This window comes from Solanum lycopersicum, chromosome 10, assembly GCF_036512215.1.
Source record: "Solanum lycopersicum chromosome 10, SLM_r2.1".
Lineage (NCBI taxonomy): Eukaryota > Viridiplantae > Streptophyta > Magnoliopsida > Solanales > Solanaceae > Solanum > Solanum lycopersicum.
Window position 1 is genome coordinate 3,362,586 of NC_090809.1, and position 141,612 is coordinate 3,504,197.

General features: G+C 32.4%; 16 protein-coding genes, 1 long non-coding RNA gene and 2 other non-coding genes across 33 annotated transcripts; 11 read left to right on the forward strand and 8 right to left on the reverse strand.

Moving 5' to 3' along the window:
- Positions 1-1,988: 1,988 nt before the first annotated feature.
- Positions 1,989-3,455, forward strand: LOC101247262 (serine/threonine-protein kinase WNK8). The gene has a single exon (XM_004248062.5). It carries the CDS (start codon positions 2,264-2,266, stop codon positions 3,230-3,232), a length of 969 nt encoding a protein of 322 aa, XP_004248110.1. The 5' UTR covers positions 1,989-2,263; the 3' UTR covers positions 3,233-3,455.
- A 164-nt stretch (positions 3,456-3,619) lies between these two features.
- LOC101246967 (putative DEAD-box ATP-dependent RNA helicase 29) lies at positions 3,620-15,055 on the reverse strand. Its single transcript, XM_004248061.5, has 11 exons — positions 14,575-15,055; positions 13,136-14,297; positions 12,988-13,042; positions 9,843-9,938; positions 8,435-8,480; positions 7,545-7,618; positions 7,341-7,393; positions 5,877-5,958; positions 5,735-5,791; positions 4,560-4,698; positions 3,620-4,234 (listed from the first exon to the last, which is right to left on the reverse strand). Exons 1-11 carry the CDS (start codon positions 14,936-14,938, stop codon positions 4,005-4,007), a joined length of 2,358 nt encoding a protein of 785 aa, XP_004248109.1. The 5' UTR covers positions 14,939-15,055; the 3' UTR covers positions 3,620-4,004.
- A 2,980-nt stretch (positions 15,056-18,035) lies between these two features.
- Positions 18,036-20,374, forward strand: SBP3 (squamosa promoter binding-like protein 3). The gene is made up of 2 exons (NM_001320680.1): positions 18,036-18,650; positions 20,004-20,374. Exons 1-2 carry the CDS (start codon positions 18,361-18,363, stop codon positions 20,119-20,121), a joined length of 408 nt encoding a protein of 135 aa, NP_001307609.1. The 5' UTR covers positions 18,036-18,360; the 3' UTR covers positions 20,122-20,374.
- LOC101246383 (mitochondrial arginine transporter BAC1-like) lies at positions 19,095-24,130 on the reverse strand. Of its 4 annotated transcripts, none has more exons than XR_003243947.2 (9): positions 23,843-24,130; positions 22,754-22,843; positions 21,923-22,024; positions 21,631-21,735; positions 21,454-21,552; positions 21,196-21,384; positions 20,964-21,062; positions 20,676-20,889; positions 19,095-19,493 (listed from the first exon to the last, which is right to left on the reverse strand). XR_003243947.2 is itself a non-coding variant. In XM_004248059.5 (9 exons), coding segments are annotated over exons 1-9 (927 nt in total). In that variant the 5' UTR covers positions 23,945-24,130; the 3' UTR covers positions 19,095-19,492. The 4 variants fall into 4 exon arrangements, 2 of the variants coding, with proteins under 2 accessions (XP_004248107.1, XP_019071710.1); XM_004248059.5 differs by having other exon boundaries at positions 20,750-20,889; XR_002028793.3 differs by having other exon boundaries at positions 19,354-19,493; positions 20,750-20,846.
- A 1,082-nt stretch (positions 24,131-25,212) lies between these two features.
- Positions 25,213-30,222, reverse strand: LOC104649458 (uncharacterized). Its single transcript, XR_011212037.1, has 4 exons — positions 29,932-30,222; positions 25,942-26,118; positions 25,746-25,847; positions 25,213-25,663 (listed from the first exon to the last, which is right to left on the reverse strand). It is a non-coding gene; the product is annotated as an uncharacterized lncRNA (long non-coding RNA).
- A 9,699-nt stretch (positions 30,223-39,921) lies between these two features.
- ERF3 (ethylene response factor 3) lies at positions 39,922-41,379 on the forward strand. Its single transcript, NM_001246867.2, is given in 1 exon segment — positions 39,922-41,379. A coding segment is annotated over 1 exon segment (669 nt). The 5' UTR covers positions 39,922-39,946; the 3' UTR covers positions 40,616-41,379.
- A 3,861-nt stretch (positions 41,380-45,240) lies between these two features.
- Positions 45,241-47,730, reverse strand: LOC101245801 (protein NUCLEAR FUSION DEFECTIVE 6, mitochondrial-like). Of its 2 annotated transcripts, none has more exons than XM_004248058.5 (3): positions 47,494-47,730; positions 47,175-47,299; positions 45,241-45,510 (listed from the first exon to the last, which is right to left on the reverse strand). In XM_004248058.5, the coding sequence occupies exons 1-3, from the start codon at positions 47,643-47,645 to the stop codon at positions 45,491-45,493; spliced, it is 297 nt and encodes a 98-aa protein (XP_004248106.1). In that variant the 5' UTR covers positions 47,646-47,730; the 3' UTR covers positions 45,241-45,490. The 2 variants fall into 2 exon arrangements, with proteins under 2 accessions (XP_004248106.1, XP_025883673.1); XM_026027888.2 differs by lacking the exon at positions 45,241-45,510 and adding an exon at positions 46,697-46,719 and having other exon boundaries at positions 47,494-47,704.
- A 996-nt stretch (positions 47,731-48,726) lies between these two features.
- On the forward strand, positions 48,727-48,799 carry TRNAR-CCU (transfer RNA arginine (anticodon CCU)). Its single transcript has one exon. It is a non-coding gene; the product is annotated as a tRNA-Arg (tRNA).
- A 1,957-nt stretch (positions 48,800-50,756) lies between these two features.
- LOC101245501 (uncharacterized protein At4g04980-like) lies at positions 50,757-56,292 on the reverse strand. 2 transcript variants are annotated; one of them, XR_002028679.3, is made up of 10 exons: positions 55,867-56,268; positions 54,387-54,593; positions 54,192-54,287; positions 53,973-54,093; positions 52,612-53,836; positions 52,345-52,510; positions 51,901-52,065; positions 51,678-51,830; positions 51,334-51,570; positions 50,757-50,900 (listed from the first exon to the last, which is right to left on the reverse strand). XR_002028679.3 is itself a non-coding variant. In XM_004248057.5 (9 exons), exons 1-9 carry the CDS (start codon positions 56,065-56,067, stop codon positions 51,385-51,387), a joined length of 2,520 nt encoding a protein of 839 aa, XP_004248105.3. In that variant the 5' UTR covers positions 56,068-56,292; the 3' UTR covers positions 50,926-51,384. The 2 variants fall into 2 exon arrangements, 1 of the variants encoding a protein (XP_004248105.3); XM_004248057.5 differs by lacking the exon at positions 50,757-50,900 and having other exon boundaries at positions 50,926-51,570; positions 55,867-56,292.
- Positions 56,293-56,941: 649 nt separating this feature from the next.
- Positions 56,942-57,013, reverse strand: TRNAQ-CUG (transfer RNA glutamine (anticodon CUG)). Its single transcript has one exon. It is a non-coding gene; the product is annotated as a tRNA-Gln (tRNA).
- Positions 57,014-60,956: 3,943 nt separating this feature from the next.
- On the forward strand, positions 60,957-62,324 carry LOC101245207 (organ-specific protein S2). Its single transcript, XM_004248056.5, has 2 exons — positions 60,957-61,115; positions 61,704-62,324. Exons 1-2 carry the CDS (start codon positions 61,071-61,073, stop codon positions 62,208-62,210), a joined length of 552 nt encoding a protein of 183 aa, XP_004248104.1. The 5' UTR covers positions 60,957-61,070; the 3' UTR covers positions 62,211-62,324.
- Positions 62,325-67,925: 5,601 nt separating this feature from the next.
- On the forward strand, positions 67,926-71,763 carry LOC101244908 (uncharacterized). Of its 2 annotated transcripts, XM_004248055.5 has the most exons (4): positions 67,926-68,433; positions 69,613-69,662; positions 70,096-70,173; positions 70,350-71,763. In XM_004248055.5, exons 1-4 carry the CDS (start codon positions 68,260-68,262, stop codon positions 71,287-71,289), a joined length of 1,242 nt encoding a protein of 413 aa, XP_004248103.1. In that variant the 5' UTR covers positions 67,926-68,259; the 3' UTR covers positions 71,290-71,763. The 2 variants fall into 2 exon arrangements, with proteins under 2 accessions (XP_004248103.1, XP_069145862.1); XM_069289761.1 differs by lacking the exon at positions 69,613-69,662 and having other exon boundaries at positions 67,950-68,433.
- A 4,246-nt stretch (positions 71,764-76,009) lies between these two features.
- Positions 76,010-83,206, forward strand: LOC101254342 (uncharacterized). 3 transcript variants are annotated; one of them, XM_026028004.2, is made up of 17 exons: positions 76,010-76,269; positions 77,424-77,570; positions 77,887-77,988; positions 78,093-78,200; positions 78,351-78,386; positions 78,524-78,634; positions 78,756-78,839; positions 78,941-79,059; positions 79,467-79,568; positions 79,736-79,852; positions 79,936-80,001; positions 80,188-80,254; positions 80,595-80,648; positions 81,292-81,381; positions 82,061-82,087; positions 82,196-82,222; positions 82,554-83,206. In XM_026028004.2, exons 3-17 carry the CDS (start codon positions 77,929-77,931, stop codon positions 82,713-82,715), a joined length of 1,230 nt encoding a protein of 409 aa, XP_025883789.1. In that variant the 5' UTR covers positions 76,010-76,269; positions 77,424-77,570; positions 77,887-77,928; the 3' UTR covers positions 82,716-83,206. The 3 variants fall into 3 exon arrangements, with proteins under 3 accessions (XP_025883789.1, XP_010327022.1, XP_010327027.1); XM_010328720.4 differs by lacking the exon at positions 77,424-77,570; XM_010328725.4 differs by lacking the exons at positions 77,424-77,570; positions 82,196-82,222 and having other exon boundaries at positions 82,554-83,063.
- A 4,548-nt stretch (positions 83,207-87,754) lies between these two features.
- On the forward strand, positions 87,755-95,336 carry LOC101244619 (secretory carrier-associated membrane protein 3). The gene is made up of 13 exons (XM_004248054.5): positions 87,755-88,193; positions 89,831-89,890; positions 90,913-91,020; positions 91,123-91,185; positions 91,729-91,762; positions 92,671-92,793; positions 93,605-93,667; positions 93,745-93,838; positions 94,138-94,183; positions 94,269-94,336; positions 94,574-94,622; positions 94,858-94,923; positions 95,063-95,336. The coding sequence occupies exons 1-13, from the start codon at positions 88,134-88,136 to the stop codon at positions 95,147-95,149; spliced, it is 921 nt and encodes a 306-aa protein (XP_004248102.1). The 5' UTR covers positions 87,755-88,133; the 3' UTR covers positions 95,150-95,336.
- A 1,304-nt stretch (positions 95,337-96,640) lies between these two features.
- Positions 96,641-97,370, reverse strand: LOC101244324 (uncharacterized). The gene has a single exon (XM_004248053.5). The coding sequence runs from the start codon at positions 97,304-97,306 to the stop codon at positions 96,929-96,931; it is 378 nt and encodes a 125-aa protein (XP_004248101.1). The 5' UTR covers positions 97,307-97,370; the 3' UTR covers positions 96,641-96,928.
- A 9,066-nt stretch (positions 97,371-106,436) lies between these two features.
- LOC101244038 (nucleolar protein 12 domain-containing protein) lies at positions 106,437-109,562 on the forward strand. Its single transcript, NM_001326360.1, has 4 exons — positions 106,437-106,649; positions 106,736-106,841; positions 108,116-108,239; positions 109,089-109,562. Exons 1-4 carry the CDS (start codon positions 106,519-106,521, stop codon positions 109,352-109,354), a joined length of 627 nt encoding a protein of 208 aa, NP_001313289.1. The 5' UTR covers positions 106,437-106,518; the 3' UTR covers positions 109,355-109,562.
- A 1,843-nt stretch (positions 109,563-111,405) lies between these two features.
- Positions 111,406-121,130, forward strand: LOC101268806 (calmodulin-binding protein 60 D). Of its 6 annotated transcripts, none has more exons than XM_004248050.5 (8): positions 111,406-111,778; positions 112,867-112,942; positions 114,214-114,272; positions 115,568-116,061; positions 116,156-116,316; positions 116,408-116,611; positions 118,223-118,466; positions 120,068-121,130. In XM_004248050.5, the coding sequence occupies exons 1-8, from the start codon at positions 111,690-111,692 to the stop codon at positions 120,616-120,618; spliced, it is 1,878 nt and encodes a 625-aa protein (XP_004248098.1). In that variant the 5' UTR covers positions 111,406-111,689; the 3' UTR covers positions 120,619-121,130. The 6 variants fall into 6 exon arrangements, with proteins under 6 accessions (XP_004248098.1, XP_025883783.1, XP_004248099.1 ...); XM_026027998.2 differs by having other exon boundaries at positions 111,419-111,778; positions 112,867-113,324; XM_069290377.1 differs by having other exon boundaries at positions 111,574-111,778; positions 114,214-115,423.
- A 2,833-nt stretch (positions 121,131-123,963) lies between these two features.
- LOC101268517 (heterogeneous nuclear ribonucleoprotein Q) lies at positions 123,964-134,688 on the forward strand. Of its 2 annotated transcripts, none has more exons than XM_010328716.4 (9): positions 123,964-124,320; positions 125,556-125,987; positions 126,104-126,220; positions 126,341-126,481; positions 126,576-126,755; positions 129,502-129,706; positions 133,735-133,928; positions 134,017-134,102; positions 134,326-134,688. In XM_010328716.4, the coding sequence occupies exons 2-9, from the start codon at positions 125,601-125,603 to the stop codon at positions 134,468-134,470; spliced, it is 1,455 nt and encodes a 484-aa protein (XP_010327018.1). In that variant the 5' UTR covers positions 123,964-124,320; positions 125,556-125,600; the 3' UTR covers positions 134,471-134,688. The 2 variants fall into 2 exon arrangements, with proteins under 2 accessions (XP_010327018.1, XP_004248097.1); XM_004248049.5 differs by having other exon boundaries at positions 123,964-124,179.
- Positions 134,689-134,831: 143 nt separating this feature from the next.
- Positions 134,832-137,661, reverse strand: LOC104649457 (uncharacterized). Its single transcript, XM_010328715.4, has one exon. The coding sequence runs from the start codon at positions 135,559-135,561 to the stop codon at positions 135,013-135,015; it is 549 nt and encodes a 182-aa protein (XP_010327017.1). The 5' UTR covers positions 135,562-137,661; the 3' UTR covers positions 134,832-135,012.
- Positions 137,662-141,612: the final 3,951 nt, after the last annotated feature.

A 141,612-nucleotide genomic window follows, 5' to 3' on the forward strand; every position in this document is an offset into this window, starting at 1 on the left:
CTTAGGCAATCCTCCTCCCTTTGAGCTAGCTTTTGGGGTGTGAGTTAGACCTAAGACCTAATTTCACATGGTATCAGAGTAGGGCCCGTCTCACCCGATGTTGGGGTCCCCAAAAATTAAAATTGCCCACGGATCAGATGCTAAGCACTGGGCGCCTAAGACCTAATATCACAGTAAGTATAATTTTTATTATGATTTTGTTTTTCTTGAAAATAAAATAAAATAATGTATATTCAATTACTTAGATGATTTTTCTTTAACCTTCTATTGAGAAGAAGATAAGAAGTTAATAGCTTTTGTTTAAATGAAATTTTCTTGTTAGTAATTCACATAATTGATTTTCTTGCTATTACGTACTGATTTGAATTGAGGTAAGCAATATTTTTCATTCTAATTTTGTTTATTGTTTTTGTTAAAAATAAATAGTTTTTTATTATGGAAATAAAAACTAAAAGATTAGCTTTTATTGAGAACTTTAACCGAGCAATTTAGCTTTCTAAATGTTTTTAACTTTTGTTAGCGTTTTTATATTAATATTTTATTAAGATAAATGTTCATATTAGTTTATATTATTTTTTTGGCTAAGATCTATTTATTTAATTCGATGTTTAAATAAAGAATTTCTTGATAAGTAGTTCTCTTCGTAGTTATTAAATAATTAATTTTTTAACTACATTATTAATTTTCATGGTATAAACGATAGAAAAACTACAATTACGTTCTTTTATTTATTTTATTCAAGAGAAGTAGCAATTAAATTTGCAAACATATAAATGACTTAGACTTAAATTTTCATTTAGTTTTGAAACAAGAATATCATACGAGAATGTTGTATAAAAGTTATTTGATAATTATATATTTTACTGTCTCCGTTCATATAGAATTAATTGGGTAGAGGAGTGTTGGGGGGTGGGGGAACTATATTTCATTGAGAACAATTAAAAATAATAATTATAGTTAATATTAGTTGCGCGCAGATACGTATACTATTTATATATGACATGAACATTTTAATTTTTAAGTAATTAACTTTTTTGGTTCTACTTTTATTTTTATTTTTACTGATTTAATAAACATGTTAATTTTTTTTTAAAAAAAAAAATCATATAAAAAGTTTTTTCCCCCTCAAGAGCAATATCAAACTGGCTCTTAATTAATTTAACAAATTCCAGAATATTTATTTTTACTATAAAATAATTTCTAAATTGATTTTTTATGACAAGCTAATTTTTGCGTATGCACTAATAAAACTCCCCTATGCAGTAGCTCGCTAACGATATACCCGTTCCTATATAATAGTTCGTAAACCACATAAAATAAGTAACCCGTATTAGGCAAGTTCAACGCGACAAAATCAACAAGCCCCTTGCAACGAGCTCGACCTAGAAGACAAAATTCTTTGCTTTCAAGGGCAAGGAATTTCGAACTTGACACCTCCAACATGAAAATCTCAAACCAAAACCACTAGCCGCCTGAAGGATTATTTTTAATTTTAAAAAGAACCCTTGTTAATTAAATTCCATAATTCTTCTATCACTCTTTATTTTAAAAAAAAAAAGTTAACAAAGATGTTAATTAAATTCCACAATTCTTCTATCACTCTTTATTTTTTTAAAAGAAGTTAAAAGAAAGATGTTAATTAAATTCCATAATTCTTCTATCACTCTTTATTTTTTTTAAAAGAAGTTAAGAAAGATATTACTTTTTTACTTAAAACTTGTACTAGTGCTTAGTTAATTACCCTATCTTCTCGATTTCAATTTACGTAACACTTTTTATTTTCAAAAGTCAAATAATTTAAATTTAATCAGAAATTTACATATAAACCTTAAATATCTTTGAATTATAATTATATGCAAAACTGAAAAAAGATTATTTAAAAAGTCACAATATTTGACATTTCAAAATAATTATAAAATATATCAAAATTCATAATAATTTATTTTTTATTTAAATCTTAAAATAAGGGAGCGTATCTTTTTGACTATCCAAATCCGGATATAACTAGGAAACAGAAAAAGCCCTAATATTTATTGACCCGAATCTCGATTGGACTCGAATTAGGTTATTTCTCTCTATACAAATTTTTCTCATCAACTCTTTTGCTTCCTTCAGTTCAGATCAATGAAGAAATTCATGTGTTTTCAACCAAGTTTTTCATTGATGATGATGATGGATTCTTTCTCAGCTGCAATCGAACCTTTTTTTGAAAACCAGTAAGTTTTTTTTTCTGTTTTAATCTCTGTGTTTTCGACTTTTCGCGATGAATTGCGAGTTACGCAGAGTTGTAGAGAAATCTCCCTGTGGTAGGTTTGTTAGATACAGTGATATGTTGGGTGGAGGGGCTTATAAAGAAGTGTACATAGGGTATGATCGTGTTGAGCAAATTGAAATTGCTTGGAACCAAATTGTAGTAGAGGAAGCATTGGAAAACCCTGAGAATTTGTTCGCTGAGGGTATTTTGTTGAAATCGTTGAACCATGAAAGGATTATGAAGTGTTTCTGTTATTGGTTCGATCCCAAGTCCAAAACTCTTAACATGATTACAGAGTTATTCCCTTCGGGTAGCTTGAAGAAGTATCTCGCGAAGTCTGATGGTAATGATAATGGTGTTGGTGCTGATTTGGTGAGTATTAAAAATTGGGGCAGGCAGATTCTTGAAGGTTTGAGCTTTCTCCATTGCCAAAACCCTAAGATCATTCATCGAGATATTAAGTGTGACAATGTGTTTGTTGATTGTGGTGGGAAGGAAATTACTCTTGGAGATTTTGGGTTGGCGATTCGTGTTATGGAAGGTAAGTTGGTGAAGGAGAAAGAGACTAAAGGTACCCCGGAATTCATGGCTCCAGAGTGTTACGATGGAGAATACAACGAGTTGGTTGATATATATTCATTCGGGATGTGTCTTCTTGAGATGGTTACTGGTGAATATCCGTATCTGGAATGTAGCAGTGGGATTCAAATATTTAAGAAAGTTTACACTGGTGTAAAGCCTGCGTCTCTCGGAAAGGTGAAGGACTCTAGATTGAAAGATATTATTGAGAAGTGTATGCTTCCCATGTCTGTTAGGCCATCTGCAGAAGAGTTGCTGAAAGATCCATTCTTTTTATGCAACGATGGATCGTCAACATTGCAGGGTTGTGCTCCTGCTGCTGCTAGATTTGTAATTACTTATCCTTTGAGGGGATTTCATTGTTGTGCTAGGGATATTAGGAATTTATGTTTGGTGTGATGATCGGTATAGGATGAATCTCACGCGTTCTAGTTTTGGATTGATTGATTCTTTCTTAGAATAGTGAGCATTTTTTGTTTTTCCAAAATTCTTTGCTTATGTTAGAACAAGCAAATACATCTTGATATAGTCAAATCCTTAATATGTTATGTATCTTCTGAAACCATGATGTATAAGAGATGAGACCATTACTATGAGTTATGTTAAATTGTTTTTCTTTTAACTTTTATCAACAATGGTCTGCTTGATGTTGGTTTTATCAGTTTCTGTTAGCTATTGCAAGTTCTGTTAGTAAACAGTCTGAAAAATTTGATAGAAGTGCTGGCTAATCCATCCAGAGTCCAGACTATTTGACTGCATTTTAAAGCAGATCAAAGGGAAATTCAGTTCAGAAAGTTGAAAGCAGATGTAAATTATATTCCTAAACGAATAGTTAATCTGGTACAACTTTTCTATCAAAAGTACTTGTAGAGTTGTGCTATTTCACCTCTATAAAAAGCATGGAACCATTCGACAGAGAGAAGCTGGAAGTTTCATACACAGTATGTCCACAGGCGATGCTCCCACCGATAAATACTGTAAAAATGGCCGCCTATTGCATACCAAGCTGCACAAGTATACAATGGAAATTTCACTTTATTTCCACTGAATTATAAGAAAAGATAAGTCAACTCCTGTGAAAGAATGTTCCCTAGTGCTCTTCTGGATTTGCATGTGTAAAGCTTGCAAAATGGAGATCCCCGTCATGAGTAAATGAGTTGATAAGCTGGAATCAACCATGTCTTCCCTTACCCTTACCCTTTCCATTTCCCTTTTTGCCACCTTTGTAAGACTTTTTCCCCTTCTTGGTCTTCAAATATGATGCTCTTTGGGCCTTCTTCTCTCTTTCCTTTCGAACTTGATCAACATCTTTAATTTCTGATCGCACGTGGGCATTAGGTACTGACCTATTGTTTCTCCCACCTCTGAAATTTCTGCCACCACCTTGACCTCTAGGACCACCTATTCAAATAGCACAGGGTCACAACCATCAATAATGATCTCATTTTACTGAATGTAAGCAGATACTGTGTCAAACTACAAGCTTTCATTTGATTGAGACGACATAAGCTCACAGGATATATGAAACAAAATGAATTTGAACTTCCATCACCAAGGAAACAACATGGAGCAGCACAATAGCACATGTTTCCTAGGAGGAATGTAACCATAATATACTCTTGAATGCAGTGAGAGGGCCATCAAATATAACAAGAAATATGTAGAATTCATCACTAAACATAAACAATGTAAAAGTTCTCTTAGCAGAGGGGTTCCAAATCATTACCAGCTAAACTAGTTGATTGTGCAGCAGAATTCCCATCATTAGTTCCATTAAGAGATATTCTCTTGTGTGATTGGTCTTTCCACTTCTTGTATATCCCAGTTTTGTTGGTTTTCGCCTTAGAACCACTCTCTGTCTTTATCTGCACACCATTAACAAAAAGATGAAAAAAGCTTTGGAAAGCCGAGACCTGAAGACTTGAAAGCTTTGCGCAGTACAAGTCAAGAAAAACTCAATCCTATAATGCAACAAGGTCAAGTCAAATAAGAGCACATCATGGGAACCTATAATAGTGTCCAGATACAATCAAGGCTTACATCCTTATCATAGTAAGCAGAATCATAAGCCTTCACAAGGTGTTTGGTTTAAGCCCTTTCTTTTTCATTGTTTAGTTACACATAACAGATCAACTTCACAAAAGGTTTAAGGTATATAGGGGTAGTATTTTGGGCAAGCATGATTTCAAATCATCTCCCCACCTTATACAGAAATCATGATGCATCAAATATCATATACAGTTCAAAGATGAAATCCTGACTGGAAATAACCAAAACAGTATCAACCTTCCAAGTTATTCTATAGGTTATGTCCTCTAGTTGATACATAAAAAGATTTAACTTCACAAAAAAAGAAAACAAAAAAAAACTATCTTAGTCTCCTACATGTCCAAGAGAAAGTGAATACCAAAGAAAATGCACTGAGACCCATCTAACTCCATACTCTGAAGTCCTTAGAGCTACTTAGACTACGATGAAATTTAACGCAATTATTATATTTCAGTTAGATAAAGCGTTCAAAATGATACCGGGGGGGGGGGGGGGGGGGGGGGCATTAAACTTGAAATAACAAGTTGCACTTTTTCTGCCTGAGCTCTCCGATCAAACAATCCCTTCAGCATGTGTTAGGTGGGCCTTTTAATTTGCAAATGACAAGTTCCAATATTTTATTTCATTTCCTCAGCATTAGTAGAGATTTTCATTATGAGGAGAATGAATATATTTTAACGTATCAAATACAAAGTTATTATGGGAAGGGGGTGACACATCTTTCAGTGCTCACAACATGAAAAGTAGGCTTGTTTGTACTCTCCTGCCACACTTCAAAGAAACTAGATGTTCTATTCATCAAGCTTGCTGGTCCAGACAAAATGACATGCAAGGGCTAAAAAAAAAAAGTACCTTCCCACTAGCTGTAACACGATCTCCATTGTTGAGCTTGATGTATTTCTTGCTCCTCTGTGTTCAGAACATGCAATTAGCTTTCTAGAGAAAAAACTACTCATTAAAAGAAAAAGGCAGCGTCACTTTCAATTATAAGTACCTTATCCCAATGATATGAAACTTTTTGTTTCTGCAACCCATTCTTGTCATCAGCTACCAAATCTAGAACAGCAGCATCCAACCTAATTTGTGCAAAATGCCAAAAATAAACAATGTCAATAAATGTTAGTATGGTGGGCGTCTCAAGTCCTGATAAAGGAGAAGTGTCGCATTAGGTTGATTGCAAAACTAGTCAATTTAGGATGAATCTTCAATTCTTCGCAATACTGAATACACATGTAGGCAGTTTGAAGCAAACAAACTGCTGTATTAGAAAATTCTCCTTTTCATTCATCGTTACATACAGAAGAATTTATTTCAAGATATTAAACATGAAACTGGAAAATTTTCTGACGTATTATGATAGCTCCATGGACAAAAATGAAGCTTTGGATGCACCAAAAAGGTCATTCACAAGGTCTCAAGCTAAGGAGATACAAGCTAAGGTTGTTGAGATATCATGGGACAACAAGAAGATGCTTTATTGGGGAAGAACCAAAGATCTCAAGACTTGTGGAGAAAATCTGGCCAAGTTCTCCACTTGTTTCATGGTCCAAGTCCAAGATGAAGAAGATTGGATCCCATAAAGTGCCCCAAATTGACTCCTAAGGAGGGCTTTAAGAGGAGCCAAAAGCACGACCAATTGCAAGTTACCAATTTCAAAATAAAAAACACGACCTGCTCACGTCATTGTGTGTTTCTTGGTCAAAGAGGCATGTGTTTTGATGACCATCCGCCATTACTTCACTTATTTTAGTTTGTGGGAAGTGTGAAATCAATGCTACATGTACTCCATGTTTTCCTAGACAAAGTTCCCATTTTTTTTCCTAGTTAGGTTTTATAACTTTTCCTAAAGGACTTGTTGTTCAAAATAGTATAGGATTTGATCTCTTAGCCCTGTAGGACTTTTCAAGAAAATAACCCCCACCCCTTGAGTTGATTTTGGAAGGTTGAAGAATGAATCCAGGAGTAGCCACTACAAGAGTTCAAAGGAAAGTCCTCTTAGTTCAATTGATTATACTTTCTGTTGAAAGTAACAAAAAGAACACCCCTATATATAGGGGTCAGGGAAAAAGAACACCCCTATATATAGGGGTCAGGGGTGTGAACCTATTCCATTGGCAAATTGTTGTTGCTAGGAATCAATTAAGAGTGAGTCTAGGGTTATCTTGAAGTTCAAGATTCATTCTTACGTTTCTTGATCCGTTTCAAATTCCATCTATATGTTTCTGTTCTTGTTTTTATTTAGCTTCCACACATTCTTACCTTTATTGATTCTATATTGTACTCTTAACGTGATTGCTGGCATATTATGCTGTATTAGCAGTTCTAAGCTAAACATTAACTTATGATCTTCAACCATAAACACATGAGAACGCAGAAGAAACAACTTCAAGACATGTAACATTAAACTTCTATCTTCCATGCTAATATGTATAATAGGTGAAACAATAGTGAAGCTTACCTTTTTGATTCAAAACCATGGTTTCCCCTCACGGAGAGTCCAGCCTCAAAATGCTGCCAGCAGCAGGATACAAGTTAGATTAGTCACTCCATAAATAAAAAAACATGAAAAGTGTAAGACTCCCAAGCAGGAAGTGAAAAATCCACAGAACACTAAGAATCACATGATTACTGACAATTTCCTAGTTCAGGGTTAATTATTTACCTGATTTGTTGGCACCGCACTTATGAAGTACTCTTCGTCTTTAAAAATCTTTGCTTTCCTTTTAGAACCAGAAACTGTCCAAGTACAAAAGAACAAATCAACAGAAGACCAAATTAATATGAATATTATATCTGCAAAAGAAACAAATAAGCAAACTAATACTGTTCTTTTTCCTCATCTAGACCTAACAGTTTTTTTCTTTTCATTTTCTTTTTGATACCGCAGACATAGGCCCCCTCAAACCAATACCACTCCTCGAGTATCCAACAATACTTTATTCCAATTGCTCCCTTGGTGACTTGAACCTCGAAACTCATGGATTGAAGTGACGCACTTTCTAATAGATATCCCTCCTCACCTTTAAACCTTACAATCATAATTGAGTGTGTTCTATTATTATATTTAAATGATAACTGTGAGTACTTATTCTATGTCCCATTAATGGACTGTGAGTGTTTTTTTAAATGATAACTGTGAGGTATTTCATCCTCAGTTAACTGAGAGTAGTTTAATTGAATGAAATACTCACAGTTTTACACCAATGGGCATGTTGGAAAAGTAAGAAATAGGATCATTCTCTCTACTCTAAAAATACGTTGAAAACCAAACTTGGTTGTTTGGGTTACTGTCAAGATCTTACACAAGAATCCAGAATATGAACAATAAGGTGATATATTGATTACATAAACAGTTTTATCTTTCTTCATCTAAATGGTGCTCTGTCTTTTTAAGTCCACTCCATTTGATGAATGGGGAACAATATGTTCAAAATCAAATTATAACAGAGCTCATAACTACACATCTGCCTATTCAATACATCATGTATCAATATGTCTAAATAGATGATTTAATGAGACAACCACAAAAACAAAGAGCGAACGAGGACACACCTTGTTTGTCCTTCCTTTTTGAAGGAGTGGGATCAAAATCATCTTCCTGCAATAGAATAGAAACAAAATTCAAATGAACACATTTAATCACCATTTGCAAATTATAAGACCAAATCATATGCTGAGAAGGATTCTTATAACATCATATCAAATAATTTGAAGATAACTCCTCTCCACAAAAAGATAGCTGAAGACAGAACTTCCAACAACTAAACAGTGCCAGCTGCACCATGACGCCATGTCACTTCCCCCAAATACAAGCATGCTTGTTCAGGCAAAGCAAAAAATCACTGTTCTATGGCACTAATCTTCTACTCAGGATACTCTCTTTTTTTTTGGGTACTAAGTTGTATTAGAAAAGCATCATGAAATTTCAGGATACTTTTCAATATATCCACAATTTTGTAGCCTAACAACTCACTCATATTGACTTTTCAGTGAGCATGTGATTTTCTTTCCCTGACCTTTGGTTTCTGTGTTTGACCCATCTTCACATCCATGCATGCCATATCAGCTGGACCATGACACCATGTCCATTCCTCCAAATACAAGCATGCTTGTTCAGGCCAAGCAAAAAAATCACTGTTCTACGGCACTAATCTTCTACTCAGGATACTCTCTCTTTTTTTTTTTTTGTAGCAAGTTGTATTAGAAAGGCATCAAGAAGATACATAAAATCTCAGGATACTTTTCAATATATTATAAATTTTGTAGCCTAAGCATCAGTATTATAACTCACTTATTGACTTTTCAGTGAGCATGTGATTTTCCCTGTCTTTTGGTTTCTGTGTTAGACCCATTTGCAAATCCATGTCTGCCATATCCACATTCTTATTTGAAAATGAAAAAAAATCAAGTAAAAGAAAGAAACTACAGTACCCACCAGGATGCTTTTATTAGAGTGAAGGATATCTTTGCAAAAACTAAGACAAAGAAACCACAACGACTCCCACACACTCCAGCTCATTTTGAACTTTGTACCAAAGAAAATAGCATAAAATGAAGGCATACACCCATCAGGAAAAGAATAAGAGTCTGCAGATATTAAACAACTTTTAATACTAACTATTTGACAAGTAACACCCATGTGTTCTTCACCAGGTTAAGGTTTGTGGTTTAACTGGAAATGAAACAACGCATGTTGCGTATATACATGTTCCATTGTGAAAGTTGTGCAGCACCTAAACTTGGTAAACAAAGGGCATATCATTCCATAATGCAGGAATTTCAAGAGAGTATCTAGGTTCTAAGTCAAAATTTTCAGAAGTTACCAGCATCTAAGAATATCGTGTTACAGACCCATAGAATACCCTGTCCTTTTAGATTTCCTGTCTGTATTATGAAAGCAACTAGAGAGCACACCCAAAGAACATCTAAACAAAAAATCATACACAAAAAGGAGCTTCACCTTTGAAGCGGGAACACTCGAGCGCTGTTGACGAACTTTATTAATGACCTCCTCATGAATAGCTCTTTTCATCTTCATCACATCAACCCATTGATTCTGCATGGGTTATCCAAAATATTAATTAAGAATCACCTCTAAGACATCCTTGGGAATGGGGAAGAACAATGTGCAAGTTGACTAAGAATTCCAGTAACATATAAGTTCCGAAGACATGATGGAAAATATATATCTAACTGGAAATCTTGGAATACATTACCTTTGGTACTACATATACTCCAGAATTAAGCTTTTAACTACTTTTGACATAATGCACCTCAATGTAATAAGAACACAATATTTCATGTTAAATAAATACAATATAAAATTTCATATGCATTCACTCTTCAATTACTCAATGTTGATTACCTTTTTAATTTACCAGCAGTTCAAATTTTACACATTCTTTAACCCTCACTCCCTAATATTATTTATTTTTTTAATGACTCTGGTGTCCGGGCCAGCTTTCACGCACCTCAACTAATTTCAAGGGATACCTGCCACCTCCCACGAGCTTTACATACTAGGTTACTTTCCACCAAGGGTAGGACAGATGGGAAGAATCGCCTAGTGTTTTTGTTTCCACCTAAGACCTCATGGTTCTCAACCACTTCATTGACCAGTAGGGTGTCACCCTTGGGTCTCACTGACTCCCTAAATTTATTAAGTTTCTATGTTTAAGGCCTTTAGCAGCCAATTCATGCTTTGATTTAACAGTTACTTCCCAACTACACACAGAATAGAGTTTATAATTTATTGAGGTTTATTCCACAATAATGAAGAAGGCATTTTCTAGAGGTAGGTTCCTATATATTGTAACTGTATACAGTGAGGAAAAGACCATTCTAGAAATGGTCAAATTTTGCTCCATAACCATAAGTACGTATAAAATGGAGGCGAGAAAAGGTGTTCGCGGGAGTACATTATATGTTTTAATGTCAAGATTCAGGGTCTTGAAAAAGAATTACAACGCTGTGCATGTATTTGTACCAACTAGTTAAACCTTCTATTTGACTCTCTACTTGAAGGGCTAAGAAACTCCTTTAGCTCAATAATGAAAGTTAGGGTCGATCGGAGGAGGCCTTACCTCTTAGATGATCCAAGCAAGTCATTAAGCTATTGGATAGATCCTCCTAACTGTAGTTACTTAAGGTCGAGTACTAGACGGGTGAGGCCCAAAGTTATTATAGGTTTCCACTTGAGCTTTCCGTGGCAAAGCAAGTCTACAAGCCACTGCAGTGAAGTTATAGGTCTGATTTCTTTCTCGTATTGAGATCTTAGAATGCTATACGCAGCCCTTTTTTTACTTGGAGTCTAAACAAGCACCTTGAAAAACTCTTCATGTTTTTACTAGAATAATCCTGTCCAATTTTCCTCTAGTTCACATGACTGCTTGTTTAATCTATCTAGCCTTCTATATAATTGTTGTGAACTTGCTTCATTCATGACTTGCAAAAAAAAAATTATGCATGTCTCAACTGTAGTTTCTATTTGCTTATTTGTCTATTTCATGGAAGAGAGAAACAAAAATGTAACAGGTGCATGCAGTTTCAATTACTACTATTGTTGAAATTCATACTTGGAAAATACACAGAGAGCATTATATGGAATTGATAGCAAACGAAAAGAAAGAAATGTGGTTATAAAGATAAACATAGGCATTTGAGGTCGGATAAATTTGACCGAAGGAAGCAAACAAAATTAATTTGCCGTGGATAGTATGCAACTACCTAAACAACATATTTAACATTTTTTTAGAGATAAAGAGTCTTCAGTGGAAGTATGAAGCCGACTTTATGATCTTATTTTATTCTAAATTTTCGCTATCGCACTTTTATAACAATCTAGGAGCTACCCTTCCTTACATGTGATACGTAGAGGTGTAAGATTTGTTCTTTGTAGTTGATTTCTTCATGTCTAGTTGTATCTCTTCTTGAATACTTTAGTTTGATTTGAAGCCAAACATCTCAAATTAATTTTTAGCCCTTAAATTGTAATTATGTCTTCATCTTTATCACAAAAATTGAGCATTTCTTTGTTCCTTACGATTCTGAATAAGTTGTTTTGAAAATATAAAGTTTGTGATGTATGTTTAAGCAAGGTTATCTGAAACTAAAAGGAACTATTGGGAAAGGAACTGTCTTTAAGACTTAAATATACAATTAGAATCTGAATAAGAGGCTTAAACTATAAGAAGAAACAACTGTTTCCAATTTGTAAAACGTGGTTAGGATAACATGTTACCCGTTGCTCTCAATTATCAAAGTGATCGACTTTCTTAATTGCAAAGTCAAACTTATTTTTCCCATTGAGAAACTGTATCAGCCTCTGAGGAACTTTGCACTTCACATCACCCCTTTGTGTTCATTTTATCTAATTAATACTTTTTTGCTTCATATATGCAGAGCATCTCTACCTCCCCGAGGTAGTGGTAAGCTCTACGTTCACTCTACCCTCCCCAGACCCCACTTAATGGGACTTCACTGGGTGTGTTGTTTGTTATTCATAAGTAGAGTTTTTTATGTCAAGAATATAGTTTTCTGTGTGCAATTTTTAAGTTTTGTGTTGTTGAATATGTACAAAAACAAAGGACTTCAATTTTTCAACATTTCTAGCCACTTCATTAAGAAAAACATTTCTAGCCAACATAAGCTGAACGAATTACATACACAAGATGATATATATTTTAATTTATTTTTGAAACTGGTAATGGTGTATACAAGATGATATACATATCAACAATTAATGATGAACATGTGACCAATCAATTTTGTTTGCGTTTTCGAGGATTTCTACTGGGTCTGGTTCCTTTGTTAACTAATAAGATTAACTTTCATCATTTTCAGTACGTAGAATTATTTCTTTAACTTCCATTTTATAACTCAAAAAGATTCTTTAATAATATTATGTGATTTTAAGAAGTTTATATTCATTGATATGGGGTATGTGTGCACGTGTCCAGATACTAGTCAGAGAACATGATGTGTTAGCCAATAGGAGAATAAACACAAGCTGCATTCAAAAGAGACCATATATTATAAAAGGAATCTGAAGTTCTCCATTTTCTAGTTGACATAATAGCAGCTAACATAAAAGATAAGAAGTTTACTTGTTTTTTTGACTTAGCGGCTTCACCTTCAGCTTCCAGGATTGTCTGCTTAGGTCTATAACAAGATATAATGTTAAAGAACAGAAATAATATCATTCCTCCATGGACAACATAACAATCAAAAATATAAAAGGACTTGTAGAATAACCTGAAGGCCTTCAAGCGTTCAGAAAAGGCCATTGCTGATAATTCATTACCACGGAGGTCATTTTTGAACATTGGATGCAACCCTTCGCGGGGTAGGTCTTTTACTCTTTTAATGGACTCTTTAGAAGGCTTTGATTTTGTCTTTGAGTACAACCCAAATGCTTTCGTACATGGCCTTTGCAGAGTTTCTAATTCAGTTGAATGATCAATGATTTCCCGAACTCTATCTGAGAGGAGATCTAGAACAGTTTGTGGAAAACGTCCATAGACAGTTTCTCCATTGGCAACTGCTTGATCTATTTTGGACAGGACTCCATCCACATCTTGTAAAACCTCTTCCTCAGTTGGTGCAGCCCTGATTGGTTTAGATAGAAAGAGATGAAGATCTAACAAATAAGCCATGTCGTCGGATGTGACAAGAGAATATGCAGTGCCAATACGACCAGCCCTTGCAGCTCGCCCAACTCGATGAACAAAAAGTTTAGGTTTGGTAGGAAAATCAAAGTTGATAACATTATCAAGCAGTGGAATATCAATTCCTCTAGCAGCCACATCCGTCACAATGAGCACCATGGTTTTTCTTGCTCTAAATCTAGAAACATGAATTTTGCGAGCATCGTGATCCATATCACCATAACAAACAGAAGCTTCAATGCCCTCTTCTCTTAAAAGAATGTTGAGGAACTCAACGTGATACTTGGTGGAAACAAAAACTATAGTCTGCTGATCAGAAGTTATTTGTTCACGAATCAGATACAGAAGTGCAGCATGCTTCTCCTCCTGTCTTACAGTGAAAAATGCAACCTTCAAGTCTGGACTTATCTTTGTATCCAAATCAAGCCTCACAAGCTGAGGGTCTCGAAGCCCAGCCTTAGCAAATTCAGCAAGGGCACTGGGTAAAGTTGCACTAAAAAGCAGAGTCTGGCGGTTCTCACCTAGATGGGTGAGAATTCTATGCAATTGCTCAGCAAAACCCATGCTAAACAAACAATCAGCTTCATCAAAAACAACATATTCCACAGTGCGCAGTGACATATCATCAACCTCAGATAAATGGTGCATGAGCCGACCAGGAGTTGCAATTATAATATCAGGACTTTGTGCCAATTCTTCAAACTGGCTTTCCATACTATCACCACCAACCAACAAACTAACCCTAATATCTGCATCAAGGATTAAAAAAAAAATCAGCTTTTACCATTTGAGGCTACAGGTAATTGACTAAAACTCATGGCACCAACACAAAAAGAGGTAATTCTAACAATCTTCCCTCCTTTCTTCTGTTACATCACACAAAATGGGGACTTTTAGTCCTTAACCGAAGTATGTATTTAACAATACTATACAAAATATTAAACCATTTAAGTAACAATAAAAACAAGCATTGTATAGGTAATAATTATCCAAACAAGACGAAGACGAGAGGAAAAAGCAAAGCACCTGTGAATCGGCCAAGTTCTTTGGTAAACTTAAGCGTTTGAAGCGCCAAATCCCTAGTTGGAGAAAGAATTAGAGCTCTAACACCAGCTTGAGGCACATGCTGCTTCAATTTCTCAAGCATAGGCACAAGGAAAGCCGCCGTTTTACCAGAACCAGTACGGGCCATAGCAACAACATCGAATCCAGAGAGTATAAGTGGCATTGTCTTACGCTGAATAGGCGTAGGAACTCTATAACCTTTTCGTTTGATTCCTCTGAAGATATTAGAGCTTAAACCTAATGACTCAAATCCTCCTGATTTTGCCTTCTTCTTCTGCTTCTCTCTACGTTTAAGCTCCGCTTTGGAGCTAACCAGAATCGCCATTGGAGAGTTGGAAGCGAAGAAAGTTTTGGTGGCTCACTGAAGAAAAGAATGAACAGAGGGTTTTTGGACCTAATTCCCTGGGTTTTGTAATTTACAATTTTATCATTCTTTTAAATTTTATAATTTTTTTGAGCTTAATCCTAGTTTGCCCTATTAAAGGCAACAATAAAACAAGAGTTAAAATGTAAAACATGGACTCTTAATTTTAATTACCATCATCGTGTTATCAATCACTATAATCGATTAGTATAGAGCTATTATTCATTGTCATTATCAGTTATCACCATCAATATAACTAATGCTTACTATGACACGTTTATCACTACAACTATCATAAACCATCACATATTATCACCGTTAATATGTCAATTACTAACATCAATAAACTTCACTTGTTAATATGGCTCCTTCAGTATCACGTCAATCAATACAATATCAACCACATATATCATAAAAGGCTAAAAAAATACTTCAATAGATCATATACACCCTTAAAATTATATTTTGCTAAAAAATACTCTTTCGTTAAAATTTTGAGTCACATTTATCCTTAAATATTAACGAAAGTTCATATACCGCATGGCCTAAAATCCTTTGTATTATTAGTTTACATAAATTGAATAATAGAATTTTGTAAGACTATTATAAAGATTTGTTACACTTTATTTTTTTGGGTCCAGATTTCATTTGTTCGATTTTGGTTGTAGCCATTTGCATCTTAGTACTATGAGTGGTAATCACAATTATTATGGACCAAAATAAATGCTTGGAATCATTTTAGTACTTAGATTCCTATGTGATATGATAGAGGCAGCAATATAGGACAAAAAATAAAGGGATAAATAAGAAATTTTTAAGTAAACGCAAAAAAAAATAAAAAAATTACATGTTTTAATCGAATATTGAGAATAAAATTTGATGTGAACTCACATTAATTGACATTCAAAGTGGATATCAATTTTTAAGGTGAATTTCTTAAAAAGTATCGTAATTATGGCGAATCAAAGGAGTTTTAATTTTTATAAGGAATATAACTTTTTAAAAATATTTTGAGTTATTATATTATACCCATCATTTCTTTTCTGTATCACTCTTTTTCTTAGTCAATTCAGAAAAGAATAACATGTTTGTAATGTTTACTAATAATTTAACTATATCATAGACTTGTTAAGTAGTTGGTTAAAATCGATAAAATGATAAGTACTCTTTCATCTTTAATCAACAATCTCGAATTCGAGTTCATCTTGATACAAAGTCATCTTTGATAAAAAAAAATGTTCTATCCGAAATATAGAACTTAGAATGTTTTATCCTCAATAAGTCCTTTTGAGAACTTATCACTTTACTCCGATCTGTTAGTTTATTTTTTTATTAAAAAAAATATTTGATTATAAAATACTCATTTTACTTTTAATGAAATATTTTTTATAATCACACCTTATATTATATCATAAGTTCTAAAAAAAATTATTTCTTAAGCATTGCACCCAATCAAATACCTTCACAACAAATTAAAACGAAAGAAACATTATTTATAATATCTTGTTCAAATATATATATATATATATATATATATATATTATTAAAAGAATATTAAATTCACATAACATTAATAATTTAATTTTCGTACTACGAAATCATGTCCCATAAATGAAAGAAAGGGACATGGCTATAGCTTTTCACAGAATCGTCCTTGCTCGAAAGTATACCAAATTAACCATAATGTCTTGTGTCTACAATAATAATAATAATGTAAATAAATTAAGGCCGTGTTAAAGATATATTTTTTTTGCGTCTTAATTTAACTCTAAGAATAGATTGAATCGATAGATTCAACGTAGATTTGTTATGAAATATGTCTTCACTAGTTATCGAACATTACATAATAAGTATACCAAAATCAATATCTCAATAACAAAATTTATACCGATTTTAACTTAAACCAACAACCAAACACAAGATAAGGTGCGATTCTAGTATTTTTTTTGTATTTTACTTTTGTACTGCTTGTCAGGGCTAGGCTAAACCATAATGTTGTGTTACTACGCTTTGCCTCTCCCTTCACTATAAAAGTCTCGCTCCTATTATTTAAGAAAAAGAAGATGAAAATTGAGCTTGATTATCAATGGATGGGAAGGACGAAGTGGAACTTTGCATAAAGTGAAGATCGTTGGGGTGAGTAGAAATGAATTGTTTTTCATAAATAGTAAGATTGCATCCCCGCCCAAAAAAAAAAGACTTGTTGCTTGAATGTAACTATTCAATCAAAATAAAATATTACAACTATAACATACACTTTTAGAGAAGTATTGAAAATACCCTTAAACTTGGTATGGATGATTAGTTTCGTCCTCAAACTATTGACAGCCTTAAAAACACTCATCCACTTGATTAACTGAACTTACACATACCTCTGATTAGCCAAATGACATAACAAGTGGTCTCTACTTTCAAACAACTCTGGTATGAGTGTCTGACTCTTAATAAAAGGTCAACAAAAGTGCTGAATATATTCCTAAACTTGCCAAATCAGGAGTGTATTTAAGCTTACCTAGTCAAGTAGAGAGTATTTTGAAGGCTATCAATAGTTTAGAGACAGAAATAACAATTCATGCCAAGTTCAGGGTGTTTCTCTCTATATTTTGGTTTCAAATTCATAGGAACAGAAGAGGGCTCGACCAGATTAGGCGATGAGAGTGAGAGGATCCTTTCGAACAAAATCATTAATATGAATAGCCTAATCCCGATTTTTCGAATCCCATTGTCAAGGACTAAAAACACAATTGATGTATAGAAGAAAAAGAAAAGGAAATGGTATCGAAGTTATCAATATTGTGGATGGTCACGTTCTTCTTTTGCAGGCAATAATGCTTAGGTCACGTTAAAGTTGAGGTCCTTTTATATGTCGCAAGTTGAGGCCAGAAAGAGTAGCTTCATCTGTCAACATAAACCTGTACCAGAAACCCTATCAAATTGTAGTATCTTTAGCTCATCTTTAATCCAAATCCTGTTCTCCACTTCTCCACTTACTATAGAAACAGAAAAGTATGGAACTTTGTGGTCCTCACATATTCGTTTTTGTTTAATAATTGTGGTGTTGTACACATCTCGACTAGTTCCACAAGGTATATGACTATATGTTACTTCCCACTAGTTCCGAGTAACTCAATCTATCCATCAAAGCTTAGATAAATGAATGTGTTTTTGCCTTTTAACAAATTTTAAACTTGAGACCTCATAGTTCTCATCTCACTTCATTGATCACTAAGTCATACCCATAGGTGTGTGGCGTGGTCCACACATATTCTCTCCCTTCTCTTTCACCTTTATTGCTAAACTTCACATTATTAATCTACTCATATATTCTTGTGCTCCTCACTCTAGTTTTCCTCAACTTGTTTCTTTTCCCCCCCTTCAAAGAGATGGAAAATAACAAATGGGAAGGGAAGAGAAGCATGGAAGAGGATGATGATGAGGAAGATGAAGATGTTGTAGAGGATACCAAAAGGAAGAGGGTCTTGACTCGCTCTGGACGGAAGGTATCCACTGCAGAGGGGTCAAGGCAACCTTCCTGTCAAGTTGAGGAATGCACTGCAGATATGGTGAATGCTAAGACATACCATCGCCGCCACAAGGTCTGTGAATTTCATGCAAAGGCTCCAGAAGTACTTATTGATGGACTCCGACAGCGTTTCTGTCAGCAATGCAGCAGGTTCAGATACTCTGATCTTTCAATATGCAATTTGAGTTTAACTTCTAAATACACTCATCAGATCACCTTAAAGATAACTAACAAGTAACTTCCCATTCAAGTTACTTGGAAAAAACGTAGTTAAATTACTCTCTGTAGGGGTAAAATGCATTTATATGCACAGTTTAGAGTGCACACAGACAGCCATTTGGCATACAAACAAGCATTTCACTTTACCAATGACCATAAAAGAACAATTTTTTTAGCTAGAGGTCTATTATATCTACATCAAAGATCATTACCTGCAACAAGAACAAAAATAGTGGCACAAAGTTGCAAGGCTGATAATTCTTCTCTCACATTAAGCACACGTACTAGTTTTCGGGTGAAAAGCAAATTCATCAATATTTTTCTCTTATGCTGCTTAAAATAATGTAATACCTTCATGAAAAGCTCAGTCTATGGTTGGTGAGGATAAAGAGCCTCTAGATTCACATAACATGGAACCTACGTGACAGATCCTCCAAAAATGCACTACTTTTGGAGGATTCAAAACACACCTATAAATATTTTTGAAGAGTATTAGCAACATCATGGAACCAAAGCCAAATCAGAACAACTATTTTAACTGTGATTTCTTTTGTATGAATTTTCTTGTGCTCGGTGCTGCTTTAAATTTAAGGTGAAGGAAATTTAAATGAAAAATATATGGAGAACAATCTGTTAGTGGAGTCGCAAATGGGGATTCTTTGCCGTCCCCTGCTTTTTCCAGCAGGCAGGAAGCCTTGACTGCTGATTCTCCCAAGTCCCTGGTGAGATTGATCACATCTGATACTGGTGTATTCTCAGAATCACCATCATTTCCTATAAAGACGGATAAAACATTACTACAATGGAGAAAAAAATATTTTCTCTACTTTCAAACGGGACCGTTGCACAATTCTCTATTCCCAAACGAAGATTATATTGGGGTAACCTAAAGAAGATTCCCTCTTTTCCTATAAAAGTATGTATCCTCTCAATTATGAAACTCAGTATGCACCACAATAATTTTACTGATTTTCTAAGCAGCTGCTTTCCTGTTGCAAAGTCTCGGCATAGGTAAAATATAAGTACTGAAAACTCACAATGGTCTGAGTATCTGACAATTGAAACATGAAAGAGAGTAAAAACAGAAATTAGCAAGGACAGAGAGCTTTTCTCCCTGCACCATTTCCCTTAAGTGACTAGAAAAGAACCAATCAGAATTTACTTGAGGTGATTTTTCTTGCTCTATTTTGTTCCAAGAATGTGACATCTTGGTTCTCTTGCATCCTCTCAGAACTACTTATGGGAAGTTTCATTTTTTTTTACATTATAAATTATGGTAAGCAGATTTCATCAGTTGGCGGAGTTTGATGATGCAAAAAAGAGTTGCAGGAGACGGTTGGCAGGGCACAACGAGCGCCGCCGTAAAAGTGCACAAGATTATCCAGGAGAAGGGTCAAGTTGAACGGGCACCTACTAGTGGACTGATGAGAACTTAAGCTCCCTCTGAAAAATATAGAGTTTATCACGCTCTCTCTCTTCTGTCATTTGCCATATTTCCTTTTTAACAAAAAATGTTATCTTCAGGTATGCATAAAGTAGTAATTTCATTTCATCTGAAATGAAAATAGTACGAAAGAATGTTTCATTAACTTTTGTCTGTTGGTACTTCGATAGTTTGTAGACCGAAAATAAAGCTATCCTGTGTTTCACATGTATGTTGCTTGAAGACTACCCTGTTGGACATGTCATCTCACACTACAAAGTTTCTTTTATTTTTTTAATTACCCTTACTTTCCTGACAGAGCTCGAGTCTAGTATAAAAATGCTTTCCACCTTGCTATGAGAAACTAAAGACACTCGGAAAACACTCATTTGAAGAGTTAAGAAGGAAAAAAACAAACTGAGAGAACCACAAGGCTAAAATTAAATATAATCAGATTATCTCATTAAGAAAGTAAACATGATTGTGCTAAACTAGTAGCACGGCAGATGGCATATCAAAAGAAACATGCAGACCTTGCTACGAGCCTCTAAAGCTTTAAGCCAGCAGGCAACCAGAATAAATATTGGCAGCAACCAAGATATCTTACTAGTTGAAATCACGCTTGATTCCCAACAGTTTGGCAGACAGCTCCCATGTAACAATTGCAGCTGCATTAGCAGGAAACGCTCTCACAATTGTAGGACCTAGACCCATATAGCATCCTCTTAGACCAGATCTCGCATATATCTACCATAATAAACTGAATCAGGCATTTCATCTAGTATTTCAAGTTCCAAAATACAAGAGATTATGGTAACTACCGATTTTAAAACACGAAACGGGTTTCTCGTATGGTTTTTCTCTGGGGTAGTTTGAATTATAGTTTTTGCTACATCCAACGGCAGAACTGCTGACCAGCACTGAAAAGAGAAGATGCACAGAATTAATTTGTGTATAGAATATCCACATGGAAAGTTTACAAACAGCATAGAACCAAGCAAGGAAAAGAAAGAGAAGTCATTAAGAAAATGAATTCCAACCAAGAATACTCACTGCTATACCGCCAAGACCGCCACTCATTATTCCAACTCCAATATCAATCAATTGGCTAGACTCGGATGAAGCACCTTTACGTTGTAGATGCAAGTGATAACGCACATATTCATATGTACTAAAGAAGACAGCGTTTCCGAAAGATTCTCTTAATAAGGTTGTGAAGCCTCCTCGAAATATGCCTGTGATCTGAAAGGATCTTTGTCAGCTTAAATGCACACCAAAAGGCAAATTTGTGTAGATCAAAAAATTTCTCACCCCTTCACATTTTACAGTTTTAAGGGCACACTCAAGAGGACCACCATATCTACTGGAGCTTGGTAACACGGAATCAGCACCCTGAACTTGCATCCTACACTGGCATCATAGATATAATAAGGATGATACTTCCAAGTAACTCTAAAGCAGGATGTTATGAACCCTCACATCACTTACCTTCACCAGTTCTGATGGACATAGAATGAAGCTGATAATAGCTCCTCCAAAGGCAGCTGAAGGAACTATCGCTTGAGGCTGGGGCTTACCTCCATCAGGTCCACCCTTTAAAGCAAACACAAAAAGGTTCGTCATTGATAACAAGAAACTGAGATGTTGTCACAAAAGCGCCGAAGTTCCAAGATACTGTTAACGGTTGTGAAAGTAGTTGCCTTTCAACATAAACTAGTCATAAACAATCTTTGAATCGAATCACAGCGTAAACTCATTGCTCGATGAACATTGAACTAACCTGCAGCAATATTTTTGTTTGGGAATAAATGCCAAATACAAGTGAGCTCTCAAAGGCCATGCCAATGAACGAAGATGTAGCTCCTCGATAGAGCCCCTTAACCTGCCACAGAAAATTGCAGTTCAGGTCCCTCAGAAACATGAAAAGCAGTCCCATACAAGGAGGAAAAGTTCCCAAAAATAAGAAAAGAAAGATAATTGCAATATAAACAACAATAGTTGACCTTTTGTGATGTGCTCAATGAAAAAGGTATAAGATGAGTCTACAAGCAAAAGTATAAACCTCAATTTCTTTGAAGAAATAGAAGCTAGGTTTATTGTATAAGAAACAGGATTTGGCGGGCAAATCAATTTTACTTGACAAACAGTGTAGAAGCTAGGTTTATTGTATAAGAAACAGGATTTGGCGGGCAAATCAATTTTACTTGAAAAACAGTCAAGACGGCATACTTTGGCACTTATGTAGAAAGCCTCAAGGGAGCTCTGTTTAATTAGATCCATTTACTGCATACTACTTCAGTAACCAGAAACTTAGATAAACTTTCAAGGGAATAGGCAAATACAATCATAACTCATAAGCTCAGGAAAATGTTCATGAATATAACATGTACAAGTAAAGATATATGACATTTAGTATAGAGAAGACGAGGCTTATCGGGGATGGGGCTTCAAATAATGGAATCACTCAACCTTATGTTTGATGGGAATTTCAATATCTGCAAAGCAGTTGAGTCAAGTAAAGAGATTATACGTTCCACCAACTAAACAACATTTCAACAAACAGAACGGGAAAAACTCAAAGTTGGATTTTGGAAGAAGTTGAGAGACATACTCCTTCAGTTTTTAATATTCGAGCAGCACAATGCAATCCATTCTTGTACTTTATTCCACGAGCTTCCGTATTGTGTTTCTGGAGCTTCACCTGATAAATGCATTTCACATAACTCCATCGGTAAACCCACATGAAGTCACAACAACCTCCAACACCCGAACAAGTATACTATCTATGTCATATTATTAAGATCTTCTCGAAACATAAATTATTCCATCTGGCATAGATAACCTTATACTCTGCTTCAGCCAATACCTTACCCTATTTCCTACAAACCTTTATTCAGAGGCAGATGCAACCTTATAGCATCGGTTCATTTCAACCAGGTACTATTCATGAAAAGTATAAATTTATGCGTGAAACACTGTGACTAAGATTGCAACAATTAGTAGGTTTGAACCCATAACTTTTAAAATATGATAGGTTCAAAGTTAAAAAGTTGAATTCATAAAATTTTGGATCTACCTCTGCCTTTGGTAAGACTTTCAACTAACAAATTAAGGCATGTAAAGAGAGAGAAACTATAAAAATCAACTTCCTTTTTTTGTTAACCATGGTGTCAAGATCAACCTGTGTAAACCTCGACTAATACCATAAGATATTTATCACCTCTCACCAACAATATGTACCAGGATTTGAAACTGAAACCTCATGGTTCTCAACCAATTTCATCGACCACTAAGCCAACCCTAGGAATGTTTGCTACAAATTTATACCTTCAACCAAACACAGTATAAATCTAATCCCAAACTTAATAATGTAATATCCAACTTGAGATTATTTCATCCCACCTGCTAAACTAGCGTAAGAGTTATAATCCTAACTAACAGGATAACTTAGTTTGTGTGTACCAAATGAATGAACTGCTTAACAATCAACCATCCCTTTTTTGATTAATACGCTAAAAGAACCTCTCAACGAATCTAGAGTCAAAATTTTGGTGCACCTAGCCATCTATACTAAGAAAACAGCAAAAACCCAGATGCAAAATTTGTTCAACTCTACCAAATATGATAAAATTCGAATTGCATTCATTCACAGGATAATGCAAATGGGTATTTCCATAAAAGCTTGAAGTAGTAAACGAACCTTGACGGTATCAAAAGGGTGACCGGTAATGACAATGGCAATACCGGCCATGAGCCCAGCTACATACTCCTTGTACCCCGAATTCCCACTCATCTTCTCCATTGCTCCAACTCGAGAATTTTGCTATTCTCCAGTTGAGCTGGGTTTTTCAAAGGGTTTTAGCTCTAGTAAATCCAACAATTTGCTCGCTCTCAAACTAACACCGTGTTTGTGTTTTTTTGGTAATATAAAGTAGAGTTGAATTTGTAAAGACAATCAGCGCTTAAGTCAGCTCGAGATTTGTCCCCCATTCTTTTATGGCATAATACATGCATATATCAAATTTGGCTTCAAATTTTAACTTTGATCTCAAATTTTCATATTGCATAAATAGACACTTTAATTATCTTATCTTTCAATAAATAAATACGCGATTTTTGGAGCCAAAATGCGTGAAATGCAAACGCTTCCACGTGTATTAGTGAGTCAATCAGTGACTGCCAACTAACTAAACATTTTACAATGTCATTTTGAAACTAAAAAAAATATCTTACATGTCATTTTGAAACTAAAAAATAAATAAATTAATTTTAATTAATATAAAAGAAATTCATTAAGGGTAGAATTGTCGTTTCAACATTTTTCAACCCTTGTAGGCCTCGAAAATTACCCCTCACTCGCGCAAAATGCGTGCATTTCAGGCATTTTGCCAAGTAGGAATCGCGTGTTTATTTATTGAAAGATGGATAGTTAAAGTGTCTATTTGTGCACTATGAAAGTTTGAGGTCAAAGTTAAATTTGAAGTCAAGTTTAGGGTCCAATATATATATTATACCTTCTTTTATTGACGTAGAAGATATGATATCTGAATCTAAATCGATCCATAAAATGTTAGATTCGTGAAAAAAAATTTGTTGTCTAAATCCATATAAAAAGACCAATTTCCTACTCCTCTTCCAATGTGGGATTTCTTGACAGATTTTTGACTTTTTGTGAGTAATTTAGAGTGTAAGAACTTCTTTAAAAATTTTGAAAAATTTTAAATTCAACTTCGAGACGAATTTAGTTCAAAGGATGAAAAAAGGTGGAAACATTTCATGATCTAACATGTCTGATAGTTTCATAAATATGTTTTAACTTGATCTCAAGTGACATCCAATTTTAATGTGCATAAATCAATATTTAAATTTGTATAAAATTAAATAAATACAACACTCGCCGTTGAGAAAGTTGCTAACATTCTTAATCCAAATTGCTTCCGTGGCTGTTTATCAAGAAGTTAAAACCTATCCCTTTTGTCATAGTAATTATACGTCCAAACAATATTACTATTTACTACTATGAAGAAATGAATTTTAAAAAAAATATTCATCAAAAGTTGAAAGTGAAACTTTAAGAAGAATTTTTTTTTATGTATAAAGTGAAAATTTCACTTTTGATTGTGGCCATTGAATGCCAGATTCTCATACAAGATTAGCTCCTTTTTCATTCTACTTTCCATAGGGGATTAGTTGGTTCCTTTGTTCCTACAATTAACAAATGCTATACTTTTTCTAAAGGTAGAACTTTAAAACACATTCAAAATAGGAATAAATTGGATTGGTACCCTTATTTTCGTCAAAGGAGGTTTGGATGAACCCTCTTTTGATACCCTAGCTCGCCCACGATACAAAGTGTTCAAAAAAGTCCATTGAAATATCGGTCTTTTAGATCTTAAGATCACACCAAAAGGCGAATAATTGAGTCTTACATTCTCATCTAACGTCTCAGGTTTCTCCTTCCAACTGGCCGCCTGCTAGATCATTCACCTTCTCCGGCTTGTAAAGGCTTCATTCGCCTGTTCTAAAAAATGAACGAATGTAGGTCAACACGTGAGATAAAAGCTCACATTTGCCATATGCAGGAATAAAGGATTAAGTATTACCAGTATCATTACTACAGATAAAGCATCTGCTGAATTATAAAAGCTGTGGAAGTTGTAGCTCTACGGGTTTGCTATCCATCCAAAGCAGGAGGGAGTCTAAGTCTTCGAAAGTATATGCAGACGGCCATTGAATTCTATGAAATTGACTCTTTTCATATGATAAGGACAGTATCATAATTCAAACCCTACTCATTACCTTCTTAAGTAGCTGAGTTACTCTGTCTATCTCCGGCAATCCCTTCAAATATTGACGCCCCAGAAGTTTCCATTGCTCCAGCGAGCATATTGCGACATTAGGATCTACTGCTTCCTGAAACACCTGCTTCCAAGGAAATATGTCCAGTCCAAGCATCTAGATGGAGATTTCATTTTTCTGCAATTGCACATATTAAAACTTACAGAAGCAGAGAATGAGTAACAAAACAATACCATCATTCATTAAATCTTTGAATTCATAGCTTTTGTAAAAACTTACAATAAATACATAAATCTTATGCAGCTTTGATTAACAACTCAATGCTTAATGAAATAGCTACAGGGCCAAATAGACTCTGTTCAACTTGGTTTAGTCACCAGTGAATGCATCGGATATGTCCGTAATATCGCACTGTTTTTGTCAGAGTAATCTCCCATAAGGTTAGCATGTCAATACTGTAGAGAAATAGTGTAGCTATGATAACCAAAGTCATACGGGTCAACTTGTATGCACCATGATTATGCCGCCGACTAACCATTATCTAATAATTGTCTGAACAAGCAACTGCAGAAACCTGAACCTCCGCGCCCCTAGTGAGGAACTGCAACTGTTATAAATGCAAGAATCCCCCATGCAACTACGTAAACATTAACAGCATGTTGCAAATAAAGGATGATCCTCCCACAGCGACGAGGTAGATGTCTCTTAGCTGGGGTGATCTATAGTTATCTCTAAACCTCCATGCTCTGGTGCAAAGACACGATCAAAAGCAGGCTTGCCTGCTCTTCTATTCTCTGTCACAAACTGCAGTTACTAGTTCATTTCATATATAACTAGCACTAACCAATATCTAACCGCTAACACTAAGTTGATTGGAGCAACATCTTAACAGTACAAATTCCCTTCAAAGCCGGGATGAAAGACGATAAGTACTTCCTGTAATCCTATTGAAAAAGAACCAAACACTTCGCTAAGTTACTAAACTTTATACTTGTTTTTCTTCAAAAGCACAATCTTCTCCCACTCATTTTCCTTTATCTACTAAAATATTTCAGTTCCCTAACTTTAAAAACTGAAAACGGCATGGACCAGACTCTAGTCATGCAGCCTGTTGCGAGCTAATGAGACCTCAATCCCGAAGCCTTCAAAGTATTCTTTAAGTACGTGCCTCTATTTTTATGGGGAATTCACTGCTAATAGATCTCGCTAGTGTCCCTCTCCTTCTATTTTTATGGGGAATTCACTGCTAACAGATCTCGCTAGTGTCCCTCTCCTTCTATTTTTATGGGGAATTCACTGCTAATAGATCTCGCTAGTGTCCCTCTCCTTCCCCTGCAACCTTCTGATTAACCGGAGTATATAATGACAGTGTCAGGGCGTGAGCACCGGGTCATGAGAGTACCTAGTAAACATCAGATTAAAGCTTCATGGATGATTAGTGGTCTCCTCCATGACCTTTTGCATCTAAAAGCATCTTCAATGCCAGAGAATCCAATGAGGGGAAAGCACAGAGGTAAGTATGCCAGGAGCACTAATCTAGTAGTTGACTCTAGCGAAGATGATGACATTAGCAAATTATATTTTTACCCGAGTCCCCTCACCCATATCCACACATGGATCTGTACCGAATCTTAAAATATAGGTCATAGAGGATCCAACCTCTGAATCCACACCCGAGCCCAAGTAACTTGGGGAGGATGCCTAAGTCCACAAAAGCAGGCCATCGGTCCAATTCCCAATCAATGTGGGATCTAACACCTTCCCTATTCTACCATGTTATGTTAGATTTCTTCTCATTTTTCATCTAGAAGGATAATTTTCCAAAATCCTCAAATCAAAGCAGTCATGATTAAAGTCACCAGCCACTTTGGGGTTCAAATTGAAGGTAATTTATTTCCATCATTCCAAGTCTTGGTAAACAAAGTTACCAGGTACCTGTGCTGGTGGGAGATAGTAGTAACTTTGGAATTAGTCGAGGTGTGCATAAGTTGGTCAAACACCATGATTAAAAAAAGAATAGTTCTATTAATGTGACTGAAAATTCCCGATGAACAAGTGATATGCAAAAAGTAGAGAACCTACACAAGTTGTGCTCTACAACTAGAACACAGTCCTCTATGCTTAACTAAGACATTATGGGGTAGATGATGTTCTCTAGAAACTTTAAAACAATCATTCATCTTTAGGAAATATACTCTACCTTTTTAAAATCTTCTTTCATTCAAAATGGTCTATGTAACAACCAAGATAGCTATAGACCCATCTTCTCCTCACTCCGCGTCTCAAATCCCAATTGACATCATATCTCTAATAGCAGTGGCATCATTCACATGAGCTACGATCCACTTTTTTTATTTGTAATGGTATTTATTTTTCAGTAAATTACATGTTGACTTTTTTATTCATCTACACCTTTCATCACAATTCACAAGAGTTCACGCTTTAACTATTCTTCTAGCTTAAAGCCCTACAGACACTCCAATTTGGTTATGCTTCACTTTGACATCACAGATCCAAACAAGTGAGGCATGGTTGCATGCATTACTTCACACTACCGCTCTAAAGTCCTTTGATACTCACCAATTTCAACTAGCACAACCACCATCTCCAAAGTCATAACAGATCATATAGTAATCAACCTCAGAAAGTGAAGATGTGAGTATTTGACCACCAAGAATATTCTGTGGATGGTAACAGCCACTGTACATTCATGATGGACTGTCAAGCAGTAACAAATCACAATTATAAATATAAATATTGAATATTGAAAAAATTGATTTCAAAAGAAATTTCATAAGCGAAGAAAGATGAGGCAAAGAAGGAATTGATAGAGGTGTGTCGAGAAGTTCAATACCTTCTTGATCGAGAAAATGTTGTTGCTTGCACTTATGCTGCGTCCATTTCTAGGGGTATACAAAGTCTTATATTGCAAGGTGAACAACGAATACATTGACAAGAAAACCTACTCTAATAAACAGACACATACATATAGAAAGTAATCAGCAAGAGTAACACACACAAGTTCACTCACTACAAGCATGTTATTTTTAAGCTTAGCTCCATTTATATAAGTTTCTTATGTTTCATTATTCTTCCATTGCTTTATCATATGTTATTTTAGGACATTACCAACTTGAGCATGGAAGTGACGCCCGAATAGGTGGGCATCCACTCATTTTTTTCCTTTTTTTGAGTGGTCACTCTGCAAGGATGCAATATGCATACACAACAGATGCAAAAGCAGGACATCAACACCAACATATGCAGTTTGCAAGAATAATCATCCTGCGACATGCAACAACTTTCACTCGTTTCAAGCTCGGGTCCCATCTTCCCAATCATCCCATTTCACAGGCGGCAAGCGTTCCATCTCAATCATAAAAAGAGTAATAGGTTTTATTTGTAGGTTCCTCTACTTCAGGCTCTTCCGAGGGCCTTTTCTTTTAGGTGAGGTTCTATAGTTTGATGGTTACGTTAATGTCTCCTCTCCCCTTCACTGGTAGCTAGGAAAGATCATGTTCAGTCGTCAACAAACTCTATCGTTTCCATTCAACAAAAGGGAAGTTGTCCTATTAATCAGAAACAAAAACATGATAACGATAGGTACTGAATGCCCCATAACATTGTCCATACCATTAACCAGGCTTCATAAAAAGCAGGGAGTAACTAATACTCCTACAATTATCCAAAAGAAACAGGGGTCTAACTACTAAATCGGAATCAACAGTTTTTATCATTAAACTGTACACTGTTAAGTATTAACACACTGATATATTTGACGAATGCAGCGAAACAATGAAAATGTAGATACTAGGTCATTTCTTCTCATCTCTCCTAGCCTTGGTAGATAAAGTTACCAAGCACCTACAGAGCCCCGGACACCACAGTTATAGAAAAACAACTATGAAAATGTACACAATAGTCTAATACCCATAGCAAAAGATATAGCAACAATAATGAGTAATAACATAAATGTCGGAAGAAACGAACTTTTTTTATGATCTACATCCTCGAATGGAGCTGATCCTTCGCCATTTTCTTCTTCAACCTCAACTTTTTCGTACTGTTCGTCCTCCTTAACTGAGAATTTGTGTATCAGGACTGAGTTATTGGTTAGTGAATCAGCCGCCGTAACCATGATGGCATTGTTGTCGGAGGGACGTTGAATCTGGTAGCGACGGGGCGGCGGATGATGGCGGCCCTAATCATATACTGTTTATTCATCAGAAATATTTCTGTATGAACAGAGAAAATTTTAAGGGGTTGTTTGGTTGCAACAATTAGTTAATTGTGAAATTTATGTATTATTTCATGTAAAGTTTAATTATTCAAATATTCATTACATAGATATATAAATTTGTAAATCATAAACCAAATACAAATATTCATTATAGGTATATAGATTTGTGAATCATAAATCAAATACAGTATTAGATGTATTGATTTTTTATACTAACAAAAATGTGATCACATGAATTTGAAATGAAAGTTAGAGCAATATAAATAGTGAAAAACAAGCAATTAAAACACATCTTTATAACTTGAAAATTCAAACAATATATTTTGAATTTGTCAACTGAACAACAAATTAAGTAGCATTATAATTTAATCCAAGATTATTTAGTATTATTTTTCACACCAAATGATAGTATCACTGACTAATCAGTAAATTCTAAAAAGAAAGACAAATGATATCAATTGAGTGTGTGTGTATATATATATATATTGACTTAGTATCATTTAAGCGTAATTATCAATCTTAGCTTAATGATACCAATACAATATATGATACTGATTTAGTATCAATTAAGCAAAAATTATTGATGTTAATAAATGGAATATGAGTTATAGTTTTTTATATTTTTTTTTAGAGAATCGATATTTCTTAATTGCAATATAAACATGTTACTCTTGCGACTAATTTCTGTAGTTCACCTTACCTCAAAACTCTTTCTTTATACCAAAAGGATAACTTTCATTTATGAGTTTTGTATGAAATCCTTTATTTTGGTTATTTTCATATTAGCATTTGTAGTTCATAAACCTATTTTTAAGCATCCATGTCATATTTTTCATATTTATCTTTAATTGGTATTTTTTTTTTTATCAATTTATCTTAAACGTGAGTGTTAAATCGCGATCAAAATTATCCTAATAACAACCTCATAAGTAGAGATGGCAAATAGTGCATTGGGGAACACATCCCTACAAACTTCAATCCGTTCCACATAACATAATTTGTTAATTTCACCTCATCAAGTTAAATATGAAAAAAAAACAAAACATGTACATATTATCTTGTATAAAATGTATATATATATACTTGTATCGAGTTTTATTTTGGTGAAAAGTTATATAGCATTAATATCTTCTTAAACTAGCCAATATATGTTTTCAATTATTAGAAGTAGCAAAAACTTTATGAAATTAATGGGGATGTTTACATGAGGCCAACACATAGACTTCAAGTCTCTCACATGTTGGTCAATATGTTCAACAATTAATTGGAAATATTATCTAAAGTAACTTAAATGTTTTTTTTTATGGGTGTCCGTGCATGTTGAAGGAAGCTGATGGAACGTGTCAAAGAAACAGTTTCGGTAGAATAAGTTCGGTGAAGCTGTCTAGCGAGTTAAAATTTGAATTACACCAGGACTAGACTACTAAATCTTAATTGATGTACAAGTCTATACTTGATACGACTAAAACTGATGTAGTTATTGTTCCTAGTCAACTATATCAGTTTTAGTCGTACCAAATATAGACTTATACATAAATTAAGATTGTTAATAATCTAATTCTAATGTAATTCAAACTCCAACTCATTAAACAGTTTTACCGAACATGTCCTTTGACACGTTTCATCACCTTCCTTCAACGGTCCATTAATTGTCTCAAAATTTTATAACTCAAAACTTATCACAAAACAAAATAGGGAAGCAAGCAAAAGTCAATAAAAATGGCACTACATCTTGACTTATTTATGAACAAAATTCCAACAATAATTAATACATACACAATATACAAATATGAAATAAGTATACGCGTTTGCTTGGGACCACATAAATTACCTAATTATTTATCGGCAGTAAACATGTAAGTGTGATATTCATTTTTGTATAATGCTTGAAAATATCGAACGATTCGAGTTAAATCTTGAAGAAAGCTAAAAATTGTTAGTTTGATGAGCATATATATTTTCATACTATAGAATATATATAATTAATAATTTGTATATAAATACTTCTCTAATTTGTTGGCTTAAGCAAGGTAGGGTTGAGTTTGATACCAGCACAATATTTTTTATGAAAAATATTTTATTTAAAATTATTTTATTTATTTATTTTAGTATTTGATAAAGAAATAAAAATGTATTATTTTAAAAAATTTATATATAATTTAGTAAAAAATTATAAGGTAGAAGGGGATAAGTTGAGCGTAAAGGAGTATAGAACTTGTTTTACTTACTTTCGTAAAGAAAGTGATTGTTTTTTTCTTTTTTAAGAAACTTAATTTATTCGAGAAAGTTTTTCAAAAAAAAATCAATTAAATATAAAAAAATAAGAAATATTCTCTTATATATTTGTTGGGTTTTATTTGCCTTAAATTTTTTACCATAATTAGGTTTTTCTTTTAGGAAAAGATTTGAATTGACTAATCTTTTTTTCTGGTAGGAAAAAATTTAGGATTCTATAAATAGAGGAATGTTCCTTCTAACTTAATCAGATTCACAATGTAATCTTAAGAGCTTTGAGAGTTTTGGTTAGGGGGAGAATTTATGGGTCACAGGCTTGATACGTAATCACTTGTGTGTGAACCTCACATGTATTCCGAGTGAATTGGTTGAGGTTATTTCCCTCTGTATTTTGTACTCTCATATTTATAGTGGATTGCTCATCTCATTTGTGGACGTAGGTCAATTGACCGAGCCACGTTAAATCTTTGTGTCTTTTGGTATATTTTTCGTTGTCTTCTTACTCGTGATCTTTTAAGATTTGCTTTGCTAGCTTCCAAATTTACACCTACTTATTTTCGATCCTAACAATATCACCCACAATAATAATGTGTTCGAATATACGAGAAAATTATTTTCTAGAAAAATAAATTATGTTAGATACCTAAAGTAAAAGGAATAAATTTTACAAATACCATGAAAAATAATTGTGTGGAGATGGGCTACAAGGATGGAGACAAAAAGATAAATAAGGCACGTTAAATAATAAAATATCAAATATCGAATGGAAAATTAAAAACGCAAATTAAACATTAGGAAAATGGGCTGAATCATTTTTCCGTTTAGTGGTTCCTAAAGATATAATTAATTAATTAATCCAAACACTAAGACATATATTGTAAAGAGACTATACTAACATTTAATATTGAAAAAAGAAAAGGATAAAACTAAGCTGACTTGAAAAAGTATTTGCAAATTAAAGTTAATTATGCAATGCTATCCTAATCAAGAAATTATTTAGTGGAACCTTTTTCTAGCCACTCTCACATCAATAATTAAAATTTCAAATAGGGAAAATACATTAATAGCAAGATAATAATCTCTATAGTAATTGATAAAGTCTTAAACATAATCACTAATTATATTTTTAAAAAATATTAACTCCATGTTAATAAATTAAAGGTATAATATGAAAAAACAATTATCCTTTTTTTTTATTTGTTAAAAATAACAAGTAAAAAAAAAGAAATCAAAAATTTTAAAAAATATTTGACAAATAATAGTAATGGAGGAAATATTTATTGTAGTTAAATATATTTGATCTTCTATTAAATGAATATGTGTTTTAAACTTAATTGCTGGTAAATATTCACAACTCATCATTTAATTATCATGTGATTATGTTAAATTCGCGTTGTTATTTTATATTTGACGAAAATATAATTAGTTTGAACAATAGAATGCATATTTTTCACCTTTATATTATAAATTAATATAATAATAAACAGTTTAATATAAATACTAGATGGAAGTAAATTTTTTGTTTGATTGATTCAAATTTCATACAATTTGATGTTACAATTGGATATATCCTCTGAATGAATGGGAAAAAAAAAGATGTATACTCTGAATCATTTGTCATTCTTAATAAAGGAGGATGTTTCTATATTTAATTTGAACTGTTAAAAAAATTTCTAATTTTTTGATGATATTTGATATTTATATTAAATTTTGATTTAATTTGCGTTTAAGTTAATCTTTTGAAATGACTCAAATGATTTAATTTGAGATTTTCATATTAGAGATATTAGATTTGAAATTTCTTATCCTGTGATAGTAAGGGGTTAACCTTTTTGAATCGAGCCAGTCGCATGCAGTTTGCCTAATATAATTTTCTTTTTTCTATGTGGTTTACGAACTATTACATAAGATTAAGATTTATCTTGTGCACACTTAAAGAATAGCAATTACGAATTTTCTTGTCATTAAAAACTGTATACATAACAAAAAAAATGAAAAGAGTAAATTGTTCTAAAGAAACAAAAATCATTTATATTATTCAAGTTCAATTCGTAATCAATTTTTTTAATTAAAAATAAAAAATATTTTTCTTCTTTTAACAACTTTTAATCAGTCATATTTCAATATACAAAAATAGTTATATTTATAAATCCTTTTTAAAATATGTAGTTATGAGGATGTAAAATTTCAAAGTCAAAAACTAATTACACATGTGAGTATGAAAATGAATTTCTAACCGGCCAAATTAATTTCTAAAATTAACTTATTTTATTAAAAAAAAAAAAGTTCATCAATTTAAAAATTATTTCTAAACAATAATTAGTATATGACCAACTTCTAAAAAATATTTCTTCGTGTATTTACATTTTTTTTTTAAGTTTATGAAAATAGCTTAGGTTATTAGATCTCTCAAAACCTTGATATACATACCTCGAAAAAAAAAGTTAATGAAAAATACATCTTGTATAGCTTCCTACTTTCTTTTATTTCCTATTCGTGGACATACATCCAAATTGAAATACACAAATTATATAACACGTTTATATATTACTTTCATTTTCAACAACCGCACGCAGGGGCAGAGCTATCCTTAACCTCTTCAACAGAAAACTATATTATTTATATATGGTTAAAATAAATTTATATGTATATATAGTAGATATTGAACCCCTTCGACTATCTATTTCTACAAATTTTGAACCCCTTATTGAAAATTTTAACTCTGTCTCTGACCACATAAGCAAGGCACATCATCCTACCTATGTATAATGGAGAAGCAACCATTATTGTCATTGAAAGTGATATACACTAAACATATATACTATAGTTTGACTATATTTCTAACCATAAAAATCACAACATATATCATAATCTGAAACAAATTTACGCGTTTGTTTAGCTACTCCACTAACTCACAAATAACAAATTGACTTCTAGCTAGTATATATATATATATATATACACACTGATATTTTATCTATTTCATGTTCGATATTTTATATTTGAGTTGATTAAAATTTGATATAAGTCGAGAAATTTGATATTAGGAGTAAAAGACAACTTAATAATGATGATTGGATACTCTGGGGGATTCAAACTCGAGGACTTTGATTGAGACTGAAGGAGTAGTTATCACTCCACCACAATCCTTATCAGTTATATACACGTTAGTTGTTACGTCAAAACAAGGCTGAGCATACTGGTGAACTCAAGTTGGCATCAAGTATCACTTAAGACACCTTAACCGAGCTTTGTTCCTTTTAGACATCTTATGTACAATCCCGTTATATCATTTCAACACTTTTTGTTGATATGACATAGTGAGTGTTATACTCACACTAACTGTGCGTGAGGGCTTTATTTCATTATTTTTAAAAATAAGATTCTTCTTCTCCATCTTTTAGCTATCATTTTCCAAACTTAAACTTTTTCAATAATGAAAAGGTTTAATGATGCAATGATAAATAAGTAAATTTCAGCCTACGTGATTTAGATATGACGGAGAAGACGACTAGTTAGGCATGAGTGAATGTAATGAATTTTGTGCAAGAAAAAATATATATTATTCGAGCTTAAAATGTCACGTGTCATCAAGTTCAATGGTCACTTTTCTACTCAAAAAATATTATTTGAGCATTATCTTTCATATACATATCACATGTCTTTGTTTGATTCATTACTTTAACATATTAACAACAAAAATGTTATACATACTTTATATATTTGAATGATTATCAAAAAATATCAAAACAATAATATCACAAACTCTACATAAGATATCTAAAAAAAATAGCGATAACTTTAAAGACATCGATAAATTCAACCTTAAAATATCAAATATGAAACATGTAACTAATTAAGAAGTGTTTGGTTGTTTACAAAACTTGTGGTTGTCACATTTTTATAAGTAGACAAGAAATAATTCTTTATTTGTGGACACAATTTTGACAGGACCATATATCATTCATTATCTTAATTAAATGTGACATTTTTCGATTGTACGTACAAGGTAATTCAAGTACATATACTAACTTCAAATTTGTTCAACGAAAAGCATTTAAATTTAGTTAAACAGATATTTAATATTGGCACAAATTTTTATGAGTTCGGAATCTAAAAGATATAAAATATTAACAAAAATTTTAAAATGGTATATAAAATTTTATATTCATCAAAATGGCAAAATCACTGGAACAACAACAATTTACTCCACCGAGAAAAGCACGATTTTGCAAAATGTGATATTTTTTTAATTTCTTTTTTAAAAAATCGCTGTCTAGGCAGCAATTTACATTTTTTTTAAAATATCGCTGCCTTTTATTTTTATTTTTATTTTTTAAAAATGGAAATCGCTGTCTAGGTAGCGATTTTCAAAAAAAAAATTAAAAAACAAAAATTGAAAATCGCTGTCTAGGTAGCGATTTGAAGTTTTTTTTTAAAAAAAAATCACATTTTGTAAAATCGCTGCAGTAGCAACGATTTTTCTTTTTTTTGTGGAGTAAATCGTTGTTGTTCCAGCGATTTTACTGTTTTGGTTAAAATAAAATTTTATATATCATTTTGAAATTTTTATTAATATTTTATACCATTTAAGCTTTGGACTCAAATTTTTATCGGTACATAAGTACCTCTCGATTAAGTTATGTACCTAGTAATATTATAATACAAGTACCTCTCGATTAAGTTATGTACCTAGTAATATTATAATACAAATAGTTTTTAACATAATAATTATTAATGTTGATAAAAATATTAACATCTTTACCATTATCAATTAAGTATTATTAAAATTAATATCGCTAGAGACTTTATATAAAAATTTCTAATTACTACTAAAATACATATTTAAACATTAATAATATCTTTTATGCCGCGTGCTTGTGTGAATATTACATTATTCAAAAATTGTCATATTAAACGTTTTATTGACAATTAAAAAAGAGAGAGAACAAGATAATCCAAGCATTTATTGAGAGATTTATCTTTTATTTTAATATAAAAGAGAAAAATGTAATATACAAATTAAATAAAAAAGATTCTTGGAATATTATATTATATAGTTTAATAATGTATCTACAGCAAAAAAAAAATGTTGATAACAGATCGTCAAAGGCAATCATATTGTTAAATATATTCCCAAAAAATAGCACAATAATTTTGTGGAGCCTTTTTCAGCCGCCTCACAAAGTATATAATATAAAAATATTTATACACACATATTAATAAATTAATTATGTGATATGATCACTGAGTATCGCCGAAAAAAGCATTTGTTATATATCTAAAAGAATCATGTGATAATACTGTATATATTATTCAAATGTCAGAATCAGAACAAACATAAATTAATGAGATGGTTAAATATAAATATTTTTGAGTTTAAATTCTGAAAATATTTTTTTTTATTAGAATACTTATGTTCAAAATAAATATTATAATATTTATTAAATTTTAATATAAAGCAAGAAATAAAAAAATATTGAAGCAACATAGAGTGAACGACGACATGTATTTATTATAAGGACTAGCTATATATATATATATTATTTAACTTGAATAATTGTGTTCATATATATATATCTATTTTATATTTAAAAAGCAAAAACTTTATGATCAGTTGAACCCATAATACATTTTCAGAAAAATATATATATATAATATGGTGTGTGTTGCGTGGCACTTAATTAAATTGACAACATGACTTTTTTTTCTACTATATGTTATGTAAGAGAAAATAGTTAACAGTTGACAGCTAGTGATAATGGGTTAATTAATATATAACCTGGATCGCGATGAATGATCGAGATAATTATAATTTTTAAATTTAAAATTTAAATAATTAAAAATATTATTATTAAAAACGAACTTTATGTAATATGTGAATTTAAATTTATCGCTATGAATCTTTTTAAGTCTTATTGGGTCAATATCAGCCGATCGAATCTTTGTAGCACTATAAATTAATACTACATTTTATTTTTGCATTTTCCATTTTTTTTTCCTTTGTTTAGTGAATCATGACAAGTGAGGCGGACCTACGTGAAATTTGTGGATTCGAATAAATTTACTATTTTTTTTATATTTATATTTGTACTTGAATTTTTTTTATATAATCTCATTTAATATCTATACATAATTTTGAAATTTACGTTTATTTATTCTCCAAAAAAAATATATATAAAAAAATAAAAAAATAGAAATGTGTCAACACGCGCTGGAGTAAGCGCGTGTGTGATAAAATAGAATCCTGCTGGTTTTATAGAGAACGATGGGCGGACTTGCCGGCTTAGTTATCCGCAGACACGTCTACTTTTAATTTTTTTCTACAAATACGTCGTGTCAAATTCTCATTGGTTCAAACATGGTGGACCCCACGTCAATGTGGGACCCAAACACCATTAATGAAAATTGTAAGGAAAAAACGGATCCATACCACGCGGCGGAATACCTGAAGCTTAGCCGACAAACCCGGTTCAACCCGGTTTTGTCACCGTTTTCCCCACACTTACCAGTTATCTGCCACCTGTCCATTATCTCTCAAGCTTTCTAGTATCTTCTCCGACAAACATACGTGAAATATACCTCTAAATTCTCGATCAACTTTAGCATTATCTTCAATGTTAAAAAAACCATAAAATATATGTTCTTCACTTTAATTCTTATCCGTTGATTCAATATTTAATAAATGTCGAATCTGTTATGTTGTGGAGCCTGATTAATATTTGATGTACTGTCAAATTTTAGGCTGTACTGTTCATTCTCAATTTATTCTTTGTAACTGTTCATACTCCGAATTATTAATATATACCCCACCGCCGTGAAAGTTTACCCACGGAGTGTTACCACGAACTATTGGTTTCTCTCTTTAGATCTCTCTCGAAAGTTCTTGTGTTCTTCATTCTCAAGTGTGTGTGAATGAATTCGATCCTAACAAAATCCATAAATAAAATTATGACATATGTATATCATTAGTACAAAGGATACACACACGATGACAAAAATATAACGAAGAATATCTCATATTTTTCTTTTTTCCCCCCTTTTATTTGTTTGGTCAACTTAAAAAATGAAGTATACCATATGAAGTAAATAAACACTAATAAATATAGTAATTGATTGTAATAAATTACTTACCCTTAAGATTATGCGTTATTGATAATTTTCTTAAATTAAAACTCTGGACTCTGGAGTATAGCAATGTATATATATTATAATAATTATAAGTATCATAAATGGATAGGAAAAGTTGTTTTCTTTGGTAACGAATATATTTTATTAAAAAATAATAAATATATAATATTTGTCATTTGTTTATTTTTTTTAAAAAAAAGTAAAAAAAAAACACAGAGTATGCCGCCATCAAGCACACAAATGTCACGTAACTGACTAGGCCCCACATTTTGTAGAAAAAAGAAGGGCCCCACAAAAAACCCATGGGGGCGGCTATTTCTCATTAGTCAAAATTTTCCTATATAATCTCTCTTCACCCTTTCTCCATTTTCTTCATCTCTGTAACATTTTGAATTAGCTATGGCGCCTAAGGAAAAAATTGGTGCAGTTACAGCTATGGCAATGGTGAATTTAAATGGAATTTCGAAAGAGGTGCATTATAGAGGTGTAAGGAAGAGGCCATGGGGGAGATACGCGGCGGAGATTAGAGATCCTGGGAAAAAAAGTAGGGTTTGGTTAGGTACTTTCGATACTGCGGAGGAGGCGGCTAGAGCTTATGATAACGCTGCTAGAGAATTTCGTGGAGCGAAAGCGAAAACTAATTTTCCGAAATTAGAAATGGAAAAAGAGGAAGATCTGAAATTCGCTGTGAAAAATGAAATCAATCGGAGTCCGAGTCAGACTAGTACTGTGGAGTCATCGAGTCCGGTTATGGTTGATTCATCATCGCCGTTAGATCTAAGTCTCTGTGGATCAATCGGCGGGTTTAATCATCATACGGTTAAGTTCCCGAGCTCCGGTGGAGGTTTTACCGGTTCGGTACAGGCGGTGAATCATATGTACTATATAGAAGCACTTGCACGCGCCGGAGTTATAAAGTTAGAAACAAATCGGAAGAAAACGGTAGATTACCTCGGTGGTGGTGACTCTGATTCATCAACGGTAATTGATTTTATGCGTGTTGACGTGAAATCAACCACCGCCGGTTTAAATCTGGATCTCAACTTTCCTCCACCGGAAAACATGTGACATCACCAGAGACGACGATGAAGACGATCGGAGATATTTTGCGAGAAACATTTTTAATTTAGTACAAGTTCCTTTTTAATGTTTTTTAATTTAAACAGAAAAGGAAAAAAAAAAGTATATAGAATTAGATATATAGATGATAGAAAACTGAAGAGCCATCGCCGTTGCTGCTGCCGTCGCCGCCGGCGACGATTAATCACCGCCGATGTCAATATCAAGAAGGGCTGATCTATTTTTACCCTTTTTTGCAACAGAAAAAAAAACAAATCTATTTGATTTTGCAAAGCTGTTGTTTCCATTAGATCATCCTTATCATATAGTTATTATAATACATTGTTGCCGGTTTTTTCAGCTGAAAATAATTATCACAATTCTCTATCTCATTCGATTAATTCTTGATTAATCGTAACGAGAGGGAGTTATTCGAATAGTAAATATGTTCCTATTTTTTTGTTTTTGTGAATCGGTCGGAATGTGAGGAGCAGGCGGCGGCGAGCGAGAACCGCTAAAAGAGTTTCGCGGTAAACGTGTGGCACGTGTGGTCCATTTGATTGTACGGAAAATGGCAGATAGTGGAGATTGTGCCACGTGGATGTTGTGCTGTTTATTTTAATTTAAAGTATGATTTATCTTTTTGCAGCTAACGTAACAAATACGTACATTCAGTTTTGAATGCGTTACGTATACGGATATGTTTCTTTGTTTATTACGTTAGTATTTTTTCCGTTTATTTTTATTTATCAAAAACGTAATAATTGATATGATTATTTTATTAAATTATACGATGAGTGCGTGAGGGTAAATTTGGAACTAAAATGTAATGTTAGCTGTCTGTTGGTGGATCCCCGACATAAATAGTGGTAAGAATCTGTTTTCGAGTAAGCACACCGGTAATTAAAGCTTTAAAAACAACGTTAATTAATGAGAATCACAGAGAAAAACAGATCCCTTAGCCGTAATTTGAGCAGTATTTAAAGATTTAAGTCATTGTGTGTGAAGAGAAATTAAATAAATTTGTTACTCCGTTTTATATTCTCTCCGTTTCTATTTACTTGTTCATGTTTTCTTTCATATCTATTTTTATATATTTCCTTTTATATCTGTTTTTATTTACTTGTGCATTTTAACAAATTAAGAAATGATAACAATATTTTTTTCTAATATATCTTTATTTAATTCTAGAAAATTTCTAGTACTATTAAGTTGTAATGTGTGCTTTTTGGAACTAGAAAATACATTTATTTTACTTGGGAGTTACATAATCTTTTAAGTTAGTAGTAAAATTGTAACTGATCTATAATAATCATTGGTCTCTTAATATGTGTGTCACTTGTAAAGTGGACAACTAAATAGGGATAGAGAGAGTATTAAATTAATTTTTGAGGTGTTTCACGTCTTTTAAAAAGAATAGATTAAGATATAAGTAAATTTAGTTTTTCATTTTTTATTTAATTATTATCAAATTCATGATTAAAATAATTAAATATTAATTAATCACTAATTTCAATACAAACTAATGAAGGATAAAATTAAAAAATATTCTAAAAGTAATCTTGAATACAAATTAATCTGAAAAAAAAAATGAAAAATGCCTAAAAAATTAACTTACTATGAAATAGATGGAATACTCTCTCTGTCCCTAATCAAACAAATTCTTAATTGACATACCTATTAAGAAAACAACTATTGACATAGTAAATTTGTCGATGCATAAATTAAAAGTTTAAGATTTTTAAGATATTCTAAACTTTTCAAAGTAATTAATTGAGGATACAATAAATAAAATTATTTTATTCTTTATTGATTTATCAAAATAAATAAATAATTACAAATAACTATAAAAGATAAAGTAACAAATTACTAATTAGGAACAAAGAATATATAAAATATCACGTATGTCAAATTATACGATATAATATGCCAAAAGCATAGTAAAATTTTTTTTTTTTACCCTTTTTACTTTCTTCATATAAAAAAAGATAAAAAAAATATCTACTATTTTAACAACTTTCATATCCATTTTCAAAATTTTCGATCTAAACAATAATAGCGACTCCGTACCTAAGACGCACTACGCAGAGTAGCAGACAGGAAGTGGACCCACATGTGGAGACGGACATGAGAAGTGTAAGTGAAAACGCGGCTGCCGCTTTTTCTGTGAGTGGGCCCCATCTCATTTTGCCGTCCACCGAATTTTTCTTTACTTGTTATTAATATTTTCGTTTTAATTTATTTATCTTAATATAAAAATAAATTAATTTTTTTGAAATACAATTTTTTTTTTTATATATGTATGGTTTATTTATCGATAACTACTACAATTGATAAGCTTTTAAAAAAGGAAAAATTAATGTAAGGTCAAAATTAAAAATTATTCATACTGTTTTAGTATTTTATTTTTTTTAAAAAAATTTGGCCTAACACACTGATTTAAATTCTATTGTAGTTGTGAAGCAATTGGGAAGGACCACAATTTTTTATTTTTTTTTGAAAGACACTTTAAATGTTGGAAATCAATTACTTGCTATAAATATTATTCTAAAGAGTAGCTGTCATTTTAATATTTTCGAATATAATTTGAAGAATGGATATTAGAGGAAGCTATTTAAAGTCAGCAAACTAGAATGACCTCATTCAAATATTGGTCCCCATTTTATTTCATTAATATAAAATTAATACTCATAAAATTCCTAAACAATAAATATAGTACGATGACTAAAGTACAAGAAACAATATATAGTACTCTCTTCGTTCAGAAATATTTGTCATGTTACGCTTATCGAAAGTTAATTTGACTAATTTTTAAAGGTAAATTAGATCAGATTACTTCGATATTTAAAGAAAAACAGATATTCTGAAACTATATGAAAAGTACTATAAATTACAATTTTTTGCATACTAATATAATTAAAAAATGCATCTTAAAATGTTAGTCAAAGTTTTTATAGTTTGACTCTAAATATAATAACCATGAAAAATAATACCGAACAGAGGATGTAATAAAAATTGAATGATAATATGTATCCTTTATAATTTTCTATTTCAAAGTCAAGTCTTCAGTAAGTTGAAACTGTATCATATTAATGTCTAATAATCACCTCTCGCTAATAATATTTTTTAATTAATAATAAAAATAAGAAATTATTCGCCTAATCAAAATTTAAACTCGAAATCTCGGATATAGATACGATGAATAAAGAGAATATATTATTGGTGTAAGAGTGTGGGCGGCTGTCGGAAGAAAAAGAGCGTGGACGGCTGCTACACTATATTTCTTTATTTTCCTTTATATTTTTCTTTTATAATCGTAATATTCGAATTAATTTTCGAACAATTCAACTAATTTCACCATCTTTATATCTAATATATTTAATTAATTAGCCTTCTTTTCATTTTACTTTTTCTAATTTTAATAACTAGGAGAAAATTATTATTTTTTTTTAAAAAAACATTTTTAATTTTATATAATTATATAAAATAATAGAAATCAAATTTAAAGTTTTAAAATATTATGAATAAAATTAATTTAATAAGTACAATACATTGCTGATTAAGAGATGTGTCACGTTAATTCTTTTATAAGAGTAAGTGAAATTGAAAAAAGATAATTATTTTTCTCTTTAATTTTTTAACCTTTTGAAACAAGAATATTTTTTTTTTTTACAAAGCTTAGAGAATAATTAACAGTTTAACACGTCTTTATAAGGAAAAAAAAGGGCAATGAAATTGACGTGTTAGCAAAAGTAGGAAACATTGTCCAAATAAAAAAATTGATAAAAAAGATATATTAGAGTAGCTTTTACTATAAAGTTTTTTCCCCTTATTTTAGGGACATGTCATTGTTTTGATCCCAACATGCATAATTATTATTATTTTTATATAACTATCAATAAAATAGTGAAAGTATATGGAAATAAAAAAAAGAAAAGTTGAGGGGAAAAAATATGTGGCATTAGAACGTGGATGAATATAATAATAAAAGTTGAGTTTCACTAGAAAATATTTGTTTGACCAATTCAACACACAATGATTGTTATCTAATGCTTAAACTAAAGTAATCTCAACCAGAAAAAAAATGCTTGACTAGCCTATGATGACTCCATTTTCCATGTTCAAACAAAGTAACAAACACTTTTGAATCTCGATGTATTTAACATGTCAACGAGAAAAATAGTTGAAATGAAAGAATTACCGAAAAAAGAACGTAAGTGACCCCTTTTGAAATAGGCTAAAAAGGAAAGCGGGATCCAGGCCAAGCTGCCCTTATATTTGAAGGTGTTGATTTCCTCGAGAAAAATCTTAGGGTTGACCGGTTGAGTACATTACTACATGGGCCGAGGGTCCATCGTACACATTACCTTCCTCAGACTCTACTCGTGTGGGACTACACAGAGTATGTTGTCGTTGTTGTATGTAAGGGTTGAGAAATAGAGTACACAATTGGGTTGTGGTTACATCTTTCAACTTAAAATGCAGTTGACTCGATGAAGCCAGAACCACTATCACTCATCGTATAAACGTTACATGATTAAGAGGGTCTACGAGGTTACCTGTTGACAAAATCCTCATTGAAGTTGCTGAGCCTGCAAATTTTGTTGTCAATGAAGAAAACAACATATCCTTGGTTGAGTCAAGAGTGGTTCAACTCTATAAATACTTGGAGTCATAAAATAACACTCGAGTAGGATCCATAATTCAGTGAAGTTGGGGTCAGCATCAAAATTACGATAGATGTATTCATTTAGACCAAAAATCAAATGGCAGTTACAGGAGAAAACATATGTTTCTTTGGAGCACCTATCGTGCCCTACGTTCAGACATTCTCTTAGTCCATAGACCGCATGGTAAAACTTCGCTTGAACCTTCTGACATTCATCATAAATCATCGTTGCAATCTGGTTGAATACCAAGTATTAGAATGAATCTAAGCATATGATTTAATCAGTAAGAACTACGATGACAAAGGCCAAAAGATATATGTTAAGTTTCAGACCTTCATAGTTCACTGATACTTGAGCTTATTTAGAAAATTAATTCTTTAACAATCTCGTAGCCACATGATTCACAAAATCTACAAGAAGAAGTACTTTGCAAATAATCTAATCAGACAAGTACAGAAAAATCACATCACATACATCAAGCAAAGTCTGCATTCAATCTGAGAATGCATAATATGTTGTTCAAGGATGATAATGTTCCATATGGTGGAAGTGGTCCTATTTCATCAGGTTCGCAATTTACTAATCGAGGTTCAGACTCAGAACTCTAGTGCTCTGCAGAAGTAAAAATCTTATGTTATTGTGGCCCTCTCTCTATGGCCTCCGTAAGTTGATAACCAGCATTTCAACTTGTACAAGGACTTCTCTTTTTTTTATGTTATCGTGACCCTCTCTCTATGGCCTCCGTAAGTTGATAACCAGCATTTCAACTTGTACAAGAACTTCTCTTTTTAACTTCGGTTGTCCAACAACAGAGCAAGCATACAAGCTTGAGAGAATACCAAATGAAATCTGCTCTGCTCCCCTCCCTCCCCAGCAAAACGAGAAAACAATTGGGATAGGAGAAGACTTTTGCAGTTTTAGGGGCTTTTATTCATCTCAATGCCACTTAATGAGTCTACAACTCTACGGGTTAGAAGTTAAAAGATCTTAGATGGATACAAGAAATAAAGACACAACAATCTTTTTAGAAGTGAGTAAATATATATCATAAGGGACATAATTAGAAGTACCAGAAATATTCCAGGAAACTAAAATCATGTAGTATATTGCTTTATCTAACACTACCAATTGTGATGAGATGAGATAAAAGGCACAGGCGACAAGTCAAGGCCGTGTTCTCATATCCGTATTCTACTATTATTCTCTTAAACCGCATGGATACAAACCCCACTAGAACTCTTTGACATTCATCATACATCATCATTGCAATCTAGCTTAATACCAAGCATTAGAACGTCGCTTACATCTTAACAACAACACTGGAAAGGAAAAGTGTATATGCTAAGCAACTTTTGGTCTGACATACAGTGAGATTTAGTTTTCTTGAGGCTTACTATGAAATTAACTCATCAACAATTAATATCAGCTGCACAATTCACAAATCTGCAAGAAATACGTATTGCTGCATCAATCTACAATCAGGAAGGCACAACAAAAACATCAATTGTATATTTTAAGGCTTCACAACATGTCAACATATCTTGATATCTTTAATTTTAGGTTCCCAAACCCAAATTGGAGCCCGATTAAATCCGGATTCATGCCGGAGAGTCCCACATTGGGGGTATAGTACTCCCTAACAAAGGGGTTCATCAAACACTCAACGCTCAAACAAATGCAAACATTTCATACTCCTAAATGCAGTAGATGCAATGCAAATATAGGCTAATACCCAAACAAGTAAAAGTTTACATAGCATAATCTTTTAACAACTTAGTGCAAATGTAAATTCTTCATATGGAGGACATTGATGAGCATTATATACGCATAATCGTGCATCCAACAAACTAATTCTCGTAATGTGTCCATACAATAATTCAAAAAGAAGTAAAATTTACCTTCAAGAGTCCAACCATAGCTTCGAGGAGTAGCAGATAGCATTGAATTCAGCAATGCTGAAGCCGTAGCAGTGTGATATGGAAACATCGTTTCAACACTTACACAACTCATTTCAACAGGTAACCTACAAAATACAAAGAAAAATTCGATCTGGATCAATATCATATACAAAAATTAGTGAGAAAAATAATTAAATTTTCATATATATGTGCATATAACTAATCAATCTGGATCAATAGCATAGGTAAGAGAATTATTAAGTATAAATACTAAAATAATTGCTGAAAATGTACAAAAGAAGGGTTGTGGCAAATTGACCTGAAAATGCGAGCGGCGATGGGTTTCTGTGAAGGAATACGAAAAGGAGAGGAGGATACCTTCGGCTTGGAGCCTCCGGCAAGTCTAACGGCAGCTGTTCGGCCGGAGAAAGTGGCGGAGCGAAGGAGGGACCTGGCGGTGATAGTGGCCATGTTTGTTGAGGCTTCTAGCAGAGGTAAAAGGGCTTTGTTGAGGTTTTAGGGGGTTTATCTTAAAAAAAAAAAATTGTTCAAAAATGAATCAAATTGTAAATTTATTTTCAATTTTTTATATCTTAATTTAAAAAAATATATTATTTCGATATATAAGTAATTTTAAAAACAATATATTCTTATATGATTATTTTCTTATTCAAATTATAAGTAGTTATGTTTGACAATATCTTTCTAAACGACTACTACAACCATTCAAGTATACAGAATAAAATATACACAGATCTTATGTAAAGGATAGAAAAATTATTTTTTTTATAGATTTCGATTGAATAAAAAATCATTTAAAATGGTATAAAAAAAGTAATAAAAGTGAAGAGGTCATGATAAAATATCAAATCCTTCTGAACAATAATTTTAGCATAATTATACAATAATCAAAGTACAAGAAACACCAAATAAAAATAAAAAAACCTTTGACAAGAAACTATAAGAGTAATGTTAAAACTTATAGTATGGAAGGAAAACCAAAATAACGCTCTACAACGTACCTACTAACCTTATATCATAATAAATGTCTTCCGCAACTTCCTATATATGGTCATCTCTTATTCACAAGTTCAAACTATTTCAGCCTCACTTCCACAACTTGAAATCTCCATCGAAATCAATTGCAACTTGTCCGTGATATCTTTGTTTTTGAATGTATCTCTTCGAGTATGCCAACATATGCACCATCTTCATTTTTACAACTTTCCTGTTTCAAATGTTGAAAATCTTGACAGGTCAAAACGTGATCTTATACGACATAATTGATTTAATTATCACCTAATAGACTTCCACTTTCTTATCACACAAAACTTTGAATACTCGCAATTTCTTAAATAATAAACTCAAGATATTTGTAACCGCCTCTTTGTATTTACTTGACTAAACATCACAAAATAATATACTATCTGCATATTTAATAATGCTTGATAAAATCACAATCGAATAATTTCTTTTTTTTTAACAAATAGTACTAGGGATTTCCTTTCAAATTAATATAAAATAGCATAAACTGCATGAATATATCAACAAAGCGCCTGTAGCTCAGTGGATAGAGCGTCTGTTTCCTAAGCAGAAAGTCGTAGGTTCGACCCCTACCTGGCGCGTTATTCTTTAATATTTTTTTTAAAAATAAAATAAAATAATTCCTTTTGTTTATTAGGTGGATTATATTTCAATTTATGTCAATCAAATTTAATTAACTCTATTTAAATAGTGTTTTTCTACGCATTTAACTGTATTTGGTTTGAATTGACTTTTGAGTTGTTTTCACGTTCATTAGAAAAACTATACATATACTTTATCAAATAAGTTATTTATATCGACTTTACATATATTTTAAAAATACATTAACATTGTATCCACTAAACATAACTCATTGTTAGAATTTCCTTTCTTTTATTTTTATAGCTTTTTCATGCTCATTAAAAGATTATATATACAATTACACCATATTATAGAGTCAATTACGATATTTCAGTATCAAATAAGTTGTTTCATTTTGTAAACATGATTTGTATCGTCAAGTACATAGATATTAAAAATACATTAACATTTTATCCGCTAAACATAAATGAAACACTCATGATGATTGGAACTAATGACATGTTGCTCACTTAATTTTAAAAAAAAACTATTGAAAAATTGTTTTTAGAAAAAGAAAGCTCAAGTAGTTGTTGTTATAGTTGCTTAACTCATTGTTACCATTATAATAAGAGGTTTTATGAACTTATTTCATAAAAATTCATATAATAATGAAACAGAGAAAGACTAATTGAAAATATTTGAACTTATTTCATAAAAATTCATATAATAATGAAACAGAGAAAGACTAATTGAAAATATTTGAACTTATTTCATAAAATTCATAAGCCAAAAAGTTGTAATTCTTGGGAAGGTACTTGTTATTAGGAAGAAGGTTAGTTGTGGGTAGGGCGCGGTCGGTTCGATTCGAATTTGAAGTTTATCGGATTGACTTATTGGTTATCGGTTTGTAGAGATGCTAAACCGTTAAAGAACCATTAAGATATTGGATCATCGGTTATTGATTTATCGGTTTTTGATGGTTATCGATTTAACTGTTAAGATTTAACACAAAAAAAATATTGAAAATCACTTAGAAACAAGGTGACAAACCAAATAAACATGCACTTGAGTTCACAAGTTACATCTTTCTCAAAAGCAAACACTTTTATATTGCAGAATAATCAAGTGTTTGAGACAACCAAAAATAAAAGTAGGAAATTAAACTCTGAGTCGAGGACTTTATAGACAAAATAGTATAAATATAATTATTTGATTTACTATTGGGTTATCGGTTAACCCGTTAAGAAAAAACTTCAAACCGTTACGAATCGATAACCCGATTAAAAAAAAAATCAAAACCGTTATCAAAACCACTAAATCAATAACCCAATACTATAAACTAATAATTTTTTTATCGATTCGCCTTATCGATTTCGATTCGATTTTGAACTGTGGAGTTGCAAGGAGGCAATTGACCTAACTCATGCCCATAAACACCTTATGCAATTTTCTAAGTTTTTTGTACTTTTAATTTCCTTTCATCCTCTCTTTTGGTTTTGGCTGTTTTTATTTTGGGTTGGGGGTGAGAGAGTTGATTAATTTAGAGGTGGTAAAATCGATCCATGAAATTATGTTTCGTTTGAATTTGGATTACTCATTGATTCGTCTATTTATTAGCTCAATTCAATCTATATAAGCTTATTAAAAATGGGTTGATATGTTGGTTTAAATTGATTCATGAAAAATCTTGTACATTTCTTTTTGACATATTATATATAGCCACATCGAGGAGGAGGGGGGAGGGGTAGTTTCATTTGGTAATTATATATTATAAAAGATCAAATAATGAGTTTGTTATTTACTAGATTGCAAATATTTCTGGAATACCTCGTGTTTGCTAAAGGTGAAAGTTGCTCAACAGTTTATTTTTGCATAGGTAAATCAATCATTTGTCCTTGAGGATACGACTTTAATCCTCCCATACCTACTTATTGATGTACCTTAGATGCATTTCATCTAACTATGAAGAAAGAAGGGTGAGACGTTATACAACTCTATGATTCATTTCCTGTCGTTCCAGTATCTTCTTGTCATTTCCTCTCATATAGACGAGAAATTCTAAACAAAAATAAATAATTGTTCCGATGAAACCTTCTCTTCTATCGCGACTATCACTGAGGACTGCCAACAAATATCAAGAACATAGTTTGAGGGTCAACAGAAAGTTGAGATATAACATTAGTCTCCATATGTATAACAAATATTACAACTTCAAAAGAACTAGAAAAGATTGTATAGCAAATATTGAAGTTACAAGTCGTTTTATTATAACAGAATAGACGATCTAGTTCTACGAACATGCTACAAAAAATTTCCGAAATGCATCTACACAATGACTTCATATCGCCAACATCATTGACATTACTATTAAGAAATAGTAGAACCAGAAGAAGCAGATTCAGGATTTAAACTTGATAGGTTCACCCTATGAGATATTTAAGCACTGAAACTCATTGTACTTTTAAAATTACGGGTTTAAAACATATATTACTATCTTATTTTTGTTTTTTTAATTTATATTCCATGTCGAGAATATTGAGTTCAATTGTCATACCCATTGTTTGAAAGCTCCATATGCATCCGCCTTATGAGCATAACGATATGTCTATTGATTAGGATCTGTTTGAATTTCTTGAGCTAACTCCCTTGTCAACTTGTCAGCGCGATCATCTTGTCCACCAGCAAAACTGTAGACTCTGAACGCGAACTGGAAGGCCTTCCATAACAGTTCACGTGATCCATTTTTCGATCCACCTCTTCTGTTTTCCTTTGTCTTTGCTTCTCTACTCTCCTGATTCAACATTCAAGTATTATTTTTTCTAAAAAAAGGGTCTAACTTTCAGTAGAAATTATACTTCACACGACATATAACTAGCTAGCGCGCTACATTGTACTAACCTTCAAGGCAAGTTCCATGCAGTTTGAGGAAACATCTATCATTAGTTCTTTGATACGAATGAGGATGCCGAAATCAAAATGAATGTTATGGCTTATAAATTTCTTGGCCTCTTCGTCTTTTATTCGTTCCAGTGTATCAATTTCTACTTTGATCTACACGACAGAATTACTTGTTAGCTATTATATGAAGAGTACTTAAATTCAGGGAGTTGGTAACTTGTACCTTGTTAAAGTAACTCTCAGCTTTGTCAAGGTGTTCGCCAACAGGGGAGACTATCGACCAATTTCGTAGAGTAGTGGCTATTGTGTCTAGCTTGGAATATAATGCTGCTCCCATTCTGAGTTCTTCCAACTTTTTCGTAGGAAAATCTTCAAATCTTGCTAGCACCTATAGCAAGAAAGGTTGAAGCCAACATCGTGATATGGGAATAACGGAAGAAGTATGAACATAGTAGATAGACACTTCCTCCATTTCAGAAATAATGTCTCTTTCTTTAATTATAATTTTCCACGTGACATGTTTAAAACCGCGAAAAAGGGCATTTTGGTACATTCTACGTATCTTATGTTACCACAAGATTCGAAAGTCTTTCATAACTTTCTTAAACTCAAGGTCAAGTGTAAAACCAGACTAACAAATTGAAAAATGGAGGGAAGATATACGAACCTGAGATTCATCGATTAATTTCTCAAGGTGAGATTCTACATATTCGTGAAACTTAATGAGCTCGGACATATCTGATGTTTTAAAAGAAGTAATGGCTGTGTTTATCTCCTTGATTGTTTTCGCGTAAATTTTAACATCCTCTTCAATTTGATGGAAATACGCTGACCTGATACAAACATTGCACATTTTTAAAAAAAATATAACTCGAACTCCTGTAGAAATACGAAATTCCACGGAATAATTAGTGAAGATTTTAAACAAGATTACCTCTTTGTCATCTCTGCTAATGCATCAGCCATTCCCTGTTTACCTCCTGCTGAGGCACCAACTTTTCCCATTTTGTGATGTGATGTACTATCTAAACTAGAGCCTTCAACTTGGAGTTTGAGAAGTCGATAAAGATTACCCATTTGAGTTGATCTTTTCAATTTAGTGGCTGCTCTCTTGACTCGTAACACGCCTATAAAACCTAGTGGTGGTGGAGGTGCCGGTCCTTTTCCCTTTGGCATGGGTGGAGGTGGTGCTGGCACTGCTCCATTTGAAGGCATCGGTGGCGGTTGAGGTGCCATACCCTTTGATCCGATGGGAGGTGGTGGTGGAGGTGGAGGTGATATTACATTTCTGGATGTCATGGGAGGCGGCAGTGGTGGAGGTGGAAGTGTTATTACATGTGTTGTTATCTTAGGTGGCGATGGAGGTGGTGGGGGCGTAGGTGCTATTACATTTCCGGATGTCAAGGGAGGTGGAGGTGGTGGAGGTGGAAGTGTTTTTGTTGTGGTATTAGGTGGCAATGGAGGTGGTGGAGGCGGAGACGGAGATGTAACTATGTTTCTTAATGTCAAAGATGGCGACTTTATGACATTTGAAGATAATGTGAATGGTGCTAGTGTAGCTGCGGCTTGTTCTTCGACATTTGATCTCAACTCGGAGAGTGTAGATGGAGGTAAAACCACGTCTAATGAGACACGACTTGACAATAGCTGATAATTTGTAGAGCCAGTTCGACGAGTTCCTCCGTTTTCTGATACATCATCCATATCAGTTAGTAAAATATCTGCTGAGTCCAACATTTCAAAATCTTGGCCAAATTCACAAGCATCCCCTGCTTTCGCTTCAGAACCAACCTTTACTTGTAATTCTGAGTTTTGGTCGCTGAAGTTTGTTGCTATCTGAACAACATAATTTGGATCTTGATCTGTTGCATAAGGGAGCAAGTCAAAATAGAGGCGTTTTACATCGATAGGATTCGGCTTCTCAGTTTCTTGAGCCTTGAGTTCACTCTTCAGTGAAGCACTAATTGCTGAGGAGAGGACTGAAGTTGGGGTAGGTGGAGGGCTTGAGAGGCAAGACTCGTTGTCCGAATGAGACTCCGGAAGAGCCCTCCTAAATGCATCGGATGAAGGACTTTCATCTCTCGTCTGGTCATCCTCGTCCATCATATCAAACACCCTTTCGGTGGCTAGTTTAATCATCTCGTCAAGCAATACCAATCCTGAAGAGTAACCGTTAAGTAAATAAAACACTTCGTGTCTACCAACTCAACCTAGCTATCAAACGAAACAATAACACGATTCAGTTCTCAGAACAAAGAGGTAAACAAACAACTTCTACATAACATTATGACGTACCATAACGTCTTAGATCATTGTGGAGATTACTGTACTCCTCGTCTAATTTCATTATGAATTCATCATCACCCGTCCATATTGCCCCGATAAATTTCAAAGTATCACAAAAGCATTGTAGTGCCTAACATAAACATGACAGTTTTGTGATCACAGATACAATCTGCTATAGGAGAACTGTTTGAAATGTAAAGAACACAATTCAGTGAGTAAATAGGTAACCTGATCCATTCCTACTCCATCAATACTTGACAATGGAACATTCGTGTTGACGGAAGGATACATCTTATGCAGATCCTTCAATGTTAATATCAGCAGCTGTCGAAAATTACTCATATATTAAAAAGACTTGTCATTGTTCTAATCTGAACACTACAAGAAAACAGCAGATTGCATCAAAAGTGACAGAAACAATACCTCATTTAGGGATGCAGAGCCAAAACACGGCGATAAGTCAAGCAAATCTCTCAAGGTAAGGATCTTGCTCCTTAGCGCTGTCATTATAACGAAGTTGCCTGCCACCCCACACGAATTGTGAACTCTGGAGCCTTTGGTTGCACTTGCATTAAAACTTTTCGACACTACTATGGAGGATGTCATTTCGGTTTCATGCATTTCATCTTCCTGTCAATACAAAAGTCGTGATATGCAATCAAATGCCGAAAAATGCAACTTGTGTTTGAGTGCTCCAGTCCCTTTAATTTACTCTACGACAGGAAGATCATCGATGTGTCCAAATACAAGATGAACAACTTCAGTTTCAAGGTAAAAGATATTTCTCAAAAACTTAAACTTTAGATTACAGATATAGTAGCTTCAACTTTTAGATGAGATGATTACTGATCACACAATTCAACATGATAACATAGCATATCGCGTCTTGGGTACAAGATAGACTCATAGTCAGCCATCATCGACAACAAAATATTCGATGTGATTAGCATAAGAAAAAGAGTCAAGCCCGCACTTAAAAGGATACATTGAAGATATAACTAAACAATCAATAGTATTCTCTATCTTACAGTTTAAGCTTTTAGATAAGGTGGTCACACAATTCCCAACATTCCGTTCTTAACAAACTATTCTTACTGAAGTTATGCTACATCATGGTCGACGCGGAGGTTTCCAAGTTCACACATAGTTTAAAATAACTAAGAGTATGCTCTCTCTAGCACAACTCACGTTTTAGATGAGGTGGCAACACAATTCAACATGATAACATAGCAGATAGAGGCCGAGGTTATAAACTAGCCTAATCATCATGATCTATTGTCAAAAAAAGATACACAAGCTTTGTCCTAAGAAAAGGAGGTAGAGTAAAAGGACGCGTTGAAAACATCATTAAGTAATTAACAATACACTCTATCTAACAATTTAAGCTTTTAAACGAGATTATCAGATAATTTAATATCAATGCACTCCAAAATTCCTATATATGGTCTTGGACCAGCTTACGCATAACTTAGCTTAAACGAGATTGTCAGATAATTTAATATCAATGCACTCTAAAATTCTTAGATATGGTCTTGGACCAGCTTATGCATAACTCGATTACTTTCATAAAGTATTTCCTTCCCCCACCAATATAAGTATGGGATAAGTATGTCCACCCAACTTTGTTCCTTAGCATGTAACCTATTGAAATAATGAAAACACAAATTCAAATATTTTCTATTTTTCTCTTCTTTTTTTTATATGTAACAAAAGCAGAAAAAATTACACATTCTTCAATATTATAACCACATACAAAGGTATTTTTTTCACATTTAAAAGGAGAAATGAGGAAGGGGATTACAAAGGCGGAGAATATAATATTTACGAACAAATAAGGTAAAATATTTAGGCAATTAAATAACTGAGCTACTAAAATTTCCGCAACAAATAATTAAAAAGTTACCTCAAATGTAGAGAAGTTCCAGGGTGGGGAATGAGGAGACACAAAAGAACATTCCCCAGATTGCATTTGCAACCAATAAAAATAACAATTTCTAATTAAAAAAAATTCAGCTTTCTTGGTTTTGACAAATAAAAACCAAGATTTTGCTGAATAATAAAGAAAATTCAAACAATTAAGGAGGATGAAAATTATAAAGAACATTCAAATTTCCAAAAAATTAGATTAATGAAAAAAAATGTTTTTTTTAAATAAAAAAAAAACTCAAAAAGTTAGTAAGATAAAAAAATTTTGGCAAACTCTTGAACCTCTAAAGGTTATTGAAAAATCCCCATGGACAAGCTTTGAATTTGTATTTCTCTTTTGTTTCCAAAAGAGAGAAAAAAAAGAAGAGAAATGAAAGTCAATTTTTTGAAAATTATTTTTTCTATGTTTTATTTAGGCTCAAGCTGCTTAATTTCCGGGTGTTCAATGTTGTTTTTTTCTCTAAATTTGATAATAAAAATAAATACTTTAGAAAAAATAATATATAGAGATTATTTAAAAAATGTGCGACTGTTAAATAGGTTCATTATTTCTAACTTTAAACTTTGAATTATTTAATTTCAAGTTTGAAAAGAAATAGTTTTAGAGTTTTTAAATTCTTTTAAACTTTAATTTTATATTTATTTGATGATTGAAAATACGAACGTTGACATTTAAATAATATTTGATCATGTTCGATTATCAAATATTTATCCCCTCAAAGATATGATATGATGATTAATTTCAGAATAACACGATTAGAAGTATCGCATTTGTAACCAGACAAATTTAACTTCTTGATCAGTAATTTGTGTTCATTTTTGTGTCATATATATGTTTTAATAGGCAAAATTGTTAAAAGTAATGTTGAATTGAGAGTGTTATAGATTGATTATCTTTCGGATAAATATATATCAATTTTAAATATTTATATTAAACTAATACGATATATGCGATAAAAATTATTTTTAACAAATAAAATAAATACATACGAGCATTAAAAATTTATATCGAATCAATATATGGCGTATGGAAAAAAGGAAAAAATAAGAAGAGGTCCTACCGAGATTTGAACTCGGGTTACTGGATTCAGAGTCCAATGTCCTGACCACTAGACCATAGGACCAATTTGTGTTATGATACACAAATAAATTATTTAAAAAATGAGTGTTTTAGAACAAAGTAAAATTAAACTAATTTTTAAAGAGAAAAACTGCAAAATAAACACTTATCTTTGGATTGAGAGTGACAAAATAGTGAATCGAGTCGAATATGAATCGATAAAAAAACGAGTTAAATAAAAATAGGTAAGTTATCTGATTTGACTCATATTTTAAATGGATAATCATATTACCCATATTATATTAAAGTTCTTATTAAAAAAAATAAAATCCACCATATCAGGCACCCCACCCCAAAAAAATGTAAAAAATATATAAAGAAAAAATAAAAAATTTCACCCGACTCCTACATGCCTCCCACCCCCCTACTCTTACCACCCCCTACCCCTCCCACACCTCATCCCAAAATAAATTAACAAAATTTTTAAAAAAAATCATTAATCTTTTTTAACAAAATTACCCCCCTATCAATCCCCCCCCCCCCCATCCCACACCCCCTACCCCTACCAGCCTCCCCCTGCCCCCACACCCCATTCAAGAAAAATTACCACACCCCCTATCCCCCTACCCCTACGAACTCCCCCCCCCCCCCCCAAGAGGGAAGGCTCAAAATAATCCCTCATCTTTAGGTTAACGTTCAAATTTTGCCTATTTTTTAACATTGATCTTGTCCAAAAATTTATATAAAGAATGTGTAATCGTTTTTTTTATATATATATAATAGAAATAATAACTCTATCTGAGAGAATGTGATAAGAAAAACATCTTGTTTTGTTCACTAGAAATATTACTGCAGCTAAACTAAGAATATCTTAACATATGACTTTGCAGGAAAAGAAAAAATTATACTATTGCGCGTGAAAATATTGTGATGAACTTTTCGACTTTACCAGCAATACAATTTCTACTAAACAAAATAAAGTGTTTTTCTTCTCACATTCTTTGATATAGAGTTGTTATTTCTACTAAATATATAAAATGACGATTAGACATCTCATACATAGGTCATGGATAAATCAATGCAAAAAATAGGCAAAATTTTGAAGGAGGACCAAAAGTGCACCAATATTGCAAACATGAGGGACTATTAGTGCTTCATGTGAAAATTCAAGGATCACTTTGAGTCTTAACCCAAAGAACAGGAATTATTTTGATCCTTTCCACCCCCTTCAACACCTCGTCCCAAAAAAAATAATTAATTTTTTCATTAATTTTTTTTGAAAAAAAAATTATAACCCCATCCCTTAGAACCCCTCTTACCCCCACCACCTCCACTCCATCCCTACCACCCCTATCCCAAATAAATGTAAAAAAAAGTTTCATGTTTTCTTATGATTTTTTTTCAAAAAAAAAAAATTCTTATTATCCAATCCTTTATCACTTTTTTTTTTGGTTTGTTTTTACCTATTTTATCCATTGAACTGCCCATTTATAAATGGATAATATGGGTATTACTTGTTTTTTATCCATTTTCAAATGAGTTGGATACCAAATTCATTTAATATGGGTAATATGAATAGATATCCATATTATTTACCCGTTTTGCTACCCCTACTTTGGATTATGATTTAAAGTCATTCTTGTATTTTCACATGGAGCATAAATAATTCTTTGTGTTTGTTGTACCGGTGCAAATTTTAATCTTCTTCAAACTTTTATCTATTTTTTAACATTCAGTCGACTTTTTATAGTTTTACTACAAATAATAACTGTATTTGAGAAAAAAAACCTTATTTTGTTCAGTAAAAATACTTTGCAACAATATAAACTAAAAACCTGTATTTACTTGTTGAAGTATATCAATTTATTATTGACATATAATGTTGTAAGAATAGAAAATTTTATACTATATAAAATCGACATGATGAATCTCTCGATTTTAATTTTTTTAAAAGATAAATTTGATGATGGTTTCAATCACTTTTGATTTGCCGTCAAACTTGCAGAAGAGATTATATACACCATGTGGAAAGATTATAGTAAAAAATAGTTAGTTACTATTATTGTTGACTAATGATCTTATACGTGTTTTAAAATTTTTATAATAACATATAATTATAAACATTTATTCATAAAACAACATGAAAATATGTGACTTATTAAAATAACGGGCCGTAGGATTGTTATGCACTATATACCCAACAAGGACATATTGATACCTTCCTTGGTTACGAATTACTCTATCCGTTTAAAAAAGGATAACCTAGTTTGACTTGAAATGAAGCTTAAGGAAAGAAAGAAGGATTTTTAATTTTGTGGTTATAAATTAAAGTTATGTCAAATGTATCAAAAGTACCCTTTAATCTTATGGTCTTAAACATATCACGTGGAAAGTTAAAGTTAAATTGTTGCCAAAAAAGGAAAGGGATCATTCTTTTTTAAACAAACTAAAAAGAAAATAATGACAGTCTTTTTTAAACAGAGGGAGTATAATTTTGCGCATTTGATAAGATTATATAAAAATTAGTCAAAAGATTTGATAGTTTTCACAATTATAAAATATTTATTTGTATATTAAAAAAATATATAACTAGAAAATCTATATTTTTTAATTTCAAAACAAACATAAATTTACATTATTATCATGATTGGACACTTTCAGATGCTCTGAATTTGGGTCGCATATGTTACTATTTGCCGTCCCAACACATTTTTCAAATTTTAAGGTTTAAATAAATTTAACTGTAAAATTTTCATGGATGTTCTAAATATTTTAAATTATTAATTAATATACTGATTTATAGTACTTTTTACATAACTTTTATATATATATATATATATATATATATATATATATATATAATTTTATTACAAATTTTCGATCAGACTTAAACTCAAAAAATAAAATATGTCACATATATTAAAACAGTAAGAATATTACTCCTTCAGCGCTAAACATTTGTCTACTTTTGAATTGACACATCTATTAAGAAAATAATTATTGACATAGCGGGTTAATCATTTGACCTCTATGAATTATGAAGTAGATGAATTAAAAAATTAAAATTTTCAAGAAATTCAATCTTTTCAAAGTAATTAATTGAAGATGTAATGAATAAATTTTTTAAACTTTCTTAATTTATCAAAATGAATAAATAATTAAGAATAATTAAAAAAAATATACAAATAATTAGACACCAAAAAGACATTTATGAGCAAGTGGTGCATTATAATAATGTATTTATAACAACCATATCAAAATATAATAAGATATAAAAGATTTGGTCGACAATTAATTATGACAGTGTGACGATTATTGATTACTACAAGCCAACCATATATGGTATGTATGTTTTATTTATTACGAGTAATAATAATTATTTGCACTATATTTTCAATCAAAAAAAAAAAAAGTTCGAGACATAAAATCGTGATATATGTTCCAAAAATCTTTAATTATTTTGATGGTATAGAGACATAATCTTGATATATATCCAAAAATCTTTTATTATTTTGGTCCTACGTACTATATGGGTGTACATGAATCACGTTAAACTTTGTTGTTTAGTTACAATATAATATCGTTTTATTATAATTACAATTATATTATATAGGAAAATTACGCATATAAGCAAATATATATAAATTAATTAGTTAATATGGTTCTAATTTGCCTAAATTGTAATTTGCGACTTATTTTTAGTAATAAATACGCGGCTCATTTTTTTAGTTTTGAGAATTTGTACAATATAATTTGTGTAACTTTTGTATGATTCAGAATTTGTATATAATAATTTGTATAACTTTTTACACTTTCGAGATTTTCAGTTATATAAATTCATTATTTTGAGTTTATACAAAAATAACTGAAATATACAAATGTATCCGGAAATTATATAAAACTGCAAATCATACAAATCTGCGAATTGTGCAAACAAGACAACTTTAACCATAGCTATCACTCGTAAAATATGCAAACTATAACTATGAAGTATAATTAAATTTATTATAATGTCTATTTGTAAAAGTTACTCCTATTATATCCCAACCTCTCTCTATATAAAGCTTATCTATGCATCAAGTTGATTAAGCAAAACATCAATTACAACAACTTTTAAAATTATGAAATCACATATTGCTCTCATTCTGCTCTTTTCACTTGCCCTGGTAAGTGTTCTTAGATGATATCCGTCATTCTCTATCTAGTGGATAAAGTTATTTGATATTTATTATGAATGAGAAGTAATATATATTACGTAGAATTAATCAAAGTGCACGCAAATTAATTCGAACATCATGGTTACAAGAATCATTTCATTTGAACTGATTATTCCTATGTAACATGAATATTGATATATTTCTGAAATTTCTTTGAATTCCACTGATACATAAACAGACACCCAAATTTAACATTATTTCACGTAAACACTTCAATTTCGAGCACTTCAACTTACAAAATGTTAATGCGTTGTAGATACCTCTAGAATTTATGTGTCACATGAGAGTTGGGTGTTTAGGAGATACAATGGGGATAGGTTGGAGTCGTTTATTAATTTGTCAACTGATACCAAATTGAAGTGTCTAGACACTAGACTGATGTACAAATACTACTTATCAAGTTGAGACTAACTTTTTAATGTATCAAGTTGAGACTAACATTATGCCAAGTATGAACTATGTACTCATGAAGAATTAATTGATCCATATATATCTAGTTTGGGAATAACCAATTTTTCTTTTTCATTTTTTGGGCAGTACACTAATGCAAGAAAAGATCCTGGAGAATATTGGAGAGATGTGATGAAAGATGAGCCAATGCCTAAAGCAATCCAACATCTTATGCCTCAGCCACATAAAGAGAAAACTGATTGTCACAAATTATCTTTTGAGCCAATTCCTAATGTATCTAGTTACCATAATGATGAGGCTGGTCTCAAACAAGAAAAGGATTTTGAGCCAAGACCAAATTTATCTAGTTATCATGATGATGACAATGTTCCTCTCAAACAAGAAAAAGATTTCGAGCCAAGACCAAATGTATCTAGTTATCATGATGATGACAATGTTCCTCTCAAACAAGAAAAAGATTTCGAGCCAAGACCAAATGTATCTAGTTATCGTAATGACGATGTTGGTCTTAAACAAGAAAAGGATTTCGAGCCAAGGCCAAATGTATCTAGTTATCACAATGATGACAATATTGGTCTCAAGCAAGAAAAAGATTTCGAACCAAGGCCAAATGTTTCTGTGTACCATAATTGATAATATGACATTTAAAGAGTAATATGTGTGAGAGAGTGTCTTCTTGCTATTTTGTGCCTCCCAATGTTGAATGGATCATGAATAAAAAGATATTGTTTTATGGTTGTATTCAAATTTTTCTTGAATTTAGTAGTAGTATTATTCCTAAATCTCTAACTTATTTTTCTTTACTTGTCGGTTTCAAAATGAATGATACATTTTTATTTAAGTCATATCCTTATAAAATGATTTATAGTCACACAAACATCTCTCACTTATTTTATATCACAAGTTTCAGAAATCACTCTTTTTTTCTTAAAGTTCGTACCTAGTTAAAACGATATGATAAGCTTCTCGATATACTACAAGAAAATGAGCACCAAGATCGTATTAATTTCCGCTAAAAATTAAATTTGATTTAGCTAGACACTTCCCAAGCTAAACATAGCCAGGGATTATCCACTGATTAAATCCCTAATTAAATCATAATCCTTACAGGGAAAACGATTAAGAGTAATATTAGTACTACTAGATGCAAAGCCCTATGCTAGCACAAGGCCAACAAATCATATTGTAAGTATTCTTATAGATTTTTCTGCCTCAAATTATAATTTTTTTTAAATCAACCCCAGAAGAATGATAATTTGATTAAAAATTCTTTTATTGAATGAGACCAAATTATCAACTACTAAATATATATTTGTTGGATGAGGCAGACATTGATAAAGAGATTTGAAATTCTGAAAATACTCTCGACAATTTTGCATAGTATAGACTGTTCCCAACAAATTTTAAAGTCACAGAAAATAAATTAAAATCACAAATAAAATATGAAGAAATACGATTTTATTGATCAAGATAGATTGCAGGTACAATTCTGTTGATCCCTTGATTCTACTTTCCTAGGATTTATTCATGATTCGAGGACCGTTAGTGGCGTATTCTCAAACTAGTATGATTTAGATTTGACCTCTGTATATGAATAATCCATCAATTTCTGGAGTATTTGAGATCTTGATCTCTTTATGGAATTTTCGAGATGAATTTTAAGTGAATTTAATACCCTTTATATAGGCATAAACTAGGATTTAGGGTTGAGTAGGCTCCAAGAATCCTTATTTGAGTTGAACACAATTTGTAGAGTCCCAACTCGAAATGAACTCATCTTACCACAAAATTTCAATGTCCATAAATTGACGAAAACATATATGCTGATATTTTCAATTAAAAAAAGGGAAATTTTTGTATACAGTCATTTAAAAATAGTTTAATTATGCGGCTTCATAGCCATAATTTGCTAATTACGATTCGTAACGTTTTAGGGAGGAAAGAAGCGAGCGAGATTGAGAGATGGAGGAGAGAGGCGAACGAGAGGGGGAAGAGAGTGGGAGAGAGGTGAATGGAATATGTATATCGGTTAAATAATTATATATATGCAACTGATATACATATGTATTTGTATATTTGGCGAGCGAGATTGTAAGAGGGAGGAGAGGGGCGAGCAAGATTGTGAGAGGGATGAGAAAGGCGAACGAGATTGTGACAGGTAGGAGAGACAAGTGAGAGAGGGCAATAATTTGCATAATTCACATCTCGTTTGTATAATTCACGGGTAAATTTATATAATTCGCGTGTTTTTGTATAATTGAGTAATATAAAGTCTGAAATTATACAAATATAATAAAAACACGAAATAACGAATTAATACAAACATAAACATATGAATTAATACAAACATAAACATATCATACAAAATTCGAAAACTACACGTTTATACAAACATTAAAATTTTATACACAAAAGATTGAATGTCTATGATGATAAAACTTAAAAACTAAAGGAAATCATCATCATACAAAAATACAAATCATCATATACAAATACAAATCAAACGGATAATTGTTAGTTGCGAATAATATAAATATGGTGAATTACACAAAGGCTAATTATACAAATTCAAAGTTAACTCACGTAATTAATGGTTAATGTTAATTGCAAGTAATAATTATTGCAAACTATAACTATGATGACTAATTCAATAATAAAAATTTACTTAACCGCGTAATTTTCACTTATAAAAAAATAAGATTGGATGTACGAAAAATCCTTAAATTATTTGGTCTTACGTACCCGCCAAGTGTGTGACTCATGTTTGATCTTGACATCAATAGCGTGTTGCCTGCAGTGTTATTATAATAATAATAATAATAATAATCATTTTCATAATTTCAATTTATTTCATCTTACTTCTATTTTAAATTTTTTTAAGAAGTTAATAAAAATTGACAATTTTTTTATTTTAATTTTTCTAATGATATTCTTTTTCATATATTTTATATATATTTGATTTAAAATTATAAAATTTAAAAAAATTATATTTTTTTTTAAAATTAAAATTAAATCGATAAAACTATATGATATTTTTACCAAATTTATAAAGCTTAAGCGATTAAGAACGTTAAACATCAATAATAATATTGTTCATCCTAATCTTTTCACTTGCCCTAGTAAGTGTTCTTAGATTATTAATTACTTATACATAAGCCTCCTTATTGGAAGTAAGTCTTACATATTTTAGTTATTATATTATTTATTGTTATATTATTTTCGTTTACATTATTTTCAACGTGATTATTTTTTATTATTATATTTGTTTTACGCATTTATTTTTTAATATTTTTTATTTGAATCGAGAGTTTATGATTGAAAATTATTTTTTTTTAATCTCTAAAAGTTAAGAGCTAGTAACTATGTATACTCACATTGTTTCCTTTTTTTTACGTGATTTTTGGATATTATAGCTTTGTGAATCCAACTAGCTATACTCGTCGGGTTCCACTGTTTCAAGGCGGATGTTACCAAAGTTAATTTCACGGAGCCCTAGAGACACGATTGATTTGTAATCCTCTAGTGACCCTGCTAGAGCTCGAACTAACGACCTGAAAAACATTATCCTCGAACTTTTACTAGCCAAGCTACCTCTCAGAATTCGCATCGTCTCTTCATATCTCACTTGCTAATTACATCAAACATATTATTGTTGCAAGCTTCCATGATGGAGGTAGTCCAAACATCTTAAGCGTTGGTCAAATAAAAAGATCAAAATTGTTTTTCAAAAATCAACTTTCAAGCCAAAGTCAAATGCATTTAGTTATCATGATGATAAAGTAAATCTCAAAAAAGAAAAAAATTATCAGCTTAGGTTGCTTCTAATTATCATGATGATAATGTCGGTCTTGAACAAAAAAGAAATTTCAAATCAAAGTCAAATACATTTAATTATCATGATAACTAAATGTACATAACTTTTCAATTTTAAGAAGGTAAATAAATTTTTTTAATTTTGTGATCATAACTTAAAGTTATGTCAAATGTACTAAAATGTCGTATAATCTTGTGATCTAAATGGGTAGGCTCCATCTTATTCTATTTTTCCACTGTACACAGCAGAAACAAGGCCTTTTATCTTTCGGTGCTAAAGGAAGTTTGATTAAAAGATTATTTTTTTCTAAACAGATTAAAACAAAAGCTAGGTTATTCTTTTTAAAATGAAAAGAGTATTATATATAGTATGTTATATTAAATAATATTTATCATTTATAACAATAACATTTTTTTGTCACTTGAACGCATATAATGTAATTTTAATACATATTATAGAGAACAATCTATAAACACATATAGTACAAGATTTATTAATGGATAATATACATTTAAAACATATTTTAATATACTTCTAATACACTTATTCAATTTCTTACCAAACAAGCATAACATATTTTAAAATAAAGGATAGTTATTGGTAGTATATGTAAAAATAATGTTAAATAGAGTGTATTAGTAATATTTGAATTAACAGTACACGTATTAATTATGCTTGCAGCAATTAAACATAGATTAGTTTTATGCATTGTTAGGTCGAGAAAATAGTCAAAAAAAACCCTCAATCTATTAATCGATTCTCAACTACACACTTATTCTATACTGGATCCTATTACGCTCATAAACTATTTAAATATGAAATAATCATTTCCCTAAAAAGTCATAACCAATTTTATGTCAACGATGTACAACATACGCGATGAAAAAATGTGTATTCATTTTTTTAATTCTTTTACTTGTAAATTTTAAATCTAATCCAAATAATAATTTAATAATCCCCTATAGAATTAGGAAAGTTTTCATTTTTATCAAGCCTAGAAACTAAAATTAAGAAAAATATTTTCAAATAGATATTGCTTTTTCAAAATCCTAATAATTTCTTTAGAGAATAATAAGAGAAAATGACGAAAAAATTTCTACACCAAATTAAAGAAAAAGGACAACTCCATAGCTAGTCTACATAAACTTCCAATTTCAAATTGAACCCAAAAACAAAAATCCATAAATAAGTATTCACAAATTCGGGAGTGAAAAGCAAATTTGATAAAAATAAAATTAGAAAGTGAAACTTCAAATTCGTCATTGTTGGTTCATTATGGTTTACTTTTTTTGTTTGCTGAAATTATGAGGGGTTTAAGAAAAAACTTGAATTCCATTTTTGAGATTCGTATATTAAAGTTTCTTATGAATTAGGTGAATGTTTTGTTAAAAAAGTTGGTGTATGATTATAAGCATAAATCAGTAGCTACAAACTAATTTGGAGCTCCTAGTGACGATATTTAGAAGATCATCGTTGAAGGACTTTGAGAAAAACTTAAAGAAATCATGAAACGATTTTGTGATATAAAAAAGAAAAATAACAAAATAAAATGAATTAATTATATAATCTCCTGTGAGATACTGTCACATGGACTATTTAATTCAATTTTAGTTATTTTATGTCTTTTTTCTTGAGCCCTTACGCGTCTACAAAATGTGTATTGACCTTCTTGGACAGGTCAACATGTAAAGGTCACAAAATATCGTAAATAAAAAAATTCAGAGGGGTAAAATTCCCGTGAAGTATAAGTGTGTAGTGAAGAATTTACTGATTGGTTAGGGAGACATTTGACTATTTTCTCTTGTTTGGTTTGATGCATTTTAAAATAAAGTGCATTAAAAATATTATTTACAAAAATACACTTCATTATTACGGTGGAAAAGTTATAAAAAAAGATATTCAGGGCAACTGGGTCTTTGGTTAAGTTAATGGTGCATTAAAATTATTACATTGCTAATACCTAGAAATTCATGATATTATCAATACACACTTTAGTACACAATACAGTGTATAACCAATGCAAACGTTGGTTATACATAGGTTGAAAAAGACTACCAAACAAGTTACTAATAATACACGAGACTAATGCATACATTACTTTTTTTTAAGGAAAAATGCACAAGTATCTCGTTAACCTATGGCCGAAATCTCAGAGACACACTTATGCTATACTAAGGTCCTATTACCCCTTTTCGGCCTACGTGACACTTAGTATAATATAAGTGTGTCTCTGAGATTTCGGGCATAGATTGAGGGGTACTTGTGCACTATCCCTTTTTTAATACATTCTACCATATAACTCTTATAGTATATCTGTATTGCATGCATAATTCACCTTTTAGTGCAGATTTATCACAGTATTACTATGTATTGCTATAAATGAAGAAAAAAAGAAGAAGTAATTATTAAGTAATTTTTCCAATAACTATTAAGTCAAGAAAAGCAATAGGATGTCTCTTTTGGGCTCCTCCAATATTGGGCCCAATTCAGATTTCATTTCTAAAGCCCAATTTTCAACTTGAAACACAAAAAAAGTTCATATTCTTCTTCAATCTTTTTTTTTTCCTTTTCCATTAAAAACCATTTTTGTATAATCAGATTTCCTCTTCTTCTTTCTTCTTCACCTCACAAAAGTTTTCTAATAAATCACTTTTTTGCTCACCGGAAAATCCTCTTTTTTTACCGATCAAGTTCATCGGAGTAGCGCCGACGTGATCGTATCGGTGATTAACGCTAACTTGCACGCGGTTCAAAATATTCTAAACCCGGTCAGTTTCTCCGGTGCCGGTGGTGGTTGAAGCTAACGTGCGCATGGTACAAAATTGTTAAACTTCGATTCCTTTAAAATCATCTGAGCCGTCCACGTGGATGGAGACTGTTGAGAACCGTACACGTATGAGGGAAGAAGTGGGGCCCAGACAGAAGATGTGGGGTACGTGGGAGGAATTAATCCTAGGTGGCGCTATTCTCCGGCATGGGATACAAGACTGGAACGTCGTCGCTTTGGAGCTTCGTTCTCGTAACTTTTACTTCACCCCTCAGGTTCACATTAATTTACGTTAAGTGCCACTCTAAATATTTTATTCCACCCTTCATTTTTTAAGAAAATGACTATTATTAAATAAATTAGTAAAAGTGAATACTAATGTTTGGTCTAATAATATGAGTTACTATTTGATATAACGATTAATGTAGTACCTAACTTTTAAAAATTATTTTATTTTTTTTCTTATGTAGAAAAGAAAATAGATTTTGTGGTGGCCCTTGTAGTAACTAATTTGGATAAGTCAATTATAAATTGTTTTAAAATAGAGACTATGTTTATAAATAATACTATCTCAAAGTTGTATTGTGTTTGGTTCTCTATTAACATTTCTCATTTCAAAGATTTTACGCTAGAGACCGAGTTTATTTAAAAAACAACCTATTCTATCGTAACTTTAGCTAATCAGAAATTTAAATGAATGAATGTTTTTTCCCGTCTTCCCAAATCAATTTAGCAAAGACAAGTGGTAGTGAAGTAATAGTGTTTGTGTTGATGAATAATCTTTTAAATAGAACAAAAAATTAGAGGTAACCACTATTCCTCATTACGATATTTACTCTTGAAATACAGGGTAAGCCAGCGAATAGAAAGAAAGTGTAAGTAAGGAATTCTATTCGCGTACCAATCAACAATATCACTTATTTTGACAATTTGAATAATACCTAATCCCCGCCATCAATCTATAAATTTTCATTTTCCGCAATTTTGGTTGTCAAGTCGAGATATGAGTGTATAGGGGCGCCAGACTCTCTGTGCTGTGATGGGTTCTGCCATGTGAAAGCGGTGAACTGCTTGTCAGGGCTAGGCTAAACCATGATGCTGTGTTACTAGGCTTCGCCTCTCCCTTCACTATGAAAGTCTCGCTCCTATTCTTTAAGAAAAAGATGGAAACTGCACACCACCCTTCCCGCAAACCTCACTTATGAGATTACATTGTAATGTTATAAGCAGATAAATTCTAGAGGAATAGCTCATTGAGGATACATGAGATTGCCCCGTATAAGGACAGTACCTAGTTTCACATATATAGTGAAACCGTTGGGAAATGATACAAGTAATCTATTTCACTGGCCTGTTGTCTTTCTTGATCTCCTCTTATTCACCATCCTTATCTTATAAAGCATATAATTACATCTATCAAATGTTGATTTGAAAAAAAAAATACTTAATTGCAGGCCTGCAAAGCCAAGTATGAGGATTTACAAAAGCGTTACGCGGGCTGCAAGTGAGTCAAGTTCTTCGAACTCATGAGCTAATTTAATTTTCTGCATTGAGTTCATGTCACAGCTATGGTTTCTAAAAATGCTTAGTTCATCTTATGACTGCTATACTAGTATAATCGTAGCACGTGCCAAAAGAATTGGCTTTGAATTTAGTATGCCTAAGATCGATACTATGCTTTGGTATGTGGTATTCGAGCCAAGAGTCCTCTGGAAACAACCTCTCTACCTCCAATAGGTAGGGGTAAGGTATGCGTACACTCTACTATGCCCTTAACCGTACTTGTGGATTTCACTAGGTATGTTGTTGTATATTAAGGTTTGGGATTGATTTATGGTTACTTTTCACTTGATATGTTATGGGAGAAAAATTTACACATTAGGACTTTATCCTTTACTCTAATTGATGTTTCATTTTATTACCTTTCGCTTTCTTAGTGCTTGGTTTGAAGAGCTAAGAAAGAGACGAGTTGAAGAACTGAAGCGAGAATTGGAGAAATCGGAAAGCTCAATTGGGTTAGTATAATGATTCTCCGTCTTTAGTTTGTGCTTCCCAAATACATCATGTTTTAAGTTTCTTGACCATACTGAGTGTATGTAGATTTCCGCAGCTTAACAGGCGGTTTCTGATTTGAGAACTTTGTCCTTTCAGTTTAAGTTTTCTAGCTCAATTTTTATGTGTTGAATCTCAGGTCTCTCATCACAAAGATTGAAAGCTTGAAGGCTGAGAAAGAACGGTCTTCTCAGATTAATTATGGTTCCTGTATTCACACTGAATCTCCCGCTCGTGTAAAGTCAGAATGCATGGAATCTATTGGCAAAGATGGCATATGCGCTGGCAACTTCATGCTAGACAGTACTAGGACTAACTTTTCGCCTGAGCTTGAGAGTCCTGCAGTAGCTTCGGCTAATGAGATAGACTCAAAGCTAGAATGCTCGGAGTCTTGTGAGCCAGATGAAATACTAAACATAAGCAATCAAGCAGAGACTACCAATGGAAATGGAAGAGGGGCTTTGAGTAAGAGAAAAGGTAAGAGAAAAAGGAAAGAAGTCGTTTCAGATGTCAAAAGGAGTATTCAGGAGAGCGACAATGTGTGCTCAATCAGTGGCATCTCCCCTTCCAACGGTAAGGACACATCAACCAGTTGCGACCCAAGTATTAAGCCTACTGCAACGGAGGATGATAAAGAAGGATTATCTAGGTTGATGAATGAGGATTTGATGGCAATTTTCAATTCCATCACACAGAATGAAGCGGCTATGGTCTTTAGGCATCGTCGTGATAGTCAGAAAAGAGCTAAATACAAGGAAATGATCAAGCAGCATATGGATATTGAAACTGTAAGATCAAGACTAGTCAGCTGTTCCATCAAATCACCAGGTGAACTCTTTAGGGATTTACTTTTACTAGCAACCAACGCCATTGTATTTTATTCGAAGAGGACGACAGAACACAAGTCAGCTGTGGCTCTCAGAGACGTCGTCACTAAAGTATATCATGACCATTATAAAAGCTCTTACCACACAACTACTTCTTCTCAACTCACATTCTCAACAACAGGTAATCTGCCCGTGAAGCCAAGAAGTGCTCGCCCTCGTCCCTCCAAATTCAAACTTCAATCCAATTCTTGAAACAATGTAAATAGCATTGCAGGAATCATTCGATGAGATGATCATAAACAAAGTGATGCTGATTCCGAGGCTCGATTGTAGTCATTGTTAGGTGACTCACAGCCTCCCTCTCGCCCAAATAAATGAAATGGGATGAATCAAATCAATAAGCTTTTTGATTGATTCAGGGCGCAGCGAAGCCAGCTGCTAAGAAAGGGTACAACAGACATGGCAAGCCCGTGTGGGGATCGGTTGATGGATCTGTTAATCCAAGATACACGACTTAAAACTCCGTTTGAGGAGGAACATTGATCTGAGGTGATTTGCAGGTTGCTTAGTCCTCTTGTTCATGTACAAATTTTCTTCCCCATTCCCCAACCCTATACCTTTCATGGTCATTTTGCAACTAGACTCCAAATGTGAAGATCATTACAAGTTAATACTTAGTTCCAAATTCAGTTAGACATTTATAAAATGGAGACTTCTTCATTGTTACAGATCTGAGTATATGCTATTTCTAAATTCTGAATCATATTCAGGGAACTACTAGTAATAAAAAGGTTTTTAGCCAAAAGTATGATGGAGTTTCATTGATGCGTTAATTAATAAATTTCTTAGCTCAGTGGTTTTCATGGTAGAGTTTCAAAAAAAATTATGATGGAGTTCCAAAATCAAATGATTGAACAATCGGGAGCGATTTACTCATGATATTTTGTTGACATCCACAAAATATCTAATGAATTGTCCAAGTTCATATAAGGAGGCCAATCCATTCCCCGACCACGTGGGACTTTAATCCACCCTAATATCCCTTTTATGCCTAGGTTGGAGCTTGGACCGAGAGTCCAAACATGATGGACCTGATTTTAATATCATGTAAAGATATGACACCTAGACCTAACTCAACCTCAAAAGTTAGCTCACGAGGAGAAGATTTATCAAGTCCATATAAGGAAATCATCAGTTCATTCCTCAACCAATTAGGAACAATATATATTCCTTGCTCACTATCAAATAATCATTTATTCACAAACTTTGTGTCGAAAATTTGTTTTTCTTTGGACGACAAAACATCCATTTTTCTTGTGTGTTTTCGTGGACTTGCTAAAATTGTTGTCATAAAAAGAAAAAGAATATTAAAGCGCAATGTGTATGTGACTATGACAACCAATAATATCCACGAAAATTCTTCCCTCAATCCACAGTGTTTGTCATGGTAATGTCATGCACACCCCTTCAGGAAAATTTAATACAAGGTGAATTTGACTAATATAAACTTACTATACCAAGAATACATTACTTTTCAATTGAACTACACTATCATTAAGCGCAAAATTGGAAAAAAAATAATTAATTATTTCTTAATTATTTAAATTGATAATTAATTTTTGATATTTATTTTAAATATATCTACCAAATAATTGTGGTGGAAGGGAGTATAATAGGACTAGAATTGACTTTTGCAATATGGAGTTAAAAGGAGGAAATTAAATATTCCTTCTTGTCCTTTTAGTTATCATTATTAATATTATTATTAAAAATAATTGAACCCGAAAAATTATTTTGAAAAATAAAAAAAATAAAGCTGTTTAATATTTCAATAAAATATAACTGAATTTGATGGAAAAGACACATAAATACGGAATGAACGTTTATTGAGGAGAGTAATTAATTTAGTGAAAGAATTTTAAAAATTTATATCAATAGAAGTAAATTAGTCAAATTGTTCCTATCAAAATCCATATCCCAATTTATTTGTGATCAAGATGTAATTATTGTTATTACTCTTCTTTATCAATAGATAGAGAGATCATTTTCGAAAAATAAAAATAAAAATGAAGAATTATGTCGAAATATTTTAGATAATCGAAGTACGATCACAGACGTAATAAAAAGTACCAACAAATTTCCTTGTTTTAAGTTAAAAGTTCTCCATATTTTTTCAATCGAACTTGTTACACGAAATATATTTAATATAATTTACTTTTTAAAAATAGCTTGAGTGATTATATTAAAACAAATTTTATTAAAAATACAAAACCAAAAAAAAAAAAAAAATCCCTATCAAAAGTCACAGGTCGTTGTTCCTTTTTTATTTTATCATACAAAAGGCAAAGACACACTCGTGGTTTTTCATCAACTCACATTATTTATGTTGGATGTGATCTTCCCATAAAACAACTTTAAAGAAAAAAAAGATTATTTCATATGGAATTTAGATAATTTAATAGAAGTGTTCATTTAAAATAACTGATTTAAAATAATTGTTATTTTTAAAAATAAAAAAGTAAAATATAATTAATTATTATTATTTCTAATAGTTTTTTAGCTTAAAATAAAGCATATTTAAGTAGTTTGAAAAAGAGAATACAGATAAAGAGCATTAAACCTAACAAAAATAATGTGAAATGAAAAGTACTATATAACATACATATGAATAAATAGATGACAATAAAATAATGTGATATTCAGAGTATAGAAACACTAAAACTTACACTCCAAATAATTAATCTTGATCCTTCGATTTAATACTGATTTTGCTGTAAATTTCGTCAATCAGTATTATATCATCTATAACTAAAGTTATTTCTCGATATAAATATATCATATTTAGATAATTTTATTTATCGATTTTTAAGAAATAATATGTTAGGTCAATATTAACGGAGTAAATATATACGAAAAAATAATTTTTAAAAATGGGTAGTTTAAAAGATAATGTCATCTGGTTAGTATTGCTTCTTGTGATCATTATAATTACAAAAATAATTAGAAAAAATGATTAATTTAAGTTACATGCTCAATACAAATTTTCTAGTTTTATATTTGAAGCTCCACCTACATCTTGAAAAAAGGAAAAAAAAAACACCTACTGCCAATAGTAGCTTTTACTTTAATTACTACTTTTTGTGATTATTATTATACTTCCTTTAAATAATTTGGAAATTAGTTGTCAAATCAACATATTTGATTGGTCCAAAGACATTTGTTGTATACCATATTTTTAGTACTAGTATTTTTTAAATTTTGAATATTTATTTGGCGAAAAGATTTTGTATCGGAATTTAAATTTTTATTTATAAAATAATAAATGTAGTGCATAATACCCATAAACAATACTTAACTATACACGAAAATGTACTTATACTTTCTAAAATATGATTTTTTTTTTTTTAATATAAAGTTTGTCACGTCTATAATTTAAGGAGGCGCGATAAGCACCTAATGTCTTTCTTGACTGAGCAAATCAAACGTAAACCTTATAATTAGAATCATAAAATATTGGTTCGAACAAAAATTACTCTATAAATATAAATATATATATATATATATATATATATATATATATATGTATGTATGTATGTATGTATGTATGTATGTATGTATGTATGTATGTATGTGATATATGTAAATAAGGACAAGTAAAATAGTAGTATCAAGTTTTTATGAGAGGGTTACGTAAGAAGAATTGAAGAATTTTGTAAGAAATAATATTGACTAAAATGAAATGCGTGTTTTTGAATTCAAAGATGACAACGTTAGAAAATTTTGACATTAACATTAAAGAAAAAATTCAAAAAACATAAAATTAAGACGTGAACTTAAATAAATATATTGTCTTTACATATATTAAAGAAATTGGGAATACAAAACAAAAATTGTGTTTAAATATCTATAGATTTTTCCTTTTCTCATTCATGATAGAAACCTAATATATAGAGTCAAGAAAATAGTTATTTTAGTGTTATCGTATTTTATGATCAAATATATCCTTTAAATTTAATTTTAAAATAAAATATGAAAATGCTACAATTCCTTTAATTTCATTTCGCCTTACCATCTCACTCATATAAATTATAATTGTCGAATAAGTGAAGAAGAATTTAAAAAAAGCTATATATAAATTTAAGTTGTGACAAAAATTTTTTGTTGATAACCTAACAAAACAGTGAAGATGTTATGTTTATTACTAATTATATAATTCTGCATGAACAAAACAAATCATAATTGTAATTAAGATTGTTGAGACTGACCTACTAACAACCATTTATAATTGAAAAATAAGATTAGTTATCATATGAATTAGAATTAAACATGTTGTCTTATCTGTCCAAATTTAACATTTTCTTCTCTAGTGACTTATAAATTATTATAATAAAAAAAATTTCGTTAAAAACTTTTAAAGGTGGTCACATCAATAAAAATCAAAATACTTCCTTCCTCCCACTTATATAGCCCTTTCTTGATTTCGAAATTCAAAGATATCAATTTTTAATAATAATTTTTTTATATATATTTTGAATTATTAATTAACATGATCTATATTATTATTTACATAATTTTTAAATATATAAATTTTAATTTTTAAAAATTGAAATTTTCATAAGCAAAATATCAATTAAATACAAATTGTCTGATTTTTAAAAAATAAAAAGTGTCACGTAAATATCCGTTAGAATCTTTCAGTGGTTTGAGCTACATGGAAGTATCAAGTTCGAAATCTCTTGTCAACGAAGGTAAGGCGATTGAATTTTTGGTTGAGCTCGTCGCCCGGGCTTATTTAATGCGAGTTACTTCTTCTATGTAATTTGTGAGCTATTGCATAAGATCGAGGGTTTTTCCTGTGCGCACCCTAAAGTATAGTGACCGTAGATTTTCCTTGTCATAATTTTTTTAAAAAAAAAGTATCACGTAAATTTGAATTTTTTTTTATAAATATAAAAAAGACAAAGCAAGTTTTATGGCGGTGTGTTTTTCCTAGTGGTAACATGTGTCTAAGCTCCAATTAAACGTGGCACTTTCAACAGTTTTGTCTCTCTCAAACTCAAAGACCCTTTCTCCATATCTCTGTATACATAAAATATACACTCATTCTACACAAATTCAAACTCTTTATATACACATTTCCCCCCATTTTAATCGGTGATATACTATATCCCTTTTTTTTTAAAAAATAAAAATAAAATTATTCTTAATGGGGACTTTCATCTGAATTTTGAGGTATTTTCTCTGTTTCTTTATCTTCTATGCTTTCATTAAATTTTTTTTTTTCAGATGCATGAGCTGAAATATTTATTGTGTACTATTTAATTGAAAAAAGTCACGAGTAACGTTTTTTTCTGTTCATTTAATTGTTCCAGAATTTTGAATTTATAAAGTTTCTGTTAAGACATTACTAGTTCATTTAATTAATTGATTTTTAACTCTTCAAATGGATTTAATACGTTTCATTTTTAGATATCGGCATTAAATGTGATTTGTTTTTTTTTTTAAATTTGGATAAAAAAAAGTTTGAGTTCTAACTTTGTTATTTCTATGAAATCTATTTTTGCAGAAAAATACTGATAATTCGGTGAGGATATTTTATTTATTTTTTTACTAATTTTTTTTTCTGTGTTCTTTGATGATTTTTGGAATTTAGAGATGTTGAGTAATCACTCAATGGATTGAAATTTTTTGAATTTTTTGTTGTTGTCCGCTTATATTTCTCGTGGAATGGAATAAATAAATAAATAAATATATATATATTGTTTAATGCCTGCATGCAAAATTTAATAAAAAAAATGTTTATTCAATTTTGATGCAAGAACCTTAATTCTGGAATTGTATTCCTGTTTTTTTATTTTTTTTAATTATGATATCTCCTTTATATTTAGTTCCATTTTTCTCGAGCCTTTTCATGATCGTGGGGTTTGGACCAGCTTTCGCGCACCTCGATTAAATTTCAGGGGATACCTGTACCTCCTACAGGTCGCAGATAACTCTGTCCACCAAGGCTAGGACAAATAGGAAAAATCACCTAGTGTTTTTTTGGTCTCCGCTCACAAGAATTCTAATAGATACTATATCTGCCACCCATAGTTACAATTATTCCACTGTTACCCGTGTTAAAATCCGTAAAGTTTAAATCTTGAATCGGCTCAAGCCTAATAAGCTTCTTGAATAGGTCTTCCAGAGGACATTAGAGTTTAGAACTACAATTATTTCAGTGTCAAGAAGTGTTGGATCTGCTCGGGCCTCGGAAGAAGCTTCTTGAATAGGTCTTCCAAACGACATTTAAGTTTCGATTCTCATGGTTGTGTGCCTGACATGGCATTTTCACACTTGAACACTTGTTGTTTTCAGTTCTCTTATTCATATTACATTATGGCCAGCCTTAGTAGAAGTTGGTAGCTGCACCTCTTTTCGATCGTGATGACACCGGTAGTTGTGAGCAGAAACGACGAGCAAGTAGTGCCACGGGGATACAAAATGTGACTTGTTGTATGATGGTCGGTGGAGTGCCCTGACTTGGTGTGCGCGTGAGTAACTCACTTCATGTTTTGTAGAGCACTGAATATAAAGCCTTTTAGTCTCTTTCTCCCCGCGTTATAGATTTATAGCATAGAACACATGGTGTGCCACGAGATACTGCTTTGCGCTGCACTTATACCCAATTAACTAGTCCAAGTTCCGAAATTTTGTTTGGACATCAGAGCACAATTTGAATTATTGCAGTACGGTCAAACAAGGAGCATGTTGTAGATATTGATCCACTTTTTACATAAATAGGCTATTTCTCGTAAACACTTTTTACTGTTCCACACTAATTTGTTTATCAAACTGTTATTATTGCAGCTTGTAATGAGCAACCTTTGTTATATCATAGCATAGTCACCTATGAGAGCATCTATCATGGCGGTGTCGTCAACGAAGAAAAAGAGTGTCTTTGTTGACAGGGTATGTGAATGCATAGTGGGATTAAAATCTCACAAATAATATATTCCCTCTTTTGGAACATCCAAGTTTACTGTATATTGAACTATTGAGGAGCGGAATTGCAGGCAACATGTGGAGTAAAGGTGAAGCAGATTGCTTTTATGGGGATTATATGTACAATTATGTTTTTGATTGTGTATAGGACCACTAACTATCAGTATCGACAAACGGAGGTATGATGGTGCTACCATTTGTTCGTTACATAATTTTCCGTTTATTTATATGATTGAATGTGAGAAAAGTAGAGATACGTTACATTGTGCCCGAGAACTATACAACCAGCCACATTCCTGATAATCATACTTCCTTGTGTACCTTTTCAGATGGAGTCGAAATCGGATCCATTTTATTCTTCGAAGGTAGTTGCATTTTTGCTCTTCTTTATATATAAATTTGTCCGACGCTTATTAGCTTCCTGTTCTTGATGAGCTGAAGTATTTTGTGGATAACAGTTTGTATCAATTGTCACTCTAATGCATTCTGTTCTTGCATCCAGGATTCTGATGTAGATATTACAAGTTTCAACAGTTTGCCTCGTGGTATTATCCACGCGAGTTCGGATCTAGAGTTAAAGCCTCTTTGGTCTACAAGTAATTCAAAGTCCAAGGTGTTTCTCTACTCATTAAGTGTTGAATAAATATATTATCCTCCTTTAGTATCTCTTATTATCATTGTTACTAGTTTTTCTCTTCCGCTCAGTTTTTCTCCCTCCATGTTACCCTTTTCAGGATAGTGTTTCTAGTTCTCGTAACCTGTTGGCAATGGCAGTTGGTATTAAACAAAAGAAGAATGTCGATACTCTTGTCCAAAAGGTATAACATCTTACTCGTCTTTGTTTTTGGGAAAACTTGTAATTGACTAATCTTTTTTCTGATTTTCAGTCATGTCTGATGCGTGATTTACTTCAATTCAGTTTCTTTCAGAGAATTTTACAATCATCTTGTTTCACTATGATGGACATGTTGATGGCTGGTGGGACCTCAAATGGAGTAAAGAAGCCGTTCATATTGTTGCAAACAACCAAACTAAATGGTACGAACATTGTGAATGATTTCGAATTAGCTGAAGTGTGTGTAGTTGAACACGGCGACTTCTGTCTTCCTAATCCCGTGGGGAGATCAAGCAGGCTGATATTCACTATGACTGGAGGGGGTGGGGGTCTTTAGTATCTTAATTTGCGGACGAGTGATTGTTCTGCTCTTCAATAGAGAAACCGTGCAGAGTAGTAGTCGGGGTTTCCATTGCTGGAAGTGAGTCTGTTAATAACCTCTAATGCGTTTGATGTTGAAAAATTAATTGAAATACAAATCTCGTATTCTCTCTACGATTGGAACCCCTCCTTTTATGCTGAACTTTCTTCTCGTGAAAATTACGATCAGCTTGTAAACTTGTGAAGTAGTAGAACTCATTGGTACTGTTGTGAATTCCTTTTTACGCAGGTGGTTTGCAAAACGGTTCTTACATCCTGCTGCTGTTTCCATATACGATTACATTTTCCTTTGGGATGAAGATTTGGGCGTGAAGAATTTCCATCCTGGAAGGTGAAATGCTTGCATAAAATATGTCCTAATTTACATATATATAATCTTCAGATAAACATATTTGATATAAGTTTCTAATTTAATCCTGGTGAACTTTTGTTTTTATAGTTCAATCAACTTTTGCTGGATGTTAATTTTTTTTTTCCCATATACTTTTGTTTTTTCAGGTACCTCAAAATCGTTAAATCAGAAGGACTTGAAATTTCCCAGCCAGCCTTGGACCGGAACTCAACTGAAATACATCATAGACTCACAATAAGAAGCAAGAGAAAAAGGTTCCACAGGTTGAGCACTTATAATCCGACTCCTCAAATTTAATGTTTTGGAATATTTTGGGCGAATATTAATGCACTTCTTATTTAAACAGACGAGTGTATGATAGCAGAGGTAGTACAAAATGCTCAGGTGAAAGTGAAGGTCCTCCATGCAGTGGGTGAGCTTTATACATACAATTGTTATGAGCCGTGTGCATTTGTCAATCTGGTTAAGCTTTTGCATTCTCCTCGACATTAATTAATATAATTTGGATAAAATCTTGCTTCAAGTGTATGTTGAATTTGATGATATCTTTTTGATAATATCTACGGGAATGTGTATCATTTATATTCTTTATCTGCAGATTTGTGGAAGGGATGGCTCCAGTCTTTTCAATATCTGCTTGGGTGTGTGCTTGGCATCTTATACAGGTAAACTTCTGGTTCTGTCGGAGCTGACTACAGTTCGTGTCGAGATAAAAAGTAATTTTTGTTTAAGCTAACTTAATATTCGGAGGATTGTTCTGAGGGCAATGCGTTAGCTAAAATGCAACCGTTAACTATATCATCGTGAAATTGTGCACTTGCTAATCTTCATGACTAGCTGCTTCCCATTTCCAGTTCTGTTCCAAACTTTGTGGGATTACGTTCTACACCGTCTCATGCTGAGGAATTGTCAGCTTGTTCATTATTTTACCTGCTTTCGTTTTCAACGCATGTACAGATTCAAGCCTACTGTAACTGAATTCTGGTTACTGATTCTTTCCATCAGAATGATCTCGTTCATGGATGGGGAATGGACATGAAATTTGGTTATTGTGCACAGGTTAGATCACTTCTTTGTGGCTTCTTGGTTATACTTCAGTTTAATTTCACTTGTTAAAACGGCATAAATATGCCCTTTAACTTGGCTTCGAATCACATTCATGCCCTTCAACTTTGGATGTGCACAAGTAAACACTTAAACTTGTATAAAGTTGATTAAACGCACACGCATGTCCTACATATCATCCTATATGTCATTTTTTGTCCTACGTGGTGTCCTACGTTACGTGTATTTTGCCATGTAGGACTCATGTGTTTATTTATTTAAAAGTTGGATAGTTAAAGAGCTTGTTTTTGTATTATGAAAGTTGGAGGTCAAAAGTTAAAATTTGAAGTCAAGTTTAGGGTCCAATATATGTATTATGCCCGTTAAAACATTTGCAATTTCATCTTTTCTTACTAAACCGTCATTTACATCTAAGTCAAAACCTTATGAATTGTCCGTCAACGGCTTAGCTTTTATCAATGAACAGGGCAGCTTTTTGTGTGTTAACGGCAAGCTATGTATTAGTTTCTGGAGAGTTGTTCTCATTTAAGCTATTTAACGGGATTGAAGAATTCTGTTTAGTGTGCTGTCAATTATTATTTGGAAGTAGTGGATGCATATATGATTCTAATTTATGTGGAACTTGAAATTATTGTAGGGAGACCGAAACAAAAAAGTCGGAGTAGTTGATAGTGAATATATCGTCCACCAGGGCATTCAAACATTAGGAGGGCCATCTCTGAAGAAGGTAACCTTCCGTTACTGTATCCGTTTTAATTGGAGTTTTAAGACACTACGTTGTTGTTCTCTCTGTTTGTTATCATGTCGTATATGATTGCATTCAGGTTCTTATTCAAACTTCAGTGTAGGATGATATTTAGACGTAATACATACATAAGACACTTTAACGTGACCTCAGCTAGTAACTAAACCCTCCAACTTACTCAGTATGCACATCTAGACACTTCAACTCGTCTCCATTGTATCAGTATCATCAATCTACCTCCAAAATTGACGTGCCATGTCAGCATCTGATGCCACGAGAGACAATAAGGACGAGTTGGAGCGTTTAGTTGTCGGTTCAAGTGCCTACATGTGTGCTCCCAAAGTTAGACTGCTTAGTTGCCAACCGAGGCCAAGTTTGAATGTTTGTTTATTTATTACTGATAGAGTTAAAGTCGTATTTACTATATTTACTCGATCTGTTCAAGTTCTATGTTCTATATCGACACAATCGTTATAAATCGATTACTGGTAGATAACTATGATAAGCATTTCATAATTGGTAGTTAAATAAAAACAGTAATTACACTTACCGCACAAGAATCTTTACACTGCAGTGTGTATAACTTTAAAACTCTTACCGATATTATGACTTTGTATGCTTGTTTCTATTGCACCGCTAAAATTAGTTCATGTTTGTGCAGCCTTCAAATCTTGAAGAGTCTACGAAGGTATGTGACATCCTACTGCTCCTTTGCTTAAGCAGTTTAAGAAATTTTCGACGCTTAACTTCTGCTGATTGCCTACTTTTGTTTGATTTCTTTTCTCTTGGCCTACAGAGACACGTTGTTGACGTGCGATCAGAGGTAAGACTTAAGTTAGTGTACCATGAACTCCATCCCACATATTTTGGATGTTGTGGCATCAGTTATCTAGCTACATTCTATTACCGGTTGACACCATTTTGCAAAACTTTGATTCCGGTTACTGCTTGTTAAATTCCGTTAGGTTCTTTGTCAAATAGGTTCTTTGTCAAATACTAACAGATTTGAATCCATATTCTTTGGGGGTCTAACTTTGTTGCTTCTGTCCTCCTTGAGTTACTACACATTTTAATAAAGAAATAGAATTGGTTATGATTTGCTATCACAGAAGACACTGCAGAGTTTTTTTTCCAATTGTATTCATATGGTGCAGATTCGACGACAGTCTATGTATGAGCTACAAATATTTAAGGAACGGTGGGAACGAGCTGTGGAGGAAGACAAGAACTGGGTGGTGGATCAAGTTAAAGCAATTAGACGAAGACGTAAACGACGGCGCAAACAAATACCAAAATCACAGGTTAAGCTAAGGTAACGTTGTTTTAGCGATAATCAGAGATACGTACTATGTCTTGATCAAAGATTATAATACGAGGCTATACACTGAACCCTGAGTGTATGTCAATATTTTTCACCGTGTCATTTCCGACTCCCACGACCACGCAGTTGCAAGGGAACTTGTAAATTGTTACTGTATAGGCCTATTGAATTTCCATATAATTAGTTCATTGTTTTGATGGTTGTGGCAACTCCATTTTTTGCCTAAACGATTTTCGTTACCGATTCTTGTAGTACTTTTCGGGGGATTAGCTGAGTCCCCAGAATTGAGATGTATATTTATTTGCCAGGTTACAAGTATTGAACACTTGTGTCCATTTACGTATAGGGAAAAAACTTACTCGCACATGGTTAGGTTCGAACCCGTGTACATAACAAGGGTTCAAACTGTGTTGTTTCTATATACTAGAAGACTAGACACATGTGCCTGCTAGCACAAATTCAATATTATTTCTTTCTTTATCTTAATTTTTTTATCTTAAATTATCTGATATAGATAGAATTTGGAAAGTCCAACTCAATTTTAATATGACCTTTGGGTATTTTAAGTTATTAATTATTGTGATTTATAGTATCACAAATTTTAAATAGGCATAATATATATATTGGATCATAAACTTAGCTTTAAATTTTAACTTTGACCTTCAACTTTCATAATGCACAAACAAATATTTTAACTATATAACTTTTAAATAAATAAACACATGAGTCTTACATGATACAATACACGTAGGACACCACGTAGGACAAAAAATGACATGTAGGACGTGTGTGTCTATTTGTTCAACTTTATACAAGTTTAAGTGTGTTTGTGCACATCCAAAGTTGAAGGTTATAAATGTGATTTGAAATCACGTTAAAGGGCACATTTACGTATTATGTCTTTTAAATAATATATGTTACTCTCTTATTTAAATTTATATGATACTTTGAACTTTTTAGAATCTATAATATTTTTTGTCTTTTAGTTTTAATTTTGGAATAGTGTACAAGTATTTTCTCAATCTATCTCTGAAATCTTAGAGACACACTTATACTATAATGGGGTCTTATTACTCTCTGAATTTTTTATTTTATTAATAATTTGTCATTCCTTTTCGGCCTACGTGTTTTGTGGGTTTAACGCTGATTGATTTTTTTTTTCAAATTAGTGTCATGTAGACTAAAAGGGGGCAAAAATTACTTATAAAATAAGTTCATAGGGTAATAGAATATTGGTATAGTACAAGTGTGTCAATGGAATTTCGAACATAGGTTGAGGGGGTACTTGTACATTTTTTCTTTAATTTTTTTAATTATGATCTATATTATTTTTATGTCATTTTTAAACAATATATGTTACTAATATATCCATAATTATGTGATACTTATTTGGGGGTCAATCGCACTTTTTGTATCTCTCTTCAATGTTTAAGGTTGTTAATCGTGATTTATAATTTTTTACGTAATTTTTGAATAATATATATTGCTGTAAAACCTTTATAAATTAATATAGATGAGATTGAAATTTTATTATTTTATAGAGATGTTATTTAGTCGATAAATTAATATTTATTAGTTTAAAGAATGGTTTGAGATTAGTGAAGGTTAATTTTGATTATAGCAAAATCAATGTATCTTATTAATTTATGTATCATATTTACTTATTTCAAAAGGAATATTATATATAAAGTACAACGAATATATCAAAGTATCTTACTAATTTCAATCTTGTGATGCTGGGATAACAAGAGTTTTTAAAATGTATTATTGTGACGATTTTATCATACGATATTTGAAGGCTATTGATTTGACAAATTGAACCAACAAAGATAAATGTTGTGGATGTTGATCTTGCAATTTCTACTTTGGACAAGAAATGTTCAGCAAGAGATTGTTAGGATTGAAAATAAGCAGGTGTAAATGTAGAAACTAGCAAAGTAAATCTCGAAAGACTACGAGTAAGAAGACAACGATAAATATATTAAAAGACATAAAAATTTAACGTGATTTAGTCAATCGATCTACATACACAAAGGATAAAGTACAGAATGTAGAGCGAAATAATTTCAAATAATTTATTCGGAATACATGGAAGGTTTACACAAGTGATAACATATCATGTGACTCATAATTTTTTACCCTAATCAAAACTTTCAAAACCTCTACATTGTGAATGTTGATTAAGTTAGAAGGAACATATATCTATTTATAGAGCCCTAAACCTTTTCTTACCAAAAAAAAAAAAGATTAGTCAATTCAAATCTTAAAAGGAAAATCTATTTTATGGTAAGAAATCAGGGTAAATAAACTCCAACAGAGATAATATCAAATTGTTTTCGATACTGTAAAATTCATTTGGAGGATACAAATCTAAGAGAATATAATTTGGATGAACTCACTTGTGAAAACGTCATTCATAAACTTTAAGTCATGATTAATGATCTCGGTTATCACAATAAAAATGAATGTCAATAACCTGTTGGATTATCTGGGTGAAAGTGAGACATGCTCAGAGGTTCATAGCTTAGAAGAAGTTGTGGATGCCATCGAAAAAAGCAATGTTGATGATGATACTATACCTGGAAACACTTATGTATCTAGAATTCTTTACAATTTTATGGTGTAGATGAAAAGACAACACCAGAGCTCTTGGATGCAGTAAGATAGTCAGAGATGCTTCAACTAGATTTAATTATAAGAAAAAAATAGATAACACAATAATATCATATTTCACTAAATTGCTTTAAATATATTTTTACTTTTAAAAAATATTTATTAATTTATGATATTAATGAAACCATATATTTATAAAGGGTTCTTTTGAAAATATATTATCTTATCGAAATTGATAATTTTTTCTATTGGTCCAAATCGGAATTAAAGAAAAATATTATTTTAAAGAGATTATTAATTTATCGAGTATTATTTTATAGAATTTTACTGTACTTAAATTGTCCTATCGTATCTAGAACATACAGAAATTCGTTAATCACAAGTTGTTAATTATTGAGATTTGTAATATCTTTTACGTATTTTTTAAATTGAATGATAGAGGTTATTTTTTTATTTTCATTTTATGTAATGCCGATAGATTAATTTCAAGAATCACTAGATCATATTATATTTCCTAAAAATATTGTGAATTGTTAATTGTCATAATTTATAGTATATTTTACGTAATTTTGAATATATATATATATATATTATATATATATATATATATATATATAATATAATATATATAAATTAAAGAAATGAGATAAATAAATTAAAACGGAAGAATCATAAGCAGAGATGCCCTAAGGGTGGTCAAGCAGGTGTTTGCTTGAGAACCTAAACTCCCTCTCATAAATATAAGTAGAAAATATAGAGAAAAAAGGGTCACCAGTAGGGTTCTTTCTTATGGTTAGAAAATTAAATCGAATTTGTAATTTAAATCAAAATGATTGAAAACATTATTATTTAAACTGGGTTGGTTTTAAATTTTAAAAATTGATGCTATTTGGTCTGATTTGATTTTAGTTTTGCTAAAGAATAATTGCAAAAATAACTAAATCGAATAGATGAATTAGATATATAAGTTTATAATTATTTGTATATTATTTCTAAATAAAATATAAATATTTTGTTAAATTTGAATTAATTTAAGTTTTAATTTTATCATTTTATCAAGCACAACACTTAAGCTTAATTATAATCGTCCTAAATTCAAGTCCATTAAAATTCATTTTAATCTTTAGTTTTCTTACTTCACATAAAATAGTCAGATTGTTTTTAATTAAATCATTTTGTTCGTGTCATGATAATTTTAATATGCTTAATAGACCAACAATAACTTTTTTGTAAATTGTTTATGCATTAGATGATGGTACTAAGAATTTAAGAAAATTAAGTTTCACGAATTTTAAACGAATGATCTATCAATTTTGAAATATTACATTTCTTTAGCTGTTGTATCGTATTGTCGATTTAAGACCTCAAGTGATCTATCGATTTTGAAATATTCTTTTAGACTTTATGTATATGTTAAGAAAATATATAATATATTTCTCAATTTTGATATTTAGAGTTGAAAGTAGCTTACATGTTTTTTATATTATTGATTGTCGCACCATGTTCTTTTCCTAGACAAAATAAAAACGATGGTATAAATTATTGTTTCGAAGGTAAAAGGAAAAATGTATTGAAACCATCCCTAAATTTGGCACTTCATCTCTGAATTATTAACATCCTTAACCTTTTTATTTAACTAACTGAAGCTGAATACACCCGATCTTATTTAAGAGTGTTTTAATACCTTTTTTTAAAATTCTTATTAACAAATTTGATATTTTTACAAAAGTTTGAGACTATCTATGACGTGATGTGGCAAATTAAAAATATATATATGATATGTTCAAATTTAATTAGTCAAGTAAAAAGGTTCTTACGACTAACAATTCATAAACAAAATTATTTCCCTCGAGACTAAAAAGCTGAAATTATTAAGTAGTGCCCTTCTGTTAGGAAAGAATACTTAATTAGGAGTAATTATATTTACCACTATTCTTGGACCAAAGCTAATATTTGTTTGGTTTATTTTTATTTTAACATTATCTTCAAAATACATTAAAAATAAAGAAAAATTACAGATATCTCACCTTTTGATTTATTTATCATCATTATTTTCTTTAAATTTTTATAAATTTCTAAAATTCCTTATTTTTGCATATTAAATTAGTTTATCTCGCACATCAAATTAGTGTATCTTATACATCAGATTAGTATATCATGTATAAACTGTACATCAGATTAATGTATCATGTATGAAATGTAAGAAATCTTACTTAACGACTAATGTATCTCGCGCATCAGATTAATGTATCAACACTTATTGTATTAAATTGAAAATTTTTTGTAATTATAAACTTTTAAGGGATAAATTATAATTTTGTTTTAAAAGTATATGATTATGTAATTTGCCCAAAAAAACAATTATATTTTTCACTCTTAACAATTTTCTTTTTAAGATCTAATATTAATTATCTATTCATTGTGGCAGTGTGTGTGACAAGTAAAAGTATGACCAAAGTTTAATAATCTCTCTCTTTTGTCAATTTTGTGCTTTTTATGTACAATTTAATTAAATTAATAAACCCCCACCCCCTACCCCCATCTCTCTCCCAAAAATTTCAACTATATAGAGAAGACTTTCTTTTCTTCTCTCTCTAGAATGGTATAATTCCCTTGATTTTTCTCCATTTGATTTCACATTTTATGTATAAAATAGCCCCCAAAATTTGAATAAAGACTTCTCCTTTCTTCCTTGGCTCTTAAGCTTTTTCAGCTATTTGACTATTCAGATCTCAGCTGAGTTTCTGGTGGCAGCTTTTCTTGGAGCAAAAAATTGAGACAGTAACAAAACTTTGCTGAAATGGCTAACCATTATGATCGCAACCCTTTTGCTGAAGAAGAAGAAGTTAACCCTTTTGCTGTAAGCTCTCCTTTTTTTTTCTGTTTTTCTCTTTTTAAAGAAAAAAGGTGGATTGGGGTGATTGTTTTATGTATGTGGAACTAAAGTTCAAGTCTTTTTTCTTAATGGGTTGCGATTGACTGATTTCTTGATAGTGTAAGACTTGAAATTGACTTCACTGAATTGGGTATTTGGGGTTTTAATCTTTTGTTTTATGGTGTAACTGTATGTTGAGGTTCTATGTTTGGTACTCATTTGTTAATGTGTTGTTCTTTGTTGATAAGTTGGAATAACCTTGCCTGTTTTTGAGTGTTTTCGAGTTTATGAGGTGATTGTTGTGTGAACTTTTGGGTCATAAACCTTTGACTAGGTTCTTCTAATTTTAATTTTTGTAGATATGATGTTTTAACTAACCAAATTCGATTAATATTGTGAAGAATCGAACTGCAGCTAACCACCACAATTCATACAAAAATGAAATAGCACATTCCGATAAGGATTCAACAATTACACGCAAAAGCAATTAAACAAAGCTAAATTAGAAATACGCAGATCCTCACTTGTCTCTCTGTGTGATCACTCGAAATGAGTAATGCATCATACCTGAAAATGAGAGTAAATTAGGAGATTTCCATGGTTTATGATGAAGTATAAGAATTAGGAGTTAAGAAGAGATAAGGAAGAAGATGAGAATAGGGAGAAATTGGATTTAGTTGAGAGTGAGAAGAGCATGAGAAAAGATCATACAGTATTCATTGCCTTCTCCTCCTGATGAAACTGTATTTGCATGCATTTTCCCCTTCTGACATGAGCCGTCCCCTCATTTTAATCACAACCGTTCATTCTTCTTTAACTAACTCTTATACTGATCCTTATTACCCTGTGAATCCATTTGTTAATTAACCTCCATACGCTGCCGTTTTAGAGTGTAATGACTCAGCTAATTACAATAGAAATCTTGGCTCTGTGGATGATTTTGCCTCGTGCTGTTTTATCTTTGGAAAGGGTTTAGAAATCTTTGTCAAAAAAGTATTATTGGGGTGTACATTTTCAGGAAAGAGTTCAATAGAGAAAACAGAGAAGCTGAATTGTTTGGCCGATGCTGTTGGAGAATCGGTCTGTTTTACGTTATAAGAATATGAGCAGAAGGTCCTTTCTCTGTGATTTGATTTATATTTTTTTGTGCGACTAACTATACAATTTAATTCTGAATGTATTCACTAGTAGGAGTAGTAAGTATCAGAATGTCATTTTAGTGGTTAATTCCCATCCCAACGCATTATTCTCATTAGATTTGACAAGTATATACAATTTAACATGAAACTTGGCATAAATATTAGAGGTTGTATGAAGTGTTAGGTTATTCTCTACCAGATTTGATAATGTTAATCATCAACACGGTTTTGGATAATCTTGCACAAACTTTACCATCATATGTGAATCAAGAACCTTCTTTCTGAGAATGAAAAGATAACATTTTTGAGAAGGAGAACCTCCTAATCATGATGTATGTTATTGAATGTAAATCCTTTATCTATAATTACAGAACTACATGAAATGATGCCGTTATGTCATCATGACTTCAAACCCTTGTGTTAAAGCAGTTCTTTCTAGGTCTTGATAGTTGGCTAATTTATCTTCTGGTATTTAATTTGCAGGATGGAGGAGGAAAATCGAAAGGGCAATCAAAATTTAGTGGAGGCGCATTTTATACCACAGTGAGTTAGACGGGCAGTAACCTATGTTTGTCTGTCTGGGATATAATGCACTTATTTAATGAAAGTTTGTTTACGCTGATCCCAGCTAGTTTGGGACGGTAGTTGATTAACTAAAATTTGCTTACAAGTTGTATGCGATATTCAGAGCAGCATCATACAAAGGCATCCCGTCATCATAAATGTCAATTGTACAAAAAATGTGCAAAAATGTAAAAGTTCCAGTAATGCAATGGATTCCTTCTCTCTTGAACATGAGCTTCTATTCGATATGGTTCACACCGTAGCAAGATAATTTCTTCCAAGCTCTACTTTCATGCTTCTCTTTTGTATTTCCAAGCTGCCAATTTTGTCTACGGTGTCGCACTTCGTGGCGGAGCCAAGAATTTGGCCAAGGGTGTGCAAAATTAAATACTCTCTAATTTGTAAATCTCTGTACACCACATAATTTTCCGGCGAAGGATGTGTTTCGGGCCACCCTTTGCCTAAACTGGCTCCACCCATGCCGCTTAACCTGATCGATTCCAGACAAGTCCTGACATATTCCAGCAGCTGTTATTTAGGTATAGAAATAGATATTTCAGCCTTTAGTTAGAGCCAAAATCTCTAGAAAGACATGGGTATAATTGCATTAGGGTTATATTTTCGTTTTGTTTTCTTATATATTCAGTAACCCTCCCCTCTGCTCTTTAGGGAAGGGGTAAAAAAGAGAGACTGAGAAAGAGAGGTAAATATTAGCATTGCCTTAATCGATGATTTCTGTTTATTTCCTTTCATATTCGTAATGCCTCCTCTCTTCGGGAAGGGGAAATGAGAGGGTAATTAGTAGCTTTGCTTTAGCTGATTCCGTAGTTTATGCTCTATGTCTCTATCTATAATTTCTTGAAGAGCTTTGTTTCAATTCAACACATTTTATTTTGCCGTGAAATGTATTCATTGGGGACCTCAGAGTCCTTCTGTGGATAAAATATTTTACCCCTTTTTCTTGAATAATGCTAATAAATCTATCCTCTTTTCACTTTCAGAGTAGTGTTCCTCCAGCAACAAACTCAAGACTTTCACCCCTTCCGCATGAACCTGCTGATTTCTATGATCGTGATGTGCCTGTTGATATTCCTCTTGATAGTTCTACGGTAGTTTCTACTTTTGAATGTGCTTAGCTATCAACTCATTTTATCATATTTAACATCTATTATTATGATTTTTATTTTATGTTAAGTCACTCTGAATTATAGGACTTGAAAAAGAAAGAGAAGGAACTACAGGCTAAGGAGAATGAATTGCGAAGGAGGGAACAGGTACACATGATTTTTGGTCTAAATTTGTACGAGTAGTTCTGTGTCTTTTTCAGGAGTCCTGTTGCATGATTAGTTGTTACCAGCTTGTTCTGCAAAATAGTTTGGAACGTAAAATGATACAGTTTTCTTCGGACTTCTTATGTTCTATGAGATTATGGTTTACTCTTTTGTTGTGTAGACATTCTTACTGTCATCTGAGGGCGATTTTTCAATTTGTCAAATCAGAAACTCTTTCAGGCCCTATATTTCACTTGGTTTCACAGTTTGGTTTGGTTCTTTTGAGGAACTTGTTTTCAAGCCTCCTATGCTCTGCAAAAAAGGATGAGGCATTCATCCCCTGGCCATATAAATTTCATTATAATATGTCTCTTGTGTCTGAATCTTTTTGGCTTTTCTTCTTCTTTTTCTATCAGTTGAAATCATTGTTGATCAGTGTACAGTGCAAGTAAAAAAGTATTCTCTGCTTCCATATCCACAGCAGCTCATGTTTGCTTGGGGTACAAATGTCATTATTCCCTGATTTGGTTTGTTGATGACACGCAGGAACTGAGACGAAAAGAAGAGGCTGCTGCAAGAGGTATATCCTTTTTCTCCTATGTTTATCCAATTATCACTCGTGTTCTTTTACAATCACTAGATTTAAACATGAAGTTATTTCTGTCTGGTGATTTTGTAGACATCTAAACAAGGAACTTAAAGGGAATAAACATAAAAAAAATCAAATCCAAGTACTTGGATGAAACAAAACTGAATGAACCTTTGTTCCTTTTGTTTTAACTTTCCTGATTATTCCTTCTTATCATTATCATTTGTCATTGGTCTGTCCAAAATTACTTATGAAAAAAATAAAGAGAACACTCCCCTTTCTTCTTGTTCTTGGTCATTTTTTTTTATATTTGTAAGTATAAGCTAGAGTGATTTAAAAAAAGGAAGAGGGGAATCTTTTGTTCCAATAGAAGCAGAAGTGATGTGGATTATTCAAGAATCAAAGTCGATTTGCTTTATAAAAAGAAGATATTAATGAACTTCAAGGAAATGGTTTCACGGGATTCAATCTATTGTCCTTTGGTGCCAGCAAGCTTTTGTAGGCATGAATCAGGTAGTTTTCTTTTCTCTTCAAACTGATTAGAAGTGAGGTAGTATTTCCTCCTACGTACGAGTAGGGAGATCCTCTACTAAGGTATGATTGTGAACATTATTGACGTCAGGCTTTTCGGATTATCTGTCACAACTGACAAGTGAAAAGCTGCCCCCGAGAGAAATAAATGAATTCCAAAGAGAGTTCTGTGACCGAGTTGGTCATTTCTGTGGCTCGGTGTAGCTTTAAGTAATGTGGATCTTATGTTTTTTTCTATGCATTTGCAAGTTTAATTTAAAAGGTTAGACGGTTCAAATGTCTATAAATGAAACTTATGAAAGAAAATGTTACATGGTTCAGATATTTAATGCAGTACATTACAATTCCTCTATTCTCTCTGATTGCAGCTGGCATTGTTATTGAGGTGAAAAATTGGCCTCCATTCTTCCCAATTATCCATCATGATATTGCTAATGAAATACCAGTTCATTTGCAAAGGCTGCAATATGTTGCGCTTACTACCTTTTTGGGTATGTCAACTCTGTCTCTATATGTTTGGTTCTTCTAGTTTGAAGAACCTTATGTCACTTTCTTCTTATTGATTTTCTTTCTATCATGCTACATTTAAGACTTAATAACTGTTGCACTCGACAGAAAAAAAAATCATCTGACAGTCCGGCATCTTTATCTTTTCTCAAAGACAAGGAGACTTGGAACCTAAAGCTGCATTTGACTTCCATTTGATACATTTAATTTACCTAGTAACAAAAAGCTTAAGAAGTAAAATGTCGTCTTTTAATTTGTGGCAGTGAAGGGGGAAAAAGGCAACACTATCACTATCCAACGCAAGGAAATAGACGAGTGAGAAAATTAGCTTATGGATAAGTTGTGCAAAATCTAGATTTCTTTCTCTCTACTCCCCCAATTGTCCTGCAAAACCTTCCAAGTAATTAAGTAAAAATTTAGAAAGAGCCTGTTTAAGACTTGTAGCAAGAAAACTTAGAATTGGATGTAGTCTATCTTTTTCCTTTAGATCAACAGTTCAACTATTTTCTATCATGAAAAGCATAATCAGAACAAGCATTTTTTTCCGTCATCTTGTCCATATTTTCTGGCAAGACCTTCAAGGTATTAGTTCAGAAACTGCCTATATCAGTCTCCCTAGCAAGTAAATTGAGGTTTGGTGAAATTTCTTGTGCTTATTGTCTTCCCCTTCGCCAGCAGTTTTAACTATATATTAACCATTCACTGTGCTAATCAACACAAACTTTTCTGACTTTTCTACATCCTGTGAGATCTTTATTGCTCCTGTCCTGATTAGATATCCGATGATGGTGACAGGAATTTGTGCTTGCCTTTTGTGGAACATCATTGCTACCACTACAGCATGGATTAAAGAAGGAGGTTTGTCTAATTCAGCATTCTACATGTCATCGATGGCTTACTTATGGAGCAATCTAACTTTTAGTTTTTGGCTTTAGATGTAAAGATCTGGTTCCTTTCAATTATTTACTTCATATCGGGGGTTCCAGGAGCCTATGTACTGTGGTATCGTCCTCTTTATCGTGCTTTCAGGTAAATTTTCCTTTCTATTGGATAACTCAACATTTACTTTCAGATTAAATCACCCACTTTTTGAAAGCAGTAATCCAAGTTGTCAGTTGAATAATGGTTATGTTGCTGAAGTAATATAGTTTAGAAGTTTGATAGTGTAGCAGAAAATCTTGTTCATTATTAAGACCGTGTGGGTTGGTCGACGATGATCTATATCCTGGATCACGGCAGAGAAGTTCAATCCCATGTCTAACTCCCTCCTGTGCTATTTCACTTTTTTTTCTTTTTTGCATGGGGCTAACACAAATATTTTGTCGCAGAAATGAGGGTGCTATGAAGTTCGCGTGGTTTTTCTTGTTTTACTTGGTGAATTCTTTTTTTCTTTTTTAACTTTTATCTCCCATTAAGTTGGTGAATTCAAAGATGTCTTACATTTTCTTTCTGTGTACAGCTTCACATTGCATTCTGCATCTTTGCGGCTGTTGCTCCTCCAGTAGTTTTCCGCGGAAAATCACTTACGTAAGTTCTACTTTGCATTTGACTTGATGGAGAAGTATGTATGAATTCCTTTTTTTTTAAATTTCCTTCCAGATGCTGAACACATGATTCCATATAGGAGAAAATTCGTAATCTAATTCAAGGGATTAGCTGGGACTAGCTTTTCACTTTCTTTTAGCTAATTGCTGCTTGATTTGTCTAGATTGTTGCTATTATTGTCTGTTTCCATGATCTGATCTTTTACAATTTGTTAAACAGAGGCATTCTACCTGCAGTAGATCTCATCGGCAAACAAGTTCTTGTTGGGGTATGTTTTCACATATTATCAGCGTACTCTACTATCTCAAACGCATCCCCCCCACCTCCACATACACACACAAGCCCTGCGCCTAGTCTAATCAGTTAATTAATTTCAAAAACAAAACTAAAAGCATGAAATAACCTGCCCAACTGGTCTTATAAAACATCGAATATCACTTACAAGTTGCTGGAGTCTGCCAATTAACATGGATAACTTCTATTCTTTTCCTTTTTTCCTTCAGATTTTCTATTTCATCGGTTTCGGGCTATTTTGTCTGGAGTCTGTGCTGAGCATATGGGTTATTCAGGTATGACCTCGCTCCACAGTTTTATTCTTGTCATCTTAGCGAGCGTGAATGACAAGTACTACGCTGCAATCCCAAGCAAGTTTGGGTAGGCTACATGAAACGCCACTGATGTTCATTTCCTCGTTATCTAATTATGCAGCAAGTATACATGTATTTCCGCGGGAGTGGTCAAGCTGCAGAGATGAAACGCGAAGCTGCAAGAGGGGCCTTGAGGGCAGCAATATAATAGTGTGGTAACAGATATAAGATTTGGTCACTTCAGTCAGTCAGTCAGTCAAGCAGATATGCTTTTGTTTTTTCATATATGTATATGTCTTCATTTTAACTACTCTGACCACTATGGTTTTTAGGAAAATCATTATATTTCTGGTAAAAAAAACAATCTTTGTGCATGTAAATTTCACCTTTCTTCACCTTTGCCTTTTCTGTGTTTGGTCACAGAATTTTTACAGTAAATCATTTACAATGTCATACGTCTGGTAACGCGATGGGGGCGTGGCTGATTACATTTTTTTTTTTTGTAGCGAAAAATCTAAAGCGATTTCGTGCATGTTATTCAGAACATTTGTATACTGCCAATGTGTATATTACACCCAAAAGTTTGGTTTTAGTTCAAAACTATCAAAATCAGAAAAAATAATTGCTGCAAAAAAATTTAGTTGCTATGCAACACAAAAGTTTTTACTGAACATTTTTTTATAATATAGTTGGTTCAACAATACAATTGAGTGATGATAGAAGAATGTATTAACAGGCATGTGTAAAATTTATACATTTAACGCGAGTCAAAGCAACTCTACGCTATTGAACTAGTAAAAGAAGTGAAACTTTCCGTAAAGTGAAGATATAAATAATAAGATTTCATTTTATTTATTTGCTTCCAGAAAAAGAGAGACGAACTCTAAAAAAAATATGATATAAACAGTCTATATTGATCTAAACATTATCGATACACGACACATGTAATTAATGTAAAATTGTAATATACCAATTGTTCTTTTGAAAGTGACAAATCGCGTGAGTTGTCTGGCACTCTGGTATACAAAGTGCACAACGAGAAACCGCGTTATTTTTTTTTTTTATAATTGTTCGGTTCGAATTTATTCGTCAAATATTTTTTAATTTTTACTTATTATATTTTGGCGAACTAAGAAAAATATTTCTTTTTTTTCATTGTATCCTTCATTTAATCAAGTGCTTTAAAAAAAATATAAGACGTAAAATAGTAAACTCAATATATTAACTAATATTTTTTTAATAAGTGTGTCACGTCAATAATTATGGGTGGGATTCTAAGTAGGTAAAACTATAAAAAAATTTATGATATGTTGTATTACTTTATATTTTTATAAAATGTAATTCATAATTTTTTTTGTCATAGGAGTTAGCTTTATCAATTATGATTTACATTGAGATTTCTTCTAGAGAAGTAATATAATACACCATATTATATTAATATTGAAATTTCAAAATTAAATTTTCTCTATTACCACATAAATAATCAACAATATTATGACCTCTCCACTTGCCAAGTCAATGCCCCCAAAATGAGTCTTTCATAATATCAAAATTTAATCGAGTCTCAAATAAATTTAGAATTATTCAAATCACATAATTTTAAAAAAGAACATCCCTTAAAATCCATTAGGACCATAAATAACATTTATAATATAGATAAATCAAGCATAAAAATACCACTTCCAAATAGATAAATATCTTATAATCAATTCTAATATACTATATATTTTATATTATATAATATAAGTACATAAACATAGTTGCATACATAAGTATTCCCACAAAACTCCATCCAAACCAAAAGCAATCAACATCCAAAAGAAACTCCCAACATACAATAAATACTATATACTATATATTTAATTAGTACTTACTTGACTAGGCCATAATCAAACAACAAACATACTCGGTGAAATCCTACTACCTCGTGTGGAAGTAGAGATACTGTTTCCGAAAGAACTTAAAAGCCATAATCATATCCCCTTTTTCAACAATAAGCAAGACATTTCTTCTTGCAATCCATGATACATCCACCACCCCCACCCCCATATCCATACCCTTTTCCAGCCCCACTAGATGACTTGAAACACTTTGATGGACACTTTAGTTTTTTACCAAAACATGGGCCTTTGTCTTTGCAAACAATAGTGGGCCTTATGATTCCACCTTTACCATATCCTCCTTTTGGGCCTCCAAATCCACCACCATATCCTCCTCCAACTATAGGCCCAAAACCAGGGATGTTGAATCCACCTACAGGCCCAAAACCAGGGATATTATTGTTGTCATCATTTTTGGTAGTAGCAAAAGTGAAAGTGATTGAGATGAACAAGAAAATTAAGATGAGAGCTATAGAGTTCTTCATATTTGACAAGAGGGAAAATAGCTTCTTTTTTTGAGTTTTATTGAGAGGGAATAAGTTATATTTAAAGGCTTAAGTGGAGAGAGCATTTATAAGTGGATGGTTGTTGGATGGGGGTGTATGAGACATAGACAAGTAGGTTGGGTGCAATTATTACACTATACTATGTGATATCTATATAGTCCCACTATTGAGTGTTTCTTTTTTTTTTTTTTAATTCGAGGTTTAATTAAATTTGGATTCATATACTGTTCGATTTTATTTTTGAATGATATAAAATTTTATTTTATTTTTTATTTGAATAGCTCAAATATAAAACGTCTAATTGAGAATAAAAGAATCTCAACTATATATTGGCTCGTATCGATGTATTCTTGATTTCTAAGGAGATAGAATATTAAGTCTAGTGGATAAACGTGGTCACTAGATCAGAGTGTGATTAACAGTCTTTAAATTGTAATGCTATAGATGATCGTTCTTATACTCAATTATTCATTGACACAAAATATTCGTGATTTTTTTCTTTTGTCTTAGCTTTGATAGACAAAGTAACCTAGTACATGTTGCTGGTCAAAAATGACGAATATTTTATATAATTAATCGAAATATATGAAATTGATTTAGACACTACCAGTACGGAAAAAAAAAATCTCAACCATCCAAAAACAACTCATATTAATATACTACATTCTAAGTTGTCAAGGATTCAACATGTCTATCCTATAGGTTATATGAATCAGTGGCTTTTTCCAAATTATTCTTTTAAAAAAAAAAAAGTAGAGATAATCATTATTGAAAATTTAAAAATAATGGAAAATCAATTAAAAAGAAGAATATTTATTACAATCTTAAAAAAATTCATTAATTTTGAACCATAAAAAGTGTCGATATTTCATTTATATTGGACGATAATGAGTAACATGGTATCACTAATTGTTTCTTAAGAAATACTCAAACATAAACACATGCAGAGGGAGTAAATAAATAGACTCCAATTAATTTGGGATTATGGTGGATTAAGAGAGTATTATTATATTTTCTCTCTTTTTATTTAATAATTATAGAAAATAGTATTCTAACAATCAAATTTAAAATTTTGAAGTTTTACTAATAAATTAATTCAATAAAATGTACTTTTAATTGTTTTTTAAAAGAAAATATATCAAGTCACTAAGAATTAAATATTACTCTCTTCGTCTGCTATTATTTGTCATAATTTTTATTTTTAGAGTCAAATTACAAAAATTTTGAATAATAATTTAAAATATATTTTTTTATCATATTAATATATAAAATATTATAATTTATAGTACTTTTTATATATATAATTATTAATTGGTCAGATATTTTCAGGCTACTTTTGGAAGTATACTCAATAAAATTAGCGTTAGTATTTATGAGCACAGCAATTCATAACTGAGCAGTGGACAGTAATAAATTATTATTCAATAAATAAATATTTGACTGCACTTTAATTGTTTGCACATAATTAAAGATGCATTGGACGCTTGGAATACATGTATTTATGTGGTAATTTTTTTTCGTTCATTTTTAGTTGTTTAAGTTTTTTTATATAATTTTAATAATAATTTTGAAAAATATAACTAATGTTAAGAGTAATATATTACTTGTTTAAGTTTTTTTTATATAATTTTAATAATAATTTTGAAAAATATAACTAATGTTAAGAGTAATATATATATTTCTTAATATATTAAAAGTGACAAGTAAAAATAAAAATATACATATTTAGTAAATAAATAAATAAAAATAAATGAAGTATATTAAAATATAATTTTTTTGTTCATTAATAATTAGTCATTATTGACTTGATATAAGAATAAAGAAGCAATAAATGATAGGAGTAATTTTACTAAATCACCCTTATTAAATATAAGTTACATAAAGTTGAAAATGAATCAGTATTTAATAGCAAAGATAAAAATAGACATAACATGATAATTTATTTATTGATCTTATAAATTAAACAAATATTATTAAATATTTTAAAATAATACAATAAACAATTAAAAATAAACGAAAGAAGTAACTAATTAGTATAAGATACATTTGATAGTAAAGTTGTTCGTTCTCGATAAATATTTATCATTTTTAATAAAATAGTGAAAATAATTCATTTTAACTATAGTAAAAATAGAATTATGAGTTGTGACACAAAGACGAGAAAATGTGGGGGCAAATGAATTTGTTAGGATGAAAGTGTAATATCAAGCTATAAAAGTTATGGTTATAACTGAGGTGTAATATTAATTTTTAAACAAAATTCATCAAAAAAGTTTTGATTATAATAATATCTTTTTTGATACGTTTATATGTAGAATATTGCTCTTCAAAATCGAATCAACAATTTCATTTTAATATCAATTTACATTCTACACTATTTAAAATTTCGTAACTTAACTTTTTCACCTAATTGAAAGGAGTTTTACCAACATGTTTCAACAAAGAGGTAAAAAAAAGTAAATTAAGAACAAAATATTATTTTACGTTATTATATAACTCAGGTCGATTTGATTTTAATTTCTTTTTTATTGTGTATGACTAGCGTGTAGCAATATATTATTAAGATTATGCTACTAAACATAATAATTTTTGTAGTAGATCAATAGTGTAAATTATTTTTACTTCGACTTTTATATATTCAACTTAAACTTTGTAGGACTATCTTATTTTTAAATAATGATTAATATAAATATTTTTAATTATATTTATATTAATTGATATTCTTTTCGTATTTTTATTTGTTATGTTGCATTTTTTTAAAATTAATTTGACTAATTTTTAAAGTTAAATTAGATTATGTTTATTCTATATTTTAAATAAAAAAATTAGATATTTAAAAAATATATGAAAGTACTATAAATTGTAATTTTTTTGCATATTAATATGATGAAAAACTACATAATGAAAAACATTAGTCAAAACTTTTACTCCCTCTGTTCAATTTTATTTGTCATGTTGTGTTTTTTAAAAATTAATAATTTTTTTTAAAAAAATCAATAATTAATTTTCAAAATTAAATTATATTACATTAATTTGATATTTTAAATTTAAAAAATTAACTATTCAAAAAATATTAAAAAATGCTATAAATTACAATTTTTTATATTAATATAATTAAAAATACATATTAAAATATTAGTCAAAATTCTTATAATTTAACTTTAAAAATAGAAAATATAACAAACAATAATTGAGGAGGGGAATATGATTTAACTCATTACAATTAATATTTATGAGCACAAAAATTCATTAAGCAGTGGGCATTATTAATGTTTGGTAAATGAATACTTGTCTGAAATTCAATTTGCACATTAAAGATACACCTATATTATACTCAATATTAATAAATAGGGGTAGTGTCGTAATATAGTCTTATAAATCATTGACTTTTCTTTAATGGGCTGCCAAATTTAAACGTGATAAATAATGATTAGGGAGAGTCGTTAGGATGGTAAGCACTCTTCACTTTGAACTCGAAGATTGCAAGTTCGAGTTATCAAGAGAGCAAAAAAGATGAAAGCTTCTACGGGCAGGGTTAAAATAATATAGCAAATAAAAGTGAAAAAGAGAGTATATATTTTTTTTTTTATAGAAATCCATTATTAGCCAACACATTGGATCAAGGGTTAACAATTTCCATAAGTTAACAATCAAATTATCGATTATTATATGTGAAAATTACGCGGATAAACAAACTTATACTATTTAATTACTTATCATAGCTATAATTGTAATAATTACCACTCGCGACTAACATTATACATTAATTACGTGGGTCGACTTCAAGTTTGTATAATTAGTCATGTTTGTATATGTATAATTCGTCAGGATATACAGATAAATATATATAATATACAATTTTTTAGCCTATATACATATGCAATTCACCTCTCTCCCACCTCCGCCCTCTCTCGCTTACCTCTCTCCTCCCTCTCTCGATCTCGCTCGCCTCTATCCTCCCTCTCCCAATCTCGCTTGCCATTTATACAAATGTATATGTATAATATACAGTTATATACAACTATATACATATACAATTCATCTCTTTTCCACTCTCTGCCCTCTTTCGCTCGCCTCTCTCGATCTCACTCGCCTCTATCCTCTCTCTCCCAGTCTTGCTAATCTCTCTCCTCCCTCTCCCAATCTCTCTTGCCATATATACAATTACATATGTATAATATACAATTATCTAACCAATGTACATATGCAATTCACCTTTCTCCCACTCTTTTCTCCTCTTTCTCACCTCTCTCATCTCTTTCCCAGTCTCGCTCGTCTCTCTCCTCCAAATAACACGTAGCTACAAATTGTAATTATCAAACTATAGCTATAGAGAGTAATTAATTACTTTTAAGTGGCTATATGTGAAAGTTTTCCTTAATATATTAGGAAAAATTCAGTAAATATATACTAGTTAATTATTTAATATAGTTATAGTTTGCCTTATTTATAATTTATGACCTACTTTTAGCTATAATTACGCGGCTCGGCTTTTTAGTTTTGTAATTTGTGGTTTTGTAGAATTCACAATTTGTGTAATATATTTTTTTATAACTTTTGTATAATTTAAAATTTGTATAATATAGTTTGTACAACTGTTTACACTTCTAATGTTTGTAATCACATAATTTGTTATTTCGAGTTTATACAAAAAAAATTGAATTATATAAATGCATTCGTGTATTATACAAATCAATAAATTATATAAATAAAATAACTTAAATTATAGCTACAATCCATAAATATACAAACTATAATTATAGAATATAATTAAATTTTTTATAGTGACTGTTTACAAAATTCCCTCTTAATATTATCCTAAGCGGTGAATGCAAACAAATGTTTTGAGGCAAAAGGATTTAGAATGAAGTAATATTAATAGTTGTAGTATTGATGGCGGTGATGGATAAACGAATAAAATCGGTTAATGCATTATCAATTTATTTGATATAAAAAATAGAAAATTCATTTCTAAACCAATATCTTGTTACTTATAAGTATTTTTTTCATTCTTAATCACAAATTTGAAGTATTCGAGAATAAGGCCAACATAGGTTTAGTTTTTAAACCATATTCAAAAGTTAAAAGATCAAATTTCGACTTTCTTTTGAAATAATTTACTAATAACAAGAGATGAATATACTAAACGCCTAACAAATATAGGATTTTATATAGTACGTGTTATCAAATTTAGATTTCTTTGCTTCTTTAATTTTCAAGATTGACACACAAGGAAACACTAAATCACCAAGTAGCCAACTAGTAGTGCATACAAGCATGACATTCATTTTTTTCTTTATTCTGACGTCGTATATTTATAATATTAGAGTCTGATTAAATTTAAATTAACATCGGAAAATCTCATATTAGGAGGTAATTAATTAAGTACTTCCTAACAAAGACGATTCTTTACTTAAGGAGATTCGAACCAAATACCTAATTTGACTAAGAATAAAAAAGTATTTACTACTCTACCACAATTTTTATTGACGCTGATAAGTAATAAAAGAGCAGGGCCGACCATGGACTTTAAGGATCATCCTATTTAATATCACTACTTTTATTTATATGGCTCCAACTGTTTTACTATTTCTAGTTGTAAATGTGATGCTGAGTTTTTTTTCTCAAAAACATTTATTACTAGTTTGACATTTTTTTTTATTATGATACTTTCATGAATGTGCAAAGATATGACAATGTCAATAATAGGTTCAGATATTGCTAGGGTCAATTTGTCGACTTGGCTTATAAAGAAGCACTACATATTTAGATCACTTTCTAAAAAGTCACATGCATGTCTAATATTTGAAAGTTTGAAGTTTCAATTGCAAAATTAATCTGACGAAATGGTTTAATGGACTCCTATAATTATATAAATGTATGTTATGAATACTGAATTCTTAAATTTAATAAAATACAATAGATCAAATTTCTTTAGCCATTGACTATTGACCAGACTTATATGATTATAAAATAACTGAGTTTGCAAAAGTGTGTTGCTACACGTACGTTGAGGCAAGTAAATATCATATTTGATTTGCAGTAGAGTGAGAGAGGTGGCGCTGGTTCTTTTTTCACCAAAATGGGAGGCGAAGCGGTCCTTGGTGGTTTGCAGAGGGATTGTTGATGGTGCGTTGAAAGGACGACGATTGTGGAGAGGAGAATGAGGCAGGTGAGGGTGCGATGAGCAAGTTATTTATGCTTAATTAAGTATATGTGTGCATTAGATCATTTTACCTAATTGATATGTCAATATCAGATATATATTTGAAGTTAGTTTGTGATAAGTATAACTTCAAATCTATATGTTTAATCCCCGCCTGTTTTATGGACAAATCTTGAAAGTCAAGTATCAAATTTTATTATACTTAAAGTTTTTGTCCATAAAAGTAAGTGATGTGGATCTAGATATTTGAACTTTATGATTCAAACTTATAATTTCGTCACTTCCTTAAAACTTATAATGTTCAAAATTTATAATTTATATATATATTTAATTGATGATTTATTTAAAACATATATATTTAGATAACCTAAGCCAAAATCTATGTGGTTATATGGACTCATAATTAATACGTCAAATATGTCCTTGGGACAAATAAGGTTAGATACAAGGTGCAACGGGATGAACTTTTAATAATGTTTCATCGTTTTGAGAAATTAATAACTTAATAATTTTATACACACTTCTAATATTTTTACATGAAAACATATATTTTATGATTTAAAATATATATATTTTATGATTTAAAATATATGTTTTCATATAAAAATATCGGAAGTGTATATAAAATTGCTTAGTTATTAGCAATGGAATCTACTTTTCATGAGAACTTTAATGATTGGGAGCTTGATAATTTGATTGAATTAATGGGTAGACTGAAAGGTTACAACATGAATCCGCAAGCTATGAATATCATGTGTTGGGATCCTTAGGTAAAGGAATACACTGTAAAGAAGGGGTATAAAAAGTTGCACGCCCAGAATGATAATACAGATTTTTGGCCATGAAAACTAATCTAGAAAGCAAAGCTACCACCAAAGGTAATATGCTTCAGCTGGTTGACATTAAAGAATGCTTATTTGACAGTGGACAATCTTTGTAGAAGAAACTTCCAGCTAGTAAGCAGGTGTTTTTATGTCAGGAAAGTGCAGAATCAGTAAATCATCTTTTCTTGCATTGTGCGGTGGCTGCAGGCATATAGCATATGTTCCTTTCCTCATTCAGTTTGAACTGGGTGATGCCTCAAACTATCAGAGAAGTTGTTGTGAGTTGGGGCCATTGGACAGTTGATGGGCCATCAGGAACACCTGGAGAATGATTCCAGCATGTATTTTTTGGTGCCTATGGACAGAAAGGAATCAACGGTGTTTTGATGGAATTTTTAGCTCCTAATCACTCACTCAAAGCTGAATGTTTGTTGAATCTTTTTTGTTGGTCCAACCGTCTTATGTGAATAGTTATCCTACTTTCTTAGATTTTATTAGCTCTTTAACTCTAGGCCAGACATAGTCATGTTTTAAGCCTTCTCTAGATTTTTTGAATTGGTGGCTGGCTCCCGTGTCTTAACTGCTATCATGTAACGAAGCCAGCATATCTACTTTTGTACTCTTTGCATCCTCTTGATGTCGGTAATGAAACAACTTACTTCATAAAAAACATATATTTATGATTTTATACCAAGATAATTTATAAGCATATTTTATTTTATTTTTCTAAAAAAAAAATCCTCAAGAGGTTCTATTTATTATTATTATTATTATTATTTTTTATGTATAGTAGAGCTGTCAATATGGGGTAGCACACCCCATCCGGGCTAACTCATATAGGCTTTGACATTTCACGGGTCAGGCCGGGCTAGCCCATTTTTTGTGTGGGCCAAAAAATGAACGACTCAAGCCACAAGTACGTGGACTACAGGCTTGCCGGGCCAGCCCACTTTTTTAAAAATTATAATTTTTTATAATTATTAAATTAAATTATAAATTATAATTTAAAAATATTATGATAAAAATCCACAAAATAATATTACATGATATTAATGTTACTACTTGTTAATCAAATCCACAAATAAAACTCTCTTTATAATATTTATAAAGTTTTTTTCAAGATAAAGTATAAAATATATAAATAAAAATATTAACCTAATTGTTTTGAGTTTGGACTCTCTTCAATTTTAAATATTAATATTATATTATATTTTTTAATTAATTTTCATTGACACATGGTCTGTTTCTCAAGCCCCTCAAATCAGCAGACTTATTCAGGCCGAGCTAAAAAATCTTTTTCTTAAATGAGCTCCAAAAATCATAGTCCAACCCTATTAAATCCCGGGTTAGGTCAGGCCGGCCCAACGGGCCTAGCCCATATTGACGGCTCTACTGTATAAACATAGATATTTTTAAAAATTATTTGAGCAACCCTTATTATTTTATGAGGAACTTTCACATTTAGCCACTCAAGAATAGATTAATTACTCTCTATAGCTATAGTTTGATAGTTACAATTCGTAGCTACGTGTAATAGGGAGGATAGAGGTGAGCGAGAGAGCACAAATAATGGGAAAGAGGTGAATTGTATATGTATATCGGTTAGATAATTGTACATTATTCATATGTATTTATATATATGGCAAGCGGGATTGGGAGGGGATGAGCAAGACGAGCGAGATTGGGAGAGGAAGGAGAGAGGCAAGCGAGAGAGGGTCAGTGAGTGGGAGAGAGGTGCATTGTATGTGTATATCTACATATGCATTTGTATATATGACAAGCAAGATTGGGAGAGGAAGGAGATAGACGAGCAAGATTTGGCAAAGAGTGGGAGAGAGGTGAATTGTATATGTATATCGTCTATATTATTGTATCTTATACATATTTATTCGTATATTCTGGCGAATTATTGATATACAAACGTGACTAATTATACAAACTCGAAGTCAGTCCATACAATTAATATATACAATGTTAATCGTGAGTGGCTATTATATCAAACTATATCTATGATGAGTAATTAAGTAGTATACATAATTTTGTATAACCGCGTGATTTTCGCTTATTTTATTACCGCCAATAAGTAAGTTAATATAAAATTAAAAAGTTTAGTAAAGATAATAGGAAATTTGTGAAGCTAAAGATACAACTCCATGAAGCATTAGTTCCAATTTCAGGGTTTTAGGTTTTACAGAGCTGCCATGGAAGAAGCTGAAGCTGAAGCTGTATTGGGAGATGGAGGACAAAATCTGAGGATACGAGGTAGACATATCAAGAAAAGAGCCCTCAAGAACAAAGCCCTAACTGTTTCTTTCGATGAAAAAGACCTCAAGTATTTCCCCTTTCTTTCGCTGTATAAACTGTTCTTGATTTCTGTTCTTTTGGTTTTTGAACCGATTGTTTTGAATTTGATTTTAGGGATTTTGTTACTGGGTTTCATAAGAGAAAGAAGAAGAGAAGAAAAGATGCCCAAGTTCAATTGGAACAAGCCCTACGGAGAAAACGTATTGAGGCTCGTAAAAAGGTTCAAACTTTAGCTTAATAGTGTTATTTTATTGTTAGTTGCTATGTTTTCTTCAATGTTTTGAGTTAAGGGTCATTCGGGGACACCTGTAAGGTTTGCGTATACTCTATTCTCTCTATTGCATTACTGGAGTCATTGAATGTACTCATGTTTAGTTATTTATGTTGTTGACATCGTAACTCAAACCACTTTCTTCATTTGGAATCTTGAATTAAGAAAGAGTGAGGTTGACCAGCTCAACTATTGCATCATCTATATACAAAACAGAACCGTGGCTGTTCAAGATTACATGTTGTCTACTGCTGTTCTTCTCTGTCACAGGCTTCTAATAACTAGTCGTCCAACTTCCTTGTATCTGAAAGTGATGACAGGATGTTAGGTCTAGTAAAGAGACTGTTAGGCTAAGAAGAAATAGGTTGGGATTGATCCCACCTTTGAAAGAGTGGTTTTTCTCTGTCAATACAACTTATCGAGTTATCAAGCTGAACTTTCTTGTGGAAGGAGCTTGAATCGTTCGTTTACTCAAAGTCTTACGGATTGCTATTTGAAAACACTTTTTCCTATGGTAACTGAGATTTATGGTACAATCTTTTTCCAGTCAACATTTGTTAGGGGTGAACTCACAGAACAGAAATGTTGATTTCCTTCCCAAACTGTTCTCTGTTTCCGTCAAATAACAGATGCATTTATTCTAACCATGATGGAACAAGTCCTTATTTCTCCCTTTACCCTCCTTAGCAAAGTCTTCTTATAGCCAAGGTTATAAGTGTGGCGTCATGTTTATGGCTTGTTAAATGGAGGTCCTTGTAAGATTTTATTTGTGTGCATGACAATTACCCCCTCAAATAAATAGACATGTATACAAATTCTACCGGTCTTATTACCGAGCCTATCTATAAACAAACAATAGGGACCAGTGTGCAAAAACATTTTAAATTTTGACTTGTTTTTTCTACCTTTTCTTACGGAGATTAGCACAATCCAGGTTAATGTTAAATACTTTCATGGCTTTGAAGTTCCTTGCTGTCTCAGTAATTGTCTCGAATTTGCTTCTTTTGTAGTGGTAATCATTCTAATAACTGTTTCTTTTATGAGTATGGCTGAAGTGCCTTAACACATTTTCGTCTGCCTGGTTGTGCGTCAAATTCGTTTCCAGTTAAACAGTGCAGTTAGTATGATCATTCAAATATTTGTTACTTTTATTACTAATTGCAACCTTGATGTAATCAAACTTGTCATTGTGGGCTATCTTACTTTTTCACTTTCTTTTACAGAGAAAGGAGGAGAGAGAGTTTGCCATCTTTGGTGGAGCAGCGCCTGATTCAGCTGCTGTAACTGATGAGCCCGATGAGGACCTCGACGTCGAAGAGGAAAATGAGCCTAATGCAACAGTTTCAGGTATTCCCTAATGACATTAGTGGAAACTGTTTTAGTGCTGAAGTCTATCCAGAGCTACCATTGAGAATGGTCTGGTCCTCGTTGGAAAAGCTGAGAATTCCTATATGTAATATCTTTGATAGTTATCAGCATACTTGTAAAACATACTCATAGAGTTCTAATGCAGAATTACACTTAACTGAGGAAGGATTAGAAACTTAAGGCACCCTTGACTGGCTCTTTTCACATTATCATTATCACACCATATGATCGAATCATTTTCTTAGCTGCTTCACTTTCCTCTATGCCAAAAATGCAAATTCTGTATTATCATCATTGACTTATAAGCCTTATGTATATGTTCTATTCGCACTATAGCCAAGTGGCTGATGGTATCTGAGACAATTAAGCTTCTCAAACTTCCCTGAATTAGTTTTGCTTCAATAATTTCTTTTAGGTTTGCTTCCATATGCTCGGATCTTCCTTTCTTATTTCATAAACATTACTGCTGTTAGTTACTTTTTCTCTAGACTTAACATAGAAACATGAAAATGGTGTTAGGTAGGGCTTTGTCCTTGTGGCACAAGATAAAGTTAACTTAATACTTGATCAGAGGTGGATCCTAGATTTAAGTTTTCATGGGTTCAACCTAAAATGTTCTTTAGCATTATGCATTAGTATCTACGATTTGTTGCAGTTTTAGTCAATTTTTACACATGAATTTGTGTTTCACGTCAAAAGTACCGGGTTGGGTTCAAATGAACCCGGTAACATTAAGTTACATCTGCCTCTTTACTTGATAGTTAGGATTTGTTTGGAAGTAGTTACGTAACTTAGTCTGTTGATTGATTATTGTTTCTTGTTAAAAAGGGACTACGACATATGACAATGGCGATGTGCAAGTCATCGTGACAACAAGTGAGATCTCTCGTGAAGAAGAAGAATCCCCAGCTCAAGTGCCACCACCATCAGCAATAGTTAAACATGCTATAGAAAGTAAAAACAGCAAACAAAACATTCCGGTAAGCAAGAAGAAACCATTCAAGAAATCTGCGAAAAAGAGATCTCGGCCCAAGCCACAGAGCAAGAGAGATAAGAGGAAAGGTAAAAAGAAGAACAAGAAGCAGCAGCAGTAGCATTGTTATTTCTTTAACCTTAGCACCTCCCCCTTCATATGAAAAAAAGAGAGAAAAAAATGTTTCATCCGTGGCGTGGCGCCTATTTTATTTATCGCGGATATTTTAGCATATAGTATTTTAATTTATTTACTAAGGTTTGTTCACAATGATTCCTGGCCGGATTATTTTTCTCAATTGATTATTTGTGTAATCTTTGCATTTGAAATATTCATCATGATTTTGTTTTTATAAGAACAAGAGTTACATTCATAATTGCTAACAGTTATAAGGGTATCAAGCTACTAAGTCACACTATGGAAGTTTGAAAAGGGGCGGTGGAGATGAGGGTGGGGAAGAACATGTAAATTTTCGTAAATCAGTTAAGATTCATATCGGGACGTTCAACTACAAAAACTATTTACCATGTAAGGAAACTGGTAGAGCAATATAAATGAGAGGATAAGGACTTGCACCAAAGTTTACGCCAGGGATCATCTTGTAGCTCGTTAATATTTGTGTTAGAGATGAATAAATTGACTCAATAAATTCAAACTAAGTTGTCACAATGTATGAATGCAGATGGTGTTGTTTTGATTGATGAGATTCTCGATAAAGTTAATGTTAAGTTGGAGATCTGAAGACAGACCTTGAATCGAAAAAGTTTAGGTTAAGCAAGACAAAGACATTATGGTTGTAGTGCAAGTTCAAGTAACACACGAGACATATATGAAAGTGAGGTTTAATACACAAGTCGTTAAAAAATTGAAGAAATTTCAAATATTTTAGGTTTATTTATCCAAGGAAATAGGGAGACTGACGAGGATGTCACTCACCGTATTGGGAAAAGGATGAATAAAATGGAGGCTCAAACCAGAAGTTTTGTCTGATAAAAAGGTGCCACCAAAACTTAAAGACAAGTTCTACAAACTGATAGTTAGATCGACTATTTTACATGAGATAGAGTGTTGGTCAATCAAAAATTCTTGCATTGATAAGATGAAAATTGTAGAAATAAGACTGTTGAGATAGATGTGTGGACATATTTAAGTTTAAAAATAACAATAATTGGAAGAAAACGGGGGGTGGCTTCGATAGAGAATAAGATGCGAGAAAATGACTTTAAAATGTTAAAATGAGATGTACAAATGCTATAATGCGAAGGTGTAAGAGACTAGCTATAATTATTTATAAGAGGTAGAGATAGATTGAAAATAGGCCAAATACATAAACAGATTCCTAAACTTAAAAGGGTTTTCCCCCCTCAGATATCTTAACTATGACTATTTTCCCATTGAATCATTGAACCACCCATAATTTTTTTTTAAACACCATTGGCCGATGTGGAACCAGATTTTGTGAGGGGTATTGATAGAGGATACATATGTTGTTTCAGAACTCATTAGTTCAATTGATAGTGAAATTGTTTGAAAATAATTGTGTTTTACTTCAAGTCATTTAAACACATTAGAAAACAAATGATACTAACACATAGTTTGTCTTCATTTTTGCAATCAAAATCATTGCAATACGAACACAATTAAAGACATTTATAATAGAAAAGCCGATCAAAAGCAACCAACGGTGCTTAAAAAGAACAAATTATGGGTGACTCAATGATTCAATAGGAAAATGACATAATTGAGATACCTGAAGAGAAAAACTGAACAAGTTTGGAGATCTGTTTATGAGTTCGGCCTTGAAAATATACTGGGGAAATGTGATTAGACATGCCATAATGCAATTCTAACTTACTAAGGATATGACCTTAAATAGGAGGCTCGAACGTCACAAATTAGGATAAAATATAAGTAAATAACAATATGTTATCTTGTTATCGATTCGTACTAGTAGTTATATAGTATGCTTGCCTTGTACTTCAACTATCATATTATTTTGTTTCGGTTACTTGTATTTCTATTACTTCTTTTCCTAGATTATTATGGATTATATTATTCGATGAGCCAAAAATCTATCAAAAACGATATTTAAAGTAGAGTAAGGTTTACGTACACTGTTCCATTTCCGAACCCCACTTTGTAAAATTATACTAGTATGTTAATGTTGTCATTGAGTACAAAAATTGATGGATTTTTGTTTTACATGATGGATTTTTTTGTATTACAAGCCAAAAGCTGGCAGCCATGAAAACAGAATCTCAAGATCTTCCTCGAAATTTCCGCGAAACCTCTCAACCATTTCTCTTTCTTTATTTCAATTTTTTCCCGCTTTCCCTTTTTGCTTTCATCTTTTGTTTTTTCCTCTTTTTAATCTTTCCCTTAGGAATTTGGAAGCTCAAATTTGAACTGAAAAATCAGATCTAAAGATACCCAATACAGTAATTGAGAGGAATTTCATGGAAAGACCCAGTGGAGAGAAACGTAGACTTGATGTTAGCAGTAGTGAAGAAGGTCAACCTGAGAGAAAAAGACCAGCTCTTGCCAGGTATATTTATCATAATATTCATTTTAAGCTATAACATCAGGGTGTAGAAAATGTACTACCATGTAAATAGGTTCTAATACTTTTTTCTTGAGCTAATTTTGCCAATAGAGTAACAGGGTCTCACTTTGATTTTTCATCAAATGAGTAATCATGTTTCAGTAGCTACTTTTATTGAAAGACACTGCAAATTCTTGTGGAGGGTGAAGGTTGAGACTTGAGAGTGATTATAGGATAATGGGGTAGTGGGTAATAAATTTTTTTAAGAAAAGTTATAATCTTGATGGATATGTTTGTCTATAATTGCAAAGTCCATTGAGAACAGATAATCTGGCTTGATTTCTAGCCAATTTCTGGTTTTTCTAGTGACAATTGAAGTAAATTCTCTTAAGCTTAATTATTGAGTATCACATTCCCGGACATATTGATGTGGTGCATCATTTCCAGAGGTTCATAGTGTTGTCTGCTTTATCATGGCTCAGTTTGTTAAGTGTAAATAATATATGGACTGATGTCTCCTGAGGAAGTCGTTTTGAGGTCATCTGAGCTACATTTATGACAGTTGCCACCTCTTGTTTTGCAAAATGGATATGGCATGATTGCTTGCCACAGTAATAGAAGTGATGAAGTAGGTCAGTTACCATGTCTAGTCAAAGTTTGAGCTGTTAACTGTCAATAGGATTAGGCAGACCTTGCAAAGAGAGGAACGGTATCCCCTCTAGTTTGTAACTTTGAAAACACATGATCATATCAACCCAGCTTCTTTGAAATCCTATATACACTCAGGTATCTCAGACCGTCAAATTGGCAGATGCCTCTCTCACAAGCCTATTCTATGTAATGGCATCTAGAATACTATTTTCTTTTTAAAATATGTTGTTTTGTTCATAGTAACATTAGTCCAAAACAATAGCTTTATAGCTATTGGATGTCATTTTGTGCTTCGATCTAACACGGAACTGTGTGAACTGGCCTCTCTTATTCTTTTCTGTGAAGCTGAAATTCAATGCCTATTCTATCTGAGCTCATCTTCTTTGTATCATTCATCGTAACAATTCCATCATTTATTGAAAACTACATGGTTAATGCAGTGTTATTGTTGAAGCGCTCAAGGTGGACAGTCTGCAGAAACTCTGCTCATCACTGGAGCCAATTCTTCGGAGAGTTGTAAGCTATTTGGACCTTTTACAACGTCTCTTCCTGTTCGCTGGATGCTAAGAAACACTTCCATTGTGTTCTATAATTACCTTAATACATGGAAGTCTCAACCACCCATTCAATTATACCTTGTACTGCTGTGACACAGTATCTAATTCCAGTATGAGTTGAAAGCTGCAAATACTTACTTTTTAGTGTATAACAACATTAACACTTTAAAAAATGAAAAAATGCACAAGTTTATGTACATACGAGCTAAACAGAACAAGTTATAGATGGTTGATCTTGAAGGACTGCTAAGAACTAATGATTATAGCATGGATTTATGTGGCCATTGTCTGATATGATATTGTTTTGGATTATAGCTATTAGCAATCAGAGGCAGCTCCAGGTATTGAAATTGCAGGGGGCACCACTATCTTTAATGTAGACATGCTAATTTTTTTTTCTTCAAATAACAAAGCCATATCAATGACTCCCTACAAATTCGGGTGGACTCTCTGATTTATATTTTTAAAAAAGAAGCAACTGAAAACAATCAAAACTGACTGTAAGTCTGTAACTACTAAAATGTCAAAAATTCAAAATTTGGAAAAATTCTATTGTGGGAACCGAACCCGGGTGTGCCTGCTATTTAGTCCACCTGTGCACCTCAAATCAACCAGTGGAACCACTTCACCTTTGTTACTAGGGGTGCCAATACATAAACATATACATTATTTAAGATATATTCATACATTTTGCTGAGGTTACTGTGTGCCCATAAGCCCGCCCACCCAAGGAGGTGCGGTCCACCTCTGTTAACAATATCGGTTGTAATCTCTACAGAGTTGTCTCTCTCTCTACCCGTGAGAGTGTTCTCAATATCTATGCCTATGTGCACAGTGTCAATGCTTCCTTGAGAGGCCATTTGCTCCAGTTTCTCTTTCTTATCTGATGGTTTTAAGTGTGTTAGACTCTCACTACATGTAATTTAAGTTGTATATGGGAAAGTGATTTGTTGATCTCAATTTCAAGGTTTTATTGCGAATACATTTGGGAATGGCTATTTTTCCATGTACTGCTGCATGGCATTGAAAGATTTTGATCATGAAAGTCTATTCACTAGTACACGAGCTCCTATATTGGTTGGAAACAACATTGAAGCATGCTTATGTTTCATGATTTTGGGATCACTGCGCAATACTTAATCTTCTTTTCTTGTTGCACTTGCACAAGATGTCTTCTGGATTTGCTGGTTCTTGTATCTTTATTTCTGGATGTTCCTTTGTGCTCACTAGGTTAGTGAAGAGGTGGAGCGGGCTTTGGCAAAACTTGGCCCTACTAAACTTAATGCAAGGTATGTCAGATTCTAGGTGTTTACAATTATCCCCTTGAAGATCATTTGATTTCAATTTGAACCTATCAATGTTTGATCTAAATAGAATTGGGATGTGAACATAAGAGAGAAGGTTGGTTTTGATTGACGTTACAAATTTAGGTCAGGCAGGCACCAAAGTAGCAGTCATGTATTCAGTATGTTCTGTTGATTAGCTTCCATGTTGTAGATTTTTAATGAAATGATAGTGCTGCATGGCAGCAATATAAGAGCTAATTTGGTCAAAAGATTGGTTAGGGAGACATGATTTCAGTTTGGAAAGGTATTATATAGTTTAAAAATTGTCTCTATTAAGTCTTTATCAATTTATGGAGCTCCACAAATGGTTAGATATTAAAGCATACTAAATGGAAAAGGGCCCAGGCTTCAATCAGATTGGAATCAACTATTTTCTCTCTCTTAATGTCTGTTGCTTAATATGATCTGCTCACATTAAAGTGCTCCATGGTATTTTATAATTTATGTGAATCTTTTCAAACAGAAATTACCCTTTGCTTCGCTGGTTTTATTGGAATTGTCATAGTTCCAAACTTCAATCTGTAATTAACTTGACTTCCTTTTACAAGTTTCTTCTTTTAAATTGTATAGATTTCTGACTAGTCTTCCGTTGGATGCTAATTACTAATGGAATAAATTCAAGAATTAGCATGACTAACATTTGGATGTTACTAAAAATATGCAATCTTTGTTCTTTTTTCTTTAATATTGGTTAGCTTAAAAATAGTGCCTGTGTTAAATTTGGATCAGAACCTTAAGGTTCTTTGCCACTCAACTCTATGCCACTAAGGCAATTTCATCAAAAGCGAGAGTAATGCCTCTGGTTTGTTATGGACCACTCCCAAATCGGTACTACTATGTGCTGAGGTGGGGTTTATATAACTTTGGGCGCTCCCACCTCAATTGCTAGCTTTTGGGGTGTGATACCCAAGGTTGTTACATGGTATCAAAGCCACCATCGCCCTTTATGTCCGTCGTGCCTTGGAGAGTGACACTGGTATTGCGGTGTTTGTCTGGGGCTACTAATGTCTAGCATACAGCCATCGAGGACGATGGATGCAGAGCTTGGTGGTTTGTTATGGTCCAGTCTCACAGCTATACTACTACGTGCTGAGGTGGAGTTTTCAGCCTTTGGCTCTCCCACCTCAATAGCTAGCTTTAGGGGTTTGAGTTAGGCCTACGTGCTTGAGTTCCCATGTAATTTTGCTTTAAATGACTGTCCACTCCACCTTGATATTGACAACTAAAAAATGATGCAGGGTTTCTCCAAAAAGAATTGAAGGGCCAAATGGGAGAAATTTGCAGCTTCAGTTCAGGTCTAAATTGTCACTGCCTCTCTTTACAGGAGGGAAAGTAGAAGGAGAACAGGGTTCTACCATCCATGTTGTCTTAATTAATGGAAATACAGGCCATGTTGTAACAGTCGGCCCAGAGTCCTCTGTTAAACTAGATGTTGTTGTGCTTGGAGGAGATTTTAATAATGAGGACGATGATGGATGGACTGAAGAAGAATTTGAGTCTCACATTGTGAAGGAGCGTGATGGGAAAAGGCCGCTTCTTACAGGAGACTTGCAAGTGATATTGAAGGAAGGTGTAGGTAGTCTTGGTGAGTTAGCATTTACTGACAACTCTAGCTGGATTAGAAGCAGAAAGTTCAGGCTAGGCTTAAAAGTAGTATCAGGTTCTCGAGAGGGAATTCATATTCGAGAGGCAAAAACAGAAGCCTTCAGTGTGAAGGATCATCGAGGAGAATGTGAGTCTGTTAAATGTCATATTATGTGCCATTTTTTTTATGCAAATCACAATTATCTTTTCTGTTGTAGTTCCATGACTTTCTTATTCTTCAGTGTACAAGAAACATTATCCACCTGCATTAAACGATGATGTTTGGAGATTGGAAAAGATAGGAAAAGATGGATCCTTCCACAAGAGGCTAAATAAAGCTGGCATATATACAGTGGAAGACTTTCTACGACTCATCGTGAGAGACTCTCAGAGGCTCCGAAATGTAATAATATCAAACCTATAATGTTGGAAATTTATTTGATAATTGTGGTTATATCCAACATTTCTTTTTATTTTTTACCTAATTGTCTCAGATCCTGGGAAGTGGAATGTCAAATAAGATGTGGGATGCTCTCGTGGAGCATGCTAAGACCTGTGTTCTTAGTGGGAAGCTCTATGTCTATTATCCAGATGATATGAAGAGTATCGGAGTTGTTTTTAGCAATATTTATGAGTTGTGTGGTTTTATCTCTGGTGGACAGTATCATTCAGTTGATTCTCTTTCAGAGGATCAAAAGGTTTGTATTCTTGAATTCATTTTCCTCTTTTACATAATTATGTTTGATTCTCTTTTCTCTTTTCTTCTTTTGAACAAGTTGTGGACTCATCTAATAATTTTGTAAAATGAAGAAAAGAAAAAATATCATGCTCTTCAATTTGCTTGCAGTAAAGCAGAGAAAAATTCATCTTTTCCAGCACCTCCAAAAAAAATATTTACTTTGTCATATACCGAAGTCAAGGGAATGGGTGTTATCAAGCATGTCCTTAAATGGGTTAAATCTAGGTTTTTGTAATTCACAACCCAAATCTTTCGGTCCAACCGTGTTTGACCCTAAAGTATTTGAGACTGAGTATTTTTACTAAAGCCGTTTTCTGCCTATTTAAATCCAATACCGATCTTCCGGCCACCACCTATTTTTATGCAATTTGCACGATTTTTTTACTGAAGTTGTTTTTAGCCTCTTTAAATGCTGAGGATATTATGTATATTGACGAAACAAGGAGGTCAACCAAAAGCTTGAACTATGGAGAAGCATGTTAGAGAGAAGGGTTTTTGGATAAGTAGAAGTAAGATCAAATACCTGCATTGCAGGTTTAGTGAGCATGAGAGGAGAGAAGTTGAGGTGAGACTAGATGGAATTGCAGTGCTAAAATGCAAACAATTAGATATTTAGGCTCGTTTTGTCAAGACAATGCCAATGGAATGATAGGTGAAGATGTTACTCATAGGATTAAAAAGGGGATGGTTGAAATGGAGAAGGTTTACCTGGGTGTTATATGATAGAAAGATACCTATCAAAGTGAATGATAAGCTCTATATGACAACTATAAGACTGACTTTGTTGTATCATGTATGGTAGTGAATGTTGGGTAAATTCCAACATATCCACAAAATGAGTGTTGCAGAGATGCACATGGCGGATGCTAATATGGATGTGCGGTCCTACCAGATTAGATAGGATTAGAAATGACCGCATTCGCCAAGTAGTGCAAGCAGCACACACTGAGGATAAACTGCGAGAAGTTCACTTGAGATGGCTTTGACACGTTCTGCATTAACTTATAGATGCACTGGTTCGTATGTGTGAAACTTTGGTAAGTGAAGGTGTTAAAAGGGGACAGAGTAGAGCTAAAATTATATGGAATGAAGTAGTCTCAGAAGACCTAGAGTTGTTTAGTATCAATACAGAGTTAGCTAAGGATAGGGCATAATGGAGGAAAAAGATCCATAATGGGTGATAGCTACTAGTTTAGGTTTTAGACTCGTATGGAAATTTTATTACTGTTCTTCTTCTTATTATTGTTGTGTTTGTCTCTTTTATTTTATTTTATATATAATTTTAATGTAATTTTTTCAGTTCTATTTTGTTTATTATTATGGTGTGATATGAGCTTAAATGACGAAATGAGGATTCATATAGCCAACCCTAACTTATTTGGGAGTTAATTGTTTTTAGCCTATATTTTGATGTGGTTTGTACTCTTCTTTTGTCTCTGTCATATGTAAAACGTTGGAAGTAGTGTTTTTTAGTATATAACATGTTACTACCATTTGCATAAGCTTGACTATGGATTGTACCTTCCCGGTATGAGGAAGAGCTTAAGCAAACATCAAACTGTTCTTGCAGGAATATGTGGACACCTTAGTCAAGAAGGCATATGACAACTGGATGCATGTTGTTGAATATGATGGCAAATCTCTTCTAAGTCTTGATCAGAATAAAACCTCAGATGCTCCTCAGTATGATCTTTCAACTGGTTCTCAGAACCATCCTAATTCATTTGATCATCAACTCAATCTGCCAAGTCTTCCTGCTTCAACTTCATCAGAGCAGCCTCCCATGAATTCAGGATTGAACATGGGATTGGAAGGTATACATATATGCATCAGATGTAAAATATTAGTTTGATGCTTAAGAAATGTTATCTTGTAGTGTGTTCTATTTTGTTCATTGTTTTGCTTTTAGTGCTGAGTTCGCTTCTTAGTGAGTTCCTTTGGTAACTGAAAGATAATTCATTGCTGAATATGAATCTAAATGATAAGAAACTCCACACATCCAGTAACATAAGCCTGAACTTTGAGTGTAAATAACGCATTGCATATTCTCTGGCATGCCCTTTTTTCGTAAGTTTGAGACAGTGTTATCGTCCTTAGCCAGTCTATGATTGGTGATCTTCTGAAAACTTGTTTCCCGCAACATGGTCTGTCATTTTTACCTGCTTGCGCTTTCTCTTCATTTAAATAACTATGCCTTCATATCTAAAAGTTATGGGTTTATTGGGAATAGTTCTTTGCATTAAGACATCAAAATTTGACATATAGCTTTAACAATCCAAGAGTTGGAAAAGCAAATTGATTTTATATCTATCTGATTATCTGTAGAGCACTATAAGTTGTAACCTTTGCTGGTCAATACTCAATAAAGCAAGTTATACTTGTGACTTTTGGGCTTTCGTTGTCCTCTATTATTCTCACATACAATGGCAAGTACATCTTGGCTCTGTGGTTATAGTGCTTTAGAAAGAAACCTACTGTAGGTGTCACAAGTGAATTCCTGTCTAAGCAAGTTATCCATTGTTTCAGCATTTTACTACCTCCAACAATTCCACCTATTTTAGAAAATATAGCAGTTGTGAATCTCAATCGAAGAGGACTGCAATAGTGTTGAATCAGTATGGAAATAGTCTAAGTATGATAATGTGATGTTTTACTCTTAACCAACTTATGAAAGATCATTCTCCCATATATTTGGTGGTCTGCGTGGAAAGAAAGGAATCTCAGATGCTTCCAGAACAAAAGCAACAACATCCAGAAGCTGAAGATGAATTGTTTGCTTTTGTTTCTTTTTTGGTGTAAACAAGAGTATATGGAAGATCTAGAATCAGTGATGAATGTTTTAGGCATTTTTGTAATTTTGCTACTAGGGTTTAAGATCTTCCTGATAATCCCCTATATTTGCAATTAGTAAACCTGTAACATGTTGTGGCAGGTTTGATTTTTGGAATAGAATACAAGTGACCTAAAAAAAATTATGTCCAAGGCAATCTACTTCTTAGTCACCATCTACGTTGCTCAAACTCTTCTAAAATGTTGACGGTGCGTGTTTGATCCACCAAAAGTAGTGCATCTTTTTGAGGATCTGACGTGGGTTCGGCTACATTTTTGAAGAATCTGAGCAGCATAGGTCACCATGCCTAGTAAGCTATCACGTAAAATGGGACAGAGTACCTTAAGCTTTTTTTTTTTTTTTTTTGGTTGAGAAGGAGCTTTATATTTTTGTGCCATGTATGACATGAACTCATTCTAGTTAAGCACTCGAATGTTTTGTAACTCTTACCTAACAATTGGTTGATCTCTGTATGAATAATTGCCCAGTTGAGCTAGCTCATTAGATATGCAATAAAACCTATTTGTCTCTTGCATATCTTTTATCAAGTTTTGCTTCATAATGAACATATCTCTGTTTTGCCAGGGTATAACGATAGTCTAATGGGTACATATACCACAGAGTCTCAGAACACGAATCTTAGTGTCAATGAACAGTTAAGTGGTGCTTCATTTTCTCAAAACCACTTTGTAGGCATGTCACAACAAGCTCAGCCAACTGGAAGTGAGAGTAGACCGGCCCTTCACCCACCACAGCCACCATTTTCTAGCTTTTTTGCTGCTAACACTCCTAATTCATCCTATAAAGGAACTGATGACTTCTATACAGAGGAAGAGATACGCACCAGAAGTCAAGAAATGTTAGAGAATGATGACATGCAACATCTTCTCCATATATTCAACATGGGTGGCCAGCATCATGCTTCTTCTAGTACCTCAGAAGATAATAATTACCCATATGGATCACCATACATGCCCAGTATGTCTTCAAGCTTTGGTATTGATGAGGACCGTACACGTTCAGGAAAGGCTGTTGTTGGTTGGCTCAAACTAAAAGCAGCATTGAGATGGGGCATCTTCATCAAGAAGAAAGCTGCTGAGAAAAGAGCACAGATTGTTGAATTGGATGACCCCTAGATTTGTTTTTACACTTCTCACACCATCCACTTGGAAGCCTAAGTCACTTCAAATTCAATAAATTCATTTCCTTGTAAGGTATGCTTGCAATGTGATGTTTGGGCTTCCTCTGATGAACACTGTCACTCGCTATTGGAGTTTAGTCGTCTAGCCATGAATACACATCTGGTGCTAGTTTAGGCTCAATTCAGCATGTAGAAGTGTTCTGATATCTTCTCTCTGTGATTTGCATTTGAAGACATTGTCATTCTTGCTTCTGACTGAGACTTCCCATGAATACACCCCGCGTTGAAAAAGACATCAGCTACCCCTGAGAGAGATGCAAGTAACTTTAGTTCTCTCAACTCAAGATGTTTGTTAGCTTCTAGTTTACTTTCTTATTAATGTTGACTAGTGTTTTATTCTAAACCAGTTTCAATCAAAGAAAATCTTATGTATACTCTATAGCACAATTGTACATGGAACTGATAAAAAAATAGGATATTTGGGTGCTTTAAGCTCTCCTTGTTCAACTTGTGTAGCTCCAATGTGTTGGCATTCTGTATCAGGGGCATCTTCTTCCTCATTCTTGCAGCCATATAGACAAATTAACAATAATAAGAATTTTAATGTAAGATAATTGATGATTAGGTCAATCCTTTTACCCAACTTTCATCGACTTTACACACGAAAAATTAACAAGATCCTGAATTTCTATATTGGGACCTTTAAATGCTAAAAAAGGTGGCCCTAATTCATATTGAGTGACCCTTGAATGCTAAAGAAGTGTGTGGATCATGGTGAGGCTATAGGTTATGTAAAAGTTTTGGAAAAAAAGTGTCCGAAAGTCATATTACCAAAAATTCAAGATTTCACCAAAAATTAAAAAAATCGCCTAATTCATGTTGAGTAACCCCTAAATGCTAAAAAAGTGGTGTGGATCATGGTGAGACTATATGTATTGTTCCTCGTGTCATTATGGATGGTCCTTGTAAAAGTTTTGTAAAAAAAAAAAGTTTTAAGTCATATCACCAAAAAATTCATGGACTAGCACATGAAAAACTGAGAAAAGTAACCCTAAATGCTAAAAAAAAAGTGGCGTGGATTATGGTGAAACTATAAATATTGTTCCACCGGGTCATTACATATGGTCTTGTAAGGATTTTGAAAAAAGGTGCATGAAAGGTATATCACCAAAAAAATTATGGACTAACACAAACAAAAATACTAAAAAAAATGAATTAATTCCTATTGAATGAACATAAAATGCTAAAAAAAATGGTGTGGATCATGTTAATGCTATACATATTGTTCTCCGGGTCATTATGTAGGGCCCGGTAAATTATTTTGAAATATGTAACCGAAATTCATATCATCAAAAAATTCATGTATTAAAAACACGAAAAAATGATAAAATTGTCTAATTCTTATTGAATAGTCCTTAAATGTTTTTAAAAAATGATGTGGGTCATGATGAAGCTACATGTATTGTTCCTCCAAGTCATTACAGATGGTCATGTAAAAAATGTGCTCGAAATCCATATCATCAAAAAACTCATGTACTAACACATAAGAAAATCGCCTAAATGCTTGTTGAGTGGCTCCTTAAATGCGAAAAAGTGGTGTGAATCATGGTGAGGTTATATATATTGTTCTCCGGGTCATTACAGAGGATCATGTAAAGTTTTGTAAATAAATACACAAAATCCATATCAACAAAAAATTTATTTATCAACACGCATAAAATATTGAGAAAATCATCTAATTTCTATTGATTACCCTGATATTTAAAAAAGTTGCATGTATCATTATTGGCTATATGTATTGTTCTAATAGGTCATTTATGAAATGTTTGTATAGTTTTTATAAAAAAAAAAGTGTCTGAAATCTATATCATCAAGAAATTCATATCAACGAAAATCTAAAAAAATCTCCTAAATTTTGTTGTGTGGTTCGTGAATGCTAGAAAACCGGTCTTGGTAATGGTGAGGAATATTTATTTTTGGGAAAAGAGTTTGAAAAATATTTCAACTTTGGCCAGAATTTTTGTTACGATATCAAACTTTATGGAGGAACTTTTACCCCATCGACCATTTAATAATGTATTTTATAGGTATATATGTGCCCACGTGGGCACATTATTATTTATGATGACACATATTTATGATGTGCGATTGTACACGGTCCTTTCCAAAATTTTGGTATTGTTACATCAATTTTGATCAAAATTTATATTTTTCCATAAATCTTTACAAAAGGTTCTATAATGTTTTAGAAAAAAATGTACCCAAACCTATATTACCAAAAAATTCATTTACACATAATTTTTTTTTGAAAAAGTTGTCTAATTCCTGTGTGTGGCTCTTAAATTAAAAAAGAAAAGAAAAGAAATGGTGTGTATCATGGTGAACCTATGTGTATTGTTCCCACATTTAATTGTGAAGGCTCATGTAAAGTCTGTTGAAAAAAATGTCCAAAATTTATATCACAAAAAAATTCATGTACTAAGACACAAAAAAAAAAAAAAAGAAGAAGAGAAAAACACTTAACGATTGAGTAGCACCTAAATGTGACCTCTGAATCGAATAATTTTCTATTGAGACTTAACCCAAACACATAACTCGGATAATGGATTTGATACCTGAACTAGACATTTAACCTAGGTCATGACATTAACTCGTGATCCAAGATCTGACTTCTTGAATCAGAACCCGACCTTGACGGCTAATGCAAGACCCAACTTTCGGATCAAAATATGACTTATCATTGATTCGAAATCGGATCGCAACACCCATTATGGGACTCAACCGTGACTCCCTATCTAGGACCAACCTAACATCAAGCTAGGACCCAACCTCAACCTCAACTCGAAACCCCTTCCGACACCTGACTCAGAACGCCACTGCGACGCCTGACTTAGAACTCGACCTCGACACCCAATCTGAAATCTAATCTCAAATCATGACTTGAAATCCGACATCAAAATAAGATCTGACCCAATTCAAAACTCAGAAGTTGGATCTCGAATCAAAGTCGAAAATTCGAATCCCGAACCTAAAATTCTTGGATCCCGAATTAATATTAAAAATCGATATCCAAAACTTCAATGAAAAATTAACATGTGCAGTTGAAAAATAGTTACAAAATAAAATATTTTCTTTACTCTTCGAAGATAATACATTTTCCTTAAATTTGAGTTAAACAAAATATTCTAAAACATAACATGAGAAAATTGAAAAATGTTCGTACCAAACACATGAATCTTCTTCAATAGTACAAGGGCAATTTTGGTAATTTTTTTCTTCAAATTGACGATAATACCCCTACAACTTTATCTATGAATTGACAAAATCAACCTCTTTTTCAGGGGCAATGAGGTGTAGAGAGTACCAAATACCCAAATTAGGGCCAAATTGGGAAGACACTGAAATCGCAGGCAGTATATAAAAGAAGTCGAAAGAGCATTTTTGTGTGTGTAAATTTCACTGTATTGTTGAGATTTAGCTTCTTCGCCTTCAAACTCTCTCCTCCTAAAGAAGCAGAAACACAACACAGATAAGCAAAAAACTTGTCTAATTTTGGGTATGCAAATCCCCCCAATACTCATATATTCTTCTTCTTCTTCTTCTTCTACTACTCATATACATATACATATACATATAATGTCTTCTTCTCACATTCTCTATTTCTGCCATTTATCATTTGCGCCCATACTCATACAAGGTTTTTTTCCTTTTGCCCTTTATCAGTTTTTAACATCTATATGTTTTTATATTGAATTACCGGTTCAGAATCTTCAATTTTGTATATAAAACACTGGGTAGATGTGTACGGATTTATCTATGTTTGTGTTAGGGTTTTGTTACTCATTAGTTTATCTGGGTGCATTTGTTTTTTTTTGAGCTCTGGGTTTTCAAGTTTCTCTCTTTTTTTTTTTCGGATCTTTGATTTGGGTCATTCTTAAAGGGTGACTGAATTTTCAGTAAGGTAATTTTTTGATGAACCCCCTTGTGGTGTCTTGGCTTCGACCCTGGTTGTTCTGTTTACCATTGTTGAAAGGAAAAAAAAATGGATTTTTGACTTGGGGGGTCGTGTTTTTATTGTTTTAGCTTTGATTTGAGCTCCTCAGATGTCTGAATTGTTGTTTATAGTTATATGGTGGTAGTAAAATTGGTTGAGTTCAGTGAAGAGGTTTTGTTTTTTTTATAGGCATATTGAGCATTTGATTATTTTGTTGATTTTTGAGCTCTGGGTTTTCAAAATTTATCTTTTTTACAGATGTTTGATTTCTAAGATTTTGTTTTGCTGTTGATTTTAACTCCTCAGATACCTGAATTGTTATATGAGTTCATAGTTCTGTGTTGGTTGAGTCCACTGAAGAGCTTTTGTCCTTCTATAGGCATTTTGAGTACTTAATTATTTTTAACACTCGATAAACAAGTGGTGAAAGTTATCTTAAAATTTTAAGGAAGTGTCTTGCTATTTTCTATGCATTTTTATCTTTTGGTCTATTGATAACAGTGTATTTTCTTTCTTATGACCGAAAGATTCATTTCTTCATCGTTTGCTACTTCATCTTAAATTTATGCCACCATGGGCGAATGAATTGGGCTTCGAAAGATGGAAAATGAAGAAAGTGGTAGAAGTAGTGTTTCTATAAGTTTGAAATGGGTTGCACATTTGTTGATTTTGTATTTTTGTCTCCCTGAATATATTGAAATATTACATGTGTTCCCTTTTTGGTGCACAACAGGAGAGAGTACTGAACCTCCTTCATTACTTGCATGTACATAGGGTTTACTTGTTCTTATAAAGAAAAATATGATTATGCCAACCTTTGACATATCTATATAGCTAACCCTAAGTAATTTGGGTGTGAAACAGTTGATGACTAATTGGTTGATTGATTGATGTATATACGTCAACAGGAAAAAAGCTAACATAAATGTGGTCTGCAGGCCTGTTTATTTGTTGTATGAGAAAATCTGCAACACGAAACAGTCATGGCAGAGAATACTGAAATTGATGACCGTGTGGATCTTGACGATGAAAATTACTCTGAGGAAGAGGAAGATGCAGATGCAGAACTGGTAGAAGATGAAGGAGCTGGAGAAGTCGGTGATGAAAATGGCGAAGAACAATCATATGATTCTGGAGGTGGAGACAGTGGGAGAGAGCAGTCTCCAGAGGCAGATATGGGTGATGTTTCGGAGCCTGCTGCAGATGAAGAAAAGCCTAGTGCTTCTCTTTCTGAAGAGGAACAAAAAGAGCATGCTGAACTTCTAGCTCTCCCTCCACATGGGTCTGAGGTTTTTATTGGTGGTATTCCTCGAGATGTTTCTGAAGAAGACTTGAGGGATCTCTGTGAACCACTCGGTGAAATACATGAGGTAGTTCCAATTACTACCCTGGAAGTAATGTGAAAGTTTTGCAAGAGGCATATGTTTGTGACATACTTCAATTGTTTGATTTTCCCTGATTATGGCATCATTTCATATCTTGGCAGGTCAGAGTCATGAGAAATAGGGATACTGGTGAAAGCAAGGGTTTTGCCTTTGTAGCATTCAAAACAAAAGATGAGGCACAAAAGACTATTGAAGAATTGCATAACAAAGAATATAAGGTGATTTCTGCATCCTCACTTGGCTTTATTGATCATTTTTTTCTGTAACTCTATCTTCTCTTTTAGTTTAAAGTGGATAATTGTGTAATTTATTTGTTTTTGTGTTCATTATCAATCCAGGGAAAAACCTTAAGGTGTTCGCTGTCAGAAACTAAATACAGATTGTTCATTGGTAATGTACCAAAGAGCTGGTCTGATGATGACTTCAGAAAAGTCATTGATGGGACTGGTCCTGGTGCAGAATTAATAGAACTCATAAAGGTGTGTATTGATGTCCTAAACACTTACATAAATAGCTGTAGCTCCATAATTGGCATCTCAAGGAGAATAATCAACTTCTAATATTTGACTGAAGGATCCTCAAAACCCAGCACGTAATAGGGGTTTTGCTTTTGTTGAATATTACAATAATGCCTGTGCGGATTACTCTCGGAGAAAAATGGTAAGTACAAACTTTAAGCTGGAGGGAAATTCACCAACTGTCACCTGGGCTGATCCGAAGATTACACCTGATCATTCTTCTGCCGCTGCTCAGGTAAAATCCATATATGTCACAGTTACTTGAGTAGCTTTTATGAAAATACTCTTGATATGTTGTTTCTCCAAGTGTCAAATGTCACATGCTTGGTGTTTGATTTGTTACTATGAACCCTCACCAACAGCAGAATGAGCAGTCCATAAATCTTTTTTTTTTCCAGTTGTGGCCTTGTTGGCTTGACTGCAGTACGCTACCTGTCCTCCCCCTCCCTCCCCCTGTATTTCCAGAGAATTGCTTTCATCTTCTTATTTTCTTTTTATTGGGTTCAAGTCAAACTTCTTTTCTTTGTTTACTGCTTGTGGGTGTGGCTAGGAATGAGAAGGGGAATGCGGCTGGTATTTTAAGGCATAATACATAAACATGACCCTTAACTTGGTGTCAATTGGCAACTATGACCTTTAACTTTGGTGTGCACAAGTTGACACTTAAACTTTTATAAAATTGAGCAAATGACTACATGGCACCCTACATGGCAATTTTGTATCCTACATGGCATCTACGTGTATTATGCCATGTTGGAGACTTGTGTCCATTTGCTCAATTTCATACAAGTTTAAGTGCCTACTTGTGCACACCCAATGTTAAAGGTCATAGTTGCCAATTGACGCCAAGTTAAGGTTCATGTTTATGTATTATGCTTATTTTTAATGTGCATAAAACTTCTGAACTTATTGTTATTAAATGTTTGAGTTGCATTAGATACTATTGAGTCAGAAAACTGTGATGGTAGCTCAAACTTATTGGTTTTCTAGGCGTGCTGTAAACATAGGTGGGGCAGAGTTGTGGTGGGTAGCTTTTCTGCCAAAATCATAGTGTATATGATCTGTTGAGAACTAAAACTCGTAAACCTAGTGCCCTGCTAAAGATACTCTTAAATGATTATGGAAAAGTGGAGTAGCAGAATAAATGGAAGAGCAAGTAAATAATCACAAAATAAAATAGACGAAGGTGTAGAAATAGAAGTTAGATTAATCACAAAATAAAATAGATGAAGGTGTAGAAATAGAAGTTTGATACAAAATTGAATTCAATAGGCAATAATTGGCAAAAAAGCCCTTCAATTGGGAAATTTCAATTCAGCACCAACAGCATTTGAAACTCCCAAGAGGCAATCAAGTCAAGCAGCACCCAATGAGGGTTTGGAAGTTGAGTAAGGATACAATCTATATTCATCAAAGGCTAGGTAAGAAGGAAGAACTAACTATTTATACTATGGGTTATATTGGTCTATAATAAGTACCCAAATTAAGCTAGCTAAGAAGGAAGAACAACCCTTGGGAAACAGTTTATACTATGGGTTACATTGGCCGTAAATAAGTACCCAAATTAACGTTGAAAGTAGGACTAAAGAATAGCTCATCCTAGGATTCAATTCTGCTGGTTTGGAATGCAAAGCGCAGGAGGCGCTTTTGGTCTGAGTGTTCATTGACCCAAAATGTTGCCTATTTTGTGGGGGCGTGCTTTTGGGGGTGGAATGCATTGCCTCCATGCTGTTGCCAAAAACATCGGTGCAAAGTTGAGGGCGCTTTTGACGCCATTCTTGACTCTTGGCCTTCTGTACACCTGTTCTCTTGAATTGAGCCTTTGACCCCCTTCCTTGAGCACTAATTAGGTCATATTGTATGCTTCCATAGGCTCCTCCCGTGGCTCTTCTACGCATCCAACCTTTTCAAAGTGTGTTAAAAGTCTTCAAACGCTTGTTGGGTGTTTGCGGGACTTGGTGTTGGGCTAGGTACTTTTTGTACATCATCAAAGTAGTGCGTGCAAGCTGGCATGGTCACTACTATTACATCTTAATAGAAAAGGATTAGTCGTAGTGAGCTAAATCACATGGTTGGTAGATGGACAATATGGAAAGAGGAATGACAGATGTTTTGAAAACAGGAGCATCAATGTGCAGGAGATTAGAACTTCAATGTTTTTTGTTGATCTGCTTTTGGTGTACGAATTTTTATTTTAATGAGACTGAGTCAATTCTAGATGTTTTAGGGTCCATGTAGAGTTGGGATTGTTTTTTTCTGAAGTCCCCCCCCCCCCCCCCCCCCGGTTGTATATATGGTTCTTCCAGCACGACCTCGTACTAATATCAGTACAGATGTTACCAGTTCTAAAAAATAAATCCACATTTGATATGGTGTTAGGTTACTTGTTATATGATCTAATCTGATACAAATCAATTGTCTGAATCTGATTGAAGATCCACCAGTGCAAAACAATGAAATCTTTTCTATCAGTTAGTTTTATGAAGCGACAAAGCTACGCAAAGTGAGGGGTCACCGCTTCATGGGTGAAACTATGCAATTTAGATAAATATGCGCTCAAAAGAATTACATGCAAAGTGATTCCGATGAGGAATCTGGTTATGAATCCCATCTTTGAGGAGTTGGATTATTCTTGACATTATTGTAAATAAGCATTGAAATTAGTATTTTTGTTGTTATTGGATTATTATATTACTAAAGTCATATCTGTAGCATATTTTTTTATTTTCTGTATATAGTAGTCCGGCCCTTCCCCAGACCTCGCATGGTGTGATCTTAGGGCCGTTCCCTTTTTATTGTTTATTTCCAGTAAGTAGTGCTCTTCACACAAAGAACCATGCTCATCACTTCTTGCTTTCTGCTTCAAATCCTATGGGACCTTATTTTTGCTTCTTTGTCCTTTGCGCTATTAGAAAGACTTATGTCAGTCTGTTTCTGCTAGTTTGCACATTGTATTAAACACCTTCTGTTGGCTTTTGCAGGTCAAAGCACTCTATGTGAAGAACATTCCAGAAAACACTCCTACTGAACAATTGAAGGAATTGTTCCAACGCCATGGTGAAGTTACCAGAGTTGTTATGCCACCAGCCAAGGTTGGTGGTAAACGAGACTTTGGATTTGTCCATTATGCAGAAAGGTCAAGCGCTCTGAAAGCTGTCAAAGACACTGAAACATATGAAGTAAATGGTAATGTTTCTAGACATGTAAATACCAACTGGAACACATATATTGCATGAAGGAAAACTCAGGATCTACATCTGAGTGTTCCACTGGCCCCTCCTGTAAATCACTTCTCCCCTTCTCAACAAGGAAAATAACAAAAGGAAACTAAATAAATCACGAGATAGAGAGAGGAAGGTCTAGAACTGTCAGTGGTCCATATCTAATCTTTTGATTCTTCAAGCTAGGATTAAAAAGCCAGTAACGCCTCCACGCCCCCCCCCCCCCCCCCCCCCCCCCCCCGCAAAAAAAAGAAGGTGGGGGTATTTGGGCGGAGGAAGAAAATAGAAACAGATTGAAGTGGTTCGTCATTGTGAGGACATACCTAAAGTGATCGATGAGTAAAGATGAATGTGCTTGTGATATGTTTTTTTTAGGAAGTCCTTGATCATCTGAGAATTTTCATTTGTATGATATGACGCTTCAAGGATCTATTTAGGAATATTTAGTACCAGCCGAGGCTTTGTGTTGAACAATTCCTAGTTTGCTATTATTATTATTTTCTTAGGATTTGCTAAATTCAGTTGGAAAATTTAGTAACGGAAGTTGGAACTCTTATTCCTATATACATAAACTGTACCAATGGCATATTCTGTTATATCATAGATAGATTATGTCTTGAAGTAAGGAGGATATCATAAAGATATTACAAAGAAGAAACGCCCATAAGTGTTGTCAGGAGCGTGAGGCCTTTTTTGTTTTTGTACTGAACTTGGGGTGCAAGCAATCCAGATACTATAGCCTGTATTTGGATCAACTCCCATCCTGTGTAATTATTTCTAGGACTTTGAGGAAGTAAGTCTAGAGTTTGAGCTGTACTACACTAAGGCCAGGTTACTTCATTTTGTCAGGAATCTGGTGCCTTTGTTTCTGAATCAAAGCAAACTGACCATCTGACTATAGCCAATTTTCACATCACCTCCTCTCATCCTCTATAATTTCTTTCAAGATTTTGAAATTAAGTATTGCAGTTTGGGCTGAACAAAAAGTAAGATTGGCTTAGTCCAATTGTCATTGACATGCATTTCTTTTTTTCATCTGACCTTGGGGGTGGGGTGTAAGCCATCTATACTCAGCTCATTTTTTATCAACTTTTATAACACTACAAATGTTTTATCTCAAGGGATTAAAACAGTTATTTTCAAATTTGGGACAATCAAACTATGATCAACCCGATCCCATTGTAATGGATGATGCCTGTTTTTGTTCCTCAAATCAAACAAACTTTGGGGTGATTGCTTTAGATATTTCCCAGTTTTGGATCAACTCTCATCTGTGTATGCTCTTTATCCCTTTCAAGATCTTGAGACAGGTTTCAATGCTTAGGGCTGTACTGAAACTAAAATCAACTCAGTTATCAGGAGTGTAATGTGTATTTCTGAATCCCGTGACAGTTATAGGCTTTTTTTTTTGGATCTAGCCATCCTGTATAGATCTGTTTAAAGACTATGAACCTAGTTACGAAGTCTGAACTCTGGGCTGTACCAACCTATACGATGAACTTAGTTCAACTAAAATCTAGATTAAAAAGGTACCTTATTCTTCCATCTCAAAGAAAGAAATTTCCATTACTCGGGTTTTGCAGCTCTTGCAAGATCAATTAATTTTTAGTTGAGCCTAAAATTTGTTCAACCTATCACACAAATTCAACTTTGTCAAAATTCGTTCTTAGGTCAATTGCACTCAACAAGGACCCAGGATCAAATTATAGTAGAAATATAGCCAAAAGTATCTGAATGAACTGAATGGATACATAGGATTTATAGTTTTTATGATCAAGTGATGGTTGCCTAGGATGTATCCTCTCTTTCAAGTAGAAAGTCATACTACAAGTCAAACTTCCAACCAAAGAATCTTTTCATTTTTTGGCAAGTATTGAGGATCTTATTGATGATAACCTGCAAAAAGAGAATGGTGCTTGGGTAACAAAAGAATCTCCTTTTTGGGGTGTCTTCTTGAGTTTGAAACTTCTAAAAATTCCTCCTTTGCTTTGCCGAGCTAGACCTGATTTGAATGTCGCTCTTATGGTGTTTTCTCGTGGGGTTGTTTGCTCCATCAAATTCTGCTTCCCTCCTTCACATCAAGTAGCTTTTGATGTGCCAGTTAGGTTACTCTAATATGTCTCTTCCAACTTAAGAAAAAGAATACTTACCCAAATTTGTTTTTGAGAAGCCAGCCTCAAAGATGATTCAACCTACATTTTTATCAATTAATTATAATTACTTTTAACCTTGTGAAACATTCTTGAACCTCTCGTTACATTTGTGCTTTACTAGATGCCCTCAGTTGTTTTCTTTCTTTTGCATGCAAGACTCACTTTTTCTCTTGAGTACGAATGCTTTTATTTCATGGTATCATAGCATGACATACCTATTATTATGTTGTTCATGCTCTAGTCGGCACACCTGAACAGAGTGAAGGGGGTTAAGTGGACCTACATTGCTTGTAGGACATGCGATCGATCTCCTTGTATGGTCATGGGTATTCCTCACCTCATGAGCTAGCTTTTGAGGTTGAGTTGGGCTATGGTTCATTTATTATGAGATGCTTTATTGCATTTAAACCAATAAAGGTAGGCATAGGACAACTGTTATCATATTTATTATGGAAATATATCAAGTTTGTTCTGAGTTGAGTTGTTGCTAGCACTGTAGGTTACAAATATTAGACCCTATGAAAGAACATAAAATTGGAGGACATGGCATCCTGCATCTAAGGATTGAACTGGTGGCCAATGGGGTAGGAGGAGAATCATGAGGTGTTAGGTTCAAATAGGCAAAAACAAAAGGTGTTTTCTTACCATCCCCACCTTTGTGGAGAGTTATCTATACATGTAGTGGTCGGAGTTGGCAGGTACCCGTTTGAATAGTTGAGGTGCATATACGTTGGTCCGGAGACAAATGATTTAAAAAAAGGCATCCTATCACTTTTACCTCAGGTTAAGTCTTCCTTAGTTTGAATGGTAAAAGCAAAAACTCACCAAAATCATTGAAATACTAAAGCAAATATCATTCCACAATTGGGTTTAAATTCCTTGAGCTACTTTTTTTTTTTTAAGGCATGTAATATGGTTAAAGATTGTGCTTTAGTATTTTAAATTATTAAGGATCCGTTTATGCATGAATATACTTTGATATTGCAAATTCTGGACTTCCGTATTTACAAATACTAATTTGGGCATGAGTATTTGCAAATACACAACCTTTCGAGTGAATTATCGGTGTCCATTTACAGTTTTTTTGAACTTTGTGAAACTCTTTTTACCAATGAAGTTTATGGCGGATTTTTTTTACCAATGAAGTTTATGGCGGGACATGTTTCTACTTCCACAAATTTTTCTCTACTCTGATTGAATTGCTCTACTTTTCAACTTTTACTCGAATATTGTACAATGCCTAATGAAAGAGTTGGGTTGTTGGGTCTTGGTATGTTTCCTGCTGATAGCTTGCTGGCTTTGAAGAGTATTGTCATCGTTGTATCGATATGTTCTTCCGTAAATACTTTTAGTTTCTCTCTCTGAATTATAATCTAGAATTTTCCCTGTGCATTTAGTTGTGTGATCTCCATTTAATTGGTCTAAAATGATGTAAAAGCATGGAGGGCTACATAACTTTTAAAGAATGGAAATACCACGAGCACGAGGTTACTTTTCCCAATATGAGGGAGTATTTTGTGCACATTAGCGTTGGGATTATGTTATTACTAGAATAAGTTTAAAATGCCATGCATCTTTGTTTAGTCCAGTTTTGTCACAATTCTGAAATTCACATTCATGCGTCGATGTATGATGCTTCTCTATTCAGAGGTTTAACTTTACCTAGCATGTTAGTCTATGATATTGTCATTCTGCGCTTGCTGCTGTATTTTAATCAATCTGTCTATGATTCCTCAGCTGAAACTTGTTGGAGGTCAGCTATATGAAAATCCCTGTACCAAACTAGAATTGTACTTGTGTTTTTCACTTGGCAAATAAATTACGTGGATGTGGATTGCAGGTCAGATGTTAGAAGTAGTTCTTGCAAAGCCTCAGACTGAAAAGAAGTTTGATGCAGCTAGTCCTCACAATGCGATGCCACATCATAATTATATTCCCCATCCAGGCTATGGTGCATTTCCGATGAACCCGTATGCACCTCTAACTGCTGGTTATGGTGCTGCTGCTGCTGCTGCTGCCGCTGCGTTCCAACAAGTATTTTCTTTGTACTTCATGTCTTCATCATCGATTCTTCACTTTGTAATTGATCGTATTCATCTCATAGATTACTATTCTTCTGCAGCCTATGATATATGGTAGAGGACCGATGCCAACAGGTATGCAGATGGTGCCAATGGTTTTACCAGATGGTCAGATCGGCTATGTCCTGTAAGTTCCTATGAATATTAACATCTCGTAATTCTGAAATATCAGTTTAAAGTTCCTTTCATCACTACTGTAATTTTCAGTTTTTTGTTTAACTGGAGACTGGATGACCACATTATATAACTAGATGTTCATATAAATGTCAAAATATTGTAGTTTTGATAATGCAATGTCTTAGCAACACCGATAAAGCAAAACCTTTTAATGTTGGATATTTCCCATACAGCCAGCAGCCAGGAGTTCAGGCACCACCTGTTCGGCCTCGTAGGAATGACAGGAACAATGGTGCCGGTGGACCACAAGGACGAGGAGGAGGATCCAGTGGTGGCAGTGATGATTCCAACCGTGGTAGACGTTATCGACCATATTAGAGTCGGTGTAATGTTGTACTTGCTACTTACATTGAACACCAGACGAGTAATCCAGGACACAACTATTTCCTGTTTCCTCTTTATTTATAAAAAGGAAACTTAGTTAAAGTAAAAACTTAGACCAATCTCAGCAACTTAATGCGCACTGTAACTAAACAAAACATAGATGTTGCCTGCTTGACTAGTTCATAAATTGCTTTATCAATTGTTGAGATGAACTGCTTAGAGTCACTTGTAGCTTCACCGCTCGTCGTAATTGTTCCAAACGCCCCGTAACTGCAATGACATGACGTTTGTGTTTGCTTGTTCAAATTTTGGATAGTTTAAGCGTTTACTTGCACGCATTCCAAGAAAAATAAAATTACACGAATATCACATTGTTGAAATTTTGAGTAGTTCAAGTTTTTTACACACTATAGTATTGATGATCCCAAAAGATCAAACTTGAAAGTATAATTTATCACTAATAAGTATAAAATTAGAGGGTGTACTACGCTAAAAACACAATAAAATTGTTTTTTTTCGTGTGTGTATGTTTAGTATTAGCAATTGTGCATCTTGAAGCTATTAAGTCTTTTTTCCAGTTCATCCAAACGAGTTCCCCAATCTTCTCTTATGCTCAATGGTCGAACAATTTTGCTACCGTAATCCGCCATAGCTTCATCCTCTGCTGCTTGTTCACTCACTTTTCTACTACTACTTAACGATGAACTATCTCTTCCATGTCTCTTCTTCTTCATTTTCCGTGCCGTTGCTTTTTCCAGTGCCTGCAATACGTCAAATCCAGTAAGTTTCTTCTCTTCATCCTTTAAATCTACTTGTACTCGTTCTTCTTCTGCTTGTTGTATGTTCGTTGTTTGTGATTTCTTCCAAAATCTCTGCTTCTGCTCTGCCGTATAACCTAAATGATTTGTTTGCGATTTCTTCTGAATTTTCTGCTTTTGCTCCGCCGTATATGCTAAATCGAGGTTTCTAAGCTGCGAGTAGAGCTGAAACTTCCTCGGAGCTCCGGGCGTAAGACAATTCGCCGCCGGTTTAGTGGTGGCGAATGGTGCCGGAGCGGCAAGTGAAAGGCTCATCGAGGCCCACATGATTTTTCTGGTTACAGTTTAGAGAGGGAGATTGGAGTAATACAAATACAAATACAAATGGTGTGTGGACCAGAATTATTTGGGCCTCAACCTTGTAAAAATGGTGTGGGCTAACCTTTTCACGGGCATGTCAATGCAATATTCAATCGCTTCAATAACTCTAATTCATACGTCCGGATACATAGGTTAGCGATGTATTCGAAATATATCAAAGAGGAGATAAAATATCCAATTACATAGCTGAGGAAAGTATCAAAGAGGGGAATGATGTATTTTTAGGAGATAGGGATGTATTAACGAGAGAGAGAATTGTTGAATATATTTTTAAAATGGTAGAAATTTTTAAAGATTATAAAATAATAAGACGTGTATTTAGGTGATTTTTCCATTATTAATTAGAATGAAACTTTACAAATCACTAATTGAATAGATTGCAACTTGATAGACTTGAAACAACTCAAAACTTCAAATCTTTCAAACTTTAATGGAGTCCGGAGCCTAAGGTATAAAATATTAACAAAAAATTTAAAACGGTATATAAAATTTTATATTAATCAAAACGGCAAAATTGCTGCTACAACAGCAATTTACTCCAGCGGAAAAAGCAAAATCGCTACTACTGCAGCGATTTTGCAAAATGTGATTTTTTTTTTGAAATATAAAAAAAAAAATTAAATCGTTGCCTAGGCAGCGATTTTAAAAAAATGGAAATTGCTGTCTAGGCAGCGATTTTCAAAAAAAAAAAACAAAAAAATTGAAAATCGCTGCCTAGGTAGGGATTTGAATTTTTTTTAAAAAAAAAGAATCACATTTTGCAAACTCGTTGCAGTGGCAGCAATTTTGCTTTTTCCGGTTGAGTAAATCGTTGTTGTTCCAGCGATTTTACCATTTTGGTTAATATAAAATTTTATATACCGTTTTAGAATTTTTGTTAATATTTTATACCCTTTAGGCTCCGGACTCTACTTTAATGCTCGTGATTTCTCTCTATTGCTTTAAAAATTTAAATGTTGGTAATCTTAAAGGAATACAAGACTTTCCTAAACTAATTTATATAATCCTAATATAACTATAATTTCTTTTCCAACAAGAGAATTGTAATCAATTCTACACAGAATAATAATTCAAGAAAATTAGAGTTAGTTTCTTACAAGACAAATATTCCGCCAGTTTCATATTACTTGACTCATATTGACCTGATACACCTTTTAAGAAACTTTCATTAAGAAATGCATTTTACTAAACTAATCTGAGGTTCTGGATCTCTAAATTTGTCTACTATTATGTTAAACATTCTTGTGTGTTCAACAATTCAAAGTCTACAATTGATGAAATGTGATCCATGGTCAAATTAAAACTATTTTAATTTCAAGTCTTCGGATTATTCGCTTTTCAATTTTCAAAGTAAGTATATAGGTCATGACATACATAACTAAATAATTAATCATATTTGTCATTCGTGGATATATATATAATCTTTAATATTACATCGATTTGATAACTGAATATTTTTTTATTCAATATTTTGTATCGATTTTTTGTTTTTTATCTATCATATGCATCATTTTCTTTTTCCTCGATCTGCCTCTATCATATAGTAGGATTTCATTTATTCAAGAAGTAAATGAATATGTGATTGTTATGTAAATGTGTGCATGTCCATAATCTTTAATACTACATTGATTTGATAATTGGTTTATTTTCATTCGATGTTTTATATCGATTTTTTGCTTTTTATCTATCATATTTATCTTTTTTATTTCCTCTGCCTCTATCGCGTTGTAGAATTTCATTTATTTAAGAAATAAATGAATATGTAGTTGTCCTATATATAAATGTGTATGTGCCCATAATCTTTATTACTACATTAACTTGATGATTAAAATTCTTTATTTTTTTTCATGTTCTGAATATTTGATTAATTCCAGAAAACTAAATATTTGATTTCTTGCTTTCGATTTTCACTATGTCTCATTTTCTTTTTGTCCCACCTCTATCAACTTGTAAAGTTTCATTTATTTAAGAATTAAATGCATAGCTATTTGTCTTAATATAAGTGACCATATTAATCTTTAATATTGAATCCATTTGATAATTTGTTTTTTATTCTATATTTGTACTGGTTAAATTTGGGATTTTTTGTTTACTTTGAATTAATATTTATAAAGATCTTATCTATTTTTAGAATTCAAAATTGAAACTTCTAACTAAAAGAAACCGAATCTCATAGAGTTAAATAATGTCATTCTCAAATAGCAGAAGTATCATTTTTTCAACAAATTAAAACGAGAAGATAAGCAAATGAAAAGAAAAGATGGTAAAAATGAACTCATAAATTTAATATAGTAGTAAGTATTTATTATTCTTTTTTTATTATTATTTGTCATTTTCACTTATCGAAAGTCAAATTGCATGAACTCTAATCAATAAGAAATAGATTTTCGTCAATTAATATGAGAAGGATTGCAATTCATGATATTTTTCTTATTTTTTTAACACTAAATTTAAAATATTCAATTCAATTTAACTTTTAAAAATAATTTTCCTCAAACAAAACATGACAAATAAAAATTGAAACAAGTGAACAAAATGGTTTCCTTTTTAATAACCTAAAAAAATTGAAATTAAATATTTTCCAAGTCCTACATGACGCATGGCAAAATTACTCATTTTCGTTATGAGTTACCCATAGAGTGTTCATCTGTAGAATAGAATTTGTGATAGAGATTGTAGCAATCGTGGATTGTTTTGATAGTTATTATATTTGTAAGTAAATCATGAAACCAAACCTATATATTGAGGAAAAATCAAGACAACTTTTACACTATGGTTAGATATGATAATCTTATCAAAATATTAACCATTATTTACATTTTCTTGCTATATATCTGCATCTCTCACTTTATTGTTGTCCCAAGTGCCAACTCTACAAAGAAGTAACATTTCATTTATTCTAGAAGTAAATGCATATGTAATTGTCCTGTATATACTAGTGCATGTACCCATAATATTTAATACTAAGTCCACTTGACAAATATATTTTTTTTTATTTTTTATTTTAATTTGATGATCTATTTTTATTTAATTTGGAATTTGATTAATTTCGATTTATGCACAAGGTCCATTAAAAGGAGAGCGCTTTTTATTAGAATTTTTTTCTATTCTCAAGACTTGAAATTCAAACCTTTGATTAAAAATGGAAAAATACATAATCATTATATACACTTAACCTAGCTAGCGATACTTTCAAAACATTATCTAATATAACTATCCTAAAAATTTTATAACAAATCTCTCCTCTCTCGCTCGCCACACTCATCTCTCTCTTCCCTCTGTCTCCCTCACTACTTTCATGTTCACTTCTCTCTCTTTCTATAAGTCATTGCGTGAATCTTTCTTCTTCTCCCTCTCTGTTTTTATATTAATCAATAAGGAACCCTCATTAATTTTTTTTTAAAAAAAAGGGTCCGAAAAATACTTCTAACGGTCGAAATTGTTATTACGTTATCAAACTTTATGGAGGACCTTTTAACCTCCCCCAGTATTTAATAGCGTATTTTAAAGATATATATATGCTCACGTGGACATGAATTATTTATAATTATTACTACAAAAAAATAACTTTTAGCGGCATTAAATATGACACTAATAAAGAGTGCTAAAGTCTTTACCGGCATTAGTTAAGTGTCATTAGAACCAATGTCGCTAAAGGCTTTAGGGACATATACAAAGAGTGACAATTGCCTCTAAAATTACATATTTAGCGGGCTAATAGTTATTTTTGTTGTAATGTATACAATATTTATGATGCTTACGTGAGCACATATATACTTTCAAAATACAATATTAAATCGTAAAGGTCCTTTCCAAAATTCGATATTGTTACAATAATTTCAATCAAAGTTCAGATATATTTCAGACGTTTTTCCTTTTTTTTATACTTGAATTGTTCCTATCTACACATGTGCATGATTCTTGAATTTCAATATATTCAGGATGACTGCAATTGTTGATTCAATTTTTATTGGATTAACACCGCTACATCAAAAAATTTTCATTCTAGGTTCTTGATTTGTTCTTCAATATTTGAATGTTCTCTTTCTCTTATTGGAAAAATTGATACACCTATATCAATTTTTATCTTCTTTTATTGATGATACAAAAAAACAATTGTATTTATGTATCATAAAATAACTTTATAAGTGTATCAGAAAAAATTGATATATCTTTTATTAGATTGCATGTGAAAAAAACTAATACAACTATTATCAGAAAAAAATTGCATTTTATGTATTTAATATAAGGGTGATACAATATTCAATTACTTCATCAATATGTTTTCCATTTGTGTATCACAAAAAGTTGATACAGTCTGTATTTGTATATTCATTTTTACGGAGTGATACAATATGTATTTGTGTATCTGTGTTTTAGTTTCAAAGCTAATATGTATATTTTTGTGCGAGATTAAGAGAGAGAAGGAGAAGAGAGGGGGGGGGGGGGGGGAATGTGTATTGTGTATCCGTGATGTACGTATCACAATTTCAATTGAGATACATATTGTATCTGAGATACACCCTGCTCGCCTCTCTCTTTTTCCGCTCCCCTCAATCTCTCTCCTCTTTTTTCTCTAAAATTATTATTACAAATCGTAATTAAATAAACTATAAATATTTATAAAAATTCCTCAACTTAATTGAATTACATGATAATCTCGATTTTCGAATAATAGAAGTATCATTTCAATAATCAAAGCAAAAGAAGAAAAAGTCCAAAAGAACTCATAAATATCACCTACTTTAAACAATAATCAGGCAAGCTGCCCAACTAAACTTGCGTGAACAATAAGGTGAGCAGTCTACCTGAAATTTGAAACTAAAAATCATGCAATCTACTCCCATTTTTTCGATTTACATGGTATCGGTAGAATTTTGAGAGTCAGATATTTATTAATTTTACTTTAAGTATTTGGATATGGATTTTTTAAGTTTCTTGACATAAGAATTATATATTTGAAAAAAAAAATATTGTAATTCATCGTAATCAATAATTTAAAATATTTAAAAAATGTGTAAAAAAATTACGATAAAATAAATTATTTGACTATTAAAATTCAAATAATAACACACAAATTAGGACGGAAGGATTATCATCTAGACCTCTATGGCTTGGCTAGGGTAGAGTTCCAATTGCATTCTTTACTTTTATTTTCAATTGTTATCTTTTTTTATTTCTTTAAAATAAAAGAAAAGATATTTATTTTTTTATCTATAGAATAAATTTCTTCAAAAAATTATTATTATTCACGAAAAAAAAGAAAATGAGAAATATAATATTTTTAAAAAATAAAATCCCCTTTTGGATATCACTTTTCACTCGTTGATATATCTCTATCCCCTTCTCTACAATGTCTCTCCCCTCTCTGATATATCTCTCCCTTCTTGAATATATTCCTATCCCCCTCCTCTCTCTGATACATCCCTCCCTTTCGGGTATATCTCTCACCTGAGTATCCAAAGGTGTATCTGAAAGTCCGGTGATGTATCCGAATGTCCTATCCTCACTCTAATACATCCCTCCTCTCTCGCATACATCCTTCACCTATATATGCGGATGTCTACTAAAATATTCGTAAGTTCATTGATATATTTAAAATCCATAAATTTTAAGATTCTTTTATAATTAAAAAAATATATATAATTAGCTCTAATATTATAATATTTAGATAAAATTATCCTAAATTTTTTTTATTTAAGTATGTTCAAAATTGAAAGAAACTTTGTTTTTACTCTTTACTAAAATAACTTGACACCTCAAGAGTGTATCATTAATGCTAGAAAGTTATATATTCGGTTTGTTAATTTGTATCTACATCTCTCATTTTCTTGTTTTCCCAACTACCAATTTCTATCAACAAGTTTACATTTCATTTATTTGATAAAGTATAAATGCATATGTAATTGTCTTATATATAAGTGTTGTGTCCATAATCTTTAATATTTTGTCCACTTGATAAGTATAAGGTTTCTTTTTTTTGGAAAAAAGAAACAG

Coding starts and splice junctions, on each gene's coding strand:
- LOC101244908 (XM_004248055.5), top strand. CDS start 68,260: ATGGAGACTGTTGAGAACCGTACACGTATGAGGGAAGAAGTGGGGCCC. Junction 69,663..70,095: donor AAGCGTTACGCGGGCTGCAA/GTGAGTCAAGTT, acceptor TCGCTTTCTTAG/TGCTTGGTTTGAAGAGCTAA. Junction 70,174..70,349: donor AAATCGGAAAGCTCAATTGG/GTTAGTATAATG, acceptor GTTGAATCTCAG/GTCTCTCATCACAAAGATTG.
- LOC101245207 (XM_004248056.5), top strand. CDS start 61,071: ATGAAATCACATATTGCTCTCATTCTGCTCTTTTCACTTGCCCTG. Junction 61,116..61,703: donor TGCTCTTTTCACTTGCCCTG/GTAAGTGTTCTT, acceptor TTTTTTGGGCAG/TACACTAATGCAAGAAAAGA.
- LOC101245501 (XM_004248057.5), bottom strand. CDS start 56,067: ATGTTCTTTATAATTTTCATCCTCCTTAATTGTTTGAATTTTCTTTAT. Junction 54,594..55,866: donor GGAACTTCTCTACATTTGAG/GTAACTTTTTAA, acceptor TTGTATTGACAG/GAAGATGAAATGCATGAAAC. Junction 54,094..54,191: donor ATGGAGTAGGAATGGATCAG/GTTACCTATTTA, acceptor TGTTTATGTTAG/GCACTACAATGCTTTTGTGA.
- LOC101246383 (XM_004248059.5), bottom strand. CDS start 23,944: ATGGAGAAGATGAGTGGGAATTCGGGGTACAAGGAGTATGTAGCTGGG. Junction 21,553..21,630: donor GTCCATCAGAACTGGTGAAG/GTAAGTGATGTG, acceptor CTATGATGCCAG/TGTAGGATGCAAGTTCAGGG. Junction 20,890..20,963: donor CGTTTCGTGTTTTAAAATCG/GTAGTTACCATA, acceptor TTATTATGGTAG/ATATATGCGAGATCTGGTCT.
- SBP3 (NM_001320680.1), top strand. CDS start 18,361: ATGGAAAATAACAAATGGGAAGGGAAGAGAAGCATGGAAGAGGATGAT. Junction 18,651..20,003: donor TTCTGTCAGCAATGCAGCAG/GTTCAGATACTC, acceptor TATGGTAAGCAG/ATTTCATCAGTTGGCGGAGT.
- LOC104649457 (XM_010328715.4), bottom strand. CDS start 135,561: ATGTGGGCCTCGATGAGCCTTTCACTTGCCGCTCCGGCACCATTCGCC.
- LOC101247262 (XM_004248062.5), top strand. CDS start 2,264: ATGAATTGCGAGTTACGCAGAGTTGTAGAGAAATCTCCCTGTGGTAGG.
- LOC101244038 (NM_001326360.1), top strand. CDS start 106,519: ATGGAAGAAGCTGAAGCTGAAGCTGTATTGGGAGATGGAGGACAAAAT. Junction 106,842..108,115: donor GTATTGAGGCTCGTAAAAAG/GTTCAAACTTTA, acceptor TTTCTTTTACAG/AGAAAGGAGGAGAGAGAGTT. Junction 108,240..109,088: donor GCCTAATGCAACAGTTTCAG/GTATTCCCTAAT, acceptor CTTGTTAAAAAG/GGACTACGACATATGACAAT.
- LOC101246967 (XM_004248061.5), bottom strand. CDS start 14,938: ATGGCGATTCTGGTTAGCTCCAAAGCGGAGCTTAAACGTAGAGAGAAG. Junction 13,043..13,135: donor GAACGCTTGAAGGCCTTCAG/GTTATTCTACAA, acceptor ATCTTGTTATAG/ACCTAAGCAGACAATCCTGG. Junction 4,235..4,559: donor ACAATCAACTAGTTTAGCTG/GTAATGATTTGG, acceptor CTATTTGAATAG/GTGGTCCTAGAGGTCAAGGT.
- LOC101244619 (XM_004248054.5), top strand. CDS start 88,134: ATGGCTAACCATTATGATCGCAACCCTTTTGCTGAAGAAGAAGAAGTT. Junction 91,021..91,122: donor TTCCTCTTGATAGTTCTACG/GTAGTTTCTACT, acceptor TCTGAATTATAG/GACTTGAAAAAGAAAGAGAA. Junction 92,794..93,604: donor TGCGCTTACTACCTTTTTGG/GTATGTCAACTC, acceptor TGATGGTGACAG/GAATTTGTGCTTGCCTTTTG.
- LOC101244324 (XM_004248053.5), bottom strand. CDS start 97,306: ATGAAGAACTCTATAGCTCTCATCTTAATTTTCTTGTTCATCTCAATC.
- LOC101268517 (XM_010328716.4), top strand. CDS start 125,601: ATGGCAGAGAATACTGAAATTGATGACCGTGTGGATCTTGACGATGAA. Junction 126,482..126,575: donor AATTAATAGAACTCATAAAG/GTGTGTATTGAT, acceptor ATTTGACTGAAG/GATCCTCAAAACCCAGCACG. Junction 129,707..133,734: donor TGAAACATATGAAGTAAATG/GTAATGTTTCTA, acceptor TGTGGATTGCAG/GTCAGATGTTAGAAGTAGTT.
- LOC101245801 (XM_004248058.5), bottom strand. CDS start 47,645: ATGGCCACTATCACCGCCAGGTCCCTCCTTCGCTCCGCCACTTTCTCC. Junction 47,300..47,493: donor ATCGCCGCTCGCATTTTCAG/GTCAATTTGCCA, acceptor TGTATTTTGTAG/GTTACCTGTTGAAATGAGTT. Junction 45,511..47,174: donor CTATGGTTGGACTCTTGAAG/GTAAATTTTACT, acceptor GTATTCAACCAG/ATTGCAACGATGATTTATGA.
- LOC101254342 (XM_026028004.2), top strand. CDS start 77,929: ATGAGAGCATCTATCATGGCGGTGTCGTCAACGAAGAAAAAGAGTGTC. Junction 79,853..79,935: donor AAGAGAAAAAGGTTCCACAG/GTTGAGCACTTA, acceptor TTATTTAAACAG/ACGAGTGTATGATAGCAGAG. Junction 81,382..82,060: donor GAGGGCCATCTCTGAAGAAG/GTAACCTTCCGT, acceptor ATGTTTGTGCAG/CCTTCAAATCTTGAAGAGTC.
- LOC101268806 (XM_004248050.5), top strand. CDS start 111,690: ATGGAAAGACCCAGTGGAGAGAAACGTAGACTTGATGTTAGCAGTAGT. Junction 112,943..114,213: donor AGCCAATTCTTCGGAGAGTT/GTAAGCTATTTG, acceptor TGTGCTCACTAG/GTTAGTGAAGAGGTGGAGCG. Junction 116,612..118,222: donor CTCTTTCAGAGGATCAAAAG/GTTTGTATTCTT, acceptor CTGTTCTTGCAG/GAATATGTGGACACCTTAGT.